This window comes from Panthera tigris, chromosome C2 (genome assembly GCF_018350195.1).
Source record: "Panthera tigris isolate Pti1 chromosome C2, P.tigris_Pti1_mat1.1, whole genome shotgun sequence".
NCBI lineage: Eukaryota > Metazoa > Chordata > Mammalia > Carnivora > Felidae > Panthera > Panthera tigris.
Genome location: NC_056668.1, coordinates 73,422,416 through 73,566,594, shown reverse-complemented (window position 1 = coordinate 73,566,594; position 144,179 = coordinate 73,422,416). Strand labels below are relative to the sequence as shown.

The window sequence follows — 144,179 nt, the reverse complement described above, 5'->3', positions numbered from 1 at the left end:
TGCCTTGGGGCATGGGGATCTAATAACATCTGCTGTCTAGGCCAGAATGTACCCACATCCTCTCCGCCACCCCTGGCAGCTGGGCCTTTGCAAGGGCTGGCTGGCAAGGACAGTGAGGGGCTGGCTTGGCTCATGGGGACCCATCTCCAAAAGCCTCTATTCTCCAGTTAAAGCCCAGGATTGAAGATTCTAGTGATACTCTGTTTCTTGATGTGGATGCTGATTACATGGGTATGAACTGTTTGTGAAGATCCATCCAACACTACATGATCACACTCCCACGTTTCTGTACGTATGCTACACTTCAATAAAAAGTTAAAAGAGAAAAACCCTAGGGGTGAACATAAGGGCCCCCTGGTACCTGGGTGCTTTCTCCATCCAGTACCAATAAGCTGATTTTAAATGTTTTTAGGGGGCAGACATTCTACATGATCTTATTCCCCAAGGGACCAAAATTTTCAAAGCAAAGTCTGCAGTTCAGAAGTATTCTCCACGAGGCTGACTTATTGCACTGGTGCCCTTCTTCCTTTTCCAGATAACGATCCCGTGAGAGATGTTGACAGCGGCCCTCTCCACAGGAACTGAGCGACATGGTCCCTCCTTGTCTCTTTCACAGCATCCGAAAGCCAGGGTGCTTGGCCACTCTCAGGAAGCCAGTTGAGTGGGTGGAAGCCGTCTTTGAGGACAGAACTCACCCTGCCTTCAGGAGCAGAACATTGAGGGAGACCTTTCATTTCAGGGGACAGGGGACAGCCATGCCACAGGTGGGGGGGAAGCGAAGGAAGGGGAATCAACTTACATCATACTTGGGAGAGGAGCTGCCCCCCCCCCGGGGAGAACTATTCCCACAAAGTGAGCAGACATGAGAACGGAGTCTACAGAGGCCAGCAGGGCCGTGGACACAGGGAAGCTTGTTCTTGGAGGAGAGCTGGTGAGGCTGCGGAGAGGGGCTTTCTCGAGTGAATTAGACATGAATTAGAAACCCCAGGGGGGTTTTGCCATGGCCAGTTCGATCTCCCTGGTGGCTAAGAAGGCCCTGCAAGAGCTGATTCTCCTGTAGTTCTCTATAGGAGAACCAGGCAGGTCAGGAAAAAGTGGGGGGGGGGGGCTTTCTCTTGGGGAGCAGAGAGGAAGCAGGGGATGGCTCTGTGGACCCAGGGGTGGAGGTGGAACAATGAAATTCCCAGATCTTCCAGTGGTCCCACTGTCCCCCAGCTCTGCCTCCAGCCCGCCTCTTCAACACTCGTTGGGTGCCTTCATCTGCATCAGGACCGCATGGCTCCTCTTCCTGCAGCAGCAACAGCAGATGCAGGCAGCCAGGGAACAGGCCAGGGCAATGATGCCAATGACAATGGCGGCAATGGCCAGCCCGCTCTGGGCCTGGGTCATGCCCCACGTACCACGGTCTTCGGTGACCTCAACGGTGGTCAGGTCAGTGTAGTCCTCCACGGAGCTGGTGAACTCAGTAGTGGAGGAGATGGGGGTGGTGTCGGGGTAGCTGGGTGTGTCCGGGTACTGTGGTGTTTCCGGGTAGCTGGGCACCTCGGGGATCACTGGGACCTGGACACTGGGGACAGCAGCACTGACGCTGACGATGATGAGGGACTGGCCTCGGACACTGGGTGGGCTGAAACATACCGGGAGAGTATCTGTCCCCAACCTGGGCTTGTTGAGCAGAAGCCAATTGCGGAGTGGTAGGATGTCTGAGTCGCATCTCCAGGGGTTGTCATAGAGCCTCAGCTCACACAGGTGCCCCAGGTGATCGAAGATGCCCATGGGCAGGTTCTCCAGCTGGTTGTTCTGCAGCTGGATGGTCATGAGGCCATTGACATTGGCAAAGATATTCCCTGGGAGCTGTCTGAGGCGGTTGTTCTGCAAGGAGATGTTCTGTAGATTGACCAACATGCGGAAGACATTCCCGTCCAGCTCTTGCAGCGCATTGGTGTGGAGGGACAGCTCCCGCAGCTCCACCAGCCCATTGAAGGCGTCTGGGGAGATGTAGTTGATCTGGTTACGACTGAGAATCAGGACCTGCAGCTGGCGGAGGTTGCTGAAGACGTTGTCAGGCAGAGAAGTGATGTGGTTGTCGTAGAGCCAAAGCTCACGCAGGTTGTGCATGGGCCCAAAGATCCCCGGAGAGAGCTCCTTCAGGGAATTCCCAAAAAGCGTGAGACGGTTGAGCTGGGGCAGCTGCATGAAGATGCCAGGGGGCAACTGGGAGATGTGGTTGTTGGACAGATAGAGCTTCTGGAGGTTACGGTTGTTGTGGAAGAGGCCAGGGGAGAGCATACCAATCTGGTTCTGCTGCAGGGCCAGCTCCTGGAGGTTTCCACACCCATCAAAAGTGCCCATGGGGATTTCTGAGAGTCTGTTCTCATACAGCCGGAGGACCTGGAGGTTGCCCAGGCGCTGGAAGACCCTGGGCGAGAGATGGGTGAGGCTATTCTTGCCGAGATTGAGCTTGGTGAGGCCCACCAGGTGGTCGAAGACACCATCAGGGATATATTCCAGGTGGTTGCCGTGCAACTGCAGCTCCTTGAGGTTGCTGAACTGGGAGAAGTGTGCCGGCTGGATCTGCACCAGCTGGTTGCTGGACAGAAGGAGTGACTCGAGGTTGTCCAGGCCCTGGAAGAGGCCAATAGGCAGCACCTGAAGCTTGTTGTTGGCAAGGCTGAGGTAACGCAGCGAGCCCAGGCTACGGAAGGCACCAGGCACGATGTGGGACAGCTCGTTCTTCTCAATCCTCAGGGCAATGAGGGCTGAGACGTTGAGGAATGGGGACTCGTTGAGTTCGGTGATGTGCGTGTTGAGGATCTGCAGGCTCATGGCGTTCCAGGGCAGGGGAGTGGGCACTGCCACAATGCGTGCCCCAGTGCACTCCACCTGGGAGGCCCTGGAGCAGGTACACTCATTTGGGCAGCCATAGTAGGCCAGCCCTGCACTCCAGGCTTGGCAGCCCACCAGCAAAAGAAGGTAATGTTTCAGCGACATGGCCTCTGCAAGGGGAGAGAGCACACGTGAGTCAGGGTCATCTCACCAACACTGCTGTTAGTTTTAAGCCCACGTCAACCTTTGGTGCCAAACACCGGCTTGCCTTTGAACCCCACAACCACATGCCCTGCCATATGCTACTTACGGTCCAGTCAGCAAGCCCCTTCACCTTTCCCACATGCCAAGCAATTCCCCCACCCAGAGTGCTCTTTGTCCTCATCTAAATCTTCCCCATACTTCCAAGTCTAGCTCAAATACGGTCGCCTCTAGGAAGCTTTCCCCAGATTCTGTGAGTCAGCATTAGTTGCCCTCCCACGCAGGTGGTCTTCCCAGTGTCCATTATGGCCATGCCACAGCTGGCCTCGTTTGGAATTCGTTGCGTCCCCATCTCTGTCCTTCTCTAGTCAATAAGTTTTTCAAGGGCAGGGATGTTCATCATTCATCCCCAGAGATTCCTTCAGGCAGGAACAGTATCTTGTCTGGGTTGTACCCTGGATCCAGCCCCCTGGATCAGACGCATCCTTGTATCCCTCACAGCGCAACTAACTTGCTGGTTGAACATGACCTCCTCGGGAGGAGCAGATAGGAAATGAGACCTGGCAGAAGATGCTAAGACCATAAACATGGACCTCTTCTGGGAAAGCAGCAGCAGCCAACAAAGGTAGGATGCGCTGCTGATCTGGCAGAAAGGACGAGAGGGCAAGTTCAGCTTTTCCTCTGCCTGGCACTTCCCGGCACTGCCCTGCCCCATCACCACCACTGACAACCTGGCCCTTCGGTACCCCTTCCCGGCTTTAATTCAAACCCTTCCCAGTGAAAGGAAATTATCTATGCCACTTCCTGTCTCTCTGGAAGGAGCCAATGCCTGGGGTCTACCTTCTGGGTACTAGTTCCAGTTTCCACAAAGAAACTTTGAGTGGCCTTGAGTAAGTCCCAGAAAACTTGGGATGCACTTTGAGCTGAAAGGTGGTAGGGCCATATGCTCCCACAGGGCATGGTGCTGATCTGGGAATGGAGCCCAAACCCATGAAAGGTTCGATATTTGAGGTCAGAGGTGATATTTAAGATCAGAGGTCAGAAGTGATACATATACAGATACGTGTACATATATATATATATATATATATATATATATATAATTAGATATATAACGTATACAATGTGGTGAAGCCATGAGCTGTGGGCACTGAGCCCTACGTAGAGTTAAGAACCACTAACTAGCTGTTTGACCTGAAAGGAAACTTGAAACCTTCAAGCTCAGCTTTCTCGTGTGTTAAATTGGGAGGATAGCCTCTGCCCCTTCTTGAGGCTGCTGGGAGGAGCAAACAGAAGAATGGATGTGGGGGTGTCCTGCACAGTGTTGTGCAAATGCGTGCGGTTGTTCAAGGTCATCCACGACTTGGACTCTATAGACTCATGGAGGCAGGAAGGCCTCAAAGTGTTTTTAATCTTGGAAATCTTACTCAAGGGGATTAGAGATTTCTGAGTATGTGTAAAGCAGTATCTGTAACTTCCAACTGAGGTTCAAAGGGGTCTCTAACTTCCAAAGGGTGAAGAACGGCTGATCGTACATCCCCACTATTTTCTGGGGATGAAGGAAGCAGGGAAACTGAGGCTCGGAGCTTAAATCCGGGACCTCCAGATTCTTGGGTGAGTGCTTTGAGTGTTAATGCAATGCAATGCAGGTCAGAGCAAGGAATCTGAAATGATGGCATGTGAGGCATAAACTGGCTGGGTGGGGAAGGTATTTCTCTAGCCTCTCTTCCTGAACTCATGGAGTCCAAAGTCTGGCCCATAACTCAGAATAATCCAGGCTTCCCAACCTGGCCTTAACTCCGTGCACCCTTTTCCTGCCCTCTCAACAAACCTACTCTGAGGACAGAACCCAAGTTTATCTCTCCCCACCCAGACCTTGATTTTTCATTTACTCACGGCCCATCCAAGCCCCGACCTGTTGTATTTTTGCATTAAGGACTTGAGTAACTATGTAACGTGTTGGAGAAAAGAAAGAAAGAAAAACTTGGCCACCAGAGTCTAGATGCAGAGGAATGGGGTCCGATGAAGCTATAGACACATCCAGAAGCACAAATTTGTATAGACAAAAGAAGGTCCAGAACTTAAGAGTAGAAAATGAACAGCCTAAACATGGGGCACAGGAAAAGTGACTCAACATCCACCCCAGGGGAAAGACTTAAGACTTTTTATTGATAGTAGCAGAGAAAGAAGACTGGCCAGAAAAACTAATGTCAATCTTAGCCTGCATTAACAGAAGTATTAAGTGTGGAACAAAGAAAGTGATGGTCTTCTTCTACATGGCCCTCATCAGGCCACACCTGTGCTTCTGTGCCCCAGCTTCAAGAAGGCCAATAACAAACTGGTCCCTTGAAGGCCCTGTAGAGAGGGGTAAGAGGACGGTGAGGGGACCTAGAAATGAGAACCTCCGAGCACCTGTTGAAGGAACTGTGGATAGATACCTGGAAGAAGATAGGAGGAGGCTATAAGCACTTGCCAAGAACACATGAAGGACTGCCCTGGGACACAGAAGGCAGCTTTACTGTAGCTCCAGAGGTCAAAAGTGGTGTGCAGAAACTGTAGGGGAGCACATTTCAGCTCACCACTGTCTGAATCAGAATGGACAACCCATGGAGTTAGTAAGCTCCCCATCACTGGAAGTGTTCAAGCAGAGGCAGACCAACTCTCTGGAAAGGATGCTGGAGGGGAGATTCCTACAGCTGGGAGGGTATTGAACTGGATGACAGCTGATGTCCTGTCTATCCCCCAAGATTTTGGGATTCCAAGGCTGAGTCCAGAGCAAGGATGTGAGATCCATATACCCAGCTAATTGTGCCTGTGCTCCCAAGGGTCTGTGTGGACAGGTGTGGGTGTTGGCCCATCTCCTTGGTACATGTGTGTGTGAAAGACTTACCCCCTGGACTGACTTAACAAAATGGGGCGCCTGGGTGGCTCAGTTGGTTAAGCGTCCGACTTCAGCTCAGGTCAGGTACTCACAGTCTGTGGGTTCGAGCCCCACGTCGGGCTCTGTGCCAACAGCTCAGGGCCTGGAACCTGCTACGGATTCTGTGTCTCCCTCTCTTTCTGCCCCTCCCCCCACCTCATGCTCTGCCTCTGTCTCTCTCTCAAAAATAAATAAACATTAAAAAATTAAAAAAAAAAAAAGGAGAAGCTCTAAATGCTCCTGGTAATGCGATGTGCTTCATTTATTTTTAATGTCTACTTCTATGCTCACCATGCTTCAAAATGGTGCCGTGGTCCCAATGTCGGGGACTAACTTAAGTGCCCACAACCTGGCAAGTCCAAGGCAGTCCCTGTCAGATTTCCCCATCTGTAAGTGAGGGTGTGGGATGAGATGCCCTCTGAGGAAGCCATCTCAGACCTTCCCTGAGTCTGCATTCCCCAGCTGGGGCGGGGGAGAGGTGGGGAGGGCATCATGCCAGTCTCAGGAAGGGCCCAGGGCCAGGGGAGGGTGCCTCACGGCTTGAGAGGAAGAGAGAAAAGATAATTCCCTTATGGGAACAGAGCCACTGTTGTTTAAAATGGACCACACTCAGCTTGACAAATATTGCAAGAATTTGCAGATTTTCCTTCTTATAAATCCTTATGTCTGCGGAGTCCGCCCCAGCGCCACACGCAGCGGCTTCCTGTTTTCCAGCACTTGTTCCCGCCACAAGGCACCGACTGCTCCAAAGGACCTCCAGAGGGCCCACCTCCAACCCAGCTACAGAGCCCTCAGGGGATGGAGGGGCCACAGGCGCAGGGCCGGCCAGCCAGCGAGTGCTGCGGCCATGCTCAGGAGCCCGGCACACAGCAGCCTAATAGCACACGCTGCCTGGTGCCGCTTGGCAGCTGTGACAAATGCCAGTTAAAGACCCACAAAGCTACCCTAATTATACCCTCCTCCCCCAGGCGGCCGAAGGCGTCCTCAGTCACTGCAGCGACTCAGCCCAGCCCCTGTCCTAGGAGGAGGGACAGCCCGGGGTCTGTCGCCGGCCCAGGAATTCAGTAAGCCAAGCAGACGGACAGGCAGCTCACCCGGACACCCTGACGCGGTCCCTCCCCAGGAGTAGAAGCACTTGGCCCAGGCACTTTGACTGTGAGTCTCTTCAGCAAGAACTGCCTGTGACTCATGAGTGAACACATAATTAGCGTTGAAGCCCTGGGCTTTGTTGGTTGGTGGGTTGGCACTTTTTTGGTTTATTACCATCATTCACATCCCCTAAACATGAGGTTCCCTGGGAGGAGATGCCTTCTTATTGCAATGCCACGGAGCAAACTTCTGGAAAAAGCCTGGGAGACAGATGTGCGACGCTGGTCTTGATGTTAAACTGGAGTGTGAGTTTAGGTACATTCTCCAGGACTCCTGTAAAGACTTCCAAGGGCCCTTGATAGCTCTGATATCTTCTGACTGGAGACAGAAAGGAAATCTGGCCTGAAGCCCCATCACCTGCCCTCCCTTCCATAGACCATGCAGGTTACCCTGAACGGCTGGCAACGCTACCTGGCCTAGCCCCTTCATGCCAAGACTGAGGAACTCATACCCATTTTTTCAGGTCTACCTTGTTGCAGAAGTTTCCCAGGCAGGGCAACCCCGCTTCTTAATCAGTGCATCTTCAAATAGCCAAGAGCCATTTCATGGGATTGTGGAGCCTCTGGTCCTGACCCCCTCCAGTGCACCTGGGGAGACTGAGGACCCGAGAGAAGATCTCCTTCCCTGGTCTGTGCCCTCTCCCCACAGAGGTCTTCCCCTAAGCATGGCCTCACCTGCAGTGACATGTTGCCCCATCCAGCCGAGGGAGATGTCAGTCTTGGAGCTGTTGAGGGGTTGTCTTCCCCCACCCCCAGCAACTCTGCCACCCCCTCCAGCCAGTATCAGCCTCTATCAAGTTGCTCATCAGTGCTTGGTCAACGGGCTTAAAGCCACTGATTGAGAGGCTCAGTGCATCCAGACGTCCCCATCGCACTAAACGGGGGGTAACCACCCTACACCCCAAATCAGTAGATAAAAATCACCTGGAAGATCCTGGGATGCTTGTTGAATAGAAGTAGCATTGCAGCTGTGGGGATTAAATGAATCCTACTCACAAAGCACTGAGAGGCGTCTTTGGCACAGAATGAGTACCCAATAAATGTCACTGATAGTTACTGTTCGTTCTGCTGTTGAGTAAAACCAGGATCTCGCGAGACTCCACCCACAGAGATCCTGATTCCTAGGCCTGGGTGGGCCCCAGACTCTCCAGTGTTTAACAAATTCCCCAAGGGACACTGATGTAGGTGTCCATGGTCTATACTCGGAAGCACTCATTGGGGTCTAGCCCAGCTCAGATACATACTCCTGACCTGTGTCATTTCCTGCCAAGAACAGAGAGACTGAACTCAGGATCAAGGAGGCTGAAGGCCAAATCACAGACCTCGCCCAGAGACCTCTACCAATATTCCCTTCCCTGGCCCTTTCGCCACCGCTGTCAGAAATCTGAGATTTGTGCTAATTTGAATGTAGCAGTAGAGGCTATTTCCAAAAGCAGCACTTAGAGCCCAGGGCATCGGAGGTGCAAGGGCCTTTTGACTATCCTGTCAAACCATCTGGTCATTTTGTAGATGGGAAAACTAAGGGGCCCAGAAGAGGAACGGACTTGTTCAAGGTCACACAGTCAGTTGAAGATTCCTGACATCCAGATCAAGACTCTGCCTAACTGTAGAGCTTGGTGAGCCCCTGAACCTTATCGAGGCTTCAGGACCTTATCCACCACGTGTCTGGCAGTGCCTGAAAGGGGGGAAGAGGTGGCTTTAGTCCCTCTGTCCTAAAATGATCTCAGGCTCACATGCAATCCACCCTCCAGCTGCCCAGCATTATTAACCAAGATCAAATACCCCTCCCTACTCCCAGCCTGCACTGTTTGAGGGATGTCCTTCCTTAAGGCTGCTCTGATGCTCATGTTGGCTCAATTTCACCTGAGTGGCCTGGAAGAGCAGAGGGCAGGGACAGAAGGGGTTGCCAGAAGGGATTAATCCCATAATCTGAACACACAGCCCCCTCAGGGTTTTACCCAAATTAGGAATGCTCTACCCCAAACACAAAGCATGCTGGAGCCCCAAGGGAACACCAGCCACCCCCTCATCCCCCACCTGACTCAATTGTTGACCCCATCTCTCCTGGTCCTTCAAAGCCAAAACATTCTTCACTTGTTTAAAAATGAACATGAGTAAGAAAAAGCAAGTCCTTTCCAGCCCCAGGGTTAGGGGAGGTAGGGCTTCCTGCAGAGGCCAAAGCAGGCCTGTAATTAGCTCACAGGAAGGGGCAGGAGATACTAACAAAGTTGCCAGCAGAGCAGGGGAGAAGCTCCCACTCGACGGACGCTTTTATGAAAGAAGCCACCGGCTACAGCCCCCTGCTCGGGGTGACACCCAGGGGACCCAAAACAGACAGAAATGGATGAACCTCTTAACAAAGCATCTTGGAAAAAGTTTCTAAATCCTATGTCCCAAAAGCCCCAGAGAGGCAGTGAAACCAGAAGTTATAGTCATTCGTTCGTGGTCGGGATTTAGGGAAACAATTTGCCATGTGTAATCACAGCCTCGGGAGCATGTGCTGGCAGGACCGAGTGGGGACAGCTTCTCCCCCATCTCTCCTTATTTCTCGGCATCTGGAACTACTCCCATCTGTAGCCCAGCACCCCTGGCATTTACGGAGCAAGCCCAGGTAGCCTCCAGTGCCCTGACTTTCTGTAGGGTCTGTTCACAACGCTCCCCCCTGGCCCTGACCTCTCTCCCAGGCCTGTCTCATCACTGCCGAGCCCACCCACTGACTCAAGACCACAGGCAAATGGGACTGTCTGATCCTGACTGTACCCCAGATGTCCCATCAGTGCAGTGAAAGAAGTGATAGCCGTTAGAGAATTTCTAAATTATGGAGACGGTGGCACCAGCATATCTGGGAGTCGCTGGAGATCCAGTGATATAATCCCAGAAGGTGCTGGCACCTTCAGTCTGAGTGACACCTTAATCCAAGAGCATCGCGGCCTGCCCTGAGGTAATACATCTGGCCCTGGAGGTAGACTGGCTCTCTCACACTTCAGCACAGGGGGGAAGCTCTAGAAAAGTTCTGCTTTTCCACAGTTGGTTCCGTGGCCCCACTCCTGCCTCTACATTTGAGCAGAGATGTGGGTAAGGGTGCCTCAGTCACAGGATTTTACATGCACACCCAGCCCCGACTCCCAGCTCAGAGCCAGCAGCCCCAGCCACCCCCAGACACATCTGGCTGGCGAGAGGGCAAGGCTGCAAGCCGCCTAAGCCACACACAAACTTAGACCCCGAAACGATGCTCAGTCCACAGCCGAAATCCAAATTGGAGATCCGAACTAGGCGGGCACTTCTGCTGAAGCCACTTTTGTAGCAATGATAAGGCCGGGAAAAGAGGACAGATCTGTCTTCTGGGAAACCCTCCACTAGTCCTGGACAGACCCACATGCCAGGCAGGCCACTGGCGGCCACCACAGTAAGTGCTGGGGGAAAGGACATGGGTTCAAAATAACCTGAACCTTGGAAAAAGAGAACCTCTTCCCCTAATAGCACAGTCCCAGTGATAATTTAGTTAACTTTCGGGGCATCTGAAAACTACCTGGGCAGCACCGCAGACGGACCTCATGGGGCGGTAAGGGTAAGTGGGGCAGGGGGCCTGTGGCCCCAGGCTCGCGGGGGTTGGCCCTCTCCGGAGAGCATCCCCAGGCACCCCGCCAGCCTCTCCCCGGGACGCCGGCTGGCCTGACGCGAGGTGGGGGACAGAGCCGGGGCGCTGGCCGGCAGGAGGGAGGGAGGGAGGGCGCGGCGGCCGGCCTGCCCACTTACCAGCAGCTCGGCGCCTGCCCGCCGTCGACCAGAGGGAGCCCGAGAGCAGGACGCGGCCGGCTCAAGGCGGCAGCATGAGTGCGGCGGGCCCGGCACTCCCCGTATTTAAACGGTCCGGGCGTGAGTCACCGCCGGGGGCAGTGTCGGCGCGGTGGCGGGGAGGGGCCGGGCCGGCGAGCGGCCCAGCCGTGGGCACAGCCTCTTCAGAGATGCAGGGTGCGGGGGCTTCTCCTGCATGATTTAGTTGTGTGTTGTTTTTTTTTTTTTCTTTTCTTTCTTTCTTTCTTTCTTTTTTTTTTTTTTTACAGAACACGTTCTCCTCCTGCCTCCAATGCTCCATTGAGACTCAGTCGCTGCCTTGGCCATTTCGGCTCTGGAAAAGCTCCGTGGCTGTAGAAAAGCATTGATTTTTTTTCCCTTTTTCTTTGAAATTCGGAAGTAATTTCAAATTTACGGATAATTTGCAAGAATAATACAAGGAACACTCTTCTGTGCCTAACCCAATTTGCTTATTTGTTAACATGGTGAGAAAAGCATTTAAGTTCCAAAGAGAGATAAAGTACCCTCCAACCGTGTCCCCCCCTAAAAGCAAAGTTTCATTTCCCTTCTGGTATCATCCTCCGCTCCCTGGCTGCCGCCCCGCAGAGATAGGGGCATGCAGTCAAGGGGCATATTTAAGAATGAGAGGCTCCCTGTGACCTTCACCTCTGCATTGGAGCCCACTCCCGGCTGCCCTACTGGGGGACAAGAAACCATTTCTGTTCTTGGTATCACCAAGAGGACCTGGGGAAGAAGAGAAAGAAGTCACAGTTTATGGGGTGAGGAGGCAGCCAAACCCTAGCATCTTCTCCAAGATGCAGTCTCAATAAGGCAGGAACTGCGCTGGGCTGAGCCACGTGCCCTTCCCTGGCTCAGTTTACCTTTTCAGCCCAGTGGGGAGAGTGATATTTACACACAATGCCTCATGGAATGCCAGGAGCCTTAATTAATGTTTGCACTGTGCTTTGAGATGGGCGATGAAAGGAAGATATAAAACTGCATAGTGTTATTACCGAAATAGTCACTTGGGTGGCTTGCGATGGTCAAGCCCTACAGCCTGAATCATGTCACATTCCTCCTCACTGGTGGCACCATGATTCAGAGCCAGAAACAAAAAGCACCCTGTCCATTAAGTGACATGAGCCCAAGAGGGGCAGGCACCGCTTGGAGGGATCTCCCCACAGCTCCCAGCCCTGGTTCTTCAACGACCAACCTCCCTTCCAAATAACATTCTATGCGGAGAACACCCTCCCTCTTACTACCCAGGCACCTTCACCTCCCCAAACTGGAGCCGTCGACCGCCTTTTTGTAGAACCTGGAAGAAAAAAAATATCCCCTCTTTACCTTCTTTCCTTCCTTCCTGATTCTAACATTCAGCCACTCTGCACTGGCTGCCGAGGTCTGCACAGGGATGAATCAGATACTTTTCTTGCCCGTGAAGAGCTGAGAGAAGGACAGACATTTATGAAGCACCTACTGTGAACCATAGAGCCCACAGGCACCTTATTACATCTCTACAGTATTTTATCTATACCAGGTTTCTAAATGTTGCCACTACTGAGATTTGGGGCCAGAGGATTCTTTACTGTGGGGAGCTGTCCCAGGTACACGCATTCCTCAAAGATATTGTGGGTTCAGTTTCAGGCCACCACAATAAAGCCAGTATCACAGTAAAGCGAGTCAAATGAATTTTTTAGTTTCCTAGAACGTATAAAGTTGCATTTACACTCTACTGTAGTCTATTAAGTGAAGAATAGCATCATGTCTAAAACAATGTACATACCTTAATTTCAAAATACTTCATTGCTAAAAAATGCTAACCATAGGGGCGTCTGGGTGGCTCAGTCGGTTAACTTCGGCTCAGGTCATGATCTCGCGATCTGTGAGTTCAAGCCCCGCATCGGGCTCTGCGCTGACAGCTCCGAGCCTGGAGCCTGCTTTGGATTCTGTGTCTCATTCTCTCCCTGCCCCTCCCCCACTGTGCTCTGTCTCTCAAAAATAAATAAATGTAGAAAAGATTTTTTTTCAAAATGCTAACCATCATCCGAGCTCTCAGCAAGTCATAATGTTTTTGCTGATAGGAACCTATGCCTCAGTGTGGGCGGCTGCTGATTTGTCAGGGTGGTGGCTGCTGAAAACTGTGGCCTCTGGTGACTTCTTAAGACAAAGCAACCACGGAGTTTGCCACTTCCTTTCACGAAAAATTTCTCTGGAACACGTGGTGCTGTTTGATAGCAGTTTACCCACAGAACTTCCTTTAAAATCGGAGTCAGACCTCTCAAACCCTGCCACTGCTTTATCAACTAAGTTTATGTAATATTCTCAATCCTCTGTTATCATTTCAACCATCTTCACAGCATCTTCACCAGAAGTCTCTTCCATCTCAAGGAACCACCCTCTTTGCTCATCCCTAAGAAGCCACTTCTCATCCATTCAAATCTTATCAAGAGGTTGCAACAATCAGTCCCATATTCAGGCTCCACTTCTGATTCTGGTTCTCTGGCTATTTCTACCACATTGGCCGTTCCTTCCTGCACGGGAGTCTTGAGCCCTCAAAGTCATCCATGAGGGTTGGAATCAACTTCTTCCAAACTCCCGTTTATGTTGATATTTTGACTTCCTTCTATGAATCATGAATGTTCTTCATGGCATCTAGAATGGTGAAGACTTGCCAGAAGGTTTTCAGTGTACTTGGCCCAGATCCATCAGAGGAATCACTATCTATGATGGCTAGAGCTTTCTGAGATGTATTTCTTTAGGACTAAGACTTGAAAGTAGAAATGACTCCTTGACCTGTGAGCTGCAGAATGGATGTCGGTCTAGCAAACATGAAAACCTCATTTCCCCTCTCCAACAGAGCTCTTGGGTGACCAGGTGCTTTGTCCATGAGCAGTCATATTTTTAAAAGAATCTTTTTTTTCCTGAGCAGTAGGTCTCAACAGTGGGCTTAAATTATTCAGTAAACACGTTGTAAACAGATGTGCTGTCATCCAGGTGCTGTTATTACATTTACAGAGCTCAGGGAGAGCAGATTTAGCATAATTCTTAAAGGCCTTAGGATTTTCAGCATGGTAACTGAGCACTGGCTTCAACTTCAAGTCACCAAACAAAAGAGTCAGCTTGTGCTTTCAAGTTCTGAGGCCAGGCATTGACTTCTCCTCTCTAGCTATGAAAGTCCTAGATGGCATCTTCTTTCAAGAGAAGGTTATTTCGTCTACATTGAGCATCTGTTGCTTAGTGCAGCCACTTTCATTAATTATCCAAGCTAGATCTTCTGGAAAACTTCCTGCTTCACCTTGCACGTTTATATCATGGAGACGGCTTCTTTCTTTAAACCTCATGAGCCAACCTCTGCTAGCTTCAATCTTTAATTGTGCAGCTTCCTCTCTTCTCTCAGCTTCATAGGATTGAAGAGAGTTAGGGCCATGCTCTGGATTAGGCTTTGGCTTAAGGGAATATTGTGGCTGGTTTGATCTTCTATCCAGACCACTCAGACATTTGCCATATCAGCAATAAGGCTGTTTTGCTTTTTTTTTTTTTTTTTTTTATCATTCATGTGCTCACTGGAGTAGCACTTTTAATTTTCCTTCAAGAACTTTCCTTTGCATTCACAACTTGGCTAACTCTTTGGCACTAGAGGCCAAGCTTTCAGCCTGTCTCAGCTTTCGGCATGCCTTCCTTATGAAGCTTAATCATTTCTAGCTTTTGATTTAAAGCAAGAGACGTGTGGTTCTTCCTTTCACTTGAACACTTAGAGGCCAATGTGAGGGCAATTAATTGTCCTAATTTCAATATTGCTATGGGTCAGGGAATTAGGAGGCCCAAAAAGAGGAAGACAGATGGGGGGAGCAGCTAGTCAGTGAAGCAGTCAGAACACATACATTTATAGATTAAGTCCACCATGGTATGTGGGTGTGGTTGGTGGATCCCCAAAATAATTACTATAGTAGATTAAAGACGACGGATCAGAGATCACCACAACAAATATAATAATGATGAAAAAGTTATAATATTGCAAAAATTACCAAAACACGACACAGAGACATGAAGTGAGCAAATGTTATTGGAAAAATGGCACCCATAGACTTGTTTGATGCAGGGTTGCCACAAATCTTGAATTTATAAAAAAAAAAAAAAAAGTGCAAAAATGTGAGATGTGCCTGTATTGTAGGATGCTTAAAGTATCCTTGGGCTCAGCCCACTAGATACCATTAGCGTCCCTCCCAAGTTGAGACAACCAAAAATGCATGTTGCCAGAGCATGCACACCCACCCGCCCACACACGCACAGAGCTGAGAGCCACTGATCTACCAATAATCCTGTGAGTAGGAGTAACTGTCCCTGTTTTACAAATAAGAAAACTAAGGCTCAGGGCAGTTAAATAACTTCCCTGAGATCACACACTAAGTGACAGAGCCAAAATTCAAACCCTGGATGTGCGTTGTATGCTTTCCCTCCCACTGTGTGCTTACACACACTTAACTCTTGCAGATAGGAGTGTGGCCGTGTTTAAATTAGAGTAAGGATTTCAAGAAGTCGAGGGACGTGAGGTCCTCAGCATAAGTTGGATAAATGTGGATGCATTTGAGTTTCGTGAAGAAGGTGGCCTTCAAAGATGAGCAGGATCTGGAAATATGAGAGCAGCGAGTTAAGGAAAACCATTAAATCAGAGCAAGGAGAGGGGGCTCTCCAAAAACTCTGAGCCTAGGCTTTGTGCCAGGTCTTCCTGGAGAGGGCTGGGACGCCTCCCTGAGGAACATGAGGTCCTTTACAGGCAGTAGGGAGACACCGAGGGTTTGGGAGGAGAGTAGAGGCACAGAGCCACACTGCAGGAAGCATAGTATGGCAGGAGTTTCAGATTTAGTGGAGGACCCTTGGCTGTCCACAGGGCATCCAGTTTCCAAAGCACTCCTACCATCCTCTCTGGTCTTCATGACAGGACATGGATTTCAAGACAGTAAGTAGCCCATGCAGGAAGGACCAGTTCTCCAGACTGGGGATCCAGCTACAGGACCTATGAGCTTTAGCTCACCAAGAACCCCTCTTTCATGGAGCAGCACGTTCTTTGCTACTGAGAAAGCAAAATGGCCCCAGTTAGCCCCCAGAAGTGAGATCTCCTGGTGAAAGTAAGAGCCTGATTCACCACCCACAGGCCCTATAAACCTCTGGGCTCACTTTCCAGGCCCCCCTCCCCTTCCCTAGAACCAGAAGGGCTGGGGCTGCCTTAGGGCTTCAAAGAAGTCTATCCCTCCCACCCATGCATGTTTCCCAAGTCTAGTTAATATGCATAGAACCCAGGGAACTGGGGTCATGAAAGCCCTTCACAGCAACCTCAAGAGACAGAGTTATAGCTCTGCTTGGTCCACCTCCGGGAGGGGAAAGTCAGGACTGCACAATGAAGTCCCTGGGGGTGGGGGGGAATTGGCAAGATAAAAAAGGTGGAGAACGCTCAGGGCTCCTAAGGATGTGGGTACTGTTGATGGGAATATAAATTGGTAGAGCAGCAGCTATCAAAATTCAAAATGTGTAAACCCATCCACCACGGTCAGTGCAACACCACACACGATCGTATGTGTGCACAAAGCTACATGCCCAAGAACACGCAGCGCAGAATTGTTTGCAACAATAGGTTGTGTTAACGGTGTGAATGTCCTTCCATAAGACAATGATTCCGTGTATCATAAAAACCCATGCCAAGTACCCAATTTAAAAAGATTGGATACATCTTCATTTGCCAGAGAAGAAAAATATACTTCATGTATTAAGAGATTAATATATAGGGGCGCCTGGGTGGCTCAGTCGGTTAAGCGTCCGACTTCGGCTCAGGTCATGATCTCTCGGTCCGTGAGTTTGAGCCCCGCGTCGGGCTCTGTGCTGACAGCTCACAGCCTGGAGCCTGTTTCAGATTCTGTGTCTCCCTCTCTCTGACCCTCCCCTGTTCATGCTCTGTCTCTCCCTGTCTCAAAAATAAATTAAAAAAACATTAAAAAAAGAGATTAATATATACATTATTAAAATTATTATAATTAATGTACATTATATTACTTATATTATAATTAATATTATATATATTTTTTTATATATTGCACTTCCTGGTTTTAGGGGGAAACACATATATGTATAACTCCTCAGTTATATTTCAATATATGGGAAACATAATGAGGAAAACAATGTCACTATTTGCCCATCATGATCACGCAAGATGCCAGAAGATGGTACAGAACATCAGTTTTCCTACTGAATGGCTCATGGAATCAGCCTCAAATGAGCACCCAAGGCTCTTGTCTTTGCCTGTCCCCCACCCCTCTTCTTCCCCAGGTCACTCTGCTCTGCTCCCACCTGCTGGTCCCCAGGGGTAGGGGGTGGCACCCAGCCATGCTGGAATCAGAGAAGGCCATGGGGCCCCACCTGGTTTCCAGCTCATTCCCAAAGCCCTGACTGTTCTTTGAAGGAAGAATTTTAGGTCGCTTCTCAGAGCAGTGACTCTCAAAGACCAACAGCCATCTCTCTCGCTCGTGTGGACAGCTTCTCACAACAGGACTGAAAAACTACATTGCCAGCCAAGTCTCTGTCGGTTTTCTCAGTTTTATAAAACAGCTTTCATAACACAGATGAGGAGGAACCAGAAAGAACAGTGCAGGTGAGATAAAGTTTCATCCAGTTTTATATCTATGTGTATGTGTGTGTGTGTATTCACACACATGCATGCACACATACAGACCCATGCGTATGTACGCACATGTATGCGTGTGCGTGCGTGTGTTCAGTGCATGTAAACACGCACGTCTGTGTATGAACACGTGTGTGCACACGTGTGTTTGTGTGCACATAGACGTGTGTGTGCACACGTGTGCACATATGTGACCTCTGTCTATAGCTATGTATAAATGCTTAGGAAAGGACAAGGACATGGAAGGACACACAGAACTGCTGCAGTAGCAGAGGGAGTGATGGATAAGGATTTTTTATAACTGTGTGTTGTCTTACGTTACATTTAAATAGAAACACATTCCTGAATTGCATCTCATGGACAATTAGAACAACTATTTTAAAAGATAATTAATTTGTTTTTCTGAAGTTTAGTTATTTATTTTGAAAGAGAGAGAAAGAAAGAGACAGCACAAGCAGGGGAGGAACAGAGAAAGAGAGGGAGAGAGAGAATCCCACTCTGTCAGCACAGAGCCCGACGCAGGGCTTGAACTCACAAACTGTGAGGTCATGCCTATGCCAAAATCAAGAGTTGATGCTGAACTGACTGTGCCACCCAGGCGCCCCTAAAGTTCTACACTTTTAAACATTTCTTTTTATTACACCAAAACCCACCTCCTGGAACCTCCACCAGTGGATTCCCTTCCCGTCTTCAGGCCCCATAGTGCCTGCCCTGGCCTGGGGGCCATCACCTCAGATGTTTGAGACCCATGAACAGGCTCACCCCCTTCCAAAGCTTCCGTGCCATCTGCCCCTTTGGACACACCACACGTAGTCCCTTCCCTCAACTGTCCTGGTTGCTCGCCACGGGGCTTTGCATTCACTCAGCAAACGGAGCATTCAGTAAGTGGCAGGCCCAGGCTGAGTGCCAGTATACAGGGGTGAATTTGTTCTGGGAGGCACTCAAATACAGGAACAGTCATATTCAGGTGGAAGGTATACATGGGTTGGGGCCAACAAGGGAGCCGCTGAGCCTTCCTGGACCATGGGAGGAAGGCTTCCCCAAAGAGGAGGCCCTTGGACTAAACCCAGTAGGATGAGTGGGCATTTGGGCCTCTGAGAACAAATAGCATTTGCAAAGTCTCAAAGGCGCTAAAGACCATGGCACATCCAGCATGTGACAAACAGTTCAGGATAAGTGGAGAGCAGGGTGCACGTGAGGGCTTAGGAGAAACACCATCCTGGGAAGAAGGCAAGACCCAACGTATGAGGGGCCTCACCAAATGGGACTCAGTCTGTAGGTGGCCATGGAGGGCCACAGAAGGGTTTGGCCAGGGACAGATGTAGTCAGATGGGTGTAGGGCAGTGGTTGCAACAAGGGTGATTCTTCCCCATCCCGCGGAACAGTTGGCAGTATCTGGAGACATTTGGGGTTGTCACAACTTGAGAATGCAAGTGGCGTCTAGTGAGTACAGCCAAGAGATGAGGCTAGACATCCTCCAGGGGACAGGACAGCCTCCTGCAGCCAAGCATTATTTGGACTGAGGTGTCAATGGTGCTGAGGTTGAGAAGCACAGATATGGAAGGTGGATAGTTTTAGCAGCAGCATAAAGGATGGATCACTGAGGGGGTGTGGGTTGGAGAGGGTAAGAAGACCTGAGAAAAAATTATAGCAACAGCTCGGATGCGAGGCAATGAAAACCTGAACGAAGACAGGGCAGTGAGAATGGAGAAAAGAGACTGAATCAGGAGGTGATAATAAGGAGTGAACTGGTACAACACGGTGATGGATTGGTTATGGTGGGAAGTGAGGTGATACAGTGGGGCTGTTACAATACAGGTTAGGCCACCATAACAAAGTGAGTCAAACATAGCAAGAGCTTAAGCAAGACGGATGTTTATTTCCCATCAAGCCTGGAATGGTGGCTTGACTATATCAGGGACCAAGACCCCATCCATCCAATTGCTCAGCCATCTTCAATCCATGCCCACGATGGTTGCTCTAGCTCCTGCTTTCATGTTCATATTCTAGCCAAGGGAAAGGCAGGAGAGAGGAAGCATCTCAGTCCTTCTCTTTAAAGGCATGACCTAAAAGCTACACACATCACTTCCGCTCATATTCCATTGGCCAGAACTTAGTCATGCGGCTGCCCCTATCTGCAAGGGAAATGTAGTCTTGAGTTGAGCACCATATATAAATGAACACTTTTAGGGGCGCCTGGTGGCTCAGTCGATTGAGCATCTGACTCTTGATTTCAGCACAGGTCATGATCCCAGGGTTGTGGGATGGAGTCCCACATCAGGCTCCACGCTGAGCGTGGGCTGCTTAAGAGTCTCTCTTAGCCTCTCTCTCTGACCCTCCCCTGCTCTCTCTCTCTCTCTCTCTCTCAAAATAAAATAAAACTTAATTAATTAAAACTTTTATAACAGTAGAAGAGGAGGGAAGCAGCCATTGGTAGGCTATTAGCAGTCCATGCTATGGGTGATAACAGAAAAAGCCATGAAAGGAACAGCCAGGTTTTTGGCATGAGGGACCCAGTAGATGGTGGGTAACATTAAGAGGACTCGTGAACATGGAAGTGGTAAGAAGCAAGGGGGCAGACTCATTTTGAACAGGCTGCCTTTGAGCCCTGTGGGACCACAATGTGGACTGTCCCACGGAGCCTGAAATCAGGGTCTGAGCTCAGGGCAAGGGTCTGGGTGGGAACAGAACTCTAAGAAACCACAGAACCATAAAGGGGAGATAGTCTAGCAATGGTACTTAATCTGGAGTCCATAAGCCCCAGCCATTAAAGCAGCCTCCCTACACCTAAAGTACTGACAGGAAGTTGCAGCCTATGAATTTCCTGAAATTGTCTGTAAGTTATGTGGAAATGTGCTGTATGCTTTTCCAGGAAGGCAGCTCATGACTTTCATCAGATTCTCAAGGATCTGGATGCAGAAGAAGAGGGTTCAGAATGGCAGCCTGGGTATCTCCCCCGTCTTATTACTGAGGCAGGTAGAGGAAGAAGAGCGAACCAAAGGGACCAGGAAAGAGCAATGAAGGTGGTCTTAGGAGCAGCAAGACAGAGGGTTTGGATGGGCAGCAGGGAGCAGGGTTTAAGAAGAATGGGTGGTAAATCAGTGAGGCCCATGGATGTCGGGAAGCCTGTGACAAAGACAGTCAGTGGTTTCGAGGGAGCGGAAGGAGCAGGTGGAGGAGACACATCCCAGAGGGAAAGATTGGAGGGAAGGCCAGGCCTGGCTTTTAGGATGGCAGCAGATTAAACATGGCAGAGGTTGAATGGAAATGTCCAGCAGAGAAGGAGGTAATGAGAAGAGCAGAGATAGAGCAAACGATATCTTCTTCTGGAAACAGGCTCCTAGCACCAACTTTACCACTCGGGTGTGGTCCCAGCAGCAGAAACAGAAGTGCTCGCTGTCACAGAAAGGGCTCAGACTTGTAGGGTGCTTTCCACCTCTGCCTGGCAGTGATCGGGACCTTGGCGAGTTAATCCACCTCTCTGAGCCTCTTTGTCCCCGTGTGTGAACTCAGATAACCACCTGCCTGATGTGAATAATGAAAGGACTAGAAGAAAAATCATGTGTGGAAATGTCCAACTCAGGTCCTGGTCGCAGCAGATGCCCAGTAAGTGGGAGGGCCTTTCTACCTTCCCAGTCCTTCCCTTCTGATAGGATTGTTGCTTTTTAGCTCACATCAAAAGGGCAGTCTTTGAGGAAAGGACCTTATAATCTTCCTACTTGTCCCAAAGGGGCAGAATTCTGTCTATTTCAAGTACTGCACGCCAACGTCTTGTGGAAGAATGAAGCCAGAAACACTGACAATATATAGAATAATACCAACGGGGCCAACAAGCAGACAGTCACCTTCTTAAAATCCCCAGTGACAGCTGCCAGACTCATCTCCATCCATAGCTGGTTATTAGTGATGTTTCTGCAAAGACGAGTGTCATGAGATTGTCCTCGGTCCCCTGCATTCTGTTCCCGATGATGATGATGATGATGATGTGTTCAGAGTCATGAGTGTTCCAAGGAGGCTATTTGGTCGGAGGCTGTCAGGCCTGGAAGCAGTGGGTGGAGGAGAGAGGATTTCACACGTGAAAGAGCAACCTTCAAACAAACAACTCAATTAAAACACCGGCAAAGGACCTGAGCAGACATTTCAACAAGGAAGATACACCGATGGCCAACAAGCACATGAGGAGATGCTCAGCATCACTAGTCATCAGAGAAACGCAAACCCAAAACCACAGTGAGGTACCACCTCACACCCACAAGGATGGCTGCTATCCAAAAAATGGAAAATAATAAAGGGTTGGAAAGGATGTGGAGAAACTGGAGCCCTGGTACATCACTGCTGGGAATGTAAAATGATGTCGCTGCTATGGGAAATGGGATGGCTGTTCCTCAAGAATTGAAACACAGAACTACCCTAAGATCCGGCGATTCTTCTAAGGGTGCACCCAAAAGACTGAAAAGCGGGTGGTGGCACTCCAACGTGACTACGCTTAATGCCACCAAACCGCGCAAAAAAATGGTCACAGTGGTAAATTTTATGTTCCGTAGATTTTATCACACACGTGCGCGCGCACACACACGAAACGATCCTCAGATTGAATTATGCTGGACAGAGTCGAAGACCATTGTTGAACTCGTGAAAGGTTTTTCTGGGAAATGAAAAATTAGGCCTTCGTGCAAACGTTATCAAAAATAGAGAACACGCAAAGCCAATCTAAGCTGGTTCCTGGTTGACCTGCATGTGGACAGGTTGCCGAACGCACCCCTCTGCTCCGGCCTGAACTCAGCTCTCCTGGCCCAGCGGCTGTGTCCCCGGCCTTTGAGGAAGGCTGGCCTGCCTTTGGATGATGTGCATGTGAGCCATCATTCCCTCCCCTATAATTTTGTCTTTTATATTTTTTTCCACATTTTCCGTATATGACTTGACAGTTTTTATAATGAAGTGAACATTCCTTAAATGCTCCATATTTTAAAGACCCCGCCCTCCATGCCAGCCCTTGTGAGCAAGGGCACAGTGTTTCTCAGAAGGGACCTCCGCTGCCCAGCATTAGCCCCCGGCGTGCAATGCTCTCTTCTCCCAGGTCAGTCACGAAGGACAGAGGACGGAAAGGTTTGCTCAGCCAGGATAGGGCAAGGAAGGCATGGCGGGGTGGACACAGGCCTTTGAGGGTGAATGAAAGGGTTTGAAGGGGGTAGGTGGGCATTTTAGGCGAGGGCCCAAAGAATAGATGCTGTGTTTGTAGGGAGTGAGTTTTGACAGAGAGCTGGATTATGAAGCCCTTCTAAGCTGGGCTGAGAAACTTGAACTTTTCTCCATAGGTGACAGCGAACCGGGAAGGGTGGTGGTCATTATTGTTTCATTTATTTTATCAAGACCCAGCCTGCCCGGTCCAAGAAGCCCCAGGGTCTGCCTTCTCATCCCATCAGCCTCCAGAACAGCCTGAGCCCAGCCACGGGGTGTCCCGGAACGTACAGACGGACTCAGGTTAAGTTTGCCAAGTGTCTTCTTAAACACTGTTTTTCAAAAAGAGCCCGTCCATCCCTTTCCTTCAAAGGGATTCCGAGAGTTTGAGGCCAGACAGCTGACAGATGGGGCTAGGAAAGAGTCGGGGCTGGCTGCAGGAGGAAGGGAAAAGTTCTCTTTGGCCTAAAGCAATTCCAGTTACATTTACTGGCACATTTTAATATGAGACTTCCAAATTTTATGCCGCAGTAAAACAGAGCAGCCTTTGAAATGATTAAACTAGCAACTTCATAGTCCTCACGGCTGGAGCGTCACCACACCTAATTAAAGGTCAGAGACGGGTGCTGGAGGAGCTGTTGTGTTTTCCTTAATTATTACATGAACGAACAGGTCTGTTTTGAAGGACATACATGACTGAAGTTTGCACAGAAACACAGGGGCACGTGGGCTCAATCCAGGGAGCCCTAGCCTCCCCCTGCTCCCCCACTTTGAGAAACCTGCCTTGCTCATCTCCCTACAAATTCTTCTCAGTGCACAATCCAAAAAGGAACAGGAGAAGGTCACTTAGCCAGATTCAAGGTTCAAGAAAGACATGGAAGGCTAGGAGCTCAGAACACGGACCTCAGCAAGTCCTTTCCCCCTTTGGGTGCCAGTTTTCACATCCGTAAAGTGGGACCGGGCGTTACACTAGATAACCACTTATGGCAGCCTGTTATTCTATGGAAAAAAAAAAATCCTATCTTTTTGGCTCATCTCATCTGATAAAGGAGAAGGGAAGGGAGGGAGGGAGGCAGAAATTGTTCAGAGTTCCTATTTGCATCCACCTTGACTAACTGCAAGCTTTCCTAACTCCTTGCACTGCCTACCACACGCGGTGCCCAGACCAAACAGCTGTTTAATAAATGCTAATTGAGACCCTCTTTCCATCCTTCTCCCATGGCGCCCGTACAGAGTGAACCAAGATGGTGGATCTGGAGTTGAAGAAGGTAAAAGCAGGTCTTGAACAAGGGAGAGGTTTCCCTTAGGAGGTTTAGGGGACTGCGGACAAGAATTTCCAGTGAGGTCTGAGTCCTGGGGATGGAAATTGTCTCCAGGGGCCTGGAGAATGTTTGCACAGAGTCCTGGGGTTGGCCCTGGTCTCCTCAAGCTGGGTGGGAGCCAGAAGTTCTTGCAGAGTAGGAGGTGGTTTGCTTGGATCCAGGTAAGGCTATGGCCAATCGCTGGCTCTTGTTCCGAGCCTCACAGCCTTCTGGAACTCAGTTCCATAGTAAGTCCTGAAGACAGCCTTTCAAACTGGACCCCCTTTGGATGGCTTGCGCAAGCTGAGGCATCTATATAATTCTGTCTCCTCTCTTGCTTTGAAAATCTCTAAGTCCAGCCTGGGTTGGATTCCAGGCCATTTATCCGATCCCATACTTTGAAAGGTCACAGTAGCTACAGTTCAGAAAGTCAGACTCCCTCATAGACATTTTTGTCTCAGGCCTTTGCCTCTCCCCACCCCTCAACATCCCCTTTTCTGAAGGGCTTGTCAAGAAAAAGAATAAATCCAGTAGAGTTTTCCAAATAAAATTGGTATCAGAAGGAATAGAGTTCTTCCTTGGTTCGAACAATTGCTTAAAACTGTGTCATCCAGAAACATTTTTGCCACCTTAGAGTGGTCAGGATTCTCACACCATTACTGACCCAAAACCACAGGTTTTTTTTGAGAGGGGAGAAAGAGGATGGGGATTGAAAGGACCCTAGATTTCATCTAGTTTAACTATGTACTTTTCTAGAAAAGGCAACTGATTTCAGAAAAGTCTCAGACAGTGGTTGGGATTAGAATCCAGTATTCCCTGTCTTGCCCCACACTTTCTTACTATTACTCTCTGTTCCTCAGAAGAACAACATGTTACTTTTTAAGACTGCCTTCTGGTCAACCTTAGCATAAGAAATAAGACAGATAAAATAGCTGTTGCTCCTAATAAATGAAGCTATGTTATTGCTCCAAAGGGGAAAACACTGCCACTTGATCGTAATGAGTCTAGGTCCCATGTGAGAGCCACCACCTAGATCCTTGGAATGACAGACTGTCTTCTCTGGCATTGGCCATTTCCATGCTGGCAAATTAAGGGAAGTGATTAGGCTTCGTTTCTGACAGGAGAGGAGTTTGAAGACAGGAGTGCCATGATGGTGCTTATTATAACTGGAAACCTACAATGAGGCAGATAATGGTTAACAGGATGGAGGGGAGGCCCAGATGACAAGTGACAAGAAGGAGAGAGCTGGCATCTGGGCTGAATAAGGATGTGCCCTGGGCTCTCCCCCTGCTCTGATCCACCCACCCCCTCTTTCCTGGGGGGGCATTTCCTCACATTTAGGGCAGAATCATGGTTCTCAGACTGGTGACTCTGGGTAGATCCATTGCCTGGTCATGCCAGAGAACTGTATGTCCACCCACCCACCCATCCATCTATTTGGGTATTCTTTCTTATCTTATCCTGCCTGGCTCCAAAAAAGATTTGAGGTAACTCAAATAAAACATAGCAAAAAAGGGGCGCCTGGGTGGCTCAGTCGGTTAAGCATCTGACTTTGGTTCAGGTCATGATCTCACTGCTTGTGGACTTGAGCATCGCGTCAGGGTCTGTGCTGACAGCTCAGAGCCTGGAGCCCGCTTCAGATTCAGCCCATTGTTTCTCAGCACATTCCTCCATGAGCCAATGGGAATTGCCATAAAATAGGAAGCAAATTCTACGGAGGGCCCAGTATGTGCGGTCCAGACCCCAGCCCTCTGCAACTCTGGTGTGTTTAGGGGACAGAGTTTAGGCTGTCAGGAGGAGTGGTGAGACACAGCACATGTCTCTTTCCACCAACTCTCCCTAAGTATCGTTCCCCTCATCGGATGGCCACTGTCGAGGTGCTGGGCTTCTCTCCAGAAAATGCAGACCCACCCTTACTGGAGTTGACCTTTTATAAAATCAAGTTGCCTAAAAAGAAGTGCCCAACAAAGAAACCACCTGGTTAACCTGAGCGAAAACAAGAATTCCTCCAAAAGAAAGGAAGATGCAAGAATTGGTTTTCAACTGGGCATTTCAGTGATATCCCAAAACCCAACCTATAAACCAAGTCCAGAGGGCTGGGCTGTTTAAGAGGCTGACACTGCCGGGGCAACTGGGTGGTTCAGTCAGTTAAGCGACTTCAACTCAGGTCATGATCTCGAGGTTCATGAGTTTGAGCCCCGCATCGGGCTCTGTGCTGACAGCTCAGAGCCTGGGTTCTGCTTCGGATTCTGTGTCTTCTTCTCTCTCTGCCCCTCCCCTGCTTGTGTTCTGTCTCTCTCTTTCAAAAATAAATAAAAACATTTTAAAAATTAAAAAAATAAAAAGAGTCCAGCACTGCAGGCCTGTCAGGAGGATGACATTCTCGGGAAGATGTGACATTTCACGGGCATGTGGAGCAGCCCCACTTTCCTCACAGGCACCTCGGGAAGGGAGGCTTGGGGGCAGCTCAAGCAGGGGTGTCCATGGCCCTTCTGGCCGCTCATCCACTCACTGCTCAGACCACCCTAGTCTCCCTGCTGCCTCAGCCTCAGCCACAACTCCAGGGCAGTGTGGACCAGGAGTCCCAGGTAGGCAGAGAAGATCCTTGAGTTCACAGAATCTCACCCACACTAAGGATGTGTGGGTGTCTATGGCATCGAAAGGAAACTTCTCAACTTACAGGAAACTGAAGAAACTGAGTCCAGAGGGGAGGAGAACTTGCCCAGGGTCATACATTGAGGGGCACAGCCAAGTCAGGAGTCCACAGGCTTTCTCTCTGTCTCTCTGTCTCTGTCTCTCTCTCTGTCTCTCTCTCTCTCTGTGTCTCTCCAGGAAGCACCTGAACTCAACACTTCTGACCCCAGGTACAATACACCTGCTGACATGACGCACCTGTGCAGATGTTACTAAGGAGAGACCAAGTCCAGGGGAGGACCTGCCCCCGGGGGAGGACCAGGGGTGCCCAGTGGACCTTTTGGATTCAGTAATTGCTCACACAGAGTTTTGTTGGTCACAGAGCACTTTCTCACCTGGGTCTCACCATGATTGTTCCAAGAACGCCTATTCCCGGCCATCTGTGGGGGTTAAGAGCAGGGTTGCAGCAACCGGGACGTTTCCTGCTGTCGCAGTAGGAAAAGTGACACTCCATGCTCAATGGCAGAGGATGCGTCTTCTCTCCCAGGCAGCAGGGAGCCTTGGGCCCAGCCCCAGCACAGACTGAGTGACTCCGACAGAACCTCGCCAGGGTTCCCCACAACAAGGAGTCATGAGAACCAGCCAAAGTGCATTCCTGCAAAGCATGGTGAGGGCAGTGGGAATGCGTATGGGGACAGGGACACAGGAGTGGGCACTTACCCTGATTTCCCATGTCCCAGGAAAGGCCCTTTCGGTAGCCGCTTAAGTGTTAGGTGATGAGCAAGGTCAGCCATTCAAGTGCGGCCTGAGGGTGGGAGGGAGGGTCAGGTGACAGGGACATGTCTTTGAAAGGACAGAGGTAGATGGATGGACAAGGGAGGGAAAGTGATTCGATTCAAGACGTAGATTTGGGGTTCCTGTAGCATCAGAGTGGGAAGGACTTTCTGGTCCAGACCTCCATTTTATGGATGGGGGTCTAAGGCCCAAGGAGGGGGAAAAATGGACTCAAAGCTACGCAAGCTGGTCAAGAGCAGAGCGAAGATTTGATCCCTGGGAAGGCAATCCTGGGTATCTTGAGGGAGGGCAAAAGGAGATGTGAGAAAGCCAGACACATGCTTTGGCTAGGGGCCAGCCCTGCACAGGATCATGTGGGAACCCAAGATTGAGATTTTTCAAAGCAATCTGGGAATACAAAACCCAAGGAAGCCTCTGTGGGCCAGTGAGAAGCCCCCTTCCCAGAGCAGCCAGCTGCAAAAAGCCTGCTGTTGGGGCAGCTGGTTTTACGCGTGTTTGTTTGAGAACATGGATGGATCCCAGGGTACTAAGCACCCACGCCAACACAATGCCTACAAACTGGTCTTCCACTCAGCACAGGTCAGCTCAACAAGGCCGTGACCAACGTCTCCAGTGGCCAGTGCCCGGGCAGAGGGTTACACCCATATCCACCCAGTTCAACCCAGGGCTGGGTCGATTAATCACAGACCGTGTGAGGGAAAAGGGACCTTAATGAGCATTTACCAGCCTCACACCTATCTCTATCAAACACTGGGATTCTTTCCATCTTGGGGTTGCTCAGACACCGTCTGAACTCCTCCAAAGACAGCTCACAGCCCCAGGTGGCGGGCCACTCCAACCCTTGATGGCAGCCGGCCAAGTTCTTGGACTCACCCCAAATCTCCTCCCCTGCTCACTCTGTATTTCCTAATCGATCCTCATCCTATCCCTTGAAACCATATGGAACATATCCCTTCCTCTTCCCTATACCAACCCTCTAATTGGTTAAACACAGTGACCAGGACCCCCAAATCCTCCCCTTTCCAGGCTGAATCACCTTGGCTCTCTAAACCTGTTCCCACAGGACTGCATTCAGCCCTTCTTCCAGCCCCTCTCCATCCTACTTATTTCCGACTCCACTCTCTCCACTCGACGGATTGTGGATCCCCAGGATTGAACATGACGTTGAAGTTGAAGGCCAGCATCTCAAAGCGTTACACACGTGCCCCTTCTGCTTTCTGTTATCTGGTGTTTAAACTCCCTGATCCAAGCTTCCGAGACCCAGACGGGGAGGCCATACTTGCTCAGAGAAAGCAGAGTTACGGGCACCCCGTGGCTCATACTTGCACACGTGTGGCAAACCCTGATTTTCCAAAACACCAGTAAGGAAGAGTATTTAACTCTGCAAAGGGCCGCGAGGTCCGGGGTGAAATCCCCCAATAGCACAGTGTGTGCTGAGGCTAATCTGTCAGGTCCCATTCTGGAGGCCAGCTGATGCCTGCACCCAGAGCTCCAGGGTAGAAAGACTATTTAGTATATAACTTTTATCCCAAGGAGCCCAACTGGGGAGATCAGCACATGTAGAAGTACAATAAAGTGTGCTAGAAGCTATCGTGGAGGCATGAGAACCGCGAGAGGTCAATCCTATTACTGCTATAACAAATGACCACAAACCCAAAATGGGTCTCACTGACCTCAAATCAAGGTGTCAGTGGGACTGGGTTCTTTCCGGAGATGCGCGGATCTTCTTTGCCAGCTTCTGGAGGCTGCCTGCCTTTCTTGGCTCATGGCACTTTCTCCACGTTCAAAGCCAGCAGTGTTGCTGCTTCTTCGAATCTCTCTCTCTCTCTAACCTCCTGCCCCTTCCTTTCACTTAGGAGGGCCCATGCGATTACATTGGGCTCCCCTGGGTAATTCATGATAACCTTCCCATCCCAAGGGTCTTAACCCGACCACTTCTGCAAAGTCCCTTTGCCCTGTTAGGTAAAATGTATTCGTGGCTTCTGGGGACTAGGACCAGGACATCTTTGCAGCCCCAGAAACAACTAACTCCACCTGGAGGAAGACGTGTTACACTTGAATGGATCCTTTAAGGCTCTTCAAGGACAACCCTGGCACAAAAGGGAAAAGGGACTTACACAAAGAATGTGCTCCTACAAGGCCTGGAGACAAGAAAGCACAGAGAGTTTTTTCCTTTATTTGATTTTCTGAAAGACCCAGCCTCTGCCTGATTGCCACTAAGGTTTAGAGACTCACTCATTACCCTTCAAGGCAGCTCCTGTCTTCCCGTTGACAGCTCCAGAGAAGAACCGTCCTTAAATTGAACCCTCCTGTCTTTGTCATCACTGGAAACATTAATAGATCTCTCAGTGCCCAAGAGTTACCTTAGTTGGACCAGAAATGGGTACTGGGCAGTGGGAGGGTCATGGTACACAGGGGTTGGATACATCCAGAAGATTCTCTGAGGTTCATCCTTGTTCCACCTAAATGCCTCAGAACAGGTCATGAGGCCAATAGCTTATTAGAACAATATCAGTCCCAAAGATGGATGGTCTCCAGAATTCCACTGAGGCCACCTCCTCTACTCCTGTGCTACAAGTCAACTGAGAAGAATTTGAGCTGAGGCTGAATTGGAACTTGAGCGTGAAAAGACAGTAACGCAGAAGTGCTGACATATTCCGCTTCTCTTTCGGTGTCCCTGCAAACATAAATTGCTAGAGGTTTGCAGCCAGGAAGGAAGCCCAGCTTTCTGCCTTCTGCCTGAGATGACCTTGAGTTCTGGCAGCCTCTGTCCAGGTAGTCTTTGCTGTGGCCATTGAGGGGATAGGGGTGGGCAGGAACTCTGGGCTGTGGGGCCTGTGGAGGGAGGACAGTGCCACAAAGAGGCTGGCTGACAAGACACATCCTATATCCTTGGTATCTCTCTACATCCTCTGTTGATGTCCTTTGTCCCTGGGTCTCCTCTATGTCAGGCAGTACTGTTCCTGGTGATGTTCTGGGGTCTGAGGCAATGGAGCGGCAGCCACCTTGCCCTCAGTGCTGAACAGAGCTTTAGTTTACAGTGCATTTATATATCCATTATTGTCCTTGACTGTTGTAACACCCCAGTGAGGGAAACTGAGTCGGTGGCACGGCTGGGACCCACATCTGAGACCAACTCTCCTCTGTTCCCACCACATGTGGATGCCTCCTGTGGACTCTGGATCGCTCCTGCTGGGTCAGGGCCAGGCCTGCAGCAATTGTCAACGATGGCCTACACTTAAGGTTTCCCGCTCTTGGGGCGCCTGGGTGGCTCAGTCACTTGAGTGTCAGATTTTGGCTCAGGTCATGATGTCATGGTTTGTGGGAACAAGCCCCGTATCAGGCTCTGCACTGACAGCGCGGAGCCTGCTTGGGATCCTCTCTCTTCCTCTCTCTGCCCCTTCCCCAAGCACATGAGCTCTCTGTCTCTCTCAAAATGAATAAATAAACTTAAAAAGGAAAAGAAAAAGATTTCCAGTTCCGTTCTCTCATTCCTCCCCTCTCCTCCACCTCTCTCCCCATGCCTTTTTCTTCTGTATCTGTATTCCTCTCTTCATTTTCTCTTTTTTTCTCCTTCTCACCAGCCAAGAGTGCCACAAATGATGTTCAGTTCTCAGGTGCCCCTGCTAGGTTGGAGGGACTAGAACCCCTGAATCAGGATGCCTACAACCACGAACTTGAGTGTGCTCCCAGTGCCTGCGTCCCCAAGTCAACAGGTTCCTGTTGAGTAGCTGAGCCCATCCCTACCAGAAGCAGCAGTAGGGTCAGGATCTTGGAAAGCTCTAGGCCTGAAGCTAGGAGAGGGGTTCACATGACAGATCTGCCAGTCATAACCTCAGATATGTTACTGCCCCACCCTGGACCTCAGTTTCCTCATCAGTAAAGTAGGATAATAATACCTACCTCCCAAGGCAGTGTGAGGGCTTGAAAAATTGATTTCATGGTGCCGGGAATGTATTCGATATTTAATAAAGGTTGGTAGAATGCGTCAGTAGCTGGAGTACAGAAGTCTCCTGAGGGACTTGGAAATATCAATATCTGTGTTGGGGTAATAAGAGCCAGGAAGGACCAACAGAGGGGTAGAAAGTGATGGAGGGAAGGGTGTCACGAAGCAGAGGCTGTTCATTGCTCTTCCCCCAAGGCATCTCAGGCTCCCGGTACTCTGGATCCAGCCACTGAATGCAGTTAATGCTTGTCTCTTTATGATGTTGATGAAATCATGTTGTAACATTCCAGATGCCTAATGAGGGTGTGTGCAGCTACTGGGCAGTGAGTCCTGGAATCTCCCTGCCTTCGGCACGCCCTAGCAGTAATGGTGATTTTTAAAGGCTGGGAAGCCCAGAGTGACTTCTCCCCAAACAGACTTGGTCAGCCCCAATGTCAGTAGAGATTCAGAGCCCAACCTGCAATGGTTCCAGGAAGAGAAGCCAATGATAACGGGGGGGTGGGGGGTGGGTGGGAGGGGGATAGGAGGGATTATGGGACCCCAAAGTATAGGAGGAGCCCAGGACCCAGGACAAGGAAGACCCAGTTTTGCCCAGGGGCAGTCAAAGAAGCTCCAGGGCTAGAAACTTATAAACTAGAAATGGATGGGCTTTCAGTTAAATGTGTGAATTTATCATACCCAGTTGTCTCCTCTCCCTCCTTGGATCCTACTTAGATGGGAGTAAAGGAGTTGAAATGGTATAAACCCACAACATCAGAGAGAATGGGAGAGGAGTATCAGTGGACTGGAGAACTCAGCAAGTTTATTGAACTGAACAGTTGTAGGTGAGGAGGAGGAAGCCACGGCCAGCATGAGCCATTTTCCTTAACAGAGCCCCATGGAGGCCTAAAGACTGACCACACCAGGTACAGTGCAGGACAGGTGAGATGAACTGTGGAAGTAAAAACCAGGAAGTTATTTGAAAGCTAGTATGTGGAACAGTTGCCTCTACTCCCATCCCTATGAAAACAAACAAAAAAGTTATTTAAAGAATAAGGTCCTGGAGAAAACAACCCTCCACAAACATCCCTGCTTGTAGAGATTCCCAGCATAGTACTCAGCTTGCTACCCCAGGGCCCTAAAGTGAAGCTTGCCAGTCAACAACACTTGCCTGTGTGTACAAAAGTCTCAAAGTTGGCTACCCCTATTGCCTCACTTTTAAAATATGAACCAACAAACAAGGATTTAAGGGAAGCAAACAACAAAGAAGTGCAACAACAAATCCCAGAGAAAACATACAGTTCAGAAAATAAAAGGGAACTTTAAAAACTATAAAATGTAAACTCTAGTATCCTAAGAAAAACCCAAAAGAGACTGCATTCATAAAACAAGAATATGAGTCTATGAAAAGGAACAATTAAAGAATAAGAATCATGGAAATTAAGAATACAATTGCAGAACTTAAAATTTTAATTAAAGTGTTAGAAGATAGAGTTGAGAAGTTTCCAGAAAGTACAAGAGAGATTAAAAAGAGAAGAAATAAGAGAAGAAAAATTAAAAGAGAGGACAAAAAATTATAGATAATATAATTAGTAGACAGAAATATTAGAAAAGAATTTCACAAAACTTAAGGACACCAGTCTCCCGAGAACCTGGATGTTTCCAGCAGTGTGAATGAAATAAAGAGCAACACATGGCACATGATACTGAAACCAGAACATAAAGGACATAGAGAAGATACTAAAGTCTTCTAAAAAGAAACAATGAGTCAACTATAAATAACAAATGCTCACCAGCAACCTTGGGGGAAGAAGATAATTTGAATTCAGAATTCTATTTCCAGCTAAACTAGCAATCAAGTGTGAATGGAGAATAAAGTTTTACACAAGGACTCAGAAAAGAGGATACTTTCTGTATCCCCTTTCTTAAAAAGTTACAAAATAAGGGAGTAAACTTGAAAGAGGAAGATGTGGAATTTAGGAAACAGTGGAAGCAACTGAGGAAAGCCATGAAGAGGAGCTCCAGGAAACAGCTGGGTAGCAGGCCTAAAGCGATTTCTCAAAATTCGAGAAAAACGAAGGAATTGGTAGAAAGGAAGTGTAATTACGATGTACTACCCGACACCGTAGTAAACAATCTTTACAAAGAAGCAATAACATCAATTCTTTTTTATTCATGTTCAAGTTTTTTAACAGTCAGCAAAAATTTAATTACAATAAGAGAATATAAAAGTCATCACTTTTTAAAAAAATGTTTATTTATTTATTTTGAATTGGGGGTGGAGGGACAGAGAGAGAGGGAGACAGAGAATCCCAAGAAGGCTCCTTGGGGTCAGCTCAGAGCCCCACACAGAACTTGAATTCATAAACCGTGAGATCATGACTTGAGCCAAAATCAAGAGTTGGACACTTAACCAACTGGCCACCCAGGCACCCCTAAAAGTCACCACTCTTAACAGCAATTGGCAGGCGGAAAGGAAAAGTTGGCGTGGGACAAGTTGGAGCACTGATGGCGACTTATGGAAAGAGGTGTCAAGAGAGACTGTAGCTGATGGACCAAGACGGGAAAGTTGCAATGTAAGTACAAAAGTAACCTTTGGAACAACTACATGGTGCTGGAACTATACAGCTGAATCACACAAAGCTGTGTGTGTGGTTTTTTTTAAGGCTAAAATGGTTGAATATCAGAAATTTCATTTGTTTCACACTAATGTATATGAGCATAAATGCATAATGCATCAGAAGATTAAGTTCAATTACAAAAAAAAAAAGCATAATACATCAGAAGGTTAAGTTCAATTACACACACCAAAAAAAGCCTTCAGGGTGCCTGGGTGGCTTAGTTGGTTAAGCATCTGACTTCAGCTCATGATCTTGCGGTTTGTGGGTTCGAGCCCCACATCAGGCTCTGTGCTGACAGCTCGGAACCTGGAGCCTGCTTCGGATTCTGTGTCTTCCTCTCTCTCTGTCCCTCCCCCGCTTGCACTCTGCCTCTCTCTCGCTCTTTCAAAAATAAATAAACATTAAAAAAAATTTTTTTTAAAGCTTTAATCAAGTTTGTAAAGGTCAAACCCAAAGTTAAATTGTGTGTTCACTGGGGAGCGAAGACAGTAAAATCCACGCCATGTTTAGAAAGAGAAAAGGAAGACTGAATACTTTAAAATTTGTTGGAAAATTTTATAATTTATATAATTTAATTTTATAATTGATTACGCATATTAAAATAACCACTAAAAGAAAGACAGCAAACAAACAAACAAAAAAACCCAATGTATATGAGAGAGAGAGAGGGAGTAATATAAATTTATCAATCCACCAGAGGGTGTGAAGAGAGGGGGACAATAAAGCAAAGAGAGAAAATGGGAAATAGAAAACACAGAATAACTCCTTAGTAACAATACATCAGTGAGCAGCTAAAATAAATGTAAACAGATTAGCTTCAGTTATGGACAGAAAGATATCATCTAAATAAAATTTAGAAAAATCCAACTATATGCTGCCTACAAAATGTACACCTAAAGTAAAACCAAAGAGAAAAGGTAAAAATAAAGAATGAAAAAACATGTGTCATAGAGATGGTAACCAAAATAAACTGCTATGGCTAAAAAACCAAACCAATCCCACATAAAATAGTCTTTAAAAGGAAAATGCTATAGGGACAAAAACTAACACTACATAATAAAACATTTTTTAAAACCTAATAACCTTAGAACCTTAAAAAGACAAAACAACATAAATAACCTTACAAAATATTAAGTTAACCAGGAATTTAAAATTTCCATGTGGCTATATACTGTTAGATGATAGATAGATGATAGACAGATACATGATAGAATTGTAATAGGAACTTAAGAAATTCACAAACTTTTTTCTGTAGGTAAGCAAACTAAAACTTAGTAAGGTTATAGAAGTGTCAAACAACACAATTAATAAGCTTTATTTAAGGGATGTTTAATAACCTGAACCCTATTTATTTATTTATTTTTTTTTTTTAAGTAATCTCTACAACCAACATGGGGCTTGAACCCAGGACCCCAAGATCAACAGTCACATACTCCACCGACTAAGCCAGCCAGCCACTCCATGAACCTGATTTAAAAGAGAATTTTTTTTTTTCTCAAGCACATAGAAACATTTACAAAAACTGCCTATGTACTAGGCCAGAAAATGAGTCTCAAAAACGTTCAAAGAACTGAGATCATAGGGGCGCTTGGCTGGCTCAGTAGAGGGAGCGTGTGACCCTTGATCTCAGGTCATGAGTTTGAGTCCCCATTAGACATAGAGATTACTTAACAATAAAACCTCCAAGGACGCCTGGGTGGCTCAGTCGGTTAAGCAATTGACTCTTGATTTAGGCTCAGGTGATGATCTGAGGGTAGTAAGATAGAGCCCCACATCAAGCCCTCCTCAGCCTCCATGCTGAGCATAGAGCCTGCTTAAGATTCCCTCCCTCTCTCTCTGCCCCTTCCCTGCTCATGCATGCATGTGCACGCACTCTCTCTCTCAAATAAATAAATAAGAAAAAATATCTTAAAAAAACAACAACTCGACACAAAGAATTGGCATCATACAGACCACAAGTGAGTTAGAAATCAATACAGGAAAGTTATTTAAATATTGGAATAAAAAGCACACTTCCAAATAACTCCGTTCGAAGAGCAACTCATAATGGAAATGAGAAAATGCAGAAGTGGACGAAAATGGAGGCCAAGTGTTAATAATACCCCAGCCTAAAACAGGAGCTGCTGCTAAAGCGGTACTTGGGGGGGGGGGGGAGGGGGAGGGGTGGAGAGCCGAGGAAGAAAGGATGAAAACGAATGGGCTGAGAATCCGACCTACGGAGTCATGAGGAAAAAACTAAACAGACCCAAAGAAAACAGAAGAAGGACATAATAAAGATGAACGCCGCCAACGAATGTGATAGGAAACAATCAGACCATAGAGGGCTGTCCCGAAGCCCAGTTTGTTCTTAGGAAAAGCTAATAAAATAGAAAAAATATTGCAGTTTGGATCAAGAAAGAGGAAGGTGGATACAAACAATAGTAGGCATGAAAAAAAAAAAAAGAGATAGAGAACAGGGGCGCCTGGGTGGCTCAATCGGTTAAGCGGCCGCCTCGGCTCAGGTCATGATCTCACGGTCCGTGAGTTCGAGCCCCACGTTGGGCTCTGTGCTGACTGCTCAGAGCCTGGAGCCTGCTTCCGATTCTGTGTCTCCCGCTCTCTCTGACCCTCCCCCGTTCATGCTCTGTCTCTCTCTGTCTCAAAAATAAATAAACGTTAAAAAAAAAATTAAAAAAAAAAAAGAGGACAATCGCAGATACAACAGTTTGTTTTTTTTTAAGTATATTTTTGAGAGAGTGAGCGCACAAATGGGGAGGGGCAGAGAGGGAGAGAGAGGGAGACACAGAATCCGAAGCAGGCTGCAGGCTCTGAGCTGTCAGCACAGAGCCCGTGGCAGGGCTGGAACTCACAAACGGCGAGGTCATGACTTTAGCCTAAGTTGTGCACTTAACCCACTGAGCCACCTAGGTGCCCTGAAATGTAATCTTATTTTCTACAAACTGTTCCCAGGGAGATTGTCCCCACCCACTTTATGAGGCTGTATAATTTGGATTATACAGTCAAAATCAGTCCAAGATATTATTTTTTTTTTAATTTTTTTTTAATGTTTATTTATTTTTGAGACAGAGAGAGACAGAGCATGAATGGGGGAGGGGCAGAGAGAGAGGGAGACACAGAATCAGAAGCAGGCTCCAGGCTCCGAGCCATCAGCCCAGAGTTATTTTTTAAAATTTTACAAGGGAATCTCATTAATGAACAGATAATAAAAGTCATTAGCAAACTGAATCCAACATGTATTTTTTAAATGCATGACTTGGCTTGGGTTTACTTTATAGGATTGTAAGGGTGAATTTATTTTTCAAAATCTATAAATTTTATTCACCACTTTAACACATTGGTGGAGAAAAACTATATGAGATCTTAATCGATGAAAAAATTAAAATTCAACACCTACTCACAATTAAAAAAAAACTTCTTAGTAAACTAAAGCTATAAAAGTCACATTTATTGATGAAACATTCAAAGTATTCCAATTGCAGGCGCCTGGGTGGCTCAGTCCATTAAGCATCCGATTTCAACTCAGGTCATGATCTCACAGCTCGTGAGTTCAAGCCCCGCGTTGGGCTCTGTGCTGACGGCTCAGAGCCTGGAGCCTGTTTCAGATTCTGTGTCTCCCTCTCTCTCTGCCCCTCCCCCATTCATGCTCTGTCTCTCTCTGTCTCAAAAATAAATAAACGTTAAAAAAAAATTTTTTAAAACAAAACAAGGGGAGAAGAATTAGGAATAAATCTAACAAAATCTGTGCAAGTTTTTTTTTTTTTTTTTTTTTTTTTTTTTGAGAGAGAGAGAGCAGGGTGGCAGGATAGAGGGAGAGAGAGAATCCTAAGCAGACTCCATGCCTGATGTGGGGCTCAATCTCACAACCATGAGATCATGACCTGAGCTGAAATCAAGAGTCAGATGCTTAACAGACTGACCCACGTGGGTGCCCTGTGCAGGATTCTTATGCAAAACATTCTGAAACCTCATTGAAAGATTAGAAAAGACCCAAATAAATAGAAAGACAAACCATGTTTACAGACAATTGCACTAGACCATGTACAGAATGCAAATCCTCCCCCAGACTGGTTTACAAATTAATTCACTGCTATCCCTATCAGAATTCCAGCAGGTGTCTCAGTGGAGCTTGGCGTGCTAATCTTAAAATGTGTTTAGAATTGCAAAGGGTCCAGAATGGATGAGACTTTTTCTAAGGAAGAACAGGGTGGAGTGGTGACCCCGTACCAAGAATTATGAAAGCTATGATGATAAATACAGTGAGTATAAGATGAGATCCATAGGCCAGTGGTTGATCCATGCAAAAGCCAGGGACCAACCCATGCACATCGGGAAACTTGACAAATGACAGAGGTAGCTTTGCAAACCGGCGCGGAAAGGATGGATTATGTGACAAATGGGCTGGGGCAATGGCGTGCACGTTTGGAAAAAATACAGTTCGTTCCCTATGTCACACCATATAAAAAAACACAAATTCCCGGGTGCCTGGCTGGCTTAGTTGGTTAAGCATCAGAGTCTTGATACAGGCTCAGGTCATGATCTTACTTACGGTTGTGAGACTGAGCCTCATGGCACGCCCCGCATGGGGATCCTCGCTGAGCAAGGAACTGAGAACCTGCTTGGGATTCTCTCTCTCCCTGTCTCTCTGTCCCTCTCCCGTGCTCTCTCTCTCTCTCTCTCTCTCTCTTTCTGTCTCTCAAAATAAATAAGTAAACATTAAAAAAAAAAATCCACGTGGACTAAAGACCTGAATGTGAAAAGCAAACCTTTACAACTTTTAGAAGAAAATATAGGAGGCTACTTTTATGACTTGAGAGTAGGAAGAATTTCTTAAACAATTTCTTTTAAAAGCACAAACCATAAAGTTATACTGCTAAGTTTGACTAGATTAGAATTAAAGCTTCTGTTCCACAAAAGACAACATAACTACTGTGAAAAAAGCCAAAAACCGCAAAAGGAGAGTTCCAAAGCATACAATTTACAGAGGATTAGTGCCCAGAATATGTAAAGAATCCTACAAATCAATTAAAAAAAAGAGACAAAATGCCCCATTATAAATTGGTCAATGTATATGCACAGATAATTTTCAGAAGAAGGAATCTAAATATTTAAGTTTAAACATTTAAAAATAAGTTCAACTTCTTGGGCACCAGGGTGGCTCAGTCAGTTACGCATCTGGCTTCGGCTCAGGTCATGATCTCACAGTTCTTGGGTTCAAGCCCTGTGTCAGGCCCTGCGCTGAGAGCTCAGAGCCTGGAGCCTGCTTCAGATTCTGTGTCTCCCCCTCTCTCTGCCCCTCCCCTGCTTGTGCTCTCTCTCTCTCAAAAATAAATAAATAAACATTAAAAAAAGTAAGTTAACTTCACCAGTTATCAGGGAAATGTAAGATAAATCAACAATGAGATACCATTCCACACCTATCAGATTTACAAAAATTCAAAATTATGGTATTATCATGCGTTGAGGAGGATGTGGAATAAGGGGAATAAAAGAAAAAAGAAAACACAACGGGAATACATGTCCATCAAAGATAGAACAAGTAAGTTGTGGAAAATTCATTCAACAGAATATTATGCATTTATTAAGATGAATGAACGAAAGCCAAATGTTTCTTATGGATAAATCTCAGAAATACGTGAGGGGCGCCTGGTTGGCTCAGTCAGAAGAGCATGCGACTGTTGATCTCAGGGTCATGAGCTTGAGCCCCAGGTTGGGTGTAGAGATTAAATAAACAAACTTGTTTAAAAAACTGTGAGCCCAGAGAAAAAAGTTTGAAGAATGCAACATGCCGAGTCGCATCATTTATAGAAAACTTTTTAAAAAGGCAAAGCGTTACTTTCCGCTGTTCAAGGTTGTAGACAGGTGTAAAGAGTATATAAAAACACCACTGAGAATGTAAAACACCAAATGTATCAAGTAGCTTACCTCTAAGGAGGGTCAGAGGAACAAGCACAGAGAAGAGATACAGGCAGGCACTTGCAACTTTGTCATATTTTATTGTGTTAAAAAAAAATATCTGAAGCAAATATAGCAGCTTTTTATAAAGCTGGTTGAGGTATCCAAAGTTGCTCTCCATACTCTTCTGAATGTTTGAAGGTAATGGCCAGGAGTTCCAGGGAGATGTTTTCGTTGGAGGGGACACCGAAATGTAAAGCGTGTACTTTGCTCTACGCTCTGCTCTCTCCCTGCACTTAGAAGAGTGCCTGGTGCAGAGGAGGTACTCCACAAATAGCTGCTGAATGAATGAACATATGCAAAGGCCCTGAGGCATGTTAGAACACTGTGTGTTCTGAAAGAGCTAATCATAAGGATAGCCAACTTCTGTTGAGCTCCATATGCACCAGTCACCGGCTTTACTATTTGATTAGGTCATTTCATCCTTGCCACAATGGTATGGGCCATTATTATCCTCACTCCCCAGGTGAAGAAACAGAGGCTTTGAGAGCTAGGTAGCTTGCCCAAGAACACAGTGGTTAGGACTAGAGTTCACATTCCATCAAAAAGTCTGGGTTTCATGATTTGGATAAGTTTCTGTTTTTGGAGCAGTCGAAATAAATAAGACAAGGTTGGGCCAAGAAGCCTACAGTGCAGGGGTCACATTAACACACACATGCCCTAGAGGGAAGGGTGAGCCAGGCCGGACAGGGGTGCTGAGGGTGCTTAGTGCATGGTAGTCCGGGAGGAGAGTACACGACACAACAGGGAACACTTGAGTCTGCCTGGGCAGTCATGGAAGGCTTTACCAGTTGAACTTGGTCTTGAAGGAGAAGTCTGCCTACCAACGCCAGGAACCCAGCCCTTCCGGCTCCACAACAGTTGGTGTTCAGAGGACCTACTGCTCAGGACTGTGAGCACAGAGTCCGACTACCCAGGGCCAAGACCAACCAAGGGGAAGACAAAGTGATTGAATGTAATCTCCCATCTGAGAAAGTTTGCTCTCACCTTTAAATGCACAGAGAAGAAACCAGCTCATAGTTTTTCTTTAGCGATCATGACAGCAGTAATAATTGCTTGCTCTTTAATAATAAGAGCTAACATTTATTGAGCATTGACTGTATGCGGGGCACTGGGCGAAGTCAGCACACGCTTTATTGCCCTTAACTCTCACAACAACTCTGTGAGGCAGGCACTATTTATCCCTTGCCAGGCAGGAGGACACCGGAGGCTTAGGGAGTTTAGGTGTCTTGCCCAAAGCCCTGTGCAGTTGGTGGGGGTGGGATTTGACACCACGATTGTCCACTGTCCGGCCCATGTTTAAACCACTGCTTCTCAAGAGCACAGACATCCAATTAAAGCAATAAGAGCTTTATGGCCCTCAGTTGGAAGACTAATTGAGAACGTGATGCCACCATAATAAACTAGAAACCAAGCTTATCATTAAAATTCATGAACACCTGTCACATGTTAGGTGTTCCATAAATGCTTGTGAAATGAGGTAGCATTTAGTGCCAGGAAATGGAAACCAACCCAGTGTCACAATGACACGCTTCACCCATGCAGGAAGCAAGGAGAAACAGAGAAGGCAAACAGGCGGGCAGAGCAGTGGTCGCCGGGCACGGACAGGGACTCCGAGGATCCAGGGCCCCTACTCCCTGGGCACTTAGACCTCTGGGGAGCTGCTCCTCCTCCTGCAACCCTCAGCTCCAGTCCCCTCCTCCTGCCGGTTTCTCCTGCTGCCCCTCACTTAGCCCGCACCACTGACCCTCGTGGCTTCTGTCCCTGGGGGCCGAGCTCCTGGTGGGAAGGCTTTGTGTTCTTTGTCTCCCGCCTATCACAGAGGAGGCCTCCTCCGAAAATAAACGCTGAAGGAAGGAAACCCAGCGCTCCCCCAAATAGTGCACGGGTCTGAGACACACAACGTGAGAAAAAGACAGGACAAAGGAAAGAACTGCAAGAGTTCTGTTTTTCAAAAGTAGCTTAAGAGAACAATCCACCCTGTAAGGCAGACAAGGATGCCTGCTGAGGGGAGGGACGGAGGAGGGAGACGGGGAGGTGGGATTGAGGAGAGAGGGGGGAAGAAGGAAGGGAGGAGGGAAGGAGGGGAGGGAGAGGGGAGAGGAAGACAGCTGCAGCCCGTCCGGATTCTCCCCCGAGCCACCTCTGACAGTACTCTGGCCACGTTTTAATTAGCGGCGAGGTTGTCCCATTGACTCAAACAAAAGCTCGCTCGCTCGCTCGCTCTCTGATTAATTTTCGAAAGAGCCCGCCGAGTTTAATCATAGCAAACACAATGACCCCCGTTACTACGGCCTGAGCAGCCAAAAGCAGGAAGTAAAGACCCCAGAACAGGCTGTGGTCTTGGCGACTGCCGTCGGCCACGAGCTGCGCCGGGGCCCGGGGTTTCCAGCTGTCGGGCACCGAGGCCGTGTGGCCCGGGGCCGCGGGGGCTGCGGCGGAGCGGGGAGGCGGGCCGCGGGCGCTCCGGCACTCGGGGTCGTCGTCGGGCAGGGCCCAGAGCGGCAGGCCGGCGCGGGGTCCGGGGCCGCGGCACCGCGGGGGCTCGGCTCGGCCCACGAGGCCCGGGTGCCGCCGCAGCCACGCCAGGAACGGCCCCAGGTCGCAGTCGCAGCGCCAGGGATTGTGCCCCAGCAGGACCTCCGCCAGCCGGGGCAGATCCGCGAACACGTCTCCGGGCAGGGTCTCCAGCAGGTTGTGCTCGAGCCGGACTCCCTCCAGGCTGCCGAGGTTGCGGAAGAGCCCGCGGGGCAGGGCCCGCAGCCGGTTGTGGCTCAGCGACACGCGGCGCAGCCGGCCGAGGCCGCGCAGCAAGCCGCCGGGGAGCGCGGCCAGGCTGTTGGAGTGCAGGGCGAGTACCTGGAGCTCGCCCAGGCCCCGGAAGGCGTCCTCGGGGAGCGCACTCAGACGCGGGCTCAGGGTCGCCCCGAACGCCCGCAGGCGGCTCAGGTTGCGGAAGGCGGCGGCCGGCAGGGTGCGCAGCCGCGTGCAGTTCAGCCACAGCTCCTGCAGGCCGGCCAGCTCCCCGAAGAGCACCTCCGGGAACTCCTCCAGCGGGTTCTCGAACAGGGTCAGGAAAGTCAAATTGTGCGAATAAAGGAAGAGGGCCGGGGGCAGGAACTCCAGGTGGTTTCTGGAAAGCGTCAAGGAGCTCAGGCTCCGGAGCCGGTCGAAGGCCCCCGGTGCGATGGAGCGGATGCGGTTTCTGTCCAGCTGCAGCTCCACCAGGGCACGCAGGCTACTCAACAGCCCCGAATCCAGAGAGACGAGCTGGTTCGAGTGCAGCACGAGTTTCTCCAGCTTAGCCTGTGCGCCAAACAATCCCCGGGGCAGGTGGGTCAAATTATTTCTCGATAAATCCAACACTTTCAAGTTCCCCAGGTTTGTGAAGAGGCGAGCGGGAAGAAAAGCGAGTTGATTTTGGTTCAAAAAGAGCTCCTGCAGGTTAACCAGTTTCTGAAACATGTTTTGGTCAATGTCCTTTAGTTCGTTGCGGTCCAGAAACAACTGTTCCAGGAGCACCGTCTTATCCAACAGCGCACCTGGAAGATGAGTGATCTTGTTGCGCGACAGCCTCAGGGTTTTAAGTTTTATCAGGTCGTCGAAGGTGCCGGGGGCAATGGCGGAAATGTGGCTGTCCGACAGCATCAGGCGCTGCAGGATGGTCATGCCACTGAAGCTGTGGTTCTGTAAGGTGCCGCGGCCCATTTGGAAGAGCAGGATGTGCGTGAGGTTGACGGGCAGGCCGAGCTCGGCGATGCGCGCTACGCTACTCCCGGTGCACTGCGCGGCGTCCCGGAACACACACTTGCAGGCGGGGGGACAGGGGAGAGGCTGGGCGCGCAGGAGCCCCAGCGCCGCGCACAGTAGGGCGCTTCTCAGCATGTCTGCAAGGGCCGCAGCGGGAGGTCTGGAGGCGACACACAAAACGCTCACATTGGATCTTGCAACCCTGCGGAGGCATGAGCCTTCCACCAGGATTATCACTGGCTTTAAGTGTTACCCAGATACAACTAAGTATCCCTCTTTTCTTAGAAATGCAGATTTTCCTGGGGCGGGGGGGGGGTGGGGGTGGGGAGGGGGTGGTGAAAAGACTTTCATTCTACACTGCGAGGTCTCATCCTTTTGTTCTACCGATTTTCTACTCTCAGTTTAAAGCCTTAAAATTAAAGCGTTTTCAAAGCCAATACTTTAAAATCCTTACATAGAACTGATGAAAATAATTCTTCTCACATTCAAGAATGTCTCACATGCATCACTGAGCAGTGCCCAAGGCGAAGAGAACCTTGATCTTCTCACCTTTACCCAGGGGTGGCTATAACCAGCAGTCATGAAGGGAACGGCAAAGTCTGTAAAAAACAACAGCAACCACCACCTGATTCCTTTTACCACACTCATGCTGTATGCACGGTACTTATTCTACTAAAACAATAACACCCTCGAATAGCGAACACCTCTATTTAGCCACAGTGAGAAAAACAGGTAATATCTATCGCGTTATGCCATACATGGTTCTCAGCACTTGATTTACATTGATTCATTCACTCCTTACGTTAACCCTATGAGGTAGCTATTATTCTTAACCCCAGCTAAAGGATGATGAAGCTAAGACACAGAAAGGGTACGTAACTGACCCAGGGTCATAGAGCTAGAATTGTTGACAGGGAGCTATCATTCCTAAGATGCTTAACAAAAAATTAATACCAACTCGTGGCGTTGAAGTACATGTGAAATATGCACAGTAGTACTAATCTGCCAAAACAATGTTTCGCAAGTGGAATTGTACACAAATCATTTCTTGTACTAAATTTTATATATCTTGTGCGTATAGAGACTAACCAAGCCCTCCAGTTGCCCATCCCTAATTTTTAAAGTATTTGGCCTTACCTGAAATGGTGCTGCACCCCAAAGCAACTGAAAGGCTTAGGGCTTTGCCTGTGATTCAACACTTTCCAAAGGAAGAGGGAAGTATCCTTGCATCCTGAGGATAAAGACTTTACCAGAATAAAAGTCATGGAAAGGACTTTATCTCAGAGGGCATATTCTGGTTTTTAATGACAGATATCTTCAAACGGAAGAGACCATTTGTAACCTGAGTCTTACTGTCAAAGGAATGATAAGAGCAGGAGGGAAGTTTCTCCATAAAATAGCACATTATGACTCTGTGATGCTAGGAAAATTTAGTGACATGGTGGGCTCATTGTGGCAGCCATGCCCCAAATGGACCACACTTCGAGTCTTCCTTTTCTTGCCATGTTGTCCCAATTCTTTATTCCAGTTCTTCTCTTCCCCATTTAGGAATAATAAAGCTAAGAACATTCTCCAATGCTCCACTCATTTTTTTCTTCTTCTTAGAAATAATAAGGCTAAAAACATTCTAGAATATGTTAAAAAAGTGGCATTACTGAGTTGAAGGGTGTTCACATGTTCAATTTAATTTAGGAATGTCCAACTGCATTTCAAAGTAGTTGTACCAATATATGATGCCTAGTGTGTGGCAGTTCCTGTGCTTCATACCTACCTCTGTCCATACCTGGAATTGATTTTTTTAATTTAATTTTTACCATTCATAGGAAGTAATCATCTCCGGGTGGTTTTTTTCATTTCCCCCATTTAATGATGAACTTGGGCATCTTTTCATATTTTTTTAAAGTTTATTTACTTTTGAGACAGAGAGAGAGACAGAGACAGAACGGGGGGAGGGACACAGAGGGAGAGAGAGGGAATCCCAAGCAGGCTTCCCACTGTCAGCGCAGAGCCTGACACTGGGCTGGATCCCACAAACCATGGGATCATGACCTGAGCGGAGACCAAGAGTCATGCATGTAACCCACTGAGCCACCCAGGTGCCCCATCTTTTCATATTTTTAATGCTCACTTGTGCTTCATCTTCTAAAAAATTTGGGTGCTTTTCTTTTGCCCATTTTCCTATATGCAAATATGTATGTTTATGTCTTTCAGAAAACTGAACTGTAGGCATTCTTTATGTATTCTGGATACTAATCCTTTGTCAGTTATAGATGTCAATTATCTTCAATTAGTTGGTAGTTTGCTTTTTCATCTTCTTCATGATGCCTTATTATGGATGTTGTCTTTTTTTTTTTTTAATTTGATGTTTTTGAGAGAGAGTGAGTGTGCGCAAGCGCATGAGTTGGGCGGGGGGGGGGGGGGGGGTGCCGAGAGAGAGGGAGTCACAGAATCCAAAGCAGGCTCCAGGCTCCGAGCTGTCAGCACAGAGCCTGATGTGGGGCTTGAACTCACAGACCATGAGATCATGACCTGAGCCAAAGTCAGATGCTTAACCAACTGAACCACCCAGGTGCCCCAGATATTAAGTCTTAATATAGCCAAAGTTATCAATCTTTTATGATTTTTTTTTTGTATTGAAATAAATCCTCCACTCCTCCCCCCCCCACCAAATCTCCTATAATGCCTGAGTTTTATAGTTTTGTCTTTTTAGATCCTTAATCCATCTAGAATTAATTTTTGTGTATGATGTGTGAGTTGAGTCCATTTTTTCCCCCCACTAAGATAATCTGCTGGCCTAGCCCCATTTATATATAATTAAATCAATTCCTTCTGCCATTAGAACAACAATGTTACCACAGTCATGAACCAACCATCTCATGAATGTGTGGGTCTGTTTCTGGGCTATTTAATAACCCCTGTACCAATACCATACTGAAATAACCTTTTTAAAAAACTGCAAATACCTAGCACTTTATGAAGTGTGAAGAAACACACATTCTCATACTACAGTGGTAGAACTATAAATTGGAGCACACTTTTGGGGGAAAATTTAGCGGTATCAACCAATTACAAATATACATATACATCCTCTGTCCAGCAGTTCTACTGCTAAAAATACACCCTGTGTCTATGCTCATTAAGATTTGTGCACAAAATGGGGCACCTATGGGCTTAGTCAGTAGAGTATGCAACTCTTGATCTCAGGGTCATGAGTTCAAGCCCCACATTGGGTGTGGAGCCTACTTAAAAAAAAACTGTGCACAAAAACACTGCAAGGTTGTTTGTAACAGAAAAAGAAAATTAAATGACCATCAACAGGGAAGTAGTCATCTAAATTATGAAAATACCCATGCAATGGAATGCCATGTGGACTTTGAAAAAATCAGAGCTGCAAGTGCTGATGTCTAACAGAATGATGTATAACAAGGGCAACATAGTATATATACATGATTTGTATAGATTTTAAACAGCATAAGACTTCGTGTCAAACTCTGGTAGGCTTCTGTGGCCTACTTCCCCAGGAAGCACTCCAATCAGAATGACCTCCAAGTGTTAATTCTTTGAAGAGAGCAGGACATTCGAATGCCCAAGAAGGGTATGGAAGTTGCAGACGGTAGAGGAAAATTGTGAGTCCATTCGTTGAAAATCTGGATGGGATATTGAGAAGTATTTTTTAAATATGTATTTGGGGAGAGTGCAGGCGGGGGAGGGGACAGAGGATCTGAAGCAGGCTCTGTGACGACAGGCTGACAACAGAGATCCCCCAAGCCATGAGATCATGACCTGAGCTGAAGTCAGACGCTCGACTGAGCCACCCAGATGCCCCGAGAAGTTATTTTGAACAACGAATGAAGTTGGTGGCTCGAGTGTTTTGCGTCCTTCGTATTTTGGATTCAGGAACAGGTTAGAAATCTGCTATCCTAAGAGGCAACTCCTGTATAAAAGTCACCCTGGCCTGTAAGATTTGGCCTTTCTGTCTACCTGGATGAGATAGGCTTTTCTCCTCGGTGGATGGTGACTCAGAGACCAGGGCACTCTGAACGCTGACAGTCTCATCCAGACTCCTACAACTCCCTCCTTCCCTGCAATACATACTCGAAATATGGCAACTGGAAGCAACGCACAGGGAAGATAGAGACATGCAGGACGGTGGTGCCCACACACAGGCTGTGGGGACATGTCATTTGCTACACAAACCATAGTGAATGGAAAGAATGTGGACTCAAACTAAACCTTCACACCATCCATTCAATCCATCACACCGCAGCCAGCCACACGGGCCACAGCAGAGGACGCACACCTCCTGTAGGACCCATGACGTCTAGAGAGACCTCCTGGCCCAGCACAAACCCTGCCTTCTCTGGGGTTTCTAGCACCAAGTAATTAATTCCACAGTTTCTCTCTCCCTGGAATGCTCTTTTTGCACCCACAGCTGCCATTTCGCTTCAAACTTACCATGTTTTACATGGCATTAGCTCTGGGTTTGATCTTCCCAACTGTTAATAGATTATAAGCCTCCAGTCTTGTATTTCACTATTTCCCTCAGACCTTCTTACGCTGTTAACATTTGATTCTACATTGTATCTGACAGATGGGTTTCCACAGGATGGTCACACACACGATGTGGTAAATATGTGGGATGTGGTATTTATTCCCTTCAAAAATCCAAAGTTAAAAAAAAACGGGGGGGGGGGGATGGAGAAGTATTAAGTAGGAAAGTAGATCCAGAGAGGGCAGTACTTGTATAGCTAAATGGCACACAAATGTAGAAGGACGCAGGAAAAAAAATGTCATTTCAATCATTTAAATTTTTATTTTCAATAGCTTTCAATCCAAAAAAGATTTCATAAGGTTATTTACAGTGCTGAATGTACAATTATGAATGTATGCCTTTTTGACATCAGGGTACCATTCTTGAGCAGCAATACAATTTAAAAAATATAAAGATGCAGTATCATTTCTGATATAAAGTTACTTAAAAAAATCCAAAGTCTTAGGGATTCACAAATCATAACAGGAAGTAACTATCTTATTAATTTAATGTGCACATAATTACCAAATTTTATTACATTAAAAATATGTGTAAATGCCCACAGACTGTACAAAAATTAACACCCCACATTTTGTCAAAAGTTCCCAACCACCTCCCACCATAAATATACAAAAACCTATTTTCAGATATGTCAAAATTGCATGCGTGAGATCTTATAGAATGTTTTCTAAAGCTTGAATTTTGCTCTTCTCTGGATAGTGGATCTATAGCCAGCTGGGGAACAGAATACATAGACCATGATATGTTATTTACCATGCCTCTGAAACTGTGTAGTATCTTCACAAACACGGGAGACAAAATAAATAAGAGTCAAGACTGCAACAGTTCTGTTTAAATCCAAGTGCAATTTGGAAAGCTCTCAAATGTAAGAATTATAAAACTAATATAAAAAGTATTTCTTTTGTTGTTGGCTTAGCCACTTTTCTTCAAGCATTATTTGCAGCATTGCTTTACAGCAGTTGGTGCTAGAAGATACAAAACATATAGTTACCACTATTTATATTTGAGGGAGGAAAAAAAGAACAAAAAACTTTAAACAACCCTGAGGGAGACACACATTAAAAATCTTGTTATTTATTTAAAAAGTTAAAAAGTTACATATCATTATTTAACAATTACTTTCCTGGACATTTCTGTCCTTTAAGTATGTGCATAAATAAAATTTAAATCGGCAATATTTATTAATCTTTAATACATCAAAATAATATATGTACAGATTTTTAAATTTAGGTCTGTATACACTCAAATAATTTAATGTGAAATTCAGAATCAAAATTACTATGTCATGGTGATCTACAGAGAGAGAACTCAGTCTATTGATGGCACTGAGTAGGACCCACACCTGGATTCACAGACATTCTTCAAATAACATTCTGGAAACCATCAATTACAACTTGAGCAACCCACCTTGTCTATGTTGAAATGTAACTTCCTACAAATGCTTTTCCACCTACCTAAAAACCTCATTCCTTTGAAAACAATATGGACAAATGAGATATAAAACCCTTATAAAATCTAAATGTTAAAAAAAAAGGGTGTAAAAAATATAGCTTTTTATGATCATGCTCTTAAATTAAAGATGTTAAATACAATCCGATAACTGGATTTTTAAGCTGCTACTTAGCAATTACTTTAATTATATGCTTCAGTATTTAAATCAAATAATAAAATTTACAATTCTGGGAAATCACTTAAGAATAACACTTATACATATCAGAAATGAATGTGGAAATTAAAAAATGATCGAGATAAGTAACTATAGAAAACAGTGCTAAATCACAGCTCAAGAGGTCTAAGATGCATAGCTTCATAGAATCATTCATGGAACAACTGTTCTTACCTAAGGTGTATTAATATCATACTTTTTGATGGAAAACTTCGATTGTATTTTTATAAGAATCATTCATCAGTGGCAATAAGCAATAACAGTGATCCTGAGTGTAACTTACATTTTCCTATAGTTACCAAACATCATTCAGGTCTCTGCAGCATAAGAAATGAGAACCGTGTGGTTCTATAGTTCCAGCTAACATTGGATAAATTGGTACGTATCTATCAGGAAAATAATGATTAGCTAGAAGTGGAAAGCACAAGCATGCTACCAGTTAAGGAAGAACATAGGATAACGTCCCACAGTTTTAGCAGTTTAGTGTCCATTTTATAGCAATATCAGTTTCCTTGTTTATTGTAACTGTGGGCTTTTGCCAAGCTGCTGGATCTTACCTAGAAAGGCATTTTTAAAGTTACTTTAATTTTGTTTAAAATTTAAACATTAACCAGACAAAACAGGCGAAAAATCTTTTTCACATTTCTTTTGGCTCAATTAATGTCTAGTCTTAACTTTATTTCAATTTTTCCCCCCAGAAATTTTTACAACCAAAAAATGCTCCTTTGTAAACATCCAATCCAAAATAAGCTCTGACCTCTGGCGCCATCTACTGGCATAAAACAAATTCACCAAGTTCATCCTGCTTTGAAAAAGTAGCAGTCATTCAAAACCACTCATTTTTAAGCCTCATTATTGATAGGAGACTTATATCAACCCTTAAAATTTTTAGGAGGTAAAAGTCTAACTCAAAAAACTCAAAAAAAAAAAAAAAACCAAACAACTCACTATTATCTTGTCTTTAAGTAATTAAAAACCTAGAAGAAAAGAAAAATCTTTAAAATGATAAAACCTGAGAGAAAAAACAGCTATGAAGAGAGATTAGAAAGACAGATCTATATCTATTGCCAAAGGAAATAATCTTTTTTTCCTAGTGAAAATGGTTCTATGGTTCTACAACATTTAACTGAAGTAAATCGTACTATTGACAGCAGACAGATCACAAGATCCATTCAATAGCTTTGAGGGACATCTGAAGAAGGCAGTGAAGCACCTTGCTGATTAGAAAAATAAAACCCAGGCAGTTTGTACAGAAATTATAAAACCGTAAATGGAAATTACCTGAGTTGTTCTATAAGCAACATCATAAAACTCACCCCTAGGCTATCAAAGGGAACTGGTTTGTGTATATATGGAATTCTTTGGAAGAAATATTGGAATCAAATGAAAACAGGCTTTCTACCTATTTTCACTGGAGGCTAATTAACACCCATTTTATTTATCAATCACAAATTTAGGGGTGGTAAATAAATGAGGGCTTTTTCTGACAAGGGTTTGTGAAAATATATTTAAACGCATTAACCAAGTCTCAGAAGCTGATGTCTAAAAACCTATCAAATATCAACTTTCTTCTGTACCCTATTTAAACAGCATCACTGAGGGTAACAAGAAAATTCTGGAAATATATGTAATATGTAGTTCCTGAATACAGACATAAGACTTTACAGACTGATTAAGAATTTAACTGGAAGGCCAACTGTCTTATTTAAAAAAAAAAAAAAAAAAAAAAAAACCCTCTCAAATCAGCTATACTAGAAGAGACATAAATTGAAATGGTGCCATTCTGACGCACAGGATCGGAAAGTCCGGAAATTACATTCTCCTGCTACCAGCATACCACTGAGAGTGACGCAGCGCTACGTTATGGTGATGATTTGACATGATCCATTCTCCTTAACTAAAGCTTTAGCCTCTGTTGTTGTTTGAGGTTTGGGTGGCCATTCTGGATCAACCAAGAGCTCCTGAGCCAGATACATGTACTTTGCCTTTGGTATCTTCTTTCTACAGCCCAGGGCCCAGGACAAGCAGCATTTTCCCCACCGATCCACTGACGCCTAAGAAAATAAGGGGGGGAAAAACACACTAGTAGATTAAGGGCTGCTTGTTTTTAACAAGTTTTTTAAAGCACAGTACATCAACACAGAAAAGTAAGAGGAAATGACTTCTGCATATGACAAATGAAAAAAACTCAAGTAAAAAAGGTCAGCTTTCAATTATTTAGGAACATATTTTTTAAGATTTTTTAAATTATCAATGCAATTTCATTTTATTTAGTTTTATGTACCTATCCTCTTGTGTGCAGATAAATTTTTTAAAAAAATTGCAAATCTGGGTTTTATAATTCTATAACACATAAAACATCAAGTGAAGAATAACTTTAAACTATTCAGAAAGAAAACATTTTTCATATTTAATATAGAGACCCTCATATTCTATCCCAAATTATCTCTTAATACCATTCCTCCTGGCAACTTAGCCCCTGATCATTTTTTGGAAGAAAGCATTGTTAAATATTATTGTTACTGTTAGTGAATGTCACCTTTCAAAAAATGAAGCACGATGAAAATATTGTTAGGTCAAAATTAGAATTTATATCATGTTTATTGTCAATCACTTAACACACTTTCATTAACATAAAAAAAATTTTCATTTTATAATTATAGTGTCCCCTGGTGTTCCACTATGGGAAAGAAGTACGCAGAAAATTACTTCTGAAAAGGTAAACTGAGTACTACTTCTTAGAATTATTTCGTAATAAAAAGCTCTGCTGGCACTGAAATCCTTCTGGATCAATCCTGATGTTTTTAATGAATGTGATCTTAGATAAACAGTCTCTGAAGAACAAGAAAGCAGTCCCTAGTAATTGTACAAAAATGTAAATTCAATATAGGCCCTCAGAACTGGTCTTAATTGAAATTTGAGATAAATAACTAAACCTGAAATCAGGTAACTAAAATGACTATTCAGAGACCTGTGGTCATATTCACCTCTGAAGATCAACAGTCAATTTCTAATTATTTTGGCTGTTGCTTCTCCAAAGCAAAATCTAAATCCCAGGTTGTTTTGTTTTGCCATCAAACTACGAGTAGGTTTAATCTCAACGGAGGTAATCTCACAAAATGCAAGTGTAACATAACGGAGGTAGACAACATTCTAATTTTAACACCCAAATGGCTTCATCATTGAGAGAGGCAAATTTGCTATAACACAGGTTTTGAAACATATGTTTCTAAATTGGCCAGTGGAGAGCAGCAAAAAGACTTTAAAATAAAAACTTTAATGGGGTGCCTGGGTGGCTCAGTCGGTTAAGCGTCCGACTTCGGCTCAGGTCATGATCTCACAGTTCGTGGGTTCGAGCCCCACGTCGGGCTCTGTTCTGACAGCTCAGAGCCTGGAGCCCGTTTCAGATTCTGTGTCTCCTCTCCCTCTCTGCCCCTCCCCTGTTCATGCTCTGTCTCTGTCTCAAAAATAAAAAATAAACAGTAAAAAAAAAATTTTTTAAATAAAAACTTTAAAAAAATTTTTAAAGGTCTTCTAGTTTATTTTGTCAACAAACATGGTTTGTTGCTGCACTGGTACCAGGAATTCACAGGCACAAACTGTGGTCACAAGTAAGGTGCAGGGGATTGGGGGGCAGGTAGATGCTGGAGATCATTTATCTAGTAGCGTCTTTACTGTCATAGCTAAAAAGAGTTTATCATCATCATCTTAAAACAAGTCTACAAGAAAATATTTGGCATTAAGATACAGAAGAGACTAGATATAGGATTCTCAAGGTGATCCAAATAACAAATACGGATGACCCTTGAACGACATGGGTTTGAACTGTGTAGGTCCGATTATGCACATTTTGATAAATACAGTACTTCCTTATGATTTCTGCAGTCACAAGTTTTATCTAAATATGATACATACAACACGCAAAATATGTGTTAACTTTATTTTATCAGTAAGGCCAACAGTAGGCTATCTATCAGTAGTTAAGTTTTTGAGAAGTCAAAAGTTATACACAGATTCTGGACCGCGCAGTGAGGGGGGTGGTTAGCACCTCTCACACGTGTGTTGTTAAAGGGTCAACTGTAATTCCTTTCCACATACACATGTCATGCAAGCACATATACAATAACCCTTGACATTTAACCTGAGGTGAGGCTCACTACTTGGATCTATCTTTTCCCAAAGGTGTTTAATTCTTCAATGTAATTGTAGGAAAGATCATTGTTCCTAAATCAATCCAAAAGCTGTCACTTTTTATTTTACAGCCTACAGCACTGTTAAAGGACCACAAGAAAAGACTAAAAAAAAAAAAAGCAAGAAAAGATAGGCCTTGTCTGTCCAGATGAGCCATCCAGGTTAAAGGGCAATGTGGCAAGCATAGCACGCTGAGTTAAGGAAAATCATAGCCCAGGGTCTCCAAATTTAAGAGACACACACACACATACACTACACACAAATAGACACATATATACCTATATCCACTGTTTCCTACCTGTAGAAAGTGTGGCAAGCAATAAAATTAAAACAAATTTCATTGCAAATAGAATCACAATTAAATAGAACTCCTTCCACATTAAGGTGAATATTTTTTTAAAAAATCCTATTTCCTTATTAAAAACAAGTACGCTTGTTATAATTTAGAAAAAATAAATTAAGTCACAAGAAACACTAGGGGATCCCCCTTCTGCTTAAATTGGAAACATTTTGTTCCTGTACCCTCCCCTCCCCCAAATATCATACGCATGAAGTACACTATAGGCAAGCACAGGTTTGTTAGTTGAAACAAACATACCACATGCATCCTCAAATACAACAGAATTCACTGGTAGAGAAAATAACAGGTGCTACAGGCATGCTAGAATGAGAAATGAACCAAGGGAGAGATGATGGCAGCAAGAAGAGAAAGCAGCTCTGTGCACCAAGAAGGCAGATGTGGAGCAGCACAGGGCTCAGAATGAGCACTCGGGTCTCCCCAAACACCTAGGCATAAGTCCCTGAAGCAGGAGAACACAGTAGCCATAGCAACTGGAAGGAGTGGTTAAACAACCAAGTGTATCCCTCAAGGATGGGAAAGAAGCTGCCACAGTCCAACAGAGAAACCACAAGGAACTTGCAAAAAGATCTACAGCTAAAATTCTCCTGCTTCTTAGACCATTCCAAGCTGTTGGTTCTAGAACCCCAATGCCAGTTTACTTTCAGCAGTGTCTTTTACAAAATGTTTTCATGAGTAGCATGTAAAGGAATAAAGCCATGCTTGTGGGAAAAATGCTGTAATGATACTGTGGTTTTCATAATAGTCTTCTTCCATACCAATCCCGAATATAAAAATAAAGACAACCAGAATTAGCATTCTATCTAAGTAAGCTCAAACAATGTTTCAGTGGCATAAGGACTACAACTAATACTTGCTTTCCCCCGCAAAAGGAAAACAATCAGGCACAAATCCTCAGGCGGGATCAAACTACATGATGATGTAATCCTAGTTCCACATCTACCACTAAGTGGCCTCAGTTTACCAGACGTGGGATATGCACCAATGCTTCTTAGCAAGAGAATGTGCTGCACAGATCTTCCCAAACAGGGTAAAGCTCTATAGAAAACTCTTCTTAAAATCAGAAACCCTGGTTTCAACGCCCAACTCTGTCACTCAGTAGATGGCTTAACCATGGCAAGTTGACTGAATATTGCTTCTTTACGTATATAGTGAAGTGAGAAATACCTTAAGATTTTGGGAGGATCCTGGAGGTGTTGCACAGTACCTTACAGATTATCAGGTATTTTAGAAAAGGTTATCAGAGATTTCCAGATGAGGCTCTTGACTTCCCAATCCAACTGTCTAAGACCCGGAGCCTAGTCCAGGGCCTCTGGTTTTGAAACTTTCAACCTATATGGGTCTATATGGTTAGGAAGACAAAGAAGAAATAGGGCTTTTCATCCCCCAGAAATAATATAGACAGTTGGGACTTGCAGTCTGAGAAGATCTCCTGTGATTCTTGGTAGAAAAGAGCACAGAGCAGGCAGGCACGAACAACAGTTTGTGGCACAGGAGAATTACGGCAGCCACAGAAGTCCCTGATGCAGCAGGCCACTCTCACCTCTAGTCTCTTTTCACCTTCAACCTTGACACCAGTGACATCTTGGACTAAAAATTCTCTGTTGGGAGGGGTTTGTCCTGCGTACTACCATAGGATGTTCATTTAGCAGCATCCTTGGCCTCTGCCCACTACATGCCAGTAGCAACCCCTCTTCCCCTCCAATTGTGATAACCAAAAATGTCTCCAGACACCATCAAATGTCTGGGGACGGGGGGTGGCGAGCAACAGAGTGGTCTCAATCAATATAACTAGCTGACTGGTTCTTGAAGGGTCACAAATATGAACAGTGAAGCCACATTACACATTCTGAAAGTGTCAGAAGATGAAAGTGTATCATTCTGTGCTAACACATTATAAGAACTCTTTTCTAAAGCCAGCAATTTTAAAAATGCTTTCTTAATCACAATCACAGAAACTGAAGACTAAAATTGTTGTCTGCTCAGTGATTCTCAGAACAAGGTGGCAAACACACAGGGGATGCTGGACTTGTCTATTCTAGACCACTTTCTGCCTTCACTCTCTCCTCTGAACACTTCAGAGATAGGAAGCCACATGAGAGACACAGACTTTTAAAATAAGGAGGAGGGGCCCCTGGGTGGCTCAGTCAGTTAAGTATCCGACTTCGGCTCAGGTCATGATCTCACGGTGAGTTCAAGCCCCACATCGGGCTCTGTGCTGACAGCTCAGAGCCTGGAGCCTGCTTCGGATTCTGTGTCTCCCTCTCTCTCTCTCTGCCCCTCTCCTGCTCACACTCTGTCTCTCTCAAAATAAATAAACATTTTAAAAATTCATTAAAAAAAAATAAAATAAAATAAGGAGGACAGATACTAACAAATTTCTAGGAAACAGAGACTTAGCAAATAATAGAATTGTCTCTCATTTAATTTTGTTTGAAAAGTGAGGAGAAATGTCCAATTCAAATATTTTAAAGGAGGCTTATGACCCCCCACTTTTGACTAAATAGGGATATATAATGCCTCCTCAGAATCTGCATTTCTTATTTAAAAATTTTATTTATTTTTTTAAAGTAACCTCTACACCCAATGTGGGGCTTGAACTCATGACCCTGAGATCAAGAGTCGCACGCTCCACCAACTGAGCCAGCCAGGCACCCCTGCATTTTCTGGATCAACAGTGAGAGCTGAAAACTCAATGTAAATGTTTTCCTTGGCCTGGGCCTTGCCAATGCAAACATGTCATATGAGGACTGATGATAGGAGCCGAAATCCACCCCTTGAAGTAATGTAGTGAGGTAACCCAAAGGAAAAAAAAACTCAGACACAGAGGAGATTTCGCTAATGGATGTGAGCCCTGATACAGTTCTAGCCATATCACTATACTGTTTTGAGAAAAAGGAACTAAAGGTGAAGCCAGACGCATGCCATTAGTACCAAACTTTCACTCTTCGTCATAAAGCATTAAAAAAGGAAATGGCACTCCACAGGACCTCTTAAAAAGAAAGCAATCTGTGATATTACTCTGGGCATCGAGCCTACTAAACTACCAAAATAAAGTTCAGGAAGTTGCTACTTAGGTAAAAGAAGGCTAAAAATAAGTGAGTGACCCAACTCAGAAATGCCAGGGAATCCTCTTGAACTCTGACAGCTTTCCTCTTGGCTGAGGATGAGCAGAAGATTTAGGACTTGGCATATGTAAAAAGCCCATCACGCACCTACAAACAGCAATGGGTCAGATCATGAGGCAAGGAGACACTGTATTGTCAAGTTCTCTACAGCTAAACAAGTGGATCAGAGCTGATTCGACGGTTACCAGTTTAAAAAAACTAAGACGGACCTTATATGTTTCCTTATGTGTTGTAGAAGTACATACATGTGTATTAGTCATATACTACATGACTAGAGGTTACAGTATATGACTACAGCATCCAAACACTAGGAAATGGGTTTTATTCATCTCTTTCTCTTCTCTTTTTACCATGGAGCTTGTGTATCTTTCAAATAGTAAGCTGCTTAATGGATCTAAAAACTCAAAAGTCCTAAGCAATGGTTTATATAAAGATCTGCACAGTCTCTCTGAGATTTTTTCTGAATGAAGAGAGACATACGTCTGGAAAAGCCAAAGAGCTGCCCAAAATTAAGGCACAGTAACTGCTGACAAGCAATCAGAAATAATTCCTCAAAATTTTGTTCTCTGGACTCTGATTCATGAACAATTCCCATTTCATAACTTTGTTTACATGAATCTCATTTAGCTTCTAATGGGACTCATGAAAACTGTAAACATGTAAGCCAGAGAGAAATGGAAAAATGAACTCTCACTACTGAGAAAAAGATCTTCAGACACAGAGAAGATAAGGATTGGAATGGAAAAGAGACTTATGAAATTCCTGAAGTCCTGAAAAGCCTGTAACAAACGTTTGCCAAGAATTTTCTAGGACTCCTTACAGGAAATGGAATGCCAGGCGCAGGGGAAAGGTGGAGGTGACACACAACAGAATACCACCCTACAGAAGGCAGAGCACACAACTAAAGGAGCCTAGATACACGTGAAGAATGGAGAGCAAGTGCTGATTTCCAACCTGTGGCGGCTGTGTGGTGGTGAAGCGGTATTCTCCTTGTTTGTCTCGATTGAACACAACTTTCCAAAGGACCATGTCAAGGAAGAAGTTCTGAGAGATATTCCAGTGAGTTAAGAATTAAAAATGACTAAGTCATTCTTTATTAATGCGCACATTTTTAAAAGGCTCACACAACGCTGCATCATTAGTGAAAAACATGACTTGGTTTTCATACAATTTCAGTTAATATTGAAAAAGGATAAAGTATAATAGAACTTTTTTGTTTTACACAACAGAACTTTTGTAACAAATATAAATCATCATAAAATTCTTGATAAAATGGGACCTCTAAACTTCCCACAAAATATGGCTTTTATTTGAATCCTCAGGCCTTTCCCATATTAAAATAATGGTTATAATCTGAGTTAACAATGAATTATTTTCACTGAGTTAAACATAATATGTATAAATGTGTATGACTTCATCAGAGTCCAACATAAATAATTCTTGACGGTGAGCAAGAATAATAAATTAAGAGAAATTATGAGAGGATTCCCTTAAAAATTTTTTTTTATTTTATTTTAAATAACATTTATATGAACAGATAAACTTCTATAGAAAAAGGAAAGCTTTTAAAATATAGTATCTTGGATATACTTTCTGGTGTCCATAAAACAGAGAAAATCATTTTCACTGGGCAATTTAAAAAGATCAGTACCATAATATCCATGCTGCCCACTATGGCCCAAATTTAAATACCAAGTCATCTTTTAGAAAGATAACAAATTAAACATAATTTCCAAGTTGAGAACAATTATCACCAAGGCACACACAGTTCCCCACAAATTACCTAATTTTAGTTCAAAAGCCTGCCTCATAAACAAGCCCTTAACTTAAAAATCACAACTGCATCTCCTTCTTCCATTTCACCTATTGCTACTAGAGGAGTGAATTAGAATAGTAGTTCTGAGAACAGACAAAATCTTATTAAAAAGAGCAAATGAGAACTTACTCGCTCCCTTTATAGAAGCCAAATTAAAGGCAATCCTACTAGGAGAGTAACTATAAAATATACAATGGATCAAAGAGGACTTAAGACCTCTAGAGGAAACTTAGAAGTAACTACCAAGTACGAAGTTCCAGCAATCAGTGCTGGTAAGTTCACAGTGGTCGTTATTTTATACTTTTGATAAACTGTTATTAAAATTCACTACAATTCATGGAGAAAGCCCCTCCCTCCTTTCTTTCCTTCAATGGGAGATTTTACTGTATATCGCAGGTCACTGGTGGTACATGCCCACTGTGATTTCATGATCACTGGTTTACTATGAGCACCAATCTTCTCTCCCTTCTAAAGATCACTGCTTTTTGCTATCTCACTGGTTACTTTCTCCTATCTGTATGAGTGCAGCTAAGTTATATCCCTTAACAGGACTACATTCAGTTCATGGAAAAGGTCAAGAAGAAAAAGCTAAATGATTTTAACTAAAATGAAACTGAGATTCTTGGTAGATTTCCATGCTGCCACCTGTCCTCTTCCTCCAGGAGTATTAAATCACCAAGAATCCCAAAACAGCAACATAGTCATTTGATCATCTGAAGTGCTTACCTCCACCATGATAGATACAAGGGCATTGACAAGAACAATCATAAGCATAGTTATACGCCACTGATATGGTACACACACTATCTGTAAGACAAAAATTTTTAAGTTAAAATTGTAGTACGCAATTAACATTACTGCATTATATAATAATTTCTACATTTACCGAATTCCTATTATATACCAAGTACCTTCACATACATTATCTACTCTATCCTTAACAATGCCACAAGGTATATCCACTTTTCCGATGACAAAAGTGTAACTCAAGGTTAAAAGAATACAGTAAAGCGGCTGAGCTTAGAGTCAAATCCTAATCACTAAGACTCAAAAGCCCATACTTTCTACTGGTTCATGAACTTCTTACAAGTCCCTATTTTTAAAGTAAAGTCTTGTCTTTAAACAATGAGGCAGATACCAATCTAATAATGAAGTATCATTCAAAACTCTACATATTGATATAAAGACAAATTCATAAAAGGACTATCCAAATCAATTTAACAAACAGTCTACGTTTTCACTTTAAAATCTATGTTTAATTTCTAAGGTCTAAAAAAGAAAAAGAAAAAAAATTCCATTCATGCATTCACCTTTTAGTCAACTAGCAAATATTTACTGAGCACCTAAGATACTATGCTAGGTGCTGTGGAGTTGATACGATCTAAGAGGTTTTAGAAAAACCCCCTATGACTCCAGCAAGAAAGATTTCAGGGGTGGAGACTGCTATAGTGATCAAGGCAAGAGATGATGGAAGCTGAAACTAGTGATGGGGCCACAAAATAAGAAATATATATGTGGTTTCTGTGTAACACAGAGCTTTTAAAACTCTTTTAATTTCCCAAGTGATGTTGGCAATAGAAATATCTTACCCAGAGCTTCTAAATCTCCTGGAATATCCTGGTATCATGTTTTTTATTCTAATGAGGCTACTCTTGGTGGGCTCTGGATAGCTTGAGGGTGGGGGTTGGTCATCAGAAAGACTAAGCCATGATTAGAAGCTCAGAACTTTCAGCCCCGCTCTCCCATCCTCCACAGAAGGGAGAGGGACTAGAGATTGAGTTAATAATAGACAATGACTACATAATGAAGCCTCCATTTAAAAAAAATGTCCCTCAACTTCAGGGTTTGGAGAGCTTCTGGTTCGGTCAACACATGCATGTGCTGGGAGGGTGGTGCAGCCCCAACTCCACAGGAACAGAAGCTCTTATGCTCGAGGCCTTTCTAGACCTCGGCCTATCTGCCTTTTAACCAGGTTGTACATTTGTACCTTTATTATAATCTTTATTATAAACCAATAAACATAAGTGTTTCCCTGAGTTTTACAGCAAATTCTCAAACCTGAGAAGTGGGTTCTGGGAACTCTGGTTCATAGCTAATTAGTCAGAAGTACAGGTGATGACTTGGGACTTGCAATTTGTTGGGGAGCACTCTTGTGGGACACAGCCCTTAACCTGTAGGGTCTGGCTAATTCCAGGTAGTGCCAGAACTGAACTGTAAGATACTGAGTTGGAGTCCAGAGTTGGAGACGAGTGTGGGAAAAACCCCCACACAACTGGTGTCAGAAGTTTTGTGAATAGAGGAAACAACGGTTTCTTTTTAGGTGGCAAATGGGATGGATTAAAGCTAAAAGATTCCAAGTAAGAAAATGGAGAGAATCTAGGAAAAGACTGGCTTTAAAAAGAAAAGGAGAAGACAAGGACACATATACACACTTCTGACTTGGATAAATGGTGGTACTAAAAAAACCAAGACAAAGCAGGGTTGAGGAAGAATATGATGATAAGCTTAGTTATAAAAATGCTGAATCAGAGAATTGATGGGTGAACCACGCATATAATATTCAGTATGTCAGTGCATATTCAATCCTAAGGCTCAGTTGTGACAGCTAGACCAACACAGATGGCACCATGGGTGAAGCTGGCACTATAGAGCAGCTCACCCAAATGTACAGAGTAACACGAGCGAGAAGAACAAGAACGTGTGGAACACTAACGTTTAAGGAACAGGAAGAGTCTGAATCCATCACAGAGAATGAGAACTAGTCATAAGGGTAGGAAAAAATCAGAAGGGGGCACAGCATCACAAAACTGTAGAGGGAGTCTCAAGAATAATCACATGGCTAACTTTTCAAATACTGCTGAAGAGTCAAGTAAGGTTGGGAACAAAATAATTAAAAGGACAAGTCCACTGAACTTAAGAAGACAGAAGTGAAGCAGCAGAAAGACACATGTGGCGGGAGAAACATAAGTGGTTTTTGTTTTCTTCTTTTGCTTAAAGTGCTTATCTAAATCCCTCCATGAAGCATGTGGGGAAACAGACACTCATACACTGCTGGTAAGGACTATAAATCGTCAATCTTTTCCAAGTTGAATAACACAGCTGCTTGTACCTGGGATAAACCACTCCATTCCCACTCTGTGGTATGTCAACACTCACTCCCATACACTACGGGACCTGTACTGCACGTTCATACTGGCACTGTTAACACAGGAAAAGACTACAAACAACCTAATTATTTGCCAATGGAGAATGGAGAAATGCATGAAAATATATTCCTACAATGGAATTCTATATAGTAGTGAAAATGAAATGCATGTATCAACATGGATGCCTCTTAAAAATAATGCTAATGGGAAAAAGCAAGTCACAGAAAAATACAAATAGTAAGATAACATTGTCATATAGGTCAAAAGCAAGCAAAACTTCTATGGCTTCATACAGTATGGTAATTGTATAATGAAAAGCAAGCCAATGAGACAAAAAATTAGAATAGTGGTTCCCTCAGAATGTTTGGAAAAAGATACATGATAGTGCCTTACTGATGCTGGTAGTGTTACCTTTTTAGGTTGGATGATGAACTCGTGGGTGTTATTTTATTACTATTACGCTTAACAACTTAAATAGGTGTGCATTTTCTTCTATATAAAACAGGTATTTCAGCATTCATAAAGTTTTTAATGAAAAAAAGAACTCAGTGGACAGTGAAGAAGAGGCAGTAGGTATAGACTACTCAAGAAGTGGATCGATAAGGGACACATCAAATAACAGGGTCAAAGTTTTTTTATTTTTAAAGACCAAGCAACATTTGTTTGTAGACAGGGAAATGGAACCAGAAGCAAAGACTGAAGGAACAGGAAAGAAACATAAAATAACACGTAGAGCAATAAAAGCTGATGTTCCAATTATGTTCTTTATTCTTTCTAGGGTATTTTTGGGTCACTTTAACTGCATTTTAGAAAATTCAGAAAGAAGAGATCCTGGGGCGGGGGGGAAGACCTTCAGAGTTGAGTCTCTGTCCCCAGTAACCCGAGAACAAAGGAGGGGGTAGATCATAAGCCCTAGCAAACATCCAGAAGTCCTATTTGGCTGTGTAACTTTCATGAACTATTAGTGTGTCATCTTCTATTACTGTCTTACTACTGCTATCCTAGATATTATCACCCTCAGACAACCAGTAGTAATTGATGTGCTGAACCCTTACCTGAAGAACCTGGTCAATAGAGGCAACTGGATGCAACATGATGAGTAATATGAAAACATACAAAATAATCACAGACACAACAAAAAAATCTGAAAAAGAAAGTAAAACAATTAAATTAGAAGTTCCTTTAAATAAAAAAGCATATAATAACAACTGGTATACTGGCAATCCTAAATTTGGTTTTGGATACATCTATTTAGGTTGATGAAGTACATAAAATGTGTGTTTTATGTTATTTCCTAGAGTATGGCACAACATTCAGGCCCAAAGGATTCATTATGTGACATAGAAATAATCAGCATTTATAAAAATAGGAGACATTTTGTAGTTCTCCTAGATAGACAGCTAATTTATAAGATAATCAAGTCAATATATAATTCACAGATAGGAGACTAGATTATGTAGAGCAAAATGAAATTATCATTTAAAACATGTATGTAATAATTATTGTTGAATATAAAAATACTGAATAACATTTATTCCCAGTATTAAGTATGTTATAATCCTAAATGGAGACATTCTAATTTGACTGTAAGTATATTTCTGTTAAGTGTATCCCACTTTCTTAATGACTTCCTCCATGAAATATTTCTACAGAAAATGTACGCTAAAACCCAGAAACTGAGTATCTACTATTTTAAATGTGGGTTAATCCACTTGCTGCAGTAGCTAGGAGTGGTAAATTCAGTCTCAGAGTACTTTGCATTACTTTCCTAACTCCAAAATAAAACTCCCTGCTTGTGGTCATTTTGTTAACCGTGTACATACATGCATACACCTGCAAATATACAAACATACTCTCATATAATGAGCCTTAAGGCTCAGAACTTTCCCCATTATATTGCTACCCCCCCCCCCCCAACTTTTTCCCCTTGTTTCTTTGGTTTGGATATTTACTTACAAGTTCTTATTTGAGGTCATCTTGAAACTCAAATTTTACTAACACCATGTAAAACCAAAATTTTATCACGAAGCCTTCAGATTGGGTAAAGAAGTTAATATCCTATTTTATGGACTTTAAATGAGGAATCTCATACTATTTTTAAATGTGGGAGCCATTTACAAACACTGTTAATATGTCAGTTCAAAACTATAAGCCAATATTTATTGTTTTGTAGAAATAACATTATGTTCTATATATATGTATTTATTGTTTGCATGTATTAATATCTAGATTTACTGTTCTAACAACTTGGGCTGGAAGTTTTATTAACATTCATGTCAAAGTGGGGACACTTTTTTTATTATAAGTCACTGACCAACAGGCTGAAAAATTTGGGTCCATGCTAGATTAAAAAAAAAATTTTTTTCTAGATCTTTATTTTTAAAACATACTACTAAGCTATAAACAGGAACTATAACATTCTATTCAATAAACATAGTAACTAAAGTAATATATAAGTTGCACAGTCACTCAAACAGTTACTGTGGTCAGTTAAAGTGTTTGGACAGTACTAATTTCAAGTACAGAAGCACACAAAAGACAAATTCAGAAAAAGGACAAGAAATGGTCAGAATACAAATGCCAGAGAGATATGGAGACAGAAAAGAAAGCTGGTTCAAAATAGTAATAGCTCATATTGAATGTTTTCCAAATTCGAATGCATTTTTACAGCCATAAGCAAAACAGATTTGCAATCTACTTCCTGACATGTTGCCAGAAAAAAAAAATTTTTTTTTGTTTTCCTTTACTCAGGCTCACAAATGTCTTACATCTACCTCAACAGTGTTTCTCAAACGTTCCTGTCTTTCTCCTAGAAAGACACACCTTTGATCACACCTCTAAAAATCTGCCAAGATTTTCCATGTGAAGCAGAAAATGAGCAGTTGAACCTCTCCTCTGTTTAGCCAGGGGAGAAAAAGAGGCACTATTCAAAGAAATGTGACGGGGAGGTGCATGGTTGGCAGATGTATATAACCACCGCAATGGAAAGATCAATAGGGAAACCAAGAACGAGAAAATCAGGTATTCGTTTTTGAGAGGTACAGAGTTTCTAGTAAACTGTGCTCTCTGCTCCGGGACTCTGCCGGCATTGCTACTGAAGTACAAGTAATGCTCTTCACCAGAAGACAGCAATCAAAACAAATTCTGTGTTGGTGGTAACTGGAGATCAGGGAACAATGTTCCGTAAGTTAAAGATTTAGATTCTACCACAAAGCTGTGTGAACAGGGAACAAGTCCTTTGGAGTCAAGGTATTTTAACTAACATGATGAGGATACCATAGGAAAGAACAGACTTAGTCCTTAAAAGGCAAAGCAATAAGTAAATTAAAGTTATTAAATATGTCCCAGCTTAGGGCATCACAGATTTGTTCTTGATGATACCAGACCATTTTGATGGAATGTGGCAACAAAATCAAGCACCAGAAGGATTTCTTTTATATTCCCCTTGGTATGGTGACTCAAAAATAAACCCTTACATAGGTATTTAGCCTACAAACTTGTTTACGACTCTGATATATACTTCTCTAGCTGTTCCTTCCTCAAAAAATATGAACTGGGATCTTCTGACCCACAACCACAAATTTCAAGTCTTTTTATTCCTAATTCTCCCTCCTCTCCCCCCACCCCCTCGCCCTTTCTTATTCAGTTTCTTATCTTTGAAAGGCCAGCTTATCCTGCAGGGCCTCTAAGTATCTGCTCCAACCAATTCAGGCCTGGCAGATGAACAGGAAAAAATGCATATACCCTGAGGAAGAGAGATCCTGGCAGTTCAGTAGTGATGTCTTCACAGACTGAGAAAGGACTTGGATGTCACAAGCAGGAGTTATAAGGGTCAAGAAACCGGAGCAAAAACTGAAGCCAAATCCCAAGAAATCACATCTAGTTAAATGAGAGTGTAAGAATTAAGTCTGTATCATCATGGCCCTCGAAATGATAGCATGGTCAAAGGAGAAAATATAAGTGGGCTAAGCTAAAGTTGAAAATGGGTCACCACAGACTGAAATTTGGTTTTATTTAGAATCCAACCAGTAGAAGAGAACAAAACAAAAAAAAAAACCAAAAAAAACCCAAAAAAAAACCCAACTCTGAAGAGACTGCCTTAAATGCCTAAGACAGATATTAATTTTTAAAAACAGTAATCTCAAGATAGGTTTCATACATTTTATTATTTAGATACAGAGAACAGCAACTAGCAAGTCCTGGCAAAGAACTGTTAACTGTCTATTCTACAGTAAAAAGTGAAAAGCTAATGTCAACTCTAGTAAAGCCTTAACCTTTTCTCCATTCATTTCAACTATATTTATACTTTACGTTATATATTCCTTTATAAAGTTAGACTTTATTTCTGTCACTTCTATTTTCTACTTTTCTTTCTTTATTCATCAGTAACTCCAAGATTAGGAGACTCCAATGACAGGGAGACAAGATGTGAAAATTAGCAAAATATGTATATGTTGACTTTAGTGTTCCTATTTTATTTCCTAGCAGGCATGTTTTAAGATAGCATGCACTTCTGTTTATCCACTGACAGACATGCACAAACTGCTTATATTAAGGACAAAAGTTTTGTGGCTATATTTCTGCCAAACCACAATTTTTAATACATGTTCTAACAAAAATAGGCCAGTGATCAACAATTGGGATTATTTTTTATTCACGTGAATTTGAAATTAAATTGGAATATAAAATATCTTAATACAAAATTAAATGGGAATACAAAGCCTTTAAGTTTTTTGAAGTTTTCCAAATAACACAAAAGATGCGTTTAAAATAGGAAAACAATCTTTTTTTTAATTGGAGAAGCATGGATATGGTGGATTTTCTCAGACCTCTAAAATTAACTTTCCTGACACAGCTGTCTTGCTTACCAAACAGTCTGAACACCAGTTTTCTTAATTAAAAAAAGGGGGGGGGGAGGCATTATTCTCTGACAGATGTTTCAGCTAACCTTGGGCATGCTAAATATTTCCTTGAAATTTAAAAATATGGAACTAAAACTAAAACACATACATCAACTTTCACTAAGTTCACCTCAACTAAAGCTAACTTTAGTTACAAAGTCCTCTTAGAAGAAGTGATTGACCTTCTATGGAAGGCTTTTTGTCCCAAAGCATGCTTCCAATATGGTCTCAGTAATATACTTTCTACTTATTAGATAATATCAGTTTTTGTGGAAAAAAAAAAAAAAGTAAAAACAGATGACAATATTGATACTTGAATCATCTTAACCTGTCCAAATGTATGAAGCAATAAAACTTGACCTACAAACCACATAGGGTAGAAGAATAAAATAATGTGAAAATGCGCTGTAAACTAACGTGACAGGTATAATTTACCGAAATCTGTGACCAGTTTGCCAAGTAGAACACAGCATTTCTTTACATCTACAACAAAGAATAACTACTATTCATTCTATAATATTGCAAATATCTGAAGTTTTATATGAAAAAAATTAAGTTGTCCCAGATATTAGTATATTCTCAATTTTTAAAAAAAATTGGCAATTGATGTTTTTCCCTATAAGCTCCGATTTTGATTAATCAAAATGCTATCTCCTACTGCCATAGGTAGACAAGTTTGACATTGGCACAAGACTCCCTTCTCCTGGCCCTTTCGGCAGTGGATGCAGAGGTGACAGAAAGAAAGAACTGCAGGTGAACACTGTCTGCACCAGTGTCAAAAATGACAGGAAGACAGTTGGCACTGTGCAGACCGCCCAGCAGCAGAGAGCAATACCCACTGTTCCAACTGAAGATCCTCTGTTCCTGCTTCTAATTCTAACTCTGTCTGCAACGCGCTGTAAAAATAAAAGCTGGAGCCAGAAGCAATAGGATGTGAAAACCAGGAATGTTTAGAACAGGGTGGCTTCAATTTTAAACTTTAGACTGGCAGCTCCCATGAGAACAAAACAAGACAGTAAACATCTAAATCACTAGGTTCATTCTATTCATGAAGACCTATTTCACATTGAAAGAACAGTTTCAACTCTACTCTTCTTACATTATTTTTAAAGAAAGGAAGCAGGATAAAAGAAATCACAACAAATGCCAAACTTACAATTCTTGTAGCAAGGTTGCCTGAAGGGTTTTCCTTTTGAAAAGGCAATTGCCACTATGAGGTACTGAAAACTGGAGATAAAAAACACTGTGGTATTTTCATAATTTTGTATATTATGTGTATCAGGTTTGGTTTCATTGTCCAAGTATGAAGAATTCCAATACAGGCTTCTCGTCGTATTACAAGCACTAGAACACAAAAAATGTTTACATTACTAAACACAATACTCACTTCCCAAAAGTAACCCATTTTACCTTCACTGTCCTCAATCACTATCATAACATAAATAGAAATAAGGTGGTGCTTAGAGGAAGAGATCCAACTCCAACAACACCAAGGTAAAATATATGGAACAGGCAACACCAGCGTTAAGTGTCTCTTCTCTTTAGTCACATTCCAATCAGTTTAAAAAACTAGAAGAAACGTCATAATAAATAAGCCCCACTCATTGTTTAAATTTAAGGATGATACGAATATAACACTGTATGTGGATTCTACTGGGGTAAAATTTTTTAAAAAATCAAATTTTGAGAGTAACTTTAACACAGTAAAGGTTAACAGACCTTAGGTCTGACCTTAGCTCTACCAATTTTTTGGCTTAATCGAGGAAATATTACTTTATTTCTGAGCCCATTTCCTGACCTATAAGTGTGGATACCACCTGTGCCATCACAGGGTTACTGTTAAGGAATGAAGGATGACTGTCAACGCCTAGGAAAGCACCTGGCACCTAGACGACCCTCAATATTCTCACCGATGTATGGTGCTCTTTGAGCTCTACTCCCAGGTGGGCAGGACAGTCAAACACAGGTAATACCCATTACTAAAACACTAACTACATAAGCACAGGCAAGTAGTAACAAAATGTTAATCTGCCACAAATGAATTCTGGAAAGATACTCCGGAACAATTCCATCTATTTCTTTTTATGTGCAGTGTCCATATGTACATATAAGCAAACAGTAATGTTAAATTTCTTAAAGTTTCCTGAAACTTTAAAAAAAAAAATTTTTTTTTTAACATTTATTTATTATTGAGAGACAGAGACAGACAGAGCATGAGCATGGGAGGAGCAGAGAGTGGGGGAGACAGAGAATCTGAAGTAGGCTCCAGGCTCCGAGCTGTCAGCACAGAGCCCGACGTGGGACTTGAACTCACAAACCACGAGATCATGACCTGAGCCGAAGTTGGACGCTATACCGACTGAGCCACCCAGGCGCCCCAAGTTTCCTGAAACTTTTAAAGACAATCTCCTTTCATTATAAGCAAACTATAAATAAATGTTTGCATCTAAAAATTTAATTCTACAAAATTACCTTAGTGAATGGCTTACATGTTTGATTAATTAAAATAATGTTATCATAATTTGTCACTGACAGAACACTCTACCTATAAGTAAGAGAAGCACTTGGCACTTTTTTTACGAGTTTTTTTCTATTGTTTGTTTTAAAATGCTATCTCCTAAACTTAGGGTAGAAAAGTTCGACACACAAACATTCTGGGTTTAGGAAAGACTCTAGTGATTAATTTCAACTTTCTCACTTTACAGGTAAGGAAAGCAAAGTTCACTAGCAAATTAAGAAACTGGTCCAATATCCTCATCTTGGTAGTGACCATGAGGACCTTGCCTGACCATCTTTCTACAGATAAAAGGAGTTACCATAATATTTATAATCAAATATAAGCCAAATAATTTAACTATTTAATCAAGCTGCCTGTGAACTGTTATATAAATTTTAAAACTTATTTTTACATGCATACATGTTACACATATCTTACACACATTTTTTAAATGGACTGACCAACTTACTCTGACTGTGGATGCCATACTTCATACCAAGATTGCTGCTTGACCCAAAAAAACCCCAAAGATTGAAATCCAATGCAGATGATGATCTGAGACAAAACGGAGAAGAGAAGGGCCCCAGATATAAGACCTGAGGGTGGTCTTTGTGCCACAAGTTCCTTCCAGGCAGGATTTAAACTCACTATATTGAGAAGAAAAACAGGAGGAGTTTTTATCTAAATTAGTTGCAATAAAACTCAGATTCATTTAGGAACTTAAATTTATTTCTAACAAATCTTTACTATAAAAATTGTCCAAAACCCAATCCAGATGTCATACAGATTTAAGTAATCTGTAAAAGTAAACAATTTAGGCTTTTTCAAAAGGGTACTATTTTTTTCATGAGTACTTTTACATTACCCCACTGAAATTCAGAGAAACACTAGTATAGGTAAAAAGAATACTAAACATAAACTATAACCTCAATCACCATCCTTGTATGTTCAACTAAAAATTTATTTATTTCTCAATCTTTAATTGCAAATCTACAGTAATAATACATATTTTCTCCTCTTAAAAAGACATTAACAAAGGTTGGAAGCTATATAAACATAACCGTAACCAAAAAAGGCTTTGATCACTTATTAAGGTGATGCCCCCCAAGTTTCTCCACAACATTCCTCTTTATAATTGATAAGTAATTTGTAAAAAGATATTGAAACTATGTAAAAATCCTGTTCCTCATTAAACTTTCACTCGCCAGTTTTAGTATCCACTAAAGACGATCTAATCCAGTGGTTCTCAACCAACATGCTTTTGACCCCTGAGAACATCTGGCGATGTCTGGAGATATTCTTGGTTGTCACAACCGTGGCTGTGTTACTGGCACGTAGGGGTAGAGGCCAGAGATGCTGGTCTAATGCACAGGATAGAATTAGCTGTTTTAACAGATCAATCAGATCAGGGTCTTTTCATGGTCTAAGCCCATCATTCCTTCTATATTTATTAGTTTGCATTTTACTCTTAGGAAGAGCTTTCCCTTCTCTCCCTATTTATTTCCAATATGAACTTGTGAATATTCATTTGACTAAATGGGTCATATCCCATTACATCATTACTTATTTTTATATAATCACAAAGACCAGAATAAACCAACATCTTGTGTCTCCTCATATGCTGTACTGAGGATACAACATCACTTCTGCCATGTTCCTGCCAAGAATTCATAGCCCAAGTCTAAAGAGACTACATCAGACATCCATATATTTGGTTTCTCTTCTTTCATAAATGTCAACATCAAGATGCCCACAAAAGGGCTGATGTAATATTCTGGATTAAAAAAAGACTAAAGAGAAAAGATAATGAAATTTGTGAGCCTGGGTTAGATCCTGGTCTAGAGAACTAGGGGAACAAAATAAGTAGAAAAGATATTATTTGGATATATGACAACACTTGATTATGGGCTGTGGGTTAGATAATATTGTATGAGTGTTAAATTTCCTGATCTTTATAACTATGGTTTGTTTTGTTTTGTTTTTTAATGTTTAGTTTTTGAGAGACAGAGCACGAGCAGGCGAGGAACAGACAGAACGGGAGACACAGAATCCAAAGCAGGCTCTAGGCTCCGAGCTGTCAGCACGGAACCTGATGCGGGGCTCGAACCCACAAACTGTGAGATCATGACCTGAGTCGAAATTGGACGCTTAACTGACTGAACCACCCAGGTGCACCATAACTATGTTTAATTATGTCAGAGAATGGCTTTGTTTTACGGCAATATACACAATATTCAGAGACAAAGGGGCATGATAACACAAACTTATTCTCAAATATTTCAGAAAAACATGGACAGAGAACAATAAAATAGGGCAAATGAAAACAATGAGTAGTAAAAGAACATATTTACAGGGAATCTGAAGAAGTATGCACTATTATAATTATTGATATAAATTTACCAAAGTTTAATGAGTTACATCAGAATTTCATATGCTTTTAAATCGATAGTAAAGCAAAATACTCACTTGTAAATACCACTACCAAAATGATTGCCAGATCAATGAAGAGAAACTGGAAGTCTCCTAGGTTACTTAAGATCTACAGAAGTGATTTTTAAAACATAATTAGTTTTCAGAAATTATTTTTATACCATTTTCTCTGGCTTTAGATTTTCCTCCCTTGGTTTCAGTTGCCCCCCTCCATGCACTCCCCCTCAACCCCGATAAAGACAACTTTAAAATGACACTTGGACTTGCTTAAAAATTAAAACACATTTGCCTTTGATATTAGTGACACTGAACATACGTTTGCAAACATTCAATTAATTAATATAAAAGGCATCTCCTAAAAATTCATTCAATATAAATCTTAAACCTTTTGGCAAAAAGGAAACACAAGCTTTTGCTCACAATATTCAACATTCTTGAAAATTAGTATCTCAAAGCTTCCTTAATATCTAACACCATCCCTCCTGATACTTTCTACAAGGTAGAAGGGATATTTTCACAAAGACTCCCTGGCATGTCACTAATGTTAATTTTGAGAAAATTCTAAAGTGATCTCACTTCAATTATAAAATCCAGTGGATTACCTATGGACATCACTGTTTACACTTTTTCTCCAAGTGCATAAAGTCCTACAAACTACTGCTGAAACATCTTTTGTCATTCTGACCTTTTCTGAAAATGTATCGCAAGGTTAACTACAATTCTGAAATATGTCACAGCTTGACATTTTGAAGAGTTCTAAGAAAGACGCCCAATCTGAGCTAAAGGCAAAAAAAAGAAGACAATCATCTTTTATTCACGAGGCTTTAGCTACAGTTGTCAGCCTTAAAGAAAATGCTATTCTAGATCAATGAGATTTTCAATCTGCTACTCAAAATATAACAAACCAAAGGAAAACTTACAGATGCTAGTTATGTAAGTTTCATAATTAGTAGACGCATACATACTCAATTTTTTAGCTTAAATGCCTTAACACTAAGCAGCATCTCTATAAGCAATGTTGGTACTCACAGAATATAGCAGAGTAACACTGAAGTACTGTATAATGCTGTACAAAGCCATAAATTTAAACACACAGAAAGAAGTCATTAAAGCAGCACGGCCTTCCCTATGAAAACAAATGTTGGCATGTGAATAAAAGCATTTTGAATTCCTCTTCCAAATCACAATTATATCTTGACAGATGAATAGCAACGTTCAACAGCTACAACAAAGCACTTTTCTACCAAAAGAACTAAACCAAAGCAGAACTGAAAGAGATGAAAAGTAGCAACCAGTTGGTAACTAAGGTATAGAATATACTAATACACCATTACAACAAATTCATGCTCATTTCTATAATTTTTTTCTATATTATTAGAGCAAGCCACAAAGAGATAATGGGAAAATTTTCAATTTGTGCTACCTGATAAGGTTTGGCACACAGGAAATACTAGGAGTTTTGGAGGTAAAGGGAGATGCCACTGAAGCCTCAAGCTCTGATAACGAAATGCCTCCATGTGCCCTCTTCAAAGCCTAATGGTTTGAAGAAGAAAAGGAGTTAAGTTTTGTGAATGGGACTTGGGTAGAGAAAGAATTATAAATCACAAAAACCATACTTACACCACAATCATTTGCCCCATCACCGCACATTCCAACAAAGTAACTGAGAAACAAAAATTATGTCGATTAATTTTTTAAAATAAACAACATTTAACTTAATATTTCTTCAGGGGCACCGGGGTGGCTCAGTCAGTTAAGTGTCTGACTTCAGCTCAGGTCATGATCCGCACTTCATGAGTTTGAGCCCTGCATCGGGCTCTGTGCTGACAGCTCAGAGCCTGGAGCCTGCTTCAGATTCTGTGTCTCCCTCTCTCTCTACCTCTTCTATGCTCACACTCTCTTTCTCTCAAAAATAAACAAACATTAAAAATTTTTTCACTAAAAAATTTTTTTAAAAAAGGATTTTCTAATACATTATGAACAGCTAACAGACCAAGACCTCCCCACTGAAACTGACGAATCTTTTTACCACACTGACCACAGGCATTTTGCTTTTGTAAACAGCACCAGCTTGCAAGTCAAATGACCTGGGTTATTGTCCCATTTCTGTCACAAGCTGGGCAAATAGTTTATTATTTGAACAAAGGTCTTGGGCCTGTACAGTCTTTAGTAACCTACTTTTAAAGTTATCAGCAAAGATTTCTCCCTTTAAAACTGGAAACATAATTATTTACAGAAACTATAAAGTCACTTCTAGAAGCTGAGTAAATGAACTCTATCTAAAAGATATTACCTGGAAAAGGAATTGTGGATATTTATTTTCGCTAAATGAGTACATGAGCCTCTTGTAAAGAGGCACTTAGAGTTATCACCTATCTTGCAGGTGACAATTCTATACACATGAAATATCAGTTACTTTTCTGGGTTTGAAAATGAAATTACAATTCATAAAAATAAAACACCACCAATACTTACTCTACATTTTGCAATGCTTCTATTAATTGTGTCTTCTGATCAGGTGCCATACGAGCAAAAACAGTGCCATGCAACATCAACTGAAAAAAATATGAATTTCTTTAAAATACTATTCACAATGTATTCTTGTGAACACAAACATACATAAACCCAAGTCACTAACCTTAGGAGCAAGGTCTTGAAAATGTTCCAATATCACTGAAAATGATTTTCCATTCATTGCAAAATGGTAACGAGTCACTTGAAGATTCTCTAAGCTATTATGGACCAATTTAATTGGAATAGCCTATGTACAAGACATTCAAAACAATATTTAGGCAGCCAAACCAAGTAATACAATCCTATTTTTTAATTTAAAAAAAAATTTTTTTTACATTTATTTATTTTTGAGAGACAAAGAGAGACAGAGCACAAGAGGGGGATGGGCAGAGGGAGAAGGAAACAAAGAATCCGAAGCAGGTTCCAGGCTCCGAGCTGTCAGCACAGAACCCGACACGGGGCTTGAACTCACTAACTGTGAGATCATGACCTGAGCCGAAGTCAGATGCTCAACCGACTGAGCCACCCAGGCGCCCCAATCCTATTTTAAATATATCTGATCTGTGGGGTGCTTGGATGGCTCAGTCAGTTAAGTGTCCGATTTCAGCTCAGGTCATGATCTCACAGTTCGTGAGTTCAAGCCCTATTTCAGGCTCTCTGCTGGAGCCTGGAGCCTGCTTCTGATTCTGTGTCTCCCTCTCTCTCTGCCCCTCCCCAACTCAGGCTCGCTCTTTCTGTCTCTCTCAAAAATAAACATATAAATAAATAAATAAATAAACAAACAAATAAATAAGATCTAAAACTAAATTCTTTCATTTGATATTTTACATAAAACAACCAAAGTTTAACATTTTTTGAAAGTGAAAAGAAACTCAATGTTAAGGTAATCATCCAGTGATGTTTATTTCAAACAAATAAACAAAGGCTAAATATCAGCTTCAGTTTGAAATAATGCATGAATGAAACATTATGGACCACTTGTATCATTTATCGCTACTTTTAAAATAGGATAAATACCTGGGATTCTCATACTTTAAAATGGTGCTTCTCAGCTTTGGCTAACTATCCACAATTTGAGGTACCTGGGTCTTACCTAGTCCTAATGAATCAATCTCTGAGGAGACAGCCCAGGCGTCTGTTTTCATTTATGTTTTGTTGTGTTGTATTTTAATGCACCACTTTTTATTTCTTCAGACTAAATTCAAACAAGCAAGCTTCAAAAGGAAAAAATCATCTTGACATTACCTCCGAGTCAATGGCTGATGAATTACTGCACTGTGTTAGGGTGTCTGCATAATGCCAGTTTATCTTGGCAACTTTCCCATCCTTCGGAGGTAATGCTTCAGCAATAATAACTTTATCCTGAGGTAGTATCATTCCACAGTCTCTGGCCACAGAGACAGCAGTCAACATGTTGTCACCTAATGTTCAAAATATTGACAATATGTTAAAATTAAAATGGAAACATAAGTGTACTTGACCACAATACTTATCCAGAATCTCTATTACCCCCTGACTACGCTTGGCAAAATGAGGATCCTGTACAGTCTTATCCTTGGAGCTTCAAAATACCAAAAATCAAAACATACTTTTCAAAGGAAGCCTCAAATAACTCCAGCACACATATGCTAAACAGACCACTCTTACCCACACTTTTTAAAGTCAGATACATTCTGAATCTTTTTGTCATGCACTGGTAGCACCCACCAATGCCTGGCACCGTGTCACACACACAGCAGGTGCTCAAAAACTATTTGTTGAAATAACTCAAGAGTGATCGGTAGTCTGTACAAGAATGCCTAAGATCACAGGGAAAAAAAAAAAAGAATGGATTACAAAAGCAAAAAGATAAAGAAGGTAACAAGAATGCAATCTTTACAAGATATAAAGAGAACCTCTCCATTGTGAAAAGGCAAGAACTGAAAAGAAGCCCTGTAAGGACAGGCTCAAGAGAAGAAAATATAAACATATGTGAAAAGCCAGCAAAGGTATGAGAAGTTCATTACTGCCAGAACGGAAGGGCAATATTACTTCTTCCCCCAATTCCCACACATTATTTCCAAGGACATCCTCCTATGACAAGAGTGACTCCCCTTGGGAACCAAAGCCACAGTTTGTCACAGCAGAGAAAGAGGAAAGTGCTTTCAAGGAGGAATCATTAGAAGCAAGGAATTGCTGGGATGCTAATAAATGTATCTACTTGAGCTACATAGTAATAAGTATACTATTGGATGGATCTCAGAGTCTAAAACAAAACAAAACAAAAATGTACACATGCCCTTTCCATATAAGGCTTAGTGAATATATAAAGCCATAAAGTGACTACCTTAATTATGATTATTTACTAAGAAAAAACACTTAGGAGCTGCCAGAGTTTCACAAAGCTAAGGAATGGGAATTACATAATATTTATCAACAGGATAATACCAGGAGAATCACTTAGAATAGTCAAAAATCACAAACAAATCAAACAATGGCTATCTTCACTAGTATGCATTCAAGCAATGATAACGAACATACTCTTATACATCAAAATGTAATTCTAACAAATATCTGTTAATCATTTTTCATGCATCTGGCGCAGTTTTAAAAATTGCAGAAGACCCCAAAATGAACAAAACATTGTCTTCACCCTCTAGAATCGTATATTCTAATAGGGAAAACAAACCTGCAAATAGCACAAGATATAATAACTGCTATAATGTATTATTAAAGAGAGGTAACAAAAAAGGAGCAGTATCTAAATTTTTACAGTATGCCCTTCACCATTTTACTGTTTCTATAAATAGAATTTGCTAGCCCTTAAAAGAGTATTGCAAAGTTATAACTTTGAAGAATATTCTGAGCTGAAATGGGGCATGGGAGGATGAAGCCACTATGTGCTTTTATAACTATCTGGTCATTCCACCACATTATATAACTTGAACTCTAAGAGTCACACTCAATTTTTCCTGTGTCCTTTTATAAAATCTAACCTGTGACCATGACCGTGCGAATGTTGGCTTTATGCAAATCTTCAAGTACTCCAGGGGTTTCTTGCTTTAATTTGTTCTGCATTATAATTAATCCCATAAAATCCATGTTGTTTTCAATGACATCTCTGCAGAAAAAGAAATTTTAACACGTAATGAAACAGTATCTGTTCTCTTTATACTGATAAAGCAATATAAAATACCCATAAATTGTACATCAAACCATTTTGTATGTTGAATAAAGCATAAATATGTTTGAGTTCAATATCTCAAACTTATATCTGGAAAAACAATTCCCAAGAGATATAAATGAAATTAAATTTCATCTTTGGAAATGTGAGAATAAGGATAATTTGGAAATGTTATCTTTGTAAGATACTAAACACTTGTAGTACTAAGGAATGTTCATCTTATATTCCACCTGCAAAATGAATAAGCATAAATAAATCTATGCTTTACTGTCCCCACCTCCATGCGACATACCCTAACTTAAATGTCCAGAGAAAAGGAAAAAATTTGACTATAAGCACATTCAATGGTTATATTGTATTATGATCAAGTCTTTGAAGAATTTTAGAAAAGTCTTGATCAAATTCTTTCAAGTTTATTTATTTTGAGAGAGAACGAGATAGCACATGCAAGCAGAGAGAGAGAGAGAGAGAGAGAGAGAGAGAGAGACAGAGACAGAGAGAGAGAGAGAGAGAGACAGAGACAGAGAGAGAGACAGAGAGAGAGACAGAGAGACAGAGAGAGGGAGAGAGAGAGAAAGAGAATCCAAAGCAGGCTCCACACTGTGAGCAGAGCCCAACTCAGGGCTCGATTTCATGAACTGTGAGATCATGACCTGAGCCAAAATCAAGAGTCAGATGCTTAACTGATTGAGCCACCCACGTGCCCTTTGATCAAATTCTTGATTCTAGAAGTGTGATATTAAACCTATTAGCAGTCTGACAATGAGATCTATTTGGGCCCCGGAAATGGGTCTCTGAGAATATTTACAAATATTCAATAGTTATCAGGACACAATTCCTTCAAAAGTTGAGTATCCACTCTGTACCAAGTAGTACTACCAGTCATTGGAAGGTCAAAGATGAAAAGGTATGATCTGTACTCTTCAAGGCGTTTTTTTTGTTGTGGTGTGTGTGTGTTTGTGTGTGTGCGTGTGTGTGTGTGTATGAGAGAGAGAGAGAGAGAGAAAACAGACATGCAAGCAAAGAGATGCATGCAAAAATAACATGTGCATTATCATGGAAATGGATGCATTCTTAAGAAATTTCAAACTACCAGAACCGTATCACAGAAATAGGTTTTGTTTTGTTTTTGTTTTTTTTCAATGGAGAAAGAAGGCTGAGATTAGGAACCAAAATTTCAGACTGGCAATAACCAACTGGTTTTTCTACACAAAATTCAATAAAGGTGCTTTAAGCACATAGCTCTAAAACATAAAACACTCTGAAATATAATTTATATTTATCTATGGGTGGTAAAGGTATCAAAGAACAGTTAAGAAGCAATACAAATGACACTGCTGGTGGTGATAGGAAAAATAAGCCTTGAAGCCTGAAAATGCATTTCAAAGAGCACAGTTGTACTGACGTGAAAAGTCTGGGGTCAAAGCACTACAAGCTGTGTTCCCATGATCTGCTAGGTTCTGGCTGCTACTGGTTTCCTTACTCTCCAACGAATGATACAGGTCATGGCAATATTGTTCTCTAATGAATGAATAATCCAATATTCAACTCAAGATAGAAAGGTTCAAGCTATGAGAGAAATGTCAAAACCTGCTCTTGTAAGATAAGATGGAAATACAGAGAGGGTCTTGGTTGAAGCAAGTGAAAGGAGAGTAGAGAAAAAGAAAAACAGGGACAGGATATCCTGGGCAGAAGGAACAGCCTACTCAAGGGCACGCAATGATGTCTGAATATGACAGGCTTAAGAACTACAGACAAATCAGTAGTTTTAAAGGTCCCAGCAAAAGGTGAAGCTGTAGAGAAAGAGCCTAACGTGCCTTTCACCAGAATTAGAACATAACATTGTACATGTATAGCTCCCAACCATGCATATCCATCAGATCTGGCTAATGCTTTTCTTTTTTTTTTTTTTGAAACGTTCATGCTTAAACATGCTTCACCCCCAAATATTGTTTCAATAGGCAGAATTCCTAACGCAGTTTTTCCTTTTAGTTATTGGGCTAGCCACTCCACTCCTTAGTTCTCATTCGGTAAAACAGGATTGCACAACAAATATAAACACCATCCTACTCTTTTCACTTAGTGTGCCTGAGATACAGGGATCTCCCACTTTTTCAAAGTTCACATTAGGCCATTTCACTTTTATGAAAGGCCTACGTTACTCATTTTCACTAACCAAAAGAAACCTGAAGATGTTTTGCTTTCGAGAAAAAAAAGTAAGAGGCAAATATAGCGTCCAACATGTGTTTTGCAGCAAGCCATTTTAGAAGCAGCGCACTTCCACGCAGAGAGAGAGGTGCCCCCAGTTCCTTCCCTGGGGATTATAATCTGCATCTCAGCATCAAGCCGCATAGTTTTGAACTGTGTCTGTGAGCTTCTTACTCTACCTTGATTTATTCTGTGCCTGAATTAGCAAGATGTGTCCTACGCTATAAGAAAAGCTTCAAAGAGATTATTTTTGGCGTCTGGAAGCAAAAATTTTTCCACATACATTAATTGTAACTGTTTCTTCACTTTAAGCCATTTCAGCTTAGGAACGATTTTATAGGAATGCTCTACTTTGACAGCAGGAGGAGTTGTTATTAACAGCAATGTTAACAGCCCATAGTTTAGCCATTGCCCTATGGGTATTATGTTATTTGCACTATTTAAACAGGACCCTTATGCACACACAGAAATAGCTCTTTAATCTGGATTCTTAGAACCGCACTTGCTGGGTCAAACTGTGTAAGCAAATTCAAATTTTGATAGGTACTACACATGTTTATTATGAATCTACAATAGTGTAGTAGCAGTATGTTGTTAAAATTTTCCCAAGACATCACTAACATTTGGTATTGTCAAAATTTTCAACTTTTCCAACCTTAGGAGAGAAGTGATGTCTCACTGTGGTTTTATTTTATAGTTCCTCAAAGAACTAAATAAAGTGTACTACCCTTTTCACGTGTTCATCGGCCATTTGTATGCCCTTTTCTGATTCTTATCTGCTTGTGCAATTCATCCTTTTTTTTTTTTTTTTTTCAAATTAAGTGTTGCGTGTTTTGTTTTCTTTCTTTCCTGATACGTTTTCCTAACAGTAAACTCTTCCAGTAGATGATGGGAAGCCATTTATAAGAATTCCAACTAGAGGAGCACCTGGACAGCTCAGTCAATTAAGTGTCTGACTTCGGCTCAGGATCTCTCGGTTCGTGGGTTTGAGTCCCATGTTGGGCTCTGTGCTGACAGTTCAGAGCCTGCAGCTCACTTTGGAATCTGTGTCTTCCTCTCTCTCTGCCTCTCCCATGCTTGTGCTCTGTCTCTTTCAAAAATAAAATAATATACATTTAAAAAAAAAAAAAAAAAGAATTCCAACTAGAGACCGGTGTGTTAAAAAGCTCTCTGGAGGCACTATGAAACACAAATTAAAGAGTGGAAAAGACTGGAGAAAAGTAAACGTGATGTTGGTTATGTCATTCGACCTTTGGAAGCAGGGAGGTGGGGAATGGTGGTAATTAGTTATTAGGACTCATGCTACTCTGGCCAAAATAATACTTGGTTCAAACAACTGGGCAAAACCAAGTATTTTATTTGGGAAAAACAAACTACTATACAATTATGTTTATGTTTTCAAACATAATTATGTTCCTAAAACATACCTGACACATAGCAGGCACTAAATAAATATTTAACAAACTGAGAAGGGTTTCAAAGATTTGTACTTGTATCTCAATCTCCTAAAACAAACACTGCATAAGGTACAGTTCCATACATTCAATAAATATTTAATAGGGTTTTTGGAAAGATGGCTAAGCAGCATGGAGATCCTCAGCTTGTCTCGTCCCTGAAACACAGCTAGATCAGCACCAAACCATTTTGCACACCCAGGAAATTGATCTGAGGATTAACACAACAATCTGCATAACTTGAGCCACAGAACTCGGCAGGTACACAGTGTGGACAGGCGAACTGAGAAAGAGAAAAGCCACAGAGGGTAGGGAGCTATTTTTGCAGAGAAAGGAAAAAGAAAGGGGGAGTGTGCGGCACATCAGGAGAGTGTAGGAAAAACACTCCCCTGAAAGTAGCTGGAGAGAAAGAGAAAGCGTGAAAACACTCACAGGAAACTGAACAAGAAATCTGTCCGCCAAAACCACTGACAGGAAGAAAGGAGAGGGTTTCAATACCACCACGATTGAACAGTGGAGCTCAGTGCCTGGTGGTGCTCTGGTGAGGAAGCAGGGCAAATCACCAGGAGTAGGCAGCAGGGTCTGAGGGGTCGGTGTGCCACACGGGGAGAAGTGGTTCCCTTGCCTGGAGAGCATTTAGTAGAGGCCATACAACCTTCACAAAGGCAAAGGTCCCAGAGGACCCCAGAGAGCAGTCACATTTGCTGGTACTGAGACAGAGACACCAGAGTACAGCAAACCCTGGCTCTGGCTGTGTGTTCTGATCAGCCACAATCTCCAAACCTCTGCCACTGCACTATCCCACAAATGTTTTCTGGGGCAAGCAGGCACATAGCCATTGCTCAGTGAGACCCTCCCCCAAAGAGTCAGCGTGGCTCCAGGCCAGGGAAGGGCAGGGGTGGGGGTGTTGGTGGTGGTGGTGGTGGTGGTGTATGAAGCGTGGGGTTTTGAAACACAACCCCATCTGAGATAAAACTCTGGAAGGAGGTGCTGCCTGACAGGCAAATGGCTTGGACACAGACAGGGTAGAGGCAGGGAGTGGATGGAGGCCTGAGACAAAGGAGGGGTGCTTGATAGCAGGTCAGTGAGATCTATATACTGCTTACAAGAGACCTATTTTAGACCCAAAGTCACATGAAGTTTGAAAATAAGGAGATGAAGAACCAGCTATCATGCTAATGGTCATCAAAAGAAAGCCAGAGTAGCCATACTTCTATCAGACAAACTAGATTTTAAAATAAAGACTGTAACAAGAGATGAAGAAGGGCATTATGTCATAATTAAGGGGTCTATCCACCAAGAAGATCTAACAATTGTAAATATTTATGTCCCCAACGTGGAAGCACCCAAATATATAAGTCAATTAATCCCAAACCTAAAGAAACTCATTGATAACAATACCATAATAGTAGGGGACTTCCAACACCCTTCTTACAGCAATGGACAGATCATCTGAGCAGAAAGTCAACAAGGAACAATGGCTTTGAATGACACACTAGACTGAATGGACTTAACAGATATATTCAGAACATTTCATCCTAAAGCAGAATACTTTCTTTTTGAGTGCACGTGGAACATTCTCCAGAATGGATCACATACTGGGACACAAATCAGCCCTCAACAAGTACAAAAAGACAGAGATCACACCTTGCATATTTTCAGACCACAATGCTATGAAACTCGAAATCAACCACAAGAAAAAATTTGGAAAGACTATGAATACTTGGAGACTAAAGAACATCCTACTACAGAATGAATGGGTTAAACAAGAAATTAAAGAGGAAATTAAAAAGTACATAGAAGCCAGGGTGCCTGGGTGGCTCAGTTGGTTAAGCGTCCAACTTTGGCTCAGGTCATGATCACAAGACCCATGAGTTCAAGCCCTGCATTGGGTTCTGTGCTGACAGCTCAGAGCCTGGAGCTTGCTTCGATTCTGTGTCTCAGTCTCTCTGCCCCTCCCCTGCTTGCTCGCTCGCTCTCTCTCTCTCTCTCTCTCTCTCTCCGCCCCCCATCTCTCTCAAAAATAAATAAAGGTTAAAAAAATTTTTTAATTAAAAATAAAAAGTACATGGAAGCCAATGAAAATGAAAACATGACAGCCCAAAATCTCTGGGATGCAGCAAAGGAGATAAGAGGGATGTATATAGCAATCCAGGCCTTCCTAAAGAAGGAAGAAAAGGTCTCAAATACACAATCTACACTTACACCTAAAGGAGCTGGAAAAAGAACAGCAGACAAAGCCAAAGTGAGCGCAAGAAGGGAAATAATAAAGATTAAAGCAGAAATCAATGATATTGAAAGAAAAAAAGAAGAAGAATTATAGTAGAACAGAACAATGAAACCAGGAGCTGGTTCTCTAAAAGAATGAACAAAATTGATAAACCCGTAGCCAGATTGATTAAAAAGGAAAAGGAAAGGACCCAAATAAATAAAATCATGAATGAAAGAATAGAGATCACAACCAACACCTCAGAAATACAAATAACAAGAGAATATTATGAGAAATTATATGCCAACAAACTGGGCAATCTGGAAGAAATGGATAAATTCCTAGAAACATATAAACTACCAAAACTGAAATAGGAAGAAATAGAAAATTGCAACAGACCCATAACCAGTAAAGAAACTGAATCAATAATCAAAAATCTCCCACAAACAAGAGTCCGGGGCCAGATGGCCTCCCAAGGGAATTCTACCAAACATTTAAAGGAGAGTTAATACCTATTCTCCTGAAGCTGTTCCAAAAAATAGAAATGGAAGGAAAACTTCCAAACTCATTCTACGAAACCAGCATTACCTTGATCCAAAACCAGACAAAGACTCCACTAAAAAGGAGAATTACAGACCAATTTCCCTATGAACATGGATGCAAAAATTCTCAAGAAGATACCAGCAAATCAAATCCAACAATATATTAAAAAACTCTTCACCATGATCAAGTGGGATTTATTTCTGGGCTGTAGGGGTGGTTCAATATCTGCAAATCAATCAATGTAATACATCACATTAATAAAAGAAAGGATAAGAACCACATGATTCTCTCAGTAGATGCAGAGAAAGCATTTTGACAAAATATAGCATCCTTTCTTGATAAAAAAAATCTCAAGAACGTAGGGTTAGAAGGATCATACCTCAACATCATAAAGGCCATATATGAAAGACCACAGCTAATATCATCCTCAATGGGGGAAAAGTGAAAGCTTCCCCCTAAGGTCAGGAACATGACAGGGATGTCCAATCTTACCACTGCTGTTCAACACAGTACTGGAAGTCCTAGCCTCAGCAATCAGACAACAAAAAGAAAAGGCACACACTGGCAAGGAGGAAGTTAAACTTTCTCATCACAGATGAAATGACACTCTATTGGAAAACCCAAAAGACTCCACCAAAAAAACTGCTTGAACTGATCCATGAATTCAGCAAAGTTGCAGGATATATTAATAATGCACAGAAATCAGTTGCATTCCCATACACCAATAATGAAGTAGCAGAAAGAGAAATCAAGGAATTGATACTGTTTACAATTGTACCAAAAACCATAAAATACCTAGGAATAAACCTAGCCAAAGAGGTGAAAAAGCTATTCACTGAAAACTATAGAAATCTTATGAAAGAAAACAAAGACACAAAAAAATGGAAAAAACATTCCATGCTCACAGACTGGAAGAACAAAAAAATATTGTTAAAATATCAATACTACCCAAAGCAATCTGCATATTCAATATAATCCCTATCAAAATAACACCCTCATTCTTCACAGAGCTAGAACAATCCTAAAATTTGTATGGAATCAGAAAAGACCCCAAATAGCCAAAGCAATCCTGAAAAAGAAAACCAAAGCTGGAGGCATCACAATCCCAGACTTCAAATGTATTACAAAACTGTAGTCATCAAGACAGTATAACACTGGCACAAAAACAGACACACAGATCAATGAAACACAACAGAGAACCCAGAAATGGACCCACAAACGTATGGCCAACTAATCTTTGACAAAGCAGGAAAGAATATCCAATGGAATAAAGACAGTCTCTTCAGCAAGTGGTGCTGGGAAAACTGGACAGCGACATGCAGAAGAATGAACCCGGACCACTTTCTTACACCATACACAAAAATAAACTCAAAAAGGATGAAAGACTTAAACGTAAGACAGGAAGTCATCAAAATCCTCGAGGAGAAAGCAGGCAAAAACCTCTTTGACTTCAGCCACAGCAACTTCTTACTCAACACATCTCCAGAGGCAAGGGAAACAAAAGCAAAAATGAACTACTGGGACCTCATTAAGATGAAAAGCCTCTGCACAGTAAAGGAAACAATCAGCAAAACTAAAAGGCCACCAACTGAATGGGAGAAGATATTTGCAAATGACATATCAGATAAAGTGTCAGTATCTAAAATCTATAAAGAACTTATCAAACTCAACACCCAAAAAACAAATAATCCAGTGAAGAAACAGGCAAAAGACACAAATAGACATTTCTCCAAAGACATCCAGATGGCCAACCGACACATGAAAAAAATGCTCAACATCACTCATCATCAGGGAAATACAAATCCAAACCACAGTGAGATACCAACTCACACCTGTCAGAATGTCTAAAATCAACAACTCAGGCAACAACAGATGTTGGCGAGGATGCGGAGAAAAAGGAACCCTTTGCTGGTGGGAATGCAAACTGGTGCAGCCCTTCTGGAAAACAGTATGGAGATTCCTCAAAAAATTACAAATAGAACTACCCTATGATCCAGCCCTTGCACTACTAGGTGTTTATCCGAAGAACACAGGTGTGCTGTTTCAAAGGGGCACATGCACTCCAATGTTTATAGCAGCATTATCGACAATAGCCAAGTATGGAAAGAGCCCAATGTCCATCAACAGATGAATGGATAAAGAACATGTAGCATATATATACAATGGAGTATTACTCGGTGATTAAAAAGAATGAAATCATGCCATTTGCAACAATGTGGATAGAACTAGAGTATATTATGCTAAGCGAAATAAGTCAGAGGACAAATATCATGTGACTTCTGCATGTGTGGAATTAAAGATACAAAACAGATGAACATAAGGGAAGGGAAGGGAAGCAAAAATAATATAAAAACAGGGAGACAAATCATACAAGACTCTTAAATATAAAGAACAATTAGAGGTTGCTGGAGGAGTTGTGGGGGGGGGGGGTGGACTAAATGCGCGATGGGCATTAAGAAAGGCACTTATTGGGATGAGCACTGCGTGTTATATGTTAAGTGATGAATCACTAAATTCTATTTATGAAAACACTATTACACTCTATATTAACTAACTTGGATTTAAATAAAAAATAAATATTTAATACCTACTCACAACATATAAATTATTGTACATGACATATAAACTATACATTACCGGAAAAGCTGTAGAATGACTGTTCATCCACCTTACCTGCTAATATTCTGTACTTTATGCCAAGTCAGTTTTGATTCCAATTTTCTGTGTGCAAGAGCAATTACGCGGAAGCCCTGTTTAGTGTAATCTTCTAGAACTTTTTCAAAATCAGTAGGAACTTTTAAAAAGGAAAAAATAAACGCCATTGTTAAAATTGCAACTACAAGCTTACACAAATAACAATTTCATTCAAAGCCTAGTTGATTTCTTACCTGTTTCAGGTTTACAAAGACTAGCAATGATCTCAGGTGCTCCCTTCATGTAGGCATCCATCTTCTTATCCCCTAGCACCCTTGCAACCACACTCATACGTTGCAAAGCAGAAGAAAACGGAAACTGACGAACAATTCCTATCTCATAAATAGCCTGTATGATTTCAAAAGATGCACAAAGCATTTGTTATTTTTTTGGAATTAAAACACATATCCTTAAGTAACAAGTAAACATTCTTCACTTACTGGAAGTTCGAACAGCTCCTAAAAATAAAACAAAGAGAAAAAGAAATAGCACATATTAGATTCATCAACATACTCAAGTTATTAAAAAAAAAAAAAAAAAACAAAACTTTATACATGCACAAAACATTATCTAAAAAATAGCAAAGAGCTTTGAGTATTTCAAAGTCAGGTTTCAAGATTGCTTCTCTACTATCTCTTTTTTTAATGTGTGCTTAAATATTTTCAAATACTTTGTTATCCTAAAATATTAACATATTAAGTACTAAAAATAAACTAAGGGGAAACATATTTTAAAATTCACCTAAAAATAAAGCCATTCACATATTCTTTCTGCTAAATCATAGGAATTTAAAGGATTAATCACTGTTTAAATCACAAGGCCTAAGTTGTTCAATAAATAGTAAGGAAAAGTAATGGTAATTAGAATTACATCTCAATGTCTTACACAGAGTGCCTGCGACACACACCAGATGTGTAGTTTTGGATAAATGCAGCTAAAATATTCATATCTGCCTAAGAATTAAATAAAGGACATGTGACTTCATCTTCTAGCAAGAGTTCAAAATGAGGACTGAACATGAACGTTAACAGTTAAGTACTAACTTAAGTATTAAGTTAAGTATTATCCAACTTAATGTGATTTCGCACCATTTCTTGGTTTCCCGCATGTGTAGATTCAGGAAGCAGTTGTTTTGGAGGACGAACCACAGTGGGCATAATTCGATTATGAAGTGCCGTTTCCTCTTCAGTTGCTTCTTCCAGAATCTGAAAGGAAAATATTCAACACATTACTTCATAAAATTCAATTCACTGGTTCTACTTTTAAAAGAAACATTACAGCTATCTTCAGTAATAACGACAACAAAGTCAGTACCCAAAGAATAAACGAGCACTACTAGACCACTAATATATTAGCATACTTATATTTATGTTAGTATAAGTAAACTTGTATGTATTTTAAACAAAGTTAAAGTCCTGGCAATCCATGGGAGATGGGAAGCAGAGATGAGAAGTGGAATAAAGAAACGAGAAAATCTTTCTCATTTTGCTCCTAAAACTAAGACTTGTCGTAGGATTTAGAGACTATTCCTGCAAAAAAATAGAAGATTCTTGAAATTCCAAAAATGTTCAGTCTATCATCCAAGGGTTCTTTTCTGCTAACAGGAGAGGATTCAAAAGTATACGGAGCTCAGGGGTGCCTGGGTGGCTCAGTTGGTTGAGCATCCGACTTTGGCTCAGGTCATGATCTCACAGTTTGTGTGTTCGAGCCCCGCGTCAGGCTCTGTGCTGACCACTTGCTCAGAGTGTGGAGCCTGCTTCAGATTCTGTGTCTCCTTCTCTCTCTGCCCCTCCCCTGCTCACGCTTTGTCTCACCCCGTTTCTCAAAAATAGATAAATGTAAAAAAAAAAAAAAAAAAATGTAAAGTATATGGAGCTCAGATACAATTAGGAGAACCACCAGATGAAGCACACATTGAGGTACAAAGACTTGAGTTTAGTGTTTCAGAGTGAACATTTCTGGTTAAGATACTACTAACCCTAAGTGCTTGAAATTTAATTTAAAAACACTTATTTTTGGTGAAATAATTCCAACAAAAACTTGTATGAAGTACACATACCCAAGAAAAAATAAATTAATTAGACTCAAAGTGAAGGAATCGATGGGAAAATGATGGGGAAGGGCACTGTGCCCAATAAGCCAATTTTCTACAATTCTAAGGTACGTTTTAACATCTCTGAAATTGGGATGTTCTTATATGGCATCGATCACATCAAATAACAGCAGTGACTGGTTATGTGGAAATATTCCATTGATAGTTTGTGATAAGATCAAGCATCAAGACATCTCAGTGTCAACGGAACATGCTATTATACAAACTTACTTATTTAACCCATTTTTAAAAGATGCACAAACAGAACACTAAGTCTACTGAAAATCTGTTCATCTAGAGAGAAGTTTTAGAGAACATCAAAGATGAACCAGTCCTATTTTGCTTTACTCTCATAAATTATCCTCTAAAGGCCTTTTGGGAATTAGATTTGACAAATATTTATTGTGGGCTATCAGAAGATGGACAAACACTAATGCACACATCCATCTGCCTCTTTCAAAACATTAACAAAACAGGAGCACCTGGGTGGCACAATCAGCTGAGTGTACAGCTCTTGATTTTGGCTCAGGTCACGATCTCACAGCTCGTGGGATTAAGCTCCATGTCCCACTGAGAGCGTGGAGCCTGCCTGGGATAGTCTCTCTCTCTCAAAAATAAATAAACAAACATCCAAAAAAAAAAATCAACAAAATACAAAAAAAGAAAGAATCCTGTCAAAGTAAATAGGAAATTAAAAAAGAAGGATTTCAAACATGAAGATAAAAGGCAAACTGATTACTGTATTGACGAATGCAGCAGTGCAAGAAACAGTAGCCCAGAATAATCACAAGAGGACATACAAGGGAGGGACATTCTTCACCAGCCCGAATAGCTGAGCTAAGCAGAAATAAAAACAAAACACAAGACCAGGGGTGACTGTCTAGAGACATGAACGACCTACCTGAGAGGAGGGAAGGCTGCTACCATGAGGGTCAGCAGAGCGGGTGAGGAGGGCAACCTACAAGGCCAGCTCTGCAGCTCTGGGCTGAGGATGCCCCCTGATGAGGACTCACCCTCAGCACACAGCGAGCTCCCCCTGGGTCGGCCTTGCCATTCAGAAGAGACACAGCTCAAGTAAACTGACACACATACGGGCAAGGATAAAAACCTGACTGCAGCTACCCAGAATTATCGAAGCAAACCTTAATTCTTAAATATGAATGTACCATCAAGATATATCATGAAAACATAAGGCATGAAGGAAAAAGATTAAGTGTTGGGAGGGAGAAAGAAAACTGACCCAGAGAAAATAATTCAGAAGCCAGAAGGAACTTTAAAAACAACCTTATTATTGCATCTGTAAAAGGACACAATACTGTGAAATGGTAACCAGGAAACACTGCATGCACTCAAAATGATCAATGCCAAAACAAACAAACTGTAAACAAACAAAACTGTGTGTGTGTGTGTGTGTGTGTGTGTGTGTGTGTGTGTGTGGACACAGAAAGTAGAACATGGGGAACAATGAAGACACAGGGCTATACTTTTCACCTATGGTCAACAGATTATTGTTGTTGAAGATCATCTTTCTGACTCGGGCCTATTACCCCAATTGCTAACAGCTGCTTTCTCTTATAAACATAAAGCAGGCACCTGAGAAGATCATCTTCTATTAAGGGTGTTTGAGTGAGTTAATTTAAATAAAACGGACACTTTTTTACACAACTATAAATGTTTCTCCAATGTTACATAGTTCCTTTATGGTACAAGATGAACTGGTCATCAAAACAACTAGCAGAAACCATCTTTCTGCTGCAAGATTATTTTCCTTCAAGTTACTTGTGCTTTAAAATATTGAACTTACCCATCCAATGGCTTCAAACATTTTCAAATCAAGTGGATCACCAGAAAGCACTCCTTCAATCTTTGTGAGTGAGTGACAGGTAGCCATACAAGCAACAAACTGAGACTTTACCAATACCTCATTGCAAACATTTTCTTCTGGCAAAAGAAAACTAAATAGAAAATACACTGAATTAGATTCATAAATCTAAGACTATAAATATTCTAATCATACTCAGGTTTTATAATTTTAAAAAATGAAATAAAAACGTTTGCATTTCTGTGCACATTAATTTTCACTACAGTTTTTAGCATTCAAAAACATTTTCTTCCATGTAAATTACACATTAACTAAAATACCATCTTATCTAAGATTCTGAATACCTATGCCAGACATAACAATATAGAAAATACTAGATGCTAAATAATAATTAAAATTCCTGCCTATAGGCATGTAAGAATACATCTCTTTTGTAAAAACACAAAATGAATGTGTAACACATCCTCTTTAAATGCAAAACCAAGCTCATAAGAATGAAAAGGAAATTTTCAAGTGTCAGAAATGGAAGGAAAGGAAAACCAGAGGAATATGAACCTGAGTGATGCTGACTGCCTGTGAGAGAAGGAAGAAGGGAGGGGAGTCATCCCAGTATGCTAAGGACCCAGGCTTTAATTCCCATATAGGAATGGAAGACAAAGTCCTGGCCAGATACAAAGTGGGGAGTTCAAACTGAGAGGATCCCTTTCACCCAAGATAGCCAGTGCTCTTGAAGAGCATCTTTGGAAAAACAATAAACTGAAAATAATTTACCTACATATCCAAACTAAGAATAAGCTGATCTCTTTTTCTCTCACCCAAAGCTCAAGAAAATCATTAATATCTGTAAAATATTTACCGTGCACTAGGCACTGTTCTAATAACTTTAAACATATCTGACTCATGTCCTCCTCACCACAGGAAGAGGTTTTATTATCCTCATTTCATAGAAGAGATACTGAAACAGAGGGTTAGGTAACCTGCCAAGGTTACACAGCACACAAGTGGCAGAGCAAAGATTCAAACGCAGGAGGTCTGGTTTTAGGGTATAAACTCTAAATCACAACACCAGTCAGGATAGGATCTGGGTTTGAATCCATGCTACTGCTGGTCCAGAGATCCTCAAGTTATGAAAGTAATATTAAAGCTCATCTGACACGACTGATACCACTCTGGCCCAAGCACAGTCTAAAGTCTCCAGAGAGGAGCTCCCACAACAAAGCCACAAAGAAATCTCACAGAAAATTCCTGCTAAGCATAAGTCCGTAATTTAAAAATGCACTGGGAAACATTCCCATGACTCAACAGACATAACAAAGACAGAATTAGAATCCCATAAATTTGAGATAATAGAATGGCAATCTGAAAGAATGCAAAAAGGGCACTTTTAAATTAAAGACTTACAAAAAGAACAAGACACTATGGGGGGAGAGGAGGACAGGCTGACTTGGAAAAAAAACAAGTGCAATTTCCTATGTAACCTATGTCTGGGATTCCCAGATGGACAGAAAACAAAGAATGGGGGAAAGGTCATAATTTAAAAAAAAAAAAAAAAAAAAGCTGAAAAATTTCCAGAATTTATGAAAAGCATAAATCTTTGGAATCAAGAAGCAAGTAAGTCCTACACAAATAAAAAGATCATGGTGAAACTGCAGAAATCAAGGATAAAGAAGGATTCCTAAGAAACAGAAAGAAAAAGGAGTCAGGAGGAATGGAATAACACCTTCAAAGCACTAAGAGAACACAAGTGACAGCCTGGAAATCTAGACAGCTACGCCATTCTTCAAAAGTCATAGTGAACTGGGTGTTGTATGGAAACCAATTTGACAATAAATTTCATATTAAAAATAAGTAAATAAACATAAGTAAAAAAAAACCAAAAAAAAAGTCATAGTGAAACAAAAGAATCACTAACAAATGTAGCTGCAGAAGATGGTGATTTATTCCAGAAGAATGGGATATATAAGAAGCAATGGTTAGCAAAGATGTTCATAAACCGAGGTAAATCTTAGCATGCAGATGGCATAAAACTCAGATCCTAATCATAAAACACTGTGCAACAAATACATATAAATAAGAGGGGAGGAGAATAATCAAAAAAATATCCTACAGTCCATGGCTTTCTTGGGGGGGGGGGGGGTGGCTAGAAACCCAGTAAAGACACCCATGAACTTGAAACTCTATGACTTAATAATTTAAGGACAAGCAGTAAAAGATGAAAATGTATAAATTCTGAGAAAATGTACAAAAATATGAGAGAGAAATTTGAGAAAATGTGTGAACTAGGGCGAGAAATGGTAGAAATAATTTCCAATTTACTTGGAATTATAAATGTGAACACAATGGCACAGAAAGATTAAAAAGTAAAGTGATGAAAAAGATACCCTCGGGTAACAGAGGTGGGATGTAACTACAAAAATACAAGATGAAGGGAATTTAAGGCAGGATGCATTAAATAAGGTCACAATGTGACAAACTACCAAGAAGATGTAACAACTGTGAAATTATATGAACCAAACAATACTCTCTCAAACTCTATAAACTTCAATCCCACAGACTTCTGAGGGGGAAAAATGACATAAATACAACTACTAAGCCATCAAAAGGCAACAAGGAAGTAAAATGACAAGACAGACTGCTGGAATATTTTTGCAATGCATAGTACTGAAAAAGATTACCTCCCAATAAATACAAAGGACTTCAAATAAATGAGTAAGACTAAGAACACAACAGAAACATTGTCAATATATAAAGTGACAATACAAGAAGAATGCTAAATGACCATCCCTCCAAAAATGTGAAAATAAGCTCAGCTTTATAAGTAATGAAGAAACTGCAAAAAGCCACAATGAAAGACCATTTCATATCTGTCCATGGCAAAAATGAGAAGCCTGACAATACCAAGTCTGGCAAGAACTGGAGCAACAGGATCTCATACCCACTGAGGGAGGCAGTGGGGGCACCATCACTTAGAGATCAGTACCTGCTACACCTGTAGCCGTGCATGTACTATCTAACCCAGCACCAACATTTTCAAGAAGCTGTTTACTGAATTTCAACTACATGGTCACAAGGAGTTGTGTGTAAGAATTATAATTGCAGCACCATTTGTGAAAGTGGAAGGGGAAAGGGAGAAAAAAGATGAAACTGCCCCTTAGAACAGATATTATGATTTGATCATATCATGGAATACCAAACAATAGTTAAGATTAGTAAATTAGACCCCATACATACCAACCTGGATAAATCTTGAAAACAATGTTAAGAGGCACAAAAAAAAAAAAAAAAAAAAAAAAAAAGCAAGCAGCAAAACACATGTACATTGTATCAGTCATATACATTTGTTTACAAATAGGTCCTGTTTAGAGAGAGAGATGTCTGTAGACTAAATATATAAACATGCAAAGACAGTTAACAGAACACAACTTCAGAATGATGGTAGGGCTATGGAAAGGGATAGATTTAAGATGTTAGCAATATCTGTAATATTTTAAATCTTTTAAAAGAGATTTGAAGCAAGTATGACAAGATATCAACCGTTTAATCGTGGTGGTGGGTACACAGCTGTAATATTACTCAGTATATGTTTGCATATCTCATACATTAAAATATTAGGAAGTAACTAATAAATTATCAACTCTAGCTAATATTTACCGTGTATTTTCCACTCGTTGAATCCCCCACAGATCTAAACCATCTTCAGTAAGAGTTCCAGTCTTAAAAAAATTAATTAATTAATTAATTAATTAAAGTGCATATATACAAAGTATAATGCCTCCAAAAAAAAAAGAAAAACATGAAAAGCTATGCTACATATACATAATAAAAGTAGTATATAGTTATAAATAAAGAAAACTAGTAAGATCTCTGTATATTGATAAAAAATAACTTCCAAGAAAAACAGTTAAAGTGGGGAAAGGGTACAGAACATTCCTTGTGATATGGTTCCTCTGTGGGGGGGCGGAGGGCATATACGTAGAAGTATATGTTTATGGACTTGTATTATGAGAAAAACAGAACAATGCAACAATTAATCAAGGATCCCTACAAAGGAAGGAGACATTAGGACACAGGGAACCAAAAAAGGAAGAGGAACACGTTAAATGACACCAGGAGGAAGCAATCAGCCAAATCCAAGATGTACATGACCTGGTTTCTTCAACAAGATGATTCAGGGTAAGGGGCAAGAAAAACAATTGTTACAGATTAATTGTAACCAATGCAATCATTATTTGGATTCTGACAGAAAAAGCAAACTGTAAAATTTTGAGATACTTTTGAGAAAGGCAGGGAAAGCTGAATATGAACTGGATATTAGATAATACTAAAGAACTGTTAATTTGTTAAGTGGAATAAGATAATGGTACTGCAGTTAATTTTTTTTTAACACCTTCTAGAGATAAAACTGAGGTATATTGGGTGAAAGAATGTCTGATGCTGCCATCTTCAAAGTGAGGGGACAGATGAAGTGAAGAATGACAAAATGCTGATTAACTGACAAAGCTGAGTGATGGGTAAATGAGGACTTTTTATACTTGTATCTTTCCTCTACTTTTGTTATCTGCTTAAAAATTTTAATTGTAAGGTTTCCAAAAAAGACACGCATAAGTGAAATTTTCCAAACAGATAAATATAAAATGTAGTCATGGGATAGGACCTTTTTTTTTTTTTTTTTTTTTTTAAGTAATTCCATGCCTAATATGGGGCTCAATTCACGACCCCAAGATCAAGAGTCGTACACTCTGCCCAATGAGCCAGCCAGTTGCCCCAGGATATGACTTTTTTTTAAAAACAAAAGTACGTCTCACATTTTTTCCTTTAATAGTGATCATGCACAAAAATCTTATTCCTATCCTATCAGTTACCAACAAGAGCTTGATGGAAGGTTTTTTGGTCAAGATTTAATTCCTAAAACTCTTAGGAAAACTAATTTCAGCAGAGGAAAGGAAAACTCTCTATAGGACAAAGCAAGGAATATTTCATATGTGTACAAAACTGGTCATTTTCACATAAAATTGTGAAATCAGTGACCTTAATAATTTTGAAAAATATTCAATAAAATCATAGAGCAAACCTCAACTAAACACATATACTTAACAGCAATAAAATTCCAGTAAATACATCTGTATGGAGCTTACTCTGTTAAAAACAAGAAAGATCAGATCATCTTTATTACTATTATAAGGTATAATTCTGGATATGAATGATAAGACAATTGCAGATTTGGGCAATCCCAAAGTATTAAAAATTGAAAAAGCAATGAGAATGTACAAAAATGATTCATGTGTCAAATAAGCTGAAAAAGGAATATTCGAAGAATATTATACAATGTGTACAAATTTGTTGATAGAGAATACAGAAAACCTTAATCTAAATATTTAAAAGCTACCAAAGTAACCTTTGAGAATGATTATAAAACTGAACCAACCTTGTCAAAGCAAACAAGATTCAGCTGTCCACAGATATTTATCCTTTGAGGACTGATACAGAAAATACCAATTTTTTTCAGTCTTCTTTGGGCATACACAATACCAGCTGTCATTGCAGCTGGAAGTGCAGGTGGCACAGTAATGGTAATGATATCCAGAGACTCGATAATTATGACCCCAATTTCTACCTACAATAAACACAAAAATAAATGTCAGACTCCCCAATATCAAATATTTACTAATCTAATGTGTGTATTTCTTTAGTGAAGAATCTATAAACCATTTTCAATTTTATATATAAGTGTGTATGTATGTATTTACATCCAAAAAGTATTTACAATTTTTTTCCCTTTTGAGTCTGCAAAATAGAAAGCTCAATGAATTGTCAATGGACTATGGAATGTAAGCTACTTTTTTTAATTTTTAATTTAAATTTTAATTTATTTTTAATTTTTTACATTTATTTATTTTTGAGAGACAGAGCACAAATGGGGGAGGGGCAGAGAGAAGGAGACAGAAAATCCAAAGCAGGACCCGGGCTCTGAGGTGTCAGCACAGAGCCCGACGTGGGGCTCGAACGCACAAACCACGAGATCATGACCTGAGCTGAAGTCAGATGCCTAACCGACTGAGCCACCCAGGCGCCCCGAACGTAAGCTACTTTTAAAGGAAATCTTCATTTTAAGAGCTCTACACGTTTCACACACCACACACTTCAACACTTCAAAATTCAACCAATATCTATCAAATACTGACTTGCTACAAGCACTGTACTGTGCCCATCTCCAAAAGGGATGGAAAAGAGAAGTTTGACAAGGGCTCACAAATAACTTGAATGCTATATATCCCAAAAGTTACAAAAAAAGAAAATAAAGGTTTTGGTAAGTTTGTGGTCACCCTCCCTTTTTTAAGTCACAAGAGAGCAAGAAAAAGATCGCCTAAACCAGAGCTATCCCAAAGAACTTTCTATGATGAAAATGTTCTATATCTGTACTCTCTAAAGTAACAGCTACTAGGGTCATATAATTAAATTAAATTAAAAGTTAAGTTCTTCATCTCATTTCAAATCCTTAGCAGCCATTAAGAATTGTGATCATTAAGAATCAAACCCTATTAAGAGTCCCATTTACATACCTTGTTTAAAATGCTATTGATAATAGTGTAGATAAACCCAATGCCAGCCACTGCCACAAGACACAGTAGAAACAAGTAGGCATCTCTGTAGAGTTTAAAATCAGTTGGTTTGGGATATAATATAGAACGAACAAGCTGTCCTTTGGAAGTACTAAATCCTTTAAAAAAAAATTTAAAGAAGAAAATGACTGTATTTTTTATAAGAAAATGAAAATTATTTCCCAAAATCTCTTTTTAAACATTCAGTAGGCATCAAACATGCTAAACCATGCAAGAAGAGATGAAATGTTTTCTACCTGTTCTAACTACTACAGCTTTGACAAGTTCTCCAGTGTAGAAACGAGTTTGAATTACAGTAGTCCCACAAAACAAAGTATGTCGTTTATGTATTTCTGGACTATAGAATTCATCTCCCATTCCTTTTATGTCCACTGAAGGATTTGGCAAATTAGTCTTTGTTACTGGAACACTCTCTCCTTTAAAAAATAAATAAATAAATAAATAAAGCATAGAAATTACCATCAAACACACAAATCTTGAATTGTTAAATAAGTTAAATGTTATCATACTACTGTTTCAATAGTTATTAAGAGTTCTCATATGCGTGGCATGCCGGGCTGGCTCAGGCAGTAGAACATGTAACTCTTGATCTCATGGTTGTGAGTTCAAGCCCCATGTAGGGGTGTAAGAACTACTTAAAAAAACAAAATTAAAAAAGAGTTACCTTATGTGGATAACAAAGCTTATTCAATTAGCTTTCTATCTACCAATTTCCTTGTTGAAAAATATCAAGTCCTGTCTCCCACAATAATTCCTCAAAGTCAGTTATGAGTCATAATAATTTGGAAACAATTTTGTAATGTTTCAGATAAGAAGACCAGGTAGCTGCCATAGCCCAGCATCTGCTCTCTTATCCTTAAAAAATGAATTGGAAAGCACTCTGCAACCTAAAGCACAAAGATGTGAAGACCTACTCCTAACCTCCACCACACACACACACACGCGCGCGCGGGGAAGAAAAAAGACCTCTGGGGAAGGGAGAAAAGAAGTAAGTAGTATGGTAGTTCTCTCAAACAACAACTGCCAATTCTTTTTCACATTAAAACTTAATTCTCTGTGCCACTCACATTTCTTGTTTCAAAGGTGTCAAGTATGTAGGGATATTTATGCAACTATGTTTTAAGATAAAACTCTTAACAGTTTGAAAACATATAGGAATCACTTCTTTCCAGGAAAAAAAAAAAAGGTAAAGTGATAAAAAGATATAGTTCTACCTTCAGATTATGAATTTCCAAAGTGAAGTCATTTCAAGGTCTACTTCCCCTCCCTGACCCCGCCCCAACCAGCTTAAGGAAAATATAAAATCTTCATTCCCACTTATTACACATCAAATAGGGAAGTAAATATGCTGCCATTCTCTGTAGGCAAAGGACTTATTTCCTCTTCCCTTACTGTAAAATATTTCCCCATGTCAAAAGTATGCCAAAAGATGTAGCGAATACCAGCATAATAATTTAGTCTCACAACTGAGTATAATGAAGAATTCAGTCTCCTCCAAATAAAAAAAAAAAAAAATCTTCATTATCCATCACATTCATGACATGAGTAAAGAAAACAAGCAATATTTTACAGTTACAGATACAATAAAACAGTTAAATAGCTTAATCGGTAACTACTTAATCCTAAAATCATTATAAACTGATCTGATTTTTACTCATTTCTTTTACCTGTTAACATGCTTTCATTTACAATGCAAGTACCATTAATTAGAACTGCATCACAAGGCATCACTGTCCCATTCAATGGAATGACCATAACATCTCCTGGCACAAGGTCTGTAGAAAAGATCTCTTCTATCTCTGGATTTAAAGAAAGAAGAAGAAAGAAAAGTCTGAATAGAATATTGTTTAACTTGAGGGGTACCTGGGTGGCTCAGTCAGTAAAGCATCTGACTTCAGCTCAGGTCATGATCTCAGTTTGTGAGATCAAGCCTCACACATGGAGCTCTGTACTGACAGTGTGGAGCCTGCTTGGATCCTCTGTGCCCCTCTCTCTCTGCCCTTCCACTGCTCATGTGCGCGCGAGCTCTCTCTCCTCAAAAATAAACATTTAAAAAAATGCAAAAAACAAAAAGGAATATCATTGAACTTGAAATTCAAATACAGTAAATAAAAGATCTGTCTGAAGGTAACCTGACCTCAATAAGTTAAAAATATAATGGAGTTAAATAGGCCAATCTCAATAAAAGAAAATAAGACAAATAAGATTATTATTCCTTAGGTTAACAAAGCATGGTGTTTAAGTGTGTCAGGTAGTTTGACCCCTGATAGGATGCCAGCTGCACACATGTGATGCCAAGTCCCCTCTTACTAAACAGGTGGCTAGACTTCAACACTCATAACAACAGCCCTCTTAAAGAACAGATAGTGAGTCAACACATGATATCCCCCGCGACAGGTAAATAAGCTCAAATTTCTATTAATTATGCTTTGGAAATAGTAGAAAGCATTGAAATTTTTAAATGTATTTTCTTTTATTTTTATTATTTTTTTAATATTTATTTTTGAGAGACAGACAAAGCATAAGCAAAGGAGGGGCAGAGAGGGAGAGGGAGACAGAATCTGAAGCAGGCTCCAGGCTCTGAGCTGTCAGCACAGAGCCCAATGTGGGGCTCGAACTCACAAACCTCAAGATCATGACCCGAGCTGAAGTCAATGTTTAACCGACTGAGCCACCCAGACAACCCAAGTATATTTTCCATTTTAACAGCATTTTTTACACTATTCTTCTTCTCACTGCCACTACTTATTACTCAACATTTCAATGCCTTCTCAATATTCCTGAAGTAGTCCTAACATTTTAGATAGATTTTAAACAAATTTACAAAATAAACATTGTAATACATTATCGAGTTCATTATTTCCTTAGAAATCTGTACACTATTCAAGTTAGCTAAACGCTTTTTTACAAGATCTTCCCAAGTAAAAGGAGGTTTTTCTAGAAGACTGCCTTACATTTAGACTCCCTTTCATTCTTTCCCTCCCTCTGGTTTAACACTAGGCTCAGGAGAGAGTTATGCTAGTTTGTAAACAAAGACGGGTGAAGAGAAACTACTGTTTGTGATGTTGGTCTGTAGGAAGAAAACTCTTTTCCTTTCTAAAGAAAAATGGAGAGTACTTTACTAAGCCATGAGGAAACAACTTTGTAATAATACTAAGCACATACTAGGCATAATAAACCTGACTCTTCCAAAGCTTTAATGCCACTTGAAATTCTACTCTCAGGTATACCAGAAAACAAACTAGCAATGATCTCTTAGAGTTTACAAAGGGGATAAGGAAGATCCAAGTTGAATGCAATGTCCTAACATCCCAGTGTCTTCAGCAGCAGCAGAGCAGGAAGAGGATGAACACCAATAGAGAAGACAGATACTCCCGACTAAAGCAACAAGTGACCAGGAAGCACAGGGAAGAAAGCACCTGCCAGGCCAAACTGTGTTTATGCTTGGATGTAGTTAGTATACTGAGCCAAGAGAATGGAAACTGATTTGATACTCTCAATCAATCAGAATGGCTATTGCCTCCAAGGCCTGTGCTGCTAGACTGCCACCTCTCCTTTATCTCCTTTACACCTCTTCACATCAGACAAACTAACATGTCCAAACCATTATCCTTCCTTACAATGCTGCTTCTCCTCCAGTGTTCCTTATTTAAGTGGCACCGATGTCCACCCCCTCAAGCTTGACACCACTCTATCGCCTTGTATCCAATGAATCATCAGATCTCTTTCAATGCCCACATTTAAGTATCTTTCAGTCCTATCTCATTTCTATCCATCTCCACAACCCTCACCTTGATCCATTTCGTGTCTTCGATATCACTCCCTTCTGAACCCGTCTGAACACAGCAGCCAAAATGATTTTTTCAAAAATGCAAACATCAGATCACCCCCCTGCTTTTAAGCCCTTCGATGGCTTTCCATTGCCTTTTGGAATGAGGCCAAATTCCTTAACATGCCTTAGATCCATCATCTAGTTGCCATCATGTAGTTGCTGCACTGGTCACACTGAATTTCCTTCAGTTATTACAATGACCAAGCTCCCTCTCATTTCCAGAACGTTGGGCACTTAGAACCCTCTTCTCTCCCTCTCTCACTCCCATCATACCACCTTCTCACCTACCTCTTATCTAATTCAACCACTTAAAAACACTTTTCCCAAGAAGCCGTCCCTGACACCTACAGTAAATGAGCTCTAATATCTAAATTCCCTGACCTCTCCTTATCATAGCATTTATCACACTTTATTGTTACTATTTATCATCTGCCTTTCCAACTAGACTGAAGTTAAATGATGGCAAGGACTATATCCATCTTGGTAACCCCTGCATCTCTGGGGCCTATCACAGTACCTGTTACATTAATAGAAAAAGAAAAATACAATTTTACGTGAATGAATTTGATACAAACTCAGAGATGAGTACAAATCCAAACACTTCTTTTTATTTATAATACATTGTCTTGCTCAGTCATTAGTGCTTAATGGGTATCTTTTATTGATTTATGTGTCTAAGTGTTACCTAAAGTACTTACCTCCATTCGCTCTGCAAACTGAAACTCTCACAGTACTGTGAGCTGCCACCATGTCATGCAACATAACATATTGCTAAAATAGAGGGTAAGACGTGAAAATTAGCTAATATAAACCCACTCTTCAAGGTATTTAAAAGCAAAGGTGTTATAAAATAAGTTAATATGGTAAATGTATGTTACTCTGCCATTAAAAATGTCAAGACTAAAAGGTTCAAAGATTATTCAATTAGCTGTAGACAAAATAAGAAGTATTTTAATGAGACAGTCCTGAGAATGGTAGAATCAACCCTCTAGTATTTCAGTCTGTGATAAGCACATATAGATCCCTATGGCCTCTAAACAGTCAGGTGGTAGTCTAACTCTAAAAAGCATCTGCCTTCCTCTACCACAAAAAGAGAGGGAAAGGAGTACATATTCATATAACTAAAAGAATAACTATATTGAGTATTACTTTGTACCAAGTACTACTCTACACGTTACATGTTACTACAAAATACACAGTTGTAAAAGCCATAATAAACTGGACTTACCTTTCTAATGGAATATAGAGAGCTTACAATTGACACTATAGACATAATCACAATGGCTAGAGCATAATAATAGTATTCATCAGTGCTCCACAGTATAACACTGAACAGCTGGAAAATGTAAAATGGGTTGAGAACCTAAAAAATAAGATTTTTAAGTCAAATTGGATGAGGTATTTATAACCATACAGATGTTCCACCTTTGCATTTAAGAAATAACCAACAAGGGATGCCTGGATGGCTCAGTTGATTAAGTGTCCGACTTCAGCTCAGGTCATGACCTCACAGTTCCATGGCCTCACAGCTCAGGAGTTTGAGCCCCACATCAGGCTCACTGCTCTCAGCACAAAGCCCACTTTGGATCCTTAGTCTCCCTTTCTCTCTCTCTGCCCCTCCCCCACTAGCACTCTGTCTCAAAAATAAAGAAACATTTTTAAAAAAAGAAAGAACCAACAAGATACTTAGAGGATAAACTCTGTAATACCCCAGGGCAACATATACAACCCAAAGAGTTAGCATAGTACTTTTTTACCATTAAACTACTGGAGTTTGCCTCAAGAAGCTTAATTTATTTGCATCCATCTGGACCCATACCAAACCCAAATATAGATTCAGCCAGAAACAGACAAAAATGTGTCTTTAGCTATTCTTCATTCTGCTTCAACAATAAAGTACATTTACTTCCAATAATTACTAGGCAACTAAAGGATATAAAATTTTTAATTAAAAGGAACAAGTGTTTCTTATGAACTCCAAATACCAATTTTCTTGTAAGTCAAAGGTTCACTGGAGACTAAAGGGAAGACAAATAGGAAACAGTAACTTATACTATTTTGTATTCTCTAAGGAAATAATTAAGGATTAAAACCTGAATGAAAAGGGGTGCCTGGGTGGCTCAGTCAGTTAAGCGTCTGACTCGGATTCAGCTCAGGTCATAATCTCACTGTTTTCATGAATTCAAGACCTGCATCGGGCTCTGCGCTGACGGTGCAGAGCCTGCTTGGGATATTTCTTTCTTTCTTTCTCTTTCTCTTTCTCTCTCTCTCTCTCTCTCTCTCTCCCTCCCTCCCTCCCTCCCTCCCTCCCTCCCTCTCTCTGCCCTTTTCCTGCTCACACTGTCTCTGTCTCTCTCAAAGTAGATAAATAAACCTTAAATAAGTAAATAAATAAATAAAACCTGAATGAAAAAAAGAGATAAAGCAGTCCTGGCAATAGCCTTCATTTAGTCAAATATCATAGTATTTTATCAATCTCATTAATAACTTCCCCCAAATGTCTTAAAATTGATGCTTGTGAACTTTTCAAAGCACTTTCACATATATAGTCCCATTTTACTTCAAAATTACATGAGATAATTTGAAAGGACTTACTCCAATTTTATAGATAAAGGAGAAGAAAGATTTTCTAATGAGCAAAGCTAATTACTGACAAAACCATATTATAAACCAGGCTTTCTAACTCCTCCAATCACTACACTCTGCTATGTTTTTGTTTTTTTAATTTTTTAACGTTTATTTATTTTTGAGACAGAGAGACATAGCATGAGTCGGGGAGGGGCAGAGAGAGAGAGGGAGACACAGAATCCAAAACAGGCTCCAGGCTCCGGGCTATCAGCACAGAGCCTGATGTGGGGCTTAAACCCACAGACTGCGAGATCATGATCCGAGCCGAAGTCGGACGCTCAACCAACTGAGCCACCCAGGGGCCCCACTCTGCTATGTTCTAAAGCAAAATACAGCTGCTCTCAGGAACTGAGGGAAAACAATCTGTATATCTATTAAAAGTATTCACCCAACCCTGATCTTTAGCCAAAAATCAAAAGGAAGACTAAAGAGCCTAACTCTGCCAGGCAAAATCCCATGCTCCCTTCCTTTACATGTATAACCTTTATTCACCTCTCTTCAATGGCACTTACAACTGGGCAGTCACTACAACAACTACTGACACACTTCCCTCCTGGGATAAAGTACAAGCTCCTCATGGTCAATCAACAGGTCACGTTTTGTATTCCAAAGTTAGTGTACAATGTCTAGTTCCCAAAAATGCACCACAAAATAATCATGTGAAGAATAAACATGATAAATCATCTAAAAATTGGAGAAAAGAGAAAAGACAGGTGTATATAACTATAAAACAGGTCAAGATTTAGATGTGCAACTCACTGAGACTGAAAAAATGTACAGACAAAAAAAGCAAAACAAGTAATAAAACGGTAATTCATGCCCCCAAATTATTTCTCTAGCAAAGTTACTACCTTTACCTCCCAAGTTAAAAGAAAGAGAGCTAGTGAGAGAGAAATTAAGAAACAGAAAACCAAGAATATCTTATTACTTAAATCATGGCTCTTTTCAAATTGACAACTCTACTGATCACAAATGTTATCTTACCTCCTTAATTAGAAGCTTAAAAACAGAAGGCACTTTCACAGTAATTTCATTTACTCCATAAAGCAATTTTCTACAACAGGAAAACATAATAATCGTGTCACATTATACAATAATAGTAGAATTTAGGGATAGCATTTCATTAGATAAAGCTCAAACCACAGATTGCTCTTAAATCTGGAACTTCAACATTCATGTTTCCACATACTTGTCTTCCACAATTCAATTCTCTACCTACAGTATTTAAATCGAAGTAGTCACTACTGGATAACTACACTGTTGTTTCATTCTGTCTCAGATCTTCTTGTGTGACAAGTATCTTTCCCACTAGTTTATAATAACCATGTCGGCAAATGTTTTTTCATCCTTGAACACAATACACCTCAACAATTTTGAATTGCAATTCATTTTTGCAAGAAACTAAATAAACAAATTTGAGGGGTCCTATACTATTTTTCTAATGAGAATACTGTACTAACAGTGTTTATTTCAAAACACTGTACATCTGACTTTTTAAAAAATGATTTTAAAAACTTGCTTAAATCCTTCCACTTAAACTCCTATTAGTCCTTTCTATGTGATAGAGTAATTCTTGCCTTTCATGAAGTATGGGTCTAAATGAATCAAGTTTTCAATATTCTACTGAAAAAAACATGCTACAGAAGTATAAGAAAACTGCTAATTTAATTTGAAAATAGCATTTATCTTTAAATTTGCAATACACTGGTATAATCTTATACTTCAACAAAGAATAACATGATAAAAAAGGTTATGCATCCCAATTTACAAATATTCATTGTGGTAAATTTTGAGCTCATGCTTACAATTCCCAATACATTTCAGAAAATCTAAGCTGCTATCAATTATAAGACATACCCATCATTTTATGTGCTATCAAGATAAAAATGTTGACAACATTTGTCAAGTAAAGGATGACACTCCACCCACTGCATGACACATCCCCCACTTTAGAAATGTTAAAATGTCGAAAATATGTATCTTAGAATGGGTAAAATATGGTATATTTTCAGGGATACCAACTTCAAAATTCCAGTTTCAACATTTTCATAATTCTTAAACTGAGAGACAGTCTTACTCAATTAAATACCAGTAAGTTGTCAACTACTAGGTCTATAATGTTTAAATACCTATTAATATGTACAACTATATGGTAAGAGGGTGGACTATACATACTACTTTATTTAGGAATTTTGATAACAGATCTAACTTTAGTTGGATAAAAATTACCTGTAGGCATGCATCCCCTTTGTCAGTCCTGCACTATGCTTTTCATAAATTGACGTACAAGAAACACCTTCATCCAGTCCCCTAAATAAATCCAAAGTTTTTACTTTAAACAAAGTTTAAAATATCCAAATGTCTTAATGCCCTATTCTTCTATATTCCTGATTTTAAAGTGACTTCCTTACAAACAGAAACCTAACAAAAACTGAAATAATGAATGAGAATTTTTAAATCTCAAATTCATAAGATAACCAATAATGAAAGTTCTAAGTCTCAAAAGTGCCAAATTCTAAATTAGCCAATGTATCTATCACATGATAAGATGGCTCTAAATACTCAAGTTTGTATGACAATATTATTATCTTTTAAGGCTGTACCAAAGCCGTAAGAGCTATTAATTAAACTAATAAAATTATAGGTAAAGTATGACTAACTTGAGAATCCCAAACTAATTTTTTTTTACTTTTTAATAATTAAATTATAATTATTAAATTATTAAGTTATATAGATATAATTTTCCCTCTTCAATTTTTTAAGCTTCATGCTAACAATCCTATTCACTGATTTTTTTTCTACAAAAGCATCAATCCAAATCTGTCCCTGTTCTAATACAAACCTGGGAGAGAAGTACAGAATTTATGAGTCACAGTCAATGTCCAAAATCTGTAACAATTCTAACTGGATTCAACCAACAGACCTAATTTTCCCCCCAAATGTCTTAATTATGCTTATGTTGACTGAGATACTAGTCAAAGAACTCCAAAGAGAACCCTACACATCATTTATCTCCAATCCTTTTCCATTTTTTTCAGATAGAAAAAAATCAAGCTCCCTAATTAACTGCTATCATTGGGATGCTTAAATTCTAGAAGCTTCTACAGCTGGCAAATGCCACCAGGCAAATAGGTTTGACACTTTTTTCCACTGAAGTTGATGACTTCTCCAAAAGCAGCAGGGATCAGCTCCAAGTCTTTTTAAAAACAAAACAAAACAAAATGGCAGCTCACTGGCAGTGTTCTGTAAGGCAATAGTTCTTAACTAGAAATGGTCTTCTGAACTAGGCATGCGGAAATGCCCAAGTCTATTCCAGATTATTCCAATTCTTTAGTGTCTGAGGAAAAAAATCCAGGCATGAATATTTTAAATGTTCATAAGGCGATTCTCTTTGTATTGCTAATATTAAGAATTCCTTTAGCACTCTCAAGTAATGATACTTAATGAGTGTTTATAATAATCACTTTAACAATAGCAATAAAAATAGAATCCTAATTAATTCAGTACTTAACATAACTTCAAGCCTCCACAAAAAATAAATTTTAAGGGATTCCTCCAATTTGTCCTATTCAAGGCTTAACACATTGGACAATGTCTCAATCTTTACCCACACAGTAAAGTTAAATTTCTGTTTGGGAGATGACAATTCAGATATTCTGACGGACTATAAAGTGTACTCTAAAATTCACTTTGAGATGAACCCACGAAAAGAAAAGAACTCAGACTCAGAGTGGATTTGGAGAATCACATTGTTTCAAACTTTTATGTAAATTTTGCCAAGGTACAAGTTGCAAGTAGGATTTATCCTAAAATGGTTAACAAGTATTCAAATAACACCAGGGAGTTAATAAGTGAATAAAAGTTACGCAATAAATACCTCTTCAGTTTTTTGTAACCCTACAATGAATTCTTTTCCATCTAGAACATTTTCAAGATACTCGTAAAAGAATCCAAACAAAAGAAAAATACTTACTTTAAAAAATCAAAATTGTGAAGGGTATCATTCCAGAAGTATTTTACACTGTGGTGGGTAAAATAACGAATCTGTAGAACACACATAAATGTTACACCAAAAAGCACTATCATCACTTGTTAACCATTAAGTTTACTAACACAAATCTATTATGTATTAAAATTAAAGTGATCACATGCAAATGCAATCTGCTTCTTCTAGTATTACCTAAACTGTGTTATATATAGTAATAAGTATTTTACATGCATATATATTCATCCCAAACAAAAATAACTGCAAGCACAAAATTACAGGCTGCGATAGAATAAAATGTAGTAATTCTGGTTTTTAAAGAAACTATAACACTAAGATCACCATACCTGCTGTGGTTGAGTTTGTGAATATTTGCTCATCTCATGCCTATTCTCTGTAGCCAAATTTTCAGTAAAATGAACAGCATGGCCATTTGCAACTTTATTAGTCATAGATTTTGGACTCAAAAATGGGTGAGTTTCCAGAGAAAGAAAGCGGATTTTTGCACAAAACCACATTCTGAATTCATCCTTATAAGACAGAAAGGGATAAAGATAAAAAGTCGATTCCATGTATTACATAACACCTATACCTATAATGCCTATATAGTTTTTTTTTTTAATTTTTTTTTTAACATTTATTTATTTTTGAGACAGAGAGAGACAGAGCATGAACAGGGGAGGGGCAGAGAGAGAGAGAGAGAGAGACACAGAATTGGAAACAGGCTCCAGGCTCTGAGCTGTCAGCACAAAGCCCGACGCGGGACTCAAACTCACGGACCGTGAGATCATGACCTGAGCCGAAGTCGGAGCTTAACCGACCAAGCCACCCAGGCGCCCCATAGTTTTTAATATATTTTTAAATTCCCATTCTTTACATATTATTTACTCATCTCTAATTAAGAAAGCATCACTTCCTACTAAATGTTAAACCAGCTCATGAAGATGTATAAACTCCAACGTGAAGTGCTTTCCATTGCTCACCATTTTACCACATACTTCACTAATACAATATCCCCTGAAAGATCTTGAGTGATTTTTTAATGTACTCATCAACATACTGAGACTAGAAATTAAAGCCTCTGATGAAATGTTTCCAATCAAACAAAACAAAAACAAAAACAAACAAACAAAACCCTAGATGCAGCAACATCACATAGTAGAAAGGCAGCTGGCCTAGTGAATAACAGATCTGACATAGCCCTTAAACTGGCCGATGACCCTGACAGATAAGCATCTAATCTTAATCTCTCAGTGCATCAAGAACTACAAAAGAAAGGAGTACAAAAGGAAGGGGTTGGCATAATCATCTTTAAGATTCCTTCACATTCTAATCACTGTGGTAAAACTCATTTCTAACACAAATGCTTTTAGGATTAGTATTCCTGATTATATCCTAGCAGTGATGTTCTCCTCATACATTGTTTTGAAGGAAGTACACACAAAAGCGTTTATTTCACTCCTGAAATGATCAGCTACAAGTGAATACGTTGACTTACAGTAGTCCTCAGCAGCACCACTTCACAGTCTTTAATGGCAGCTCTAATACAGGTCGCCTTCACCCGCCATTCGGGCATCCAGTAGAGGAGGAGGAGGAGAAAGCCACCAGTGCAAACCACTCCTAGGGAAACTATGGCAAGCTTCCAGCGACACAAATTATAGCCATATATCTCCTGCAAGGATACAGTGATCACACAATTAAATATCACATGGTGTATGAGAAAAATGCCAAAGTTCTTTGTCTTCCAAATGTATATTCGCTATTTTGTCACATAAAAGGTAGGGTTTTTTTTTTTTTTTAATGCCTTATCTATTTTTGAGAGAGAAAGCTTGATGGGGGGACGGGCGGGGGGGAGTGGGGGGTGGCGCAGAGAATCCAAAGCAGGCTCTGCGCTGACAGCAGCAAGCCTGAAGCGGGGCTCGAACTCATGAACCATGAGATCATGACCTGAGCCAAAGTTGGACACTCAATTGACTGAGCCATCCAGGCACCCTAAAAGGTAGGGTTTGTTTAAATAAACTTCTAATTTTGTAATAATTTTAGATTTGCAGAAGAGTTACAAAAACATTAAAAGTTCCTGTATACCCTCCATCTAGTTTCCCATTAACTTGATACATTTGTCAAAATCAAGAGATTGACACTGACCCGTTACAATTAACTAAAACTAGTCTCTAATTAGAATTTCACTAGTTTTTCCACTGTCTTATTTCTGTTCCAGGATATAAGCCATAATACCACACTGCATTTAGATACAGTAGGTTTTAACTTTATGTTTCTCCCAAATAATTAGCTAATTGTCTCAATACTGCTGTGACTGATCAATCTGACCTCCTGACCCAAATTATTTAAATTGTTCTAGTTTACTCCCCTCACCACCATAATTAACAAGGGCTGCCAAATTTAGCAAAAGAAAATGCAGAGGGCCTAGTTAAATTTAAATTTCAATAAAAAATTGATGAATTTTTTTGTTTGCCCTATGCAATATTTGGGACACACTCATATGAAAAATTTATTCCTTAATTTATCTGAAATTCACATTTAACAGTGTCTTATTTTACCTGATAACCTAATCCCATCCCCCACCCCCCGCCACACACAAAGAGTTGAAAAGTGCTTTTTATTATTAAGCTGATTTTAAACTTTTTTTTTTTTTTTTTTTTTTTTAAAGTAGGCTCCATGCCCAATGTGGGGCTTGAACTCAGGACCCTAAGATCAAGAGTCATATGCTATACTAAAACTAAGCCAGCCAGGCACCCTAAGAGTGCCTTTTTTATAAATCAAAATTAGAAATCTTATATTTGGGATTATGTACAAGTATTAGCTAATGTAGCTTCTTAAATTACTAAATAAAAAAAGCATACTTCTCTAGTATTAACAATCCACAAGTGAAACAGACATTATACTAAAACCAACAAATAGAGATGTTACATAATCCCAAGTCAAAAGCACATTCAGGATGAGGAAAGCAGGTTGATTTAGCATTGTTTTTTTTTTTCTTCTAACGTACTTTTCTACTTCCCTGGAATAATAAATTACAGATAAACTCTTCACACTTTACAAGTAAATTATAAAAATTGGTTACCATTTCATCTTCTTGACCTTGGTTAATAGTCTTCCTTTCTTCTTTGTCCATATCTACGGTGGTTTGAGAGGTCTTGTGCTTCAGAACAATTGAAGATAACTGAAGGAAAGGAAAACCAAATGTTGGGGATTCTGCTGTATCTTAAGCAGACTATATAACTTCATACTGTAAGATTTTTTGTCATGACACGTGTATCAAAGTTTAGCTGATATTTAAGTACTCACTAAAGTACTAGCTGGTTTTAATGACATTTTCAATAGGGTGCTGGTCCTCGTGATACATATTATCACTAAACATGGCATATTTCATCAATTAACTTATACTAGCAACAGCCATGGCACAAAACAATTAAGTTCTAGAAGAAATCACTACAGAATCTTTCCATTCCCCAGACTCACACCACTAATCTAGTTTAACCATCTTCAGCTAAAAGTACTTCACACCAACTCAATTTATTGCTTCAAGTATAGTGAAGACATAAAGCATCAGCAGTGAAACCAACCCCAACACCTCCCCAAGATTATTAATCATCCAACAAATATTTATTAAGCACCTATTAAATGAATGGTAATCCCCGGCCAAGAGTCAATTCCTCAGGCAGCTGTACCCCTATTGGAGATCACGCCCTCATTCTGAGTCCAAGTCCACTAGGCAACATTCTGATGATATGACTACTTATGATGCCTGTCTAGGAGAAAATTCATTGAGCTCACTGACAAATTTTTTCCCTGCATGGAGAAAGGATATTAATTTCAAATATCAGACAGTCAGCCACACATTAAAGAGATGTGCAAAATGTAAAACAATGCCAGTTTTCTTGTGATCTTTGTTTCTGGAAAATAAATATTTTTCAGAAAAATGTTACTTAATATGAAATAAGCTTATTACTGTCATGTTTCATTAAGTTATTATTAAAGATATCAGTTTTAATTAACATGGTATCAGCAGACATAACTCACATAAACAGAAGCTCTTCAGAGTTATTAATTTTCAAAACTGTAAAAATATTTGAGACCAAATAGCCACTGCTTTAGACTAGGCTGAACCCTGGACAGCACGGTGGGAATATTACCTCTATTCCAGATGTCATTTCTCTACTCATCTATTCAATGTGTAAACACAGGCCTGACACATGACAAGCACTCAAAAAATACTTGAATATGATGTAAGGAAGATTTTGTGCTAAGATAGCAACAGCTATTTGATGTTTACATGATATGGATTAAACAGGAAAATTTAAAACAAATCCCATATGTAAAAATAAGAGTAATGAAATCTCTTGATTTATGTCATCAACAAAATGACCAATAAAAAATACTGATGCCTCCTGCACGAGCACTCAGAGTTTCTGTACTTTCTGCTAGCCCTGGAGATGGGGTCAGGGCTAACTAGAGTGGGATTTCTACAGAAATATAACACAGAACTTTTGGTTATAATATACCATTATATACACTATATATAATATATATAATATATACATAATATACTATATATTATGTATAAATTATGTTACATATATTAATGCTATATGTAACATATATACGTGATAATATGTAATATACACAAAAAAGACTCTGCCATCTTGGAAATGAAGTCTTAGAGGTATCTGGCCCAACATCTCCAAAACAAGCCACATTATCATACAAAGCCCTGTGGGCAATTTAGTAACAATTTCTTCTCAGTCTAGGGTAGTGTTACAGCTTTGAAGCATACTACTGGAGTCATTCCACGATGGTAAGACTGATTCATCAATATGACTTGAGGTGGCAGTTATTCTTAAGGGCCATAACCTACTGCTAATAGACTACTGGGAGAATGAGCAAGCCCAACCTCTTTCCCTGCAGAAAAGATCAACTATTGTTACTGAATGCATAAGGCATAGTCCAATACTGCAGGGAACCCAGGTGGAGCCCACAGTCTCCCTGAGTTGGGGAGGCATCAAAGGCATCCCCTGAGGATGAGGCAGGTTTGCAGGGCAGATTATCAGTGAAGAGATCTGTACAGAGAAAGAACAATGTAAATCTGTAAGACAGTCCTCCTCAAGTCTTAAGCTGAGTACCGATCAGGTGTGAGGAAACTACTGGAGGCCAGGGAAAGCACCATCCAAAACAATTAAGAGTAAAAAATCATCAGGGTTCACACAGGGCTGAGAAGAGTGCCTGTTCCTCCCAACCACAGTGGAAAACCTCATTACTCACAAGGAATCAGGAAGAGTATTCAGAGGGGTGTTGCTTCAGCAGTGGGATCAAATTAGCCCTAAACTAAAAGCTATTCTGATCTTACCTAACAAAACTCTTAAGACCTAAAGGAATAAAGTGTTTTCAAATAATTTAACAGCTTCACAAAGTTCAAGGGATTTATAAGAATACAAAATATCTAGTCCCAATAAGTTACAATATTCGACATCCAGTTAAAACTTAACAGGTATGCAAAGAAAAAAATATAACCCATAATAAGAAAAATCAATCAGTAGAAAAAGACCAAGAACTGACACAAATAATAGAACTGGAAGACAAGAACAATAAGATGGCTACTGTAACTCTAGTCCATTATGTTCAAAAAGCAAAAGGAAAGATTGAACACATTAAGTAGAGACATGAAAGATATAAAAAAGAACCAAGCTGACTAGAAGATAGAAAGTAAAGTATCGGAGATGAAAAATTTACTAGATGGGATTAACAGATTAAACGCTGCAAAAGAAAAATCAATGAACCTGAAGACAAAGTAATAGAAATATCCAAAATGAAAAATGAACACAAAATAGAGAGAAAAAAGCACAAAACAACATCAGTAAGTTATGAGACAACTTCAAGCCCTAATACACATGTAAGGTAGGAGAGACCAAAAATATGTAATGATATAAGGGCAAAAATTTTTCCAAATTAGATGAAAAATTATAAGCCTACAGATCCAAAAGTCCAACTAATACTAAGCAAATAAACACTGAATAATTACAACAAGGCATGTCACTATCAAACTGCTCAAAAGCAGTGATTTAAAAAAATATATTAAAAGGAGCCAGAGGAAGAAGATCTGTTACATACAAAGAAAAATAGATAAGAATGACACAGATTTCTTACTAAAAATAATACAGGTGAGAACAACTAAGTAACATCTTGAAGTACTGAGAAAAAGAAACCATTTAGAGAATTCTATACCCAGCAAAAATATCTTCCAAAATCAAAGGTGAAATAAGACTGTTAGACACAAAACCTGAAAAAAAAAAGTTAAAGGAAGTCCTCAGGTAGAAAAGTGGAAATGGAAACGTGGATCTCCACGAAGGAATGAAAAGCATCAGACATGAGTTTAATCACTTGAAAGTAAACTGTAATAAGTTAGAGATGTATACTCTAAACTCTAAAGTAACCATTAAAATAAAAGAGTCATAGGGTGCCTAGGTGGCTCAGTCAGTTGAGTGACTAACTTCGGCTCAGATCATGATCTCACAGTTCATGGGTTTCAGCCCTGAAATGGGCTCTGTGCTGACAGCTCAGAGCCTGGAGCCTGCTTTGGAATCTGTGTCCCCTCTCTCTCTGCCCTTCCCCTGCTCATGATCTGTGTCTGTCTCTCAAAAATAAATAAACGTTAAAAAAATGTTTTTAATAAATATGGGGCGCCTGGGTGGCTCAGTCAGTTAAGCATCCGACTTGGGCTCAGGTCATGATTTCATGGCTCATGAGTTCAAGCCTCATATCAGGCTCTGCACTGACAACTCAGAGCTTGGAGCCTGCTTCGGATTCTGTGCCTCCCTCGCTCTCTGCCCCTCCCCCACTCACACTCTGTCTCTCTCTCCCTCAAGAATAAACGTAAAAAAAAAAATTTTAATAAATGAGTCACAAGTAAAAAAAATCAAGAGGTTATTAAGTGGAACCATAAAAAATACTCAACTGATGTAACAGAAAAAGAAAAGGAGGAAAATGGAAACAAGAGGAGAGACAAATAAAAAACAAACAGCAAGATGGTTGATTTAAACCTAACTATATTGGGGCGGCTGGGTGGCTCAGTCAGTTAAGTATCCAACTCTTGATTTTGGCTTAAGTCATGATCTCACACAGTTGTGAGATGGAGCCCTACATGGGGCTCTATGCTGGGTGTAGAGCCTACTTGAGATTCTCTCTCTCCCTCTGCCCCTCCCCTGCTTGTGTGTACATACTCTCTCTCTAAAAGTTAAAAAAAAGGAGGGGGGGGCGTGCCTGGGTGGCTGAGTCAGGTAAGCATCCGACTTCAGCTTAGGTCACGCGTTTGAACCCCACACTGAGCTCTGTGCTGACAGCTCAGAGCCTGGAGCCTGCTTGGGATTCTGTTTCTCCTTCTCTCTCTGTTCATCTTTCTCTCTCTCTCTCTCTCTCTCTCTCAAAAATAAAGGTTAAAAAAATTTTAATAAATAAATTTTAAAAATTGGGGTGCCTGGGTGGCTCAGTTGGTTGAGCACCTGACTCCTGATTTTGGCTCAGGTCATGATCCCAGGGTTACAGGATTGAGCCTCCCATCAGGCTCCACGATGAGCATGGAGCCTGCCTAAGATTCTCTCTCCCTCCCTCTGTCCCTCTCCCAACTCACACATGTTCTCTCTCTAAAATAAAAAAATTAAAAAATTTGAACAATGGCAGGGTACCTGGATGACTTAGTTGGTTAAGTGTCCAACTCTTGATTTCGGCTCAGGTTATGATCTCACAGTTGATGAGACTGAGCCCCAAGTCGGGCTCTGCACTAACAGCACGGAGCCTGCTTAAGATTCTCTGTTCCTCTCTTTCTGCCTCTCCCCCATTCATTCTCTCCCTCTCTCTCTCACTCAAAATAAACATTAAAAAAATGATAAACCTAACAATATCAATAGTCACATTAAATATAAATGGTCTAAACAACAATTAAAAGATGGAGATTACGGTTTTATGTTTTAAAAGCAAGGCCATAAGCAAGTATATGTTGCCTAAAAGAAATGCAACCTAAATATAAAGGCATAGTAGACTAAAAGTTAAACTATACCCTGCAAGCACTATTCAAATTAAAGCTGGAATAAGTGTATTAATATCAAAGTAGATTTCAAAGCAAGGAATATTACCAAGGATAAAGTCATTTTGTAATGACAAAGGGGTCAACTGATTAACATAAAACAGTAATCCTAAACATGTATACATTTAACAGATCCTCAAAATACACAAAGGACTTAGAAGATCCGAATAACACTATCAATCAAATTGGTCCCAACTGATATTTACAGAACACTCTACTCCGCTGCAAAGTATACATTCTTTGAACATGTGCACAGAACATTTACCAAGAAAGACCATATTCCAAGACATAAATTCAAGTCATACAAAATAAATTCTTTAAAAAAATTATATTAAATTAGAAACCAAAAGAGAAAGATAAGTAGAGAAAAAAATCCATGAGGCAGAAATCAATAGGGAAAATATGAAATATCCTGAACAAAAATGAAGATATATCAAAATTTGTGGGATGCAGCTAAAAGAGTATTTAGAAATTATTTATAGCACTAAATTTCAAATTCTGAAAAGAAAGCCCTAAAATCATGACCTCATGTCTACCTTTAGAAAGGAGACAAAGAACAGGGCGCCTGGGTGGCTCAATTGGTTGGTTAAGCATCTGACTCAGGTCATGATCTCACAGTTTATGAGTTTGAGCCCCGTGTCAAGCTCTGTGCTGAGAGCTCTCTTTCTCTCTCTCTCCCTCTCTCTGTCTCTCGAATATAAATAAACATTAAAAAAGAAGAAGAAGAAGAAAGTAGAAAAAGAAGAGCAAATTACACCCACAGTAAGCACTGAAGGGAAATTAATAAAACTGATAGTAGAAATCAATGAAATTGATCATTTTTCTAGTTGGACTCAAAGGGGTAAGGAGGAAGACACAAATTACCAATTTTAGGAATAAGGAGCCATCACTATAGATTCTGCAAATATCAGAAAGATAATCAAGGAACTTAATGAACAACTTTACACCAATATATCAACTTTTCTGCAGGTTTGAACTCACTTCCAAATTTAAAAAAAGTAAAAATTAAAAAACCTATACTTATTCATCAGGGGATCGCATGAGTTAGTAATTGCTACAGCTGAGTTAAAAGCTGCATAACAGGTACATGAGAGTTCATTATCCTAATCTTCCTACTTTTTTAGTGTGTAGAAAATGTAATAGGAAGTGTTTTTAAATAAAATAAAAGGCACTCATCTGAAGCTTTTAGAAAGAAAAAAAATTTCAGAAGATATTCATTCCTGGAACCAAAGGCCATAAACCTTGAGAACTCTATTTCTATAAATCTCAAATCCACTGACCCGACCAATCAAGTACCAGGCATTATCCATAGTCTCTTACTGCTAAGTTTTGACTCTCACTCTTCTTCATTTTTGTCTTTTATCCATTGCCTAGAAATACAGATGTACTTCCCCACTTTTTGAAATCCTAATTTTTCAATGTAGAATGTATTAGCAGATGCATAAGCATGCTTTTATAATTTTAGAAAAAGAATTATCATTAATATTCAATGTTTTCATTAACTTCACGTACTAACAACTACTCAAAATCTTTTCCCCAAATGGATCTTGACAGACTTCACCTCAGTCTAACTCAGCTACATCATCTCATCTTCATACGTTGCCTATAACAATCTAGTTTTCATAATCATCTAAAAATACAATTCTTAACCATTGTATCTCATTATTCTTTTTTATAACTGTTATTGTTCTAAAATTTAGCTTACTTTTTAAGGCAAAATTCTTAAGTCTTACCAATTTTACTGAGGTTGATATTAAAAATAATTTAATTTAAATAAAAAGTTAACCATCAATTATTATTCTCTTTAAACATACTATACCCACATAGGAAATTATCAAGACTTCACCAAGACTTTCATATAAACTTTTAATAAAATCCAGTGAGAAAATTGCAGCAGCTTACATTTAAAACATATACATATTATAAATGTATATTTCCATTTTAAAAACAGGTACATAATACAAAGCCTCTAACATTTCTTTGACTCCATGAAAATAAAAATCTATAAATATACTTTAAATTATATTGCTTACAAGGATGACAATATATATTAAATACTATTCTACCAAAAACTAATTAGAACATTTGAAGCATTAATACCAAACTTCTAAAATCCATTTAACTTACAGAATATAACTTTGGTAGTTTGCAAGAGTGCATACATGGTTTTTAATCAGGTCAATTTTTAGATTACAGAAAACAAATTAAAGAAATTTTTCTTACCAAAAGCACTATATCATTATTCTTCCCAATTGCTGTATCAGCAGCACTTTCAAAATCTGGCTATTAATAATGAAAATAAAATTAAGCATAAAAATCCATTCAGGTGAGAATTTTCTGCCAAATATTGTTTTGATTCTTTCTGAACTGTTTTCAAGATGACTAAGATATTAAAATTTAGGGTTTTTATATTCAGGGACTTTAAATGGACTTTCGGAAGATACACCCTTCTGCCATCTAACTGCCACTGGTAAAGCTCCTCTTGAATTAAGTCATATCTAGCTAGCACATTGAATTCCCAATTCCACAGTGCATGCCTCAGCCTTGATGTTATCTAAATAGCAAGGAGCTTATAGGCTATTGTGCTTAACCAAACCCTTCCTTGCATTTACAATGAACTTGATTTTTTGTGAGTAAAAAGAGCAGCACAGGACAAAGTGAAGCTATCAGGAATAAATCTCACTAAATCAAATGCTAGTTCTTGTAAGTTTACTGATTTTTTTCACATTATATAATTACTAAGAACCATCTGAAGTATAATACTCTAGGATAAGAGTCATATCTCATTTCCTAAAACAAGAGGGGTTGGCCTTAACTGGCATAGAAATCCCCGAACCTCTAAGCCATCTTTGCTTCAAACCTGAATTTATTAGTTGGAACAAAAGTTTTATAATAGTATGTGTGGAGGGTTTGAAGGATATTCCATAGATGTCCCCAGAATTATTAAGTATATAATTTCACAAAGTGACTTAGAAAGTGACCTGTAACGAGTAAAACTTCAAGTGAAGCAATTTTGAAGAACACATTTTTAAATTTCTACTTCAGTATTTGCCAAGTTCAGAGAGATGGAAGTAAAAAAACTAAAGTTAAAAATGTATTACTCAAAATTCACAAAACTGAATTACTCTAAAAGAAATGCTTACATAACATTTTTTATAAGTTTGTAACATACACTCTGCAGTTTTAAAAATTAAAAACTGCACTAAGACTAAGACTCAAAAGGGTCACCTTGCATTGTTGAAAGAATGAATCATCCTATTGGCTTTGTACTTATAGGTATTTTTTTTTTTTTCTGAGACTTAAACATACCTACCCATGTTAAATACAAATTTGATAAACCCATCTTGAAGGCCCACTCAGCAAAAGGTGTTTTAAAGATCCTGAAGTAAAAACAGTTCAGTCAGCACTCTGAATATTATTTCACTGTCAAATCCATAGCATCCACGGCAACTAAGATAACCTTCTGAAACTCAAAAGCAGCTCTCCCTTTACATTTGAAATAAAAAGAGCCTTAATACATATAAGCCCTTACTTTACTCCATTTTAATAGCTACACAAATGTTTGTGTAAAAAGATTTTTTTAAACTCAATCTCCGAACTACAGGAACCAAATTGCCACAACTCTCTATGAGGGCAAAACCTAACACTTCAAGTCAGCTCTCAACAATAAGAATGACATAATATAATTTAATGAATACGTGGAAATTTTACAAGGATACCAGCTACATTTTAACAAAGCTCTGCTGAACACCCGTTTTATCACTTCCCATCTTGAACTTTCTCTTATAATACATGCTTTTGTTTCTGTGTTTAGGCTCAAGAAAGACCATTGTGTCCAGAACACACCAAACCAAGACTGTATTTACATTTGTCAAGTGCAGTCTTTGTATAATTATATTTTTTGTACGTTACAAAACAATGTGATAGCTAAAACAAAATAAGTTATAATTACGAAAAATAAGGTAATTATCTGCCTTCGGATTAATATTAGGAACATGAAGAGTTACAGCTTAGCCCACACTACAGCATACCTATGTATGTTTTTATCACTTTCATTAAATACATTAAATCAACCCTTTTATTCGTAGAAATTCCATGTGGTAAGAGTCATCATTAGATAAAATAGTGGCTTTGAGTATTGGTCAACTGCAAAACACTTATTTAGTAAAAATGGGGAAAAGTAGCTTTGGACTGACAATTGATATTTATGCTTTAACTTTTGCTTTGTAAAAAATGGAAATGTGTAAAAATTCTTTTACATACAACATAATAAAGAGCTTACATTTTTTAAATGTCTACTTATATGAGAGGTTTTTTTTTTAATATATTCAAGCTGCTTTGATCTTAAAACTTTCAAACCTCCCTTTAAATCTTCACATATGTGACTTTTCAAAGCTTCACATTCGAGGACTGAGATTTACAAAAGTGTTATAATTGCTAGACTGATTTCAAAATCTTACCATCTATTAGGAAAAATGCTGCAGCAGGCAATAGTAAATAATAGACAAGATCACTGCAATAAGACCAGTCCTACAGAGTGAATATTTAAAATAGGCAGAATCAGTAGGCCTAGAAAGAAAACTGGCATCTACCCCTAACCAAATAGATCGATAAATTGGACACAGTGGCCACCAGTGGTGATACTGTATTGCAGGGTGAGAAAGTGGGAGAGACTTCGGTGCTTTTTTAATGCTTTTACCATCTAAATAGTTAAAGAAAGGAAAGAAGGAAGGCTGAGCATATGTACAAAGTTCTAATTCTCCAATGCATGGCCACCCTTGGGTGTGAAACTTGTAGAAACCTGCAAAGCACTTCACGGTGCTCTACCAAACCATTCTCCAGATTTTCTGGATCTCTCTCCATCAGGTTTTTTACCCCAGGCAAGAAAAGTAGTCATTTTGAAGGCCCCCTTAACAAGTACATTTCTAGGAAGCTAGAGTTGCTTGTATTTATTTTGATGTCCCCTCCACAATTTGGCTCCACTGAGGCAAAGTAGTAGCCAGTGACACAACATAAACAGCAGCAAATCCTAAATTATTTAATCAAATTAGTCCATCTACAAGCATTAAGTAACCATATATGCCATGTTCATTATTATACTAGGAATTGTAGGAGATATACAACTTTACCCCCTCCCCCCAAAAAAGACAATTAATTCAACATGAACTATTTTGCAAGTTCCTTCACCTGTCTTGGTTTCAACTTCCCCACTGAAATGAAGCAGTTGTAATAATCCGAACAATACATTCCAACCATGAAAGCTTTGACCTACACGAGTATTGCCTCCATACGCATCTTGCTGTTGCACTCTTTCACCACTAGGTGATGTTCCGACATTGATAAGGAAAGAGGCTGACAGTTTTCACTAGCCTTAATAGAGAAGCTGCTGATCAAAAGTGATTATGAAAAGTTGTAAGATTTTTTTTTTTAGTGCCACTGGAAATACTAATCTGGGAAAGCAGAGTTTTCTATAGATATATAACTTCTGTCTCATGTGTCTCCATGAAAAAATAAGACATAAAACAAATGATAATGGTGGTGAAGGGAAAAGAAGGCAGGTGTATTATTACTGCCTTTACAAAGATGACTCCCGAATTCACAATTGTCTGAAACCAGAATTTAGGGATCTTACAATGTTATGGAGTAAGGGAAGGGACTACAGTAACAATTAAAAAGTACACGGGGGCGCCTGGGTGGCTCAGTCGGTTAAGCGTCCGACTTCGGCTCAGGTCACGATCTGGCGGTATGTGAGTTCGAGCCCCGCGTCGGGCTCTGTGCTGACTGCTCAGAGCCTGGAGTCTGTTTCAGATTCTGTCTCCCTCTCTCTCTGACCCTCCCCCGTTCATGCTCTGTCTCTCTCTGTCTCAAAAATAAATAACTGTTAAAAAAAATTTTTTTTAAAAAGTACATGAACCTATTAGAGAACAAGGTGAGGTAAAGCATACAATTATGTGGTAAAACACTACTTGCCCGTTAAACTGGCTAAATAAATAAAAACAAGGAGCACCCTATGGACTGCTGTTAAGAGTGAATTTGTACTACTGTTTTGGAAAACCAAGAGTACATCAGAATTTAATATTCCCACACTTGGATCCACCAATCTCAATTAGAAATCCATGTCACATGTACAAGTACATATACATACATGTTACCATTAACAGTTTCTTCAAACTCAGGAAATAGAGTATATGAGTTTTGTGCTTTAGGGGTACTTACAAGCAGAAAAACCTAACTGAAACAAGTATTCTAAAACAAGCACTAAAGAACTTGTTTGGTATTTAATACAATACAAATTGACAAATCTAGAGTTCCAATTACAGTTTGTACACACTAAGTGAGCCTAACTGCCCAAACTAAAAGTTACATTTTTAAATTCAGAGGTAAGATAAGGTCTTTAGTTAAGTAATATATGAATGTTTCTTCCATTTTAATGTAAATTAGTGATTATTTCTTCTAAAATGTAATGCTATTGATCCAAATCCCTAAAAACTTGCATGACATTTCAATCAGCAATGTGAACTTAAAATTTAAACATTCATTCTTTAAAATCTAAACACTGAGGGGCACCTGGCTGACTCAGTCAGTAGAGCATGTGGTTCTCGATCTTGGGGTCATAAGTTCAAGTCCCACACTGGGTGTAGAGCTTACCTTAAAAAATAGTAATAATAAAATAAAATTTAAACATTCCTTAATTCTAAGACTCATATTATCTACATTTTTGCACAGAAGCCAACATGTAGCTTAGATAAAACCTTATAGTTGCTATTGGCAGGTAACCATCATTACGCAGTGGTCACTGCATGTACTACTTGAAGTGGGTCTCAACTTTCCATAGTACTATGTCCTTTCAGCTGAGCAAAAGTACATTGTTGGTAGTACAGCACTGAGTTTAAACTGTTGACTGAACCTATTCAAAACGATTACATTGTACCCGCACAATGAAACAAAAAGTAATAGTGTGCACAGACAGGTACCTAAACAGAGCAGAGTGGAGAGGAAGAACTGGGAGGAAAAGAGGCAAGGGTGGGTAGGGAATAGTCAAAAAGTGAAAAACAGAGGGAAGAAAAAGTTCCAGGAAATTACATTCTAAGTCTGTAAGGAGTATGTTAAGGAGTTACACAGACCCCAGAGATGTTCATTTTTCTTATTAACAGCAAACTCCAAAATAATTTTTCTTTATTAACTCAGCGTTGTTCACTTCAAGATTATTGTATTATGTTGGCAAGAAAGCAAAATTAGTTTCACTCATCATCTGTGCAACACTACAGTTCACATTTCATTTTTCCAGACGTTATGAAGACCTGACCACAAAAGAAGCATAAAGTCACTAGGAAACTATTCTGTACAAAAAGTACAATCCTGCTAATTTGCAATTATAATTGGTAAGTACTTGGATCATCTTTTTAAAATAATGTGAATTTGTCTTCTTCCACTTCACTCCTTTTCCCCAACTTGAAACCTGCCCATGTTGACTCAGCATTGAAAGGAAGTGCAAAGCCCTTAACATCTGCACTCAACAAGTATTCCAAAAACACTTTAAATTGCTGTTGAAGAGAATAATGGTCTTACTCATGGTACAACCATCATAGAAATCTGAAATTTCTCATTTCCTATGGTCATTTTGTAATCCACTATTCAGGATTAAAAAAAAAAAAAAAAAAAAGACCAATGCATTTGGGCACTATGCCAAACATAACAGTAGTAACTGACATCTGTACAGGGATTTTTAGTTTACAAAACACTTTTACAGGCCTTATCTACTTTACTGACCAGTTTTCAGTCAATATCGTCTTTTAAAAACAGGAAAAAAATAAACTTCACTTAACCAAAATCAGCATTTTTTATTTTCCCACAAAGTCAAGCATGGGGTGACTTCTGTCAAAGAACCTTACCAACAAATTAAGGAATTAACATGCAGACAGTATCATCTTTCAAGGGTCTGATTTCCAAAAATTCATTTCAAAGCCAAATGTACCTGAAATACACTCTTTCATAAGGAAAATACTGACCAGGTTCCCAAGATGGCCCACACCTTTTACTTCCCACAATTCTAAATTATACTTCATATTACACTAGCCTGGGTCATGGGGCAGGTAGCCGGGTTACCAAGTTTCTACTTCCTCTGCTCACTTCTTAATTATTAATATTCCCCGAGGCCCCACTTCCTCTACCCACTTCTTAATTAATATTCTCCGGCCTTCTCTCTTTATAATAACCCAAGGACCAAGGGTGGCAACACTGATCCATCTATGGTGAAAACTACCAAGAGCTGCCAATCAGTATTTTCAGCACTAATCTCTCTCAAGCTCCAGATCCACAGATTTAAACATCAACCATACATGTTTACATACAGCTAAAATTCAATAACTTTATTGTATCTTTCTACTCCTTAAATGAATATGATTTGCAGGGCGCCTGGGTGGCTCAGTCGGTTAAGCGTCCGACTTCGGCTCAGGTCATGATCTCGCGGTCCGTGAGTTTGAGCCCCGCGTCAGGCTCTGGGCTGATGGCTCAGAGCCTGGAGCCTGCTTCCGATTCTGTGTCTCCCTCTCTCTCTGCCCCTCCCCCCGTTCATGCTCTGTCTCTCTCTGTCTCAAAAATAAATAAACGTTAAAAAAAAATTTTAAATAAAAAGAAAAAAATGAATGTGATTTGCATAAAGCTCCATGCCAGGATTTCGGAAGTCATCCTAGACTCCTTCCTATTCCATACCTGTATCCAACTAGGCACTAAGTCTTACCATTTCTACCTTTCTCACATCCACCTCACCATGCCCTATCTCCATCAACATTGCCTCAACTCAGGTCCTGATGCCCTCTCTGGTCTTCCTCATTCTTAACAATATACAAACCAGACATGATTATTTCTTTCTGCTTAAAATTTCAATAGCTTCCCATGGTCTGCAGAAGCATTTCCCAAACTGGTTAGAGTCCCTCCAAAATAAAATATTTGAAGAGGCATCCCCTGGGAATGCAAACTGGTGCAGCCACTCTGGAAAACAGTATGAAGGTTCCTCAAAACAATAAAAATAGAACTACCCTACGGCCCAGCAATTGCACTACTAGGTATTTATTTATCCAAGGGATACAAGTATGCTGTTTTGAAGGGACACATGCACCCCAAGGTTTATAGCAGCACTATCAACAATAGCCAAAGTATGGAAAGAGCCCAAATGTCCATTGATGGATGAATGGATAAACAAGATGTGGCGTGTGTGTGTGTACACAACACACACACACACACACACACACACACACACACTGGAGTATTACTCGGCAATCAAAAAGGATGAAATGTTGCCATTTGCAACTATGTGGATGGAACTAGAAGGTATTATGCTAAATGAAATTAGAGAAAGACAAATATCATATGACTTTACTCATATGAGGACTTTAAGATACAGAACAGATGAACAGAAGAAAAGGGAAACAAGTATAATATAAAAACAGGGAGGGGGACAAAACATAAGAGACTCTTAAATATAAAGAATGAATAAAGGGTTGCTGGAGGGGTTGTGGGAGGGGGGATGGGATAAATGGGTAAGGGGCTTAAGGAATCTACTCCTGAAATCACTATTGCACCATGTGCTAACTTGAATGTAAATTATAAAAAATAAATTATAGAAGAAAAAAAAAAAAAAAAAGAGGTATCCCTGTGGTATCTGGGTGGTTTAGCTGGTTTTGCGTTTGACTCTTGATATCATCTCAGGGTCATGAGTTCAAGCCCCACACTGGGCTCTGCCCTGAGCATGGAGCCTACTTTAAAAAAAAAAAAAAAAAAAAAAAAGCTTCCTCTGCTTGTATCATTTGAAGAAATATACTGGATTAAGAAAGTTGAGTAGTCCTCTCACTAGCATAAAATTGAAAAGTCTTACAATGCACAATACTATGTGTTTCCCTACCATGGGGAAGTAAAGTAGAGGAGAGAGCCAATTGGGCTCCAAGGACAAAGTCACAACTAAATGGAAAACATGTTAATATCCTTCAGAATCTGGCCCTGCCTAGCCATCAACACCACCTGCCTTTCTTTCACCAAAGGTTATCATTCACCTCTTACAAACCTTACTTTCCATCTATATAGAACACATTTTAATCCCTCAAAGGGCCCGTTTCCTGCCTCCATTCCTTTACATACATTGTTCCTTCTGCCAAGCATGCCCTTTCCTAACAGTTTGGCTAAAGAACTCCTACAAGTTTTTCCAGACCCTGGTCAAGTATGTTCTCCACCATACTTTGAGTGTCCCTTTACCTTCCAGCAGAGGACATCTCCCATCTTTGTCCCTCTGTATGTGTCAGAACATTTGTCCCACAACATTGGACATACAGACTAAAAACTTAAAGGTTGAGAATGAGGCCAGCACTAAGCAATATAGGTGAATGAATGGGACAGGGCAAGACAAGGGGTGTGAAGAAAGGGTAAAATTTCACAACCAAGTAAATTTTGTCTTTGGCATGCTCCTATACTCATCCCAATGTCCTTTTCCAACTCTCCCAATAACCTCTCCCAGGCCCCTTACCGACTTCATGTAACCCTATACACCTTCCACCCACAGCACCGTGTTCTTCAGTATCAACAACTTCCTCTTCTTCAACAGTCATTCTGTTCAGAAGTTAATATGTAAATTAGTTATAGCTTCTCAAAGCTGAAAATCTAAGATAAATCTCTAACAAAACTTAAAAAAAAAAAAAGTAGAAGAGAGAGGGAATGGGCATTGTAGTTCTAGCATTCAGAAGCTGGCCCACGCAAAAGTCTAAGAGTATTCCTGACTGGGCTTCCCACAAGTGTTCTCATTTCGTCACCACATCCACTCCCACGGTAGCAGCCATGGGTGCTACCGGCAGAAACAGAGTGCCACTGCAATCCTATGGGTCACCCATTCTTCGATCGAAAAGCTTTGTTTGTGGAATATTACTCAGCAATCAAAAAGAATGAAATCTTGCCAGCTGCAACAGCATGGATGGAACTAGAGTATATTATGCTTAGCGAAATAAGTCAGCCAGAGAAAGAGAAATATAATTTCACTCACATGTGGAATTTAAGATATAAAACAGATGAACGTAAGGGAAGAGAAACAAAAATAATATAAAAACAGAGAGACAGAAACCATGAGACTCTTAAATACAGAGAACAAACTGAGGGCTGCTGTAGGGGTGCTGGGGGGCGGCATGGGCTAAATGGGCAAGGGACCTTAAGGAGGGCACTTGTTGGGATGAGCAATGGGTGCTATACGTAAGTGATGAATCATTAAATTCTACTTCTAAAATCATTATTACACTCTATGTTAACTAACTTGGATTTAACTTAAAAATAGTAATAAATTTTAAAAAAAGAAAAGCTTTGCTTGTCTTAGAGACCACTTATGGTCAATTTTTCATTATTCTAGACAGAAAGGCTCACCAACATGTTCTCCAATGAACTTAAAACAGTGTCTTTATCCTAGCCAGTAGTATCTTGAAATCTACCCTAGACCATTGCTTGATTTAGGAAAAGGCACATTAATTGAAAAAAATCAATGTTGCCCAAGTATCCTAACATTTCAGGATAAATCTCTAAATATTAAAGTAACATTCCAGCACAAATCATTATGGCTTATCACCACTTCTGATTTCATAAAAAGTCATGTTTTAGGATGTCACTGCCCACATGTGCTAAATGCTGGAGATTACAAAGATTAAACTCCTAACCTCAAGGAGCCAAGTCTAGTAAACTAGACGATAAGCAAACATGTATCAAACAAAATGGTTATGTGCTGCTATAAAGTAGGTATCATGGGAGCACGAGGAACAGGGAGAGGAGGGCAAAGGACAGAAAAGACTTCAGAGAAGAACTATCCCTTGATATAAGACCTAAACGGTGTGAAGTTCCTCAAGCAAACAGGCAGTAAAAAGAGGGAAAATAACAGAGGGATGGAATCCAAGCAGAGAAATCACCACATGCAGAAGTACTGAGGTGAGAGGAGGCAGCTGGGGATGGGTTCAACAGGTGATCGCTTGCCATGAGGAGCACTAGGAGGCGTATGGAAGTGCTGAGTCACTACACTGTACACCCAAAACTGACATAACACTGTATGTTACGTAACTGGAATTAAAATAAAAACTTAAAAAAAAAAAAAGAAGAAGTACTAAGGTGAGAAATCCTAGAAAATGTCAGGAATACAAGTTACCTAAACTGACTGGGGCACAGGGTGGTCTCTATGATGAAGGGCCTTGTCTGATATGATACAGATATGGATTAACTTGCAGGTGATGGAGATTCTGAACTTTTTTCTACTGAAAGAGACCAAAGGCCATGACACAGGGCCCCATTCCCAATACAATGTGAATGGTGTCTTCTGGGCTTGTACCGCACAGCAGCACTGTGTTCACTTGCTAGACTGTTCACCTCTAAGATGGCAGAACTCATTCATCAACATATATCCAGCACCTAGCCCTGTGCTTGGCACACACAGGACTAAAACACACTGAATAATCAGATGTGCCAACACAATCCTAAGAGCATAACCAAAAGGCCCTAACCAAGCTTCCTTCCTTCCTTCCTGCCTATAAAAATCACAACACGTAGGTGCTACAATAATTGGTAATTGCCACAATACTTTTAAGGCAACATGAGGAAGGGTCATTCACTATGGGCTGCATCAGAGATAAGAAAGGATTCAAGAGAAAAACACATTAAGATGCTTTTGAACCTAACTAAGCAGTTTATCCTGTTCTTCTCACCAAAAACTGAACAGAAAACAAGCATGGGTTAGCTCAAAATTATCCATCAATGAACTCTAAGGCAGTAGTAATCACTATAAAAAGCATATTTTCCTATCAAAAGGATCCCTGAAGTAAAAATCGACTTTAACTGAGAACGTGTTAGGTTAGTCTAGTCGTTCAAATAATTAAGTGCTCCAGACAAAATTAGGCTACTTGCCTGTAGGACTTTACATTTTATTTAGTAAACTGAAACACATTATTATAATTGGCATGTAAATAAGGATTCTATCTTTTATGCATGGAAAAACAGTAAGGCAAAAAAAAATTTTTTTTAAGAGAAACTTTAGGAAATCATGGACAAAATAAATTATAAATGAGCTTAGAAAACTGATGGCTTAAGAAGTTACAGCATAATTAGGGCACCTTGATGGCTCACCTCAACTTGATGGCACCTCTTTGGCTCAGGTTACATATGATCTCGCAGTTTGGTTCATGAGTTCGAGACCCTCATCAGGCTCTCTGCAGTCAGCACAGAGCCTGCTTCAGATCCAGTCTCCCTCTTTCTCTGCCCCTCCCCTGCTTCTGCCCTCTCTCAAAATACGTAAACATTAAAAAGAAAAAAAAAAGTTAAGGCATAATCTAGAGATGAATGAAAAATCTTTGGTCTTTGAAGAACCAGTGACCCACATTTAAAGAAATCAATCCAAAGGCCACAGAAAGAAAATAAAATTTCAAACCTTCCTTTTAAAGATGTAGACACATTTCACTAATCAGTATTTCTAAATGAAAATAAATCACATAAAATTCCACTAAATAAGCCTAATTAAACATATTTTTAAATTTTATAACATGGCCAGGGACAGACAATGGGTAACAGTAACACAGAGGATAGGGGGAAATGACTACAAACACACCCAAAGAGAGAAAGGGAAAGATAAAAATATACATAAAATGTACATTAGCGATACATGAGATTAACAGCTTGAGCTTTTTAGGATGTTGTTCCCAAAGATGCAAAATCATGGTATTTTACTATGAAAAGCCTGAATACAAAACTATGTCATTATTGCCTGCTGCTCCAGTTAAAATACTAAAGGCAGCAATCCTCAATCCCCCCTCTACGTTCCCTTCTCTTCACTTTTCTCCCTCCCTCCCTCTCTCTCTCTCTCTCACACACACACACATTTGTTTCGAATATGCTAAATGTTATTAAACCATAACTACATTAAACAAATAATAGTGTGTTACCATTTACTGAGGCTCTTATCCTCACAATTCTCTCCAGTAGCTTTTATTACCTCCACTTGTCAAATGAAGAAACTAAAAAAGGTTAAGTGACTTGAACCCAACCACAGAGCTAATCAGTGATGAGGCTGGAATTTAAAGTCACTTGTACGTGGCTCTGGTGCCCACATTTTAACCCCTATATGTATAACACCCTCTCCCAAGGCATCTTTAGCCATCAGACCGGTATTTTCTTACTGTGCTATCCCAAGAGTAATGTTTAGGTTCAGATACTTTAAATTTCAAGGAAAACATTAACAACTTACATTGTTTGTTTGTTTATTTTTAAGTTAACTCTGCATCCAACATGGGTCTCAAACTCATAATCCCAAGATCAAGAGTTCCACGCTCTACCAACTGAGCCAGCCAGGTGCATCTACAGTTCTTTTAAAATAATGCAGATTTTACTAGTAGTTAAGGAAGACATTATCTAACACTGAATATAGCTGAATATCAACCCAGAGTTATACAAAGTACAAATGGTCCCCCAATATTTCCAACGTTATTATTGAGCCTTTTAATTATGCTAGGTTCTTTGTGTGCTATAAAACACCCAATATAACCGTGGAGAGAGAACAGATTTTCATAAATATCTAATTTCTTTCTCCATTATTTACATTGTGGACTCACATCATATATGCCTTTAATTACACTCATTCAACTATCTGTGCTATAGGAAAAAAAGAAAAACAAGAGAAAAAATAACTTTAAATAATGGTGGCAGGATGCCTGCCTTTACATCCTTGTCCCAGAGTGAGCATGCAATGGAGACTATAAATTTGCTGTTTCTCAGCCAATCTAAAGTCCCATTCACCTGTCAAAGGTATCTCACATAACCAATTATGACCCAGCTCACACAAAAAAAATAACCTAAAAGCTGGAGAAATAACTGGCTGTTGGAAGTGAAAAACGGTATGTCAGTCAACAATCAGTTTTCAAACTGATGCCTTCCTAAAGGACTTTTTCAAGGGTAATTTTGACTATATTGGATTTTTACCTTTTAAATGAGAATTTAGGCCCAAAGCCCCCACATAAAAGGTGATTTCATTTTACTCAGCTCTTTAGATCAGAAAGAATTGGGAACCAAAACATTGGTCTTGTGTATCAAAGTAAGTTAATAACTAATGCATTATTCATCCTTTTTCACAAATGGGAAAAAGCAGAGCAACAAGGATGCTGTTAGAAGAAGGCACACTAGACATGTAGTAACTACTCCAGGACTTATTTTAAAATAAAATAAAAATAAAATAAAAGCCTGTCAAGTAATCAAAAGCAATCCTTAACGTTGGTTCTCAATAGAAAAAAGAAAAAATGCGCATCGAGTTTTGAGATGGGCCGGTAACTAGAACAAAGGAAAGAGTGGAAAGAATACCCTACCTAAAGAAACCGTCTAAGCCCAGATCCTTTACTATGATGCTATCACTTACTCTCCAGACACGTTTCCTTTTCTATAAAAAGAAGGGACTAGTCGGACTAGTCTTTGACCTATCTGTGACCATTCAGCATTAATGTTTTCCAATCTCACACTTCATTATTTCATTGTCCAACTCACAAATGCCTTATGAAGAAAACAGAAAAAACTAAATAAAATAGTCAATTAATCTAGCTTACTATCAGAGATAGAACTGTCTTTTATACCACCACCCAACAAGAGGTACAATTCTTTTTTTTTTTTTTTTTTTTTTTTTAAGATTTTGTTAAGTAATCTGTATACCCAAGGCAAGGCTTGAACTTACAACCCCAAGATCAAGAGTCACATGCTCCACCAACTGGTGCACCCAAATATTTTTATTTAAAATTCCCGAGAATGGATCGCCTGGATAGCTCAGTCAGTTAGGCATCCCACTTTGGCTCAGGTCATGATCTCATGGTTTGAGAGTTTCAGCCCCGCGTTGGGCTCTGTGTTGACAGCTTAGAACATGGAGCCTGCTTCAGATTCTGTGTCTCCCCCTCTCTCTGTCCCTCCCATGCTCATGCTCTGTCTCTCAATAATAGACTTAAAAAAATTTTTTTTAATAAAAAATAAATAAATAAAGCTGAGAAAAAGACTACATACATCAGCAAATTCCACATCATATAACCAGGAAATTCTACTTTGCGTAAACTCACTCTTCCCAGAAATTCAATTTCTTACCTAACTAGAATCTGGGTGTCAACAGATCATAGGGAGTAAGTGAAAGAGTCAACAAAAGAGAGAGAAATTTCCATTCAGAGATTGATTACAACTCAGGGGTGCCTGGGTGGCTCAGTCAGTTAAGTGTCCGACTTCAGCTCAGGTCATGATCTCACAGCTCATGAGTTTGAGCCCCGCATCAGGATCTGTGCTCACAGCTCAGAGCCTGGAGGCTGCTTTGGATTCTGTGTCTCCCTCTCTCTCTGCCCCTCCCCTGCTCACACTGTCTGTCTCTCTCTCAAAATAAATAAACATTAAAACAATGTTTTAAAAAAGAGATTGATTACAACTCACTTAATTCATCGCATCCCACACACACAAATCAACTTTAAACACAGGGTACTTCTTCCTGCATTCTCAGTTCATACCAGCATTAGTGGCCTTTGGTGACAGGAAGAGGTAAAAGATGTACCTTCAAAGAAACCTGCTTCTGTGGAGCTCTGTTTTCAAGTCTATATGGCCTCTTTCCTGGGAGAGATGCCTCGTGGTACATAACTCCTTTAATTTGGCAGTCTTAAAGTTTGCTACGTGAGTTAATATTTTACCACTCAGACCTAACAAAGGCCCCATTATGAGCCTTTTGGGTCTAAGATGTTACCAGATCCGGTATTGGGACATTTCTCTCTGGAGACCTGTTCTATGGAAACTCAGCAATCCGCACCCTCAAGTTTCCTTGAACAGCTCTCCCTTTCCTTCATTGCATTCTTCTCCCTCCTTACTAATTCCATAACATCTTTTAACTCGTGATTACAAACTGCTCGTTTTTTATTACCATTTATTCATGACATTTCACATCACCTCTCTATTTTTAATCTTACTAACACAAATGTTTTTAACTCATAACTTATATAATCATTAGCTACCATTAAGTTCAGGACATTCTACCCTACAGATACCACCTACTTTTCTCCACATTCAATAAGCCCAGAACCTGTTACTTTTTTAAATAAATCTTAAAAGATGTGTTCTAATTCTGATCTTCTCTTATTTCTCTACTCTTAAAATATGAAGTCAACAAAATTTAAGTAAGACTCTAACAATTATTTCCTTGTTTCTTGAATGTTTCCTGGACTAGTGAGATGGGTTAATCAGAACATGGTTTTGGTGACTACAGATTTATTCTCTCCATAAGCCAGTTAGCTTCATTTCACACAAACTATGTTCCAAAACCAAAGATCAAATCCCATCAGCTATCTCTTGGATGCAGATTTAATTAGATGAGCTCTACAGTACATTCAGAATGCATCCCATCACTGGAACAAACTTTCTGGTGATGACAAACATGTCAGGCACTGGATTATCTTCTTCTAACATAACACTGTGAATTGGTTTAAGAGTACGGGTCTTCAACAAGTGATAAGCTGCTAACTGCTATTCAATTTAGGTTCCATTCACAAAGTCTTCCACTTACTACTTATAGTTTAGGTTATCAAGTTTACCAGTGAACAGAATCCAGCATGAGATAAAGCACGTAATCAAGAGCCTTTTAAAATTCTGTTTTTTAGCAACTACAACCATTTTGCTGTCATTCACAAGTATAAAGTTACTTCCACCATCACCCAGACCATTGGGAAAAAATACAGAACAAAGACAGTTTCACAGGATGCCCCCAGATCACTGATCGTAGCCCATCTCCTAGGACAACTATTAATCTTGGGAATAAGGTATGCTCACATTTTAAAACGTTATATTCACAAGTGGTTACAAAACCATGTTACAGAAGCATAACCTGATTTAGTATATGAAATGCCAAGAGGGAAATGGAGAATACAAGTGCTCAGTTAATCCTCAAAACCTGTTAAGGTAAGTATGAGTATTCATTTTTAATTAAAAAAAAAAAAAGAAGTAGAAGATGATGATGATGATGATGAAGAAGAAGAAGAAGAAGAAGATCAGGAAGTTAAGCAACTTAGAATACAAAGGACTTTGAAGACAGCCAGAACCCTAACTCTGTTACTGTATGTAACAAGCAGTTTCTATTTCCAGGTTCACCATACTAGCTGTACGTGACTCTAAGCAACTTAACATCTCTGAATCTCAAGTTTCCTCATCTGTAAAACAGGGTTTAAATGCATTAATTCATGTCAAGTGTTAAATTCAAAGTTTACCATACAATAAGCTTACTCAGTAACTATCAGCACTGGTCAAACAACTAGTTATGAAAAGTCAAAAATCAAACTCCAGTATGATTTCCCATGTCCATGCTTTCTCTACAATATGTTGTAGCTGCCAACACAGTTATTATCCACCTAAGAATCCATATTCGAACTATAACATAGGCAGGAAACTGATACTACCTAAATGAGAGAACTATTAAAGGTTAACTAAACCAACACAAGTATTTTAGCTCTAACATGTAATAAGCAAAACCAGGTAGAAACTCATCAGAAGATAATGTTTAGACATTCAGGCTTACAGAGCTTTGTTCTAATTATTATAAAACTATTTTTCCTATCTATGTAATTTATCCTATTTATCTCAAATCAGCTACAAATTAAAATTTTAATTATCTGGCATACCCCAAATAAAGCATCCTGGTTGACCTAGACAAAGAAATCAGCCCTCCTACTACATAATTTGAACACTGCATCAAATCAAAGCCTGTCAACTGTATTTTCAAAATAAACTGCTACTCAATATTTTCATTTATAACTCTACTGCTTATAAATTGAAACAACCAGTGCCATCACTTTTCCTACCCAATGCCTTGTGCAAACACAAGCTTTGCTGTTCTAACGACATTCAAAAATCTCAACTGTCTCACTCTCACCTGATCTAACAGTGGATGATGCAAAGGCAAGGAGAGTAGCAAAAGTAAACTTCCATAACAACAATTATTAATAATAGGCTTACTACCTGAAACTTCCAGTAACTGATCTGCTTAAAAAAAAAAAAAAAAAAAAAAAAGGATTGCTAAACCAGAATGGGATGCCCACATGCATTTATTTTGGCAACTGTAGCCTATTCCGCAAAGTAACAATCCTCCTGAGAAAAGACTGCCCCATATATTCCAGTGAAACAAAATTAACATATGTGCCTTGGCTGAGGCTGAGTTGTAACCAATGGTAAAACACTTTTAACTATGAAATCACTCTTTAAAAGACAATGAATCAGAACACGTTCACTTTAGCAACAAAGCCTTTAAAAGACAGTATTCATTTTGCAATAATCTTTAACTTTCCTGCATTTCTTGGATTTTTACAAAAGTCTAACTTCCTGACTCATAGATCTAAAATAGTCATCATGTACACAAATGTTCTACTTATTCAGTTCAGAATCATACGTAGGCAACACAGGATTCTGTTTCTAGGTTTACAACTCCATACCCATTCATTTTGCACTAATATAACCACTAAATATAGCTCTAAGACACTGACGATTAAAAGGAGTTAATTACGTGAGTGATTCATACCTCCTATGTCCAGACACCAAGATCCAAGGATGTTCCTGTCAGATCTATGGGAAGAGGAAATGATAAACACCTGTCACAAAAGCTTTCCCAACTGGGAAGCCCCGCACGGAGCTGTCAATCTTCAATCCATTCCCTCCGCCACAACCCCCTCAAAAGAGTCATAACATCTACCAAGCCTAACTATGCGAAGGTAATGGGGGAGATGTTAAGGCCGTAGAGAGCGCGGCCGCGCAAGTACTGGACGAGAGGACTCTGGCTTTTTCTGCGGCTCGCTTACGGAGTCAAAGTGAGAAGCCTTGAGCAATTCAGAAGTCACTTTTCCTCTCTGGGCCTCACTGAGTTACCCGTAAAATGCGGTGACTGGCAAGAAGCTCCCACTACTCGGAGGCTAAGGACGAACTCAAGAGCCCTTCGGGCAGCACCCACAGAAACACATGAAGCGCCCGGCCCTTCGACCACACCATCTCCGGGACTTTCGAAAAGGGCTGGACCACCATCCCTCTCCCAAGTCCCAGCACACACGCGCCGGCCCCGCAGGCAGCGTGTCCAACCCAGGCCTTCACACCCACAACGTGGGTGTCTCCTCCTCGCCTCACCTGTCCCAGACACACATTCCGCGGTCTTAGCGCTCCGCTCCCCACCCCACTCACCTCCCCCGGGAAGGGATGCCGGATTCCGGCCCGAGGAGCCGACCAGAAGCCCTCCTTGTACCCGCCACCCCCGACAACACCCTTCACCTCCCTCAACCTCTCGCCATCACCACCACCCACACCCCTAGCCTGCGTCCCGGGAAAGCCCGACCACTCACCCGCCGCCGCTGCGCCGTCTCCTCGCCGGCCTCCCGGCCGAAGCAGCCGAGGGACCGCGGGGAGCCGGGGCCCGGGCCCGCCGCTGTCGCCGCCGCCGCCTCGCCTCAGCCCAGCCCCATCGCCCTCGGCCGGCGCCGGCGGCCGCGGGTCGCTCGGGCTCGAGGCGCCGCCGCCGCCGCGCGCTGCGGCTCGGGATGAGGGGAGGGAGGCGCCGCGGGCAGGCCCGGGCCGCGCCGGGCACAGGGGCGTCCGCGCTCTCCTCCTCGGCGCCCGCGGCGGCGGCGTGCTGCCGGGGCAGAGCGAGAACAAGGGAGGGCGGCGGGGGAGGCTGGCAGGGGAGGGGGGCGGTCTGCACTCCGAAACGGCCTCCCGCCGCCAGCGACGTCGCGAACCCCCCCTCCCCTCCGCCGTGGCGCCCGGATCACGCTGCGGGGAGAGCCGGCGGGCAGGCGGGCAGGCGGGCGGGGGAGCGCGCGCTGCGAGCTCGGGACTCCCGCGCCGGATGTGAGGTCACGTGATTGCCTCATCCCCGCGCCGAGGGCGGAGGGGCGCAGAGGGGACGTAAGGGGGCGGGGCCAGCGGAGGCGGGCGGGCCGATGTGGCAGTCCCCGCCCACCTCCCCTTCAGCCCCCTTGGCGGGCGAAGAAAAGAAGGGGAGAAGAGGACCCTTCCGAAGAGCTGGGTGTAGGGGAGAGGAGGCTACACATAGAGGACGGCGTTTTTTTGGCCTGGAGGAGATGGAATTTGCCACCCTGGCTGTGCAAAAACAAGATCATAGTCCAAATTCCCATTTAATGAACAGGGAAACTGAGGACCAGTGAGGGGCCTGGAATAGACTTGGCCAGAGTCAAGGTCGAGCAGGAAACTTGTGCTAGAATGCAGAGGAAGCCAGATCCTAGCTCTAATCCAGGCCTCTTTCATTCCTTAACAGCAACACCTCCCCATCGAAAAACAAACAAAATACTGTAATTCGCCTTTGACAACCGGCTCGGCGCACCCGGCTTCGGGCGGAGGACTGGGGAGCGTACCCAAGAGAAAGCTCCCACGCGCCCACCCCACAGCCTCCGGCGTGAAGGAGTTTCTTCCGATGGTGCTGGAAGCGAATTAAATACTTCCCTCCGCAGAAGCTTTATCTCGGCGCCGGGCCCCGGCCGGATATACAAATCGCGCGTTTGGTTTTCGCGGCGTCCCTTCGGCGACGCGCGCCGGGAGCGCGCCCCGCCACCTGCTGCCTGGGGCTCCAGCAGTCTCTCGGCCCCTAGCCTATCGCGCCCGCGCCGGGGAAGCTGGGCCATCACTATTGTTACTACGCCCTGCGGCTAACAGAACTCTTAGGTGCCTAAACGCGAGAAAGGGAAGGGATGGCACGCGCCCTACCCCTGGTCCACCGCACTTTCGGGATACGTCGCAGGAAGCATTCAGCCTCTGGTTCGAAGCACATGGTGACACTTCTCAGGGGATACTTACTACCCGGCTCCCTCCGCGACATATGGTGACACATCATCTGAGACAGCACACTGCCCCCGAGTTTACGGCGCAGATGTCACCTCCCTGGGAGCCAGGAACACGCTACTCCTGGCCCCCTAAATTGTGTGGTGCTGGACAGGTTCCACGAATTTCCTCACGTGGTGTAGAGCGCCCTGGACCTAGTGAGTCCACATCTCTCTTCACAACCCCTGGGCGCAGTCTCGCCGGTGTGTGTGTGTGTGTGTGTGTGTGTGTGTGTTTCAAACCTCACACTATTCAAATGATTACAGGAGATAAGAGGTGTGGAAGTTGGCAAACTGTAAGAAGCTCGCTAGGTGGGATTGAGCCCTTAAAGCCTCCTCCCTCACCTCTCACGGCTCCTTGGCTCCAGGCTGTTTCCCCTCCGCCTTTAAAAAGTTCAGGTCTCTCAAGTCTAAAAACAAAACCGTGGTGCCAGCACTCCGCTCCAAAGTGCCCTCTCCAGCAGGTAGCTTCTAAGTGCTTCTCTGCCTCTCCTGCTGGCCTCTTAATCAGTGTCGTCGCGGTCCCTCCCCCTGCCCCTCTCCACTTCCTCATTTCTCAACGCGTGGCAGTCTACTTTTTCTCCCCACACACACTCCCTTCCCTAACCCTGCCCAGGCAAGAGTAACCTCTGATCTTCCTTTTCCCAAAGCGGGCAGGTACTCCTCAGGCCTAACTCTCTGGATCTTTCTGCTACGTTTGACACCTCAAGATGACTCTCACCTTCTGGAATCTCAATGCTCCTTCGGGTTCCAAGGGCGTGCCCTCCCCTAATTCTCACATCCTCAGTAAATGAGGCCCCTGCCTCCTCTGATGACATCCTTCAGTGACACCAATTGTGACTCTGCACCTTAAATGAGAGCCTCCCCATAAGCTCCTGTCACTCCACTCTTCTGGGGACTACCTCCATCCTCACCCTCACCGTTTCAACTACCCAATCAGCCATCTCCAGCCCAGACCTCTTTCACAAAAACTAGACCCAAATATCCAGCTGCCTGCCTGGCAGCCCATCACACAGGCACCCCAAAGTCAGCACAGCAGGGAGTGAGCCCATCCCACTAGCTCCATCTCAGCCCCTCCCTCAGCTGTCCACACCACCACCTACTGCCATCAGAATTAGAAAGTTGGGCATGAGTCATTCTTGATTCAGCCCTTTGCCTTATCCAGTAACCCAGTTATCCAGTAACCTTATCTATTTCACCTCCTTAATAAGCCTGAACCCCTACCTCCTACAGGCTCCAGCCATCCTTTGTAGCAGCCTCCTTCAGACAAACTTGTCCTCCACTCAGCCTCCAGAGTGAACTATCTGAAATGCGCTTTCACTGAAAATGCTGCAGAGGTTCCCCAGGCTTCTGGCTGCGAGTGTACCTCCAAGGCATCCAGCACGAACCTGTCAACGCATTAAGGCTTTTGAAAGACCCCCAAAGAGCCCCCCAGACTTCAAGAAGCAGCCAAAATCCCCAGAGCAAGGCCACACACGGCAGGGCAAGGGAAAACTGTAGGAAGAAAAAAAGTAATTGAATATATCAAGAAATTCCCTGCTACAGACCTTCTGGGTATACAAGGAGAGAATTTGGATACTGACTGGAGGAGATGCTGAGTCACTAGGAAAAGCTTGAGTGTGTTTATACACTGAGGGGAAAGACGGAGCCAGAAAAGGAAGAGAAGCCCAAGAAGAGTCGAAAAAGAGTGGAGCAAGTCCTGAGAAGTTCCGGGAGGCTTGCTGATTTTCCACCCATGATGATTCTGGGCCCAGCAACTGCTCATGAAGGGCCCAGCCCCTCCCTCCTCGATCCTGCTCCTTCTTTAAGCCCCAACCCATGATCACAGCACCAAATAGACAACAGTCCTCCCAGTAAGCTCTAACTTTACCTTCCATAAGGACTGTCTGGCTTCTCCTCCACCCTCAAAACCCCTTTCCTGCTTGCCTCTGGCATTCACCATCACCTCCCCACCAAGATCACCAAGAGGGAACATCCACACATTCACTGCACCCGGTGTCTCTCCCTCATTCCAGCTTTTGGAGAGGGGCAGGGCCTGCTCCTGAGAGAGCCCACCCTTTGAAGGTCCAGTCCTGAGCCTCCCAAAGGTCACACTGTTGCCTACTCCAGCTGATACTTCTCAGACCTTATCTTTCAAGCTGGTTCTTCAGCATTTTTCTCCTGCTCTGGAGACAAGTTTCTCCCAGTTTCCATAGCTTGCTTCTGGAACTACCTTTTGTTTACTCCCTCTCAACTTATGGTGGTGTCTCCTCTATCCTACCTTTCAGTGGTGCTGGGGCCCAGGCTCACGTTCAGGCTCAAGAGTGCACGTGTCTCTCTACACAAATTTTTGTTTGTTTAATTTGTCATCTGTCAACTTCACAAGAATTGTGGGTGGGCTTCACGGGTCTACAAATTCCTTAAACTTCAAAGCAAAAACTTTTATTATAAAAGGAAGAAGTGTAGTTTTCATCAGCTTCTCAAAGGTGTTTGGGACACCCAGAAAGGATAAGAGCACTGACCCACATGCAGTCCCCTGGGGTGACCTCTCCACCATGGCTGTAGCTAACATCTGCATACCTGTAACCCCTGTCTCTCTTCAGAGTCCCTGGGCCATATGTCCCGATCATCTTTGCATGATGTCTCACTCCTACCTCGTAAACTCACTTATCCAAAACTCAACGCTTGCCCTTCTTCCCCAAACCAGCTCTTTTCCCAGGTTTCTTGACTTTAGCAAAAGGCACCCACTGCTCACTCCAGAAACCTGACAGTCGTTTTTTTCCAATCCAATAACAAACCCATTTCACATCCTTCCACATCTCTCCATTTCAACTGCTATTAGAAAAACCCAAGCCACCTCCATCGCTCACCTGGGATGCTGCCTTAGCCCCCAACTAATTCCCCTACTTTCACCCTTAACTCCTTTCCAATCCATTCTCCCATAGCAGCCAGGGTGTATTACTGTGTGGGACTCAGAGCACAGCTCTTGATGGAGGCTTCCAGTTCACGGAGAATAAAATGTGAGTATCTTTGACCTACAAGGTCCAGTGTTGGAAGTGGCCTGCCTCGCTGTCACTCCTCCACCATCACTCTCCTTTTACCCCAGCTCTCCTTCCCCACCTCACCTCATTCCAACCATAGTTGCACCTTCTTTCAGTTCTGCAAACACACCAAACTCTTTCCTGCCTCTGAGCCTTTGCAAAACCTGTTCTTTCTGCCTCTTCCCTTTTTTCCTTGCCTGGCTAACTCTTACAAATTCAGCTCTTGGTTTAAATGCGTATGCATCAGCTCCTGAGAAAGGCCTTTCCTGGCCACTCATTCTTTCCTTTATTTTCTGATGACCTCCATTTGTTTTCTTTATAACCATTATCACAATTACCTGCAAGTTTATGTATGTATGTAACACCTGTCTCTCCCACCAGACCAGATGAGGACCAGCTGCAGCTCCAGAATTTTTCTAGAAGGAGATTAAAAGTGGCAATCTTTGGGGTGCCTGGGTGGCTCAGTCAGTTAAGCATCTGACCCTTGATATATCACCTCATAGCATGATCTCACAGTTTGTGGAATTGGACCCCGTGTCGGTCTTTGCACTGACAGCACAGAGCCTGCTTGGGATTCTCTCTCTCCCCCTCTCTCTCTACCTCTCTCTGTCTATAAACAAACAAACAAACAAACAAACAAACAAACAAACTGCATTTAAAAAAAAAAGTGGCAATCTTTTTGGAAGAGGAAATGAAGGTTTGTCCTGAGGCTGTGTTTGCATGGCACTTTATTAAGAGTGAAAAAGTCAGTTGTCAATTTTTGTAAATGGGGGAAGGACTTTTGGAGTTATGGGAAGAGACACATAAAATATCCCCTCACGCCATCTCTTAGTGCTGCTACTGGCACAGACTGAGTCAATTTGGTTTATTACTACATACCCAGCACTAGATGAAGCCTGGCATATGGTAGACACTCAAATTTTGTAGTTGGATGAATGAATGAACGAATGAATGAGTGGATGAATTTACAATCTCAAAAATCATCTCTTTCAAATGCCTTTCCTGAATCCCGGGCTAAGAATCTCTCTTCTGTGCATCTCATTCATTACACTTACAACGTTAACGAAGTATCTGTTTAGTGTCTCTATCTTCTATTTGTTTATGTTGTACTCATATTTTTGTTTCTATACTTCTAAATATTTTCATGTGTTATTTGATCATCACAACATTGCCAATACTGAAAGTACCAGTTACTGTTTTCTCTATTTTTTATAGGCGAAGGACCTGGGGAAAATTTACATGTATTATCTCATTTAATCTTGAGAATAATCCTAGGAATTAGGTATTATTATCATCTCTATGGTTACAAATGATATTGAGGAAAGCTTAAAATCTCATCTTACAGAATAGGAAAAGATGTGAAATAACTCATTCAGGTTCCCAGAGCTAGTAAACAACAGCACAGCCAGGATTCAACCCAGGAACTTGGCTCCAGAGCCAACTGTTCCCCAAGATGACCAAATGAAGCAATAGTCATTTGTCCTCTAGGATCCAAATTCTTTGGAATATCTATTTAAGCACCAGATTCTGACTTCCTCATGAGCAAGGACCTAACTAACCCATCTCTGGGGCCTCAGCGCTTAGCTCTGAGGATAAATCATTATCATTGATTTTCACAACCACTGTGTCGGACTAGCAATGGAATGGCTATGATTTCCTTTTTATTTTATTTTTTTTATTTTTGAGACAGAGAACAGGGAACAGGGGAGGGGCAGAGAGAGGGGGAGGGGCAGAGAGAGGGAGGTGGAGTATCTGAAGCATTTAACAGCACTGAGTTAAATGGAGAGCTCAGACTCTCCATGAGATCCTGACCTGAGCTGAAGTCAGATGCTTAACAGACTGAGCCACCCAAGAGTCCCATGATTCCCATTTTGTAGAAATGAAAAATGAGTTTCACAACTTCACAAGAGGAAGCGACTTGTTTAATTGTCCTTTTGACTGACTCTCACTCCCTTTTGTATTTCCTCTGCTGCTTCCTTAAAAGGTTGGAGGACATGTGTTTAGATTAGAAAGACTTTACCTTAAGAAAGACTGGGGGGAAAACACCACAGCACTCACTGCCTTCCACAGAAAGAGCAGCCATTAAAAGTTCTTTGATTATGACGTTTGCCTAACAAGCTTTCCTTCCTTTAGCTCCTTCTAAGCTATTCTGTCCCCATTTAGCTTGAACCATGCAGGGGTGTGTGTGTGTGTGTGTGTGTGTGTGTGTGTGTGTGTGTGTGTTAGAACAGGAACAGGGAGCAGAGCTGTGAGTCAGATGTCTAGAAATCAGAGTCCAGGAACTACCACTGACCTGTTTCTGTTGCTGAGCAAAGTATGTAATCTTTTTTGCCTCTGACATGAAAGAAAAGCCAGGGGCCCCAAATTCTTCTCAGGCCATGGTGCCCTGGAATCTAGTGGGTCACATGACACTGAATATTATTCACCAACTCACTGTTTAAGACATAGGGCCCCTGCTGGAGGAGTGCTCACTGACGGCATAGAGCCAGTCTCGTGTTAATAAACCAGTCCTCCAAGAGGAAAACAGTCCAGATTTCTAGCACCTGCCAATTTCCTGGTGTAAATACTCCCACTATGGCCAATTTCAGGCTACCAACAGTTTCAGCTGCTCACAAAATTCCTGAAAATTTAGCAATCTGCTCTAATGAGCCAACACAAACCAGCTCCAACACACCGCTGCTTACAGTAACTCCTCATGTGGATGAGGAGAGAGGAAAAATGCAAACAGCCCTTTAAACGATGGTTTTAGGGACAAGACCTACCTCATAGGCTGTTACAGAGAATTTCCCTGTATTTAGATATAATGATTTCACCTCTGCTGAGTAAAGAGCAATTGTATTGAGGAGAGGAAAACTGGGTTCAAGACTTAGCCTTCTTAGAAGTAACATATTTATTTCTTTGAATTTCAATTTTAATGTAAATAATATTACCCACTCCACAGGATAGTTAATTATCCAACAAACACTTATATGGCATTTACTATCGGCCGGACACTGTTTAGTACTTTACAAATACACTAATTTAATCTTTAAA

General features: G+C 41.1%; 3 protein-coding genes across 11 annotated transcripts; all 3 read right to left on the bottom strand.

Moving 5' to 3' along the window:
• Positions 1 to 1,120: 1,120 nt before the first annotated feature.
• On the bottom strand, positions 1,121 to 3,000 carry LRRC15 (leucine rich repeat containing 15). The gene has a single exon (XM_007090981.2). The coding sequence runs from the start codon at positions 2,989 to 2,991 to the stop codon at positions 1,237 to 1,239; it is 1,755 nt and encodes a 584-aa protein (XP_007091043.1). The 5' UTR covers positions 2,992 to 3,000; the 3' UTR covers positions 1,121 to 1,236.
• Positions 3,001 to 39,708: 36,708 nt separating this feature from the next.
• GP5 (glycoprotein V platelet) lies at positions 39,709 to 44,935 on the bottom strand. 3 transcript variants are annotated; one of them, XM_042956915.1, is made up of 3 exons: positions 44,854 to 44,935; positions 44,171 to 44,315; positions 39,709 to 43,876 (listed from the first exon to the last, which is right to left on the bottom strand). In XM_042956915.1, the coding sequence occupies exons 2-3, from the start codon at positions 44,296 to 44,298 to the stop codon at positions 42,163 to 42,165; spliced, it is 1,842 nt and encodes a 613-aa protein (XP_042812849.1). In that variant the 5' UTR covers positions 44,299 to 44,315; positions 44,854 to 44,935; the 3' UTR covers positions 39,709 to 42,162. The 3 variants fall into 3 exon arrangements, with proteins under 3 accessions (XP_042812849.1, XP_042812848.1, XP_007091058.2); XM_042956914.1 differs by lacking the exon at positions 44,854 to 44,935 and having other exon boundaries at positions 44,171 to 44,380; XM_007090996.2 differs by lacking the exon at positions 44,854 to 44,935 and having other exon boundaries at positions 44,200 to 44,272.
• A 3,578-nt stretch (positions 44,936 to 48,513) lies between these two features.
• ATP13A3 (ATPase 13A3) lies at positions 48,514 to 136,718 on the bottom strand. 7 transcript variants are annotated; one of them, XM_042998747.1, is made up of 34 exons: positions 136,636 to 136,718; positions 135,828 to 135,871; positions 111,248 to 111,346; positions 109,664 to 109,837; positions 108,513 to 108,695; positions 108,154 to 108,224; positions 106,410 to 106,490; positions 105,165 to 105,234; positions 102,781 to 102,915; positions 102,251 to 102,323; positions 99,388 to 99,519; positions 97,957 to 98,136; positions 97,661 to 97,818; positions 96,526 to 96,714; positions 94,752 to 94,813; positions 91,083 to 91,233; positions 88,275 to 88,391; positions 87,627 to 87,644; positions 87,381 to 87,534; positions 87,166 to 87,286; positions 77,891 to 78,015; positions 76,161 to 76,336; positions 75,040 to 75,162; positions 74,877 to 74,956; positions 74,022 to 74,064; positions 73,825 to 73,934; positions 73,431 to 73,527; positions 72,438 to 72,510; positions 70,441 to 70,618; positions 68,631 to 68,818; positions 63,629 to 63,717; positions 60,154 to 60,234; positions 58,566 to 58,655; positions 48,514 to 51,988 (listed from the first exon to the last, which is right to left on the bottom strand). In XM_042998747.1, the coding sequence occupies exons 3-34, from the start codon at positions 111,296 to 111,298 to the stop codon at positions 51,791 to 51,793; spliced, it is 3,771 nt and encodes a 1,256-aa protein (XP_042854681.1). In that variant the 5' UTR covers positions 111,299 to 111,346; positions 135,828 to 135,871; positions 136,636 to 136,718; the 3' UTR covers positions 48,514 to 51,790. The 7 variants fall into 7 exon arrangements, 6 of the variants coding, with proteins under 6 accessions (XP_042854681.1, XP_042854683.1, XP_042854684.1 ...); XM_042998749.1 differs by lacking the exon at positions 58,566 to 58,655; XM_042998750.1 differs by lacking the exon at positions 97,957 to 98,136.
• Positions 136,719 to 144,179: the final 7,461 nt, after the last annotated feature.

Coding starts and splice junctions, on each gene's coding strand:
- ATP13A3 (XM_042998747.1), bottom strand. CDS start 111,298: ATGGACAAAGAAGAAAGGAAGACTATTAACCAAGGTCAAGAAGATGAA. Junction 94,814..96,525: donor ATCTTGTTTGCTTTGACAAG/GTTGGTTCAGTT, acceptor AATTTTTTTAAG/ACTGGAACTCTTACTGAAGA. Junction 72,511..73,430: donor GTGTTACTCTGCTATATTCT/GTGAGTACCAAC, acceptor TCACTTCTGTAG/ATCTTAAGTAACCTAGGAGA.
- LRRC15 (XM_007090981.2), bottom strand. CDS start 2,991: ATGTCGCTGAAACATTACCTTCTTTTGCTGGTGGGCTGCCAAGCCTGG.
- GP5 (XM_042956914.1), bottom strand. CDS start 44,364: ATGAGTGTGGTAAAAGGAATCAGGTGGTGGTTGCTGTTGTTTTTTACA. Junction 43,877..44,170: donor ATTATTTTCATCAGTTCTAT/GTAAGGATTTTA, acceptor TGTCGCCTCCAG/ACCTCCCGCTGCGGCCCTTG.